Here is a 144,179-nt window from a genome sequence, read left to right as displayed (position 1 = left end):
TAGCTCTTCCTTTAAAAAAGGGTTATGCTTTCCTTTCTTAAGAGAGTACTTTTTTAGTATAACTATGTAATCAGACAAAAGGAAAAACTTACAGTCGGTTATTAAGAGCAATTGCAAGAATGCGTCTCCTGAAAGAACTGCTTGATATTTGATAAAAGACAAATCCATTATGTGAGCATATATTTAGATTACAACTAAGAAGAATAGTTAAGAATTACTGCGACTGAATTATCGTTACTGTTAAGATAAACTGAGATAAAATATAGATTGGTTTTAATTTGATTATGTATTAAATGTCTTTCTAATGATAGGATTGGATTTTTTGATACACAATAAGTTAAGGCTCACATAGCTTTCGATATTTTCAAGTGAAACATCTCTTAGCATTGGGAAGAGATGGGGCTTCCATTAGGCAAAAATCTCTTGTAAAGGGTAAAGTCGACATTTCATATTGCATCCCTATGCATATGCATGGAGGGATGTTTTCATTTATAAGGATGGTCAAAAAACATCATGAAAATATGATATGCTTCAAGGAATTTTCAGGTAAAAAACTCTTTAAAATTAGGCTATTTAAAAATAAATAAATAAAAATCTATGTTGCTTTACTTAGTGTTGGCTCTCGAATCCATTATCAAAGATGGTTGGTTATAGCTATATAAAATTAATGGATGGTGGGGAGAAACAGATAATGGTCCACACTCAATGTTTCAAGTCAAGCAAGCGACAACTTTCAGCCCATCAAACACGCTGTAACATTTTTTTTTCATGCAATAGGTCAATAGGCGCTTTTTTTTTTTCAATGGCTAATGATTGCCAAGTCAAGCAAGCGACAACTTTCAGCCCGTCAAACACGCTGTACCATTTTTTTTCACGCAATAGGTTCATAGGCTTTTTTTCTTTTTTCTTTTTTTCAATGGCTAATGATTGCCAAGTCAAGCAAGCGACAACTTTCAGCCCATCAATCACACTGTACCATTTTTTTCATGCAATAGGTCCATTGGCTTTTTTTTATTTTTTTTTCCAATGGCTAATGATTGCCAAGTCAAGCAAGCGACAACTTTCAGCCCATCAAACACGCTGAACCATTTTTTTTTTCCATGCAATAGGTCCATAGGCTTTTTTTTTTTTTCTTCCAATGGCTAATGATTGCCAAGTCAAGCATGCGACAACTTTCAGCCCATCAAACACACTGTACCATTTTTTTTCATGCAATAGGTCCATAGGCTTTTTTTTTTCAATGGCTAATGATTGCCCTCATCTCTTCTTTTATCACCGCATTCATAAATTATTGTTACTAAACAGTACATGTTATAAAGTAGATCCACAAAGTCTCAGAATTATCGTATCCCATGCGGCAAGGAATTATAAGCATGTTGTTCCCACCTAAATGCTTAAATTAATAAATTGATGGTAAAGTTGAGGTTTTGAGTGTTTGAACATGTCCCACTTGATGAGTGGATTTTTTTAAAAGGTTATTTTCATGGTGAGGACCCGATCCTCAACCAATAAATGTACCAAATCTCTCACATGTGTGCAACAAAGTTACATGTGTTGAAGGTCCTGTTTTTCAACGTGGAAATATATTGATAAGTTAACCCATTCAGATTTCATCATCAGCATTATCAACTGATCGGGATTGAGTTGCACTACAGATTCAACTAATATGGGCACATATATGAGCTATCCAACTAAGGAATCGGGGAGTTGTCGGGTTCAAATATGGGCACATATATGCGCTATCAGATCCAAATTTAGTTTGATTGGTGCACCACTGCATCTTGTCAGTTCTAGTTTCTCATAAGAGGGTTTGGATTATAATCAGGTGGTCACCTTTGAAACCTTTTTGGGCTACTAATGTTTTCGATGGCATATAATCATCAAGTGGGCTCAAAATGTTTCAATGATGAGCATTTCTATTCATGTTGTTACCGATGGTGTGGCCCATTTAGGGTTTAGATTCACCTCATTTTTTGACTCATGGCATATAACATGGTTGCCGGAGAAATTGATAGCCGGAGTGGATGCCACATAGATATCATGGTGAGTCTTATAGAGCTTTTGTTTACACAGCTCCTTCTAAAACACATTGTAACCCTTGGATAGACATAAGGAAACTTGCCTAGAATTGTTCATAAAACCATTTAAGTAGCATTCTTTTAAAAAGTAGCATGTAAAACCCTCAACCTTTGTGGGAGTTGCTTGTAAACTCTGTTCGATCCACTGAATTAAATGGCCATGGAATTGCACGTTTGAAAATGCCATGGTATTTTGACCGTTCAATCTCACATTTGAGATCAAACTCTTCCTTCAAGAAAAACATTGTATTAAGTAAAACCTAAAACCTATGCTTATAGTACACCAGGAAACTACAATCAACGGACTAGATTTACATTAATGTTGGTCACCTGTGCATATATGCAACTCAAACGTCACGTGTAAATAGCACATATGGATGCACGGCATTGATAAAACACATAAATCAATGTGCGACCCACAGATGTAGTAGATTTCACAATCCTCCAAAAATATACTGGTATTTACTGTCAGGACTTGGATGATATGGTACCTAAATAAATCCAATTCTCGAGGTGGTTTCCAAAAGCCAGATGAAATTTATTTGAGACCAAATGCAATTTCATACCATCTAATCCCATGTTCCAAACAGGGGCTAGGCTGATCCAGTCTTAGGCCAGGATAACAGAGAATTGTCTTGGAAACCCTAAAGGGACAGGCTGAGCCAGATAAGTAGTTGTGCAGTGTCTAAACCTGACCTAATTGAGTAATGGCCCTAAAATTTGAGCATGAGTCAAGCCCTCAGGACTAGGGGTGTACATCGAGTCGAACCAAGTTGAGTTGGCCTCAGCTCGACTCGGCTCGAACACTGGCTGACCTCAGCTCGAACTCGGCTCGGCTCGAGCCTGATTGGCCAGCTCAGCTCGGTTCTGTCAGCAGTTTGGGCCAGCTCGGGCCGAGTTCGCCATTGAGGCGTTTCCACAAACACTTGAACTGCAACTTCAAAATCCCACTATTTTACAAACAAAGGAAATGGTTTTACAGGTATTTTATCAAACACTTTCTAAGTAATATAAAAACCAAAAAAAAGAAAAGAAAAAAGGTATTTGTTTCATTTACATACCTTGCTTGCCACCGGCCACATTTCGTTGAGTCATTTTATCAGACAGTTGGTGAGCAACATCAAAGGCAAAGTAACCCAGTTACCAAGCTGGTTCGATCCAAGTTTAATTTGAGCTGGATTCAATCCGAGTCGAGTCGGGCCCTGCCCGAACTCATTTTAGAGCTAAAAAAACTGCTCGAACTCAGCTTTGAACCGAGCTTCTTCGAGTCGAGTCGAGCTAGCTCGGTTCGTGTACAGCCCCGCACAGGACTAATATACTCTAGACCAAGCACGTCCTGAGGTGGGTCGGACGGGTGCATTGACAGCCCTACGAGTAATCAGGCTGATTCAATCATTTGTTCTGCTTGGGTGTTCTCCTATGGTTGTTCCAGTGTATTCTATAGTGTGGCCCACCCAATAGGTGAAATGGCCTGATATTTTGTGCGTCCTACACCCTCTCCCAATGATAAAATGAGACAGTCAGAGGAGGCACGCACGCGGATTCATGTGATCTTTGAAATACAGCCATCCATGGCAGAGCCGTCCTGTTGTTCGCTTTGGAGGGATGCAAGCAGGAAAATGAGTCCACAAATCGAGAAGGGACCTAGGTGAGGAGCCAAGGTCTCCATGGTTTAGATCAGTGCCCAAGAACTATTTGACAAATTCAACGGTTTGGATCAATAGTTTAAATCACTGAACATGGATCTCATGTACCAAGCCAAAATTTGGATGGTTTAGATTAGTAGACAAAGCCACATCAACCACAAGCTGTTCATCTGGTTTCAACGACTTAGATTTGTGAACATAGCACGATTAAAGCCAAAAGAACAGTCAGATCATCTAGAAGTTTCGACATCACCTACGTGAACGGACCATTTCATTTTGGGCCGTGTATTTGATTGCAACGGTGGGGCCTGTAATCTTTGAAACAATCATGAACAGGGCTAATTTTGTCTTTTACTTCCCAGGTGGAGGAAAGACAAGAAAACGTTTATGAACAGTTGAGATTTGAGAACGTGCCTACTGTTCATCTGTACATATATCCACCAATGGTGTGATGTCCGTTCAACTGGAGATCGTCACTCGGAACTGTTACAAACATAAATCAATACTATAATCTTCTAACATTAGCCCATCAACTCGATGCCTACCAGGTGGACGGTTGGATCGTCATATCCTGCAGCAACAGTAGTTCCATGACGGAAGGGCTAATAGCGACGAACTTCAAGCGCGATTGATGCAAAAACCAATGAAATTGATATTTCACGTTCCAAAGGGGTGTTCTATCAAAATGTGTACCCTAACAGCCATTAAAGGAGTGTTCTATCAAAATATGTACCCTAACAGCCATTAACATTGCCATTAATGACTGCACGTAGTCATTGGTGGTGTATTATTAGCTGACATGGATGGAGGAGTTCATGTGGATCAGATCCAATCCATCCAACAGATGGGACACCTCATTTTAAGCATTGATACTAAACCTAACACTGATCAAATACTCAAGTAGGTTTAAATATAAGAAACACTGTAAAATCTGCCTGGTGCGGCCTGTCTGAGTTTATGACCGACCCAATTTTTATTTAGGTTAATATGCAGGAGGCGTCTGATGGACAGCGTGGATCTTATGCATTCTCCCCCACATAGTGATTGTGCAGATGGTCAGGCCAGGCTAAGCTTTGTTAAGCCTGGCCCATTGTTCAACTTACGCCTCGGCCCAGCCCACTCTGTGACGAGCCAAAATAGCAGTTGGGCGAGGGTTTTTTTGATGGAGCAAGGGCTACAAAATAATTATTACCTCTCAACAAAATAAAATGAGGTTTTACTTATTGTGTATATTACAAAATTACCCTTCCTAATGGGCATGGTCAGGCTGGGCTGACAGGCAGTTGTACACTGTCTAAACCTCAGTGATTGAGATATGGGTATGAATTTTAGGATGGGCCTAAAGTAGGTGCCGGGTGAAATCTCTCCAAACCCACTACATCATAGACATCAGCCCTGTCCAAGCCCATGACGAACAAAACAGCTTAACCGGAGCCTGAGCCTAGCTAAGATGTTTATGCTAGGGCTGAGTCTGAGTGTTTCTTAGATGGATTAAAGGCTACAAAACAAATATAAGAATGTAATAGAATAAATGAAAACTTTTACATATTGTATATGTTATAAAATTACCCTTTCAAACCTTAATGGCTTGTCCCGGATGGGTTTATAGACTGTTGTACAGCGTCCAAACCCAGCATGTTTGAGAGATGGGTCGAAATTTATGCTCGGCTAAAAAGCCCAGCCTAACAGGAACCATACCTTGGAAGGCTCATATAATGTGGTAGACAAGACTAATGGGATGTATCTAACAGCTATGAGTGATGAGCCAGTGCACATGATCTGAACCATTTGTTTGGTGGGTCCTACTATGGATTGGCAAAATCATAAATTTCTCACCCATCTGACACCGAATAAAGGTTTGGAAAAGAATATTGGCGGTGGTCAGATCAATTTGAAAAGGTCGACCGCTAGGACGGTTATGATTGTTTGACGGATGCCTTTTGGGACAATGGACAGCAACAAATTAGAAAATTGGAAGAGATATGATCAGTGGTCCGGATCATGGACTACTTTCCCTCATTTCCATTTTTTGTGTGGGAGGGAGCAGATGATTAAAGTCCTCAGTTTTATTTTTAGCGGTAGACTGGTAGTACGCAGCCAATCTCGCATTCGTGTGTAACCTGACACAAACCCAATACCTCCGTCCAAATGTGTAGATGTGACATATCTGTGGAACATCTGAGACGTTGATCAGTTGGGAGTTGGGACCTTCCCAGTGAATGACTTGCCACGAGAATCAAGTCGGTCCATTTCTTGTTGAAAATCAATGGTTTTTCAAAATAAAAAATTCAAATTTCAAAAATTTCAAAATTTCGGAATTTTCTTGCCAAAATGCTTTTTGAAAATTTTGAATTAAAAAACTGTGGTGTGTGCTTTGTCCCACATCGGAAATAGTTGAAATCTTTTTGTGGTTTATATGAGATGTTGTGAAGACTCACATGTAGCACTGGAACACACGCACGCACGCGCTCGGGCACAGGTGTGGGTAGTGAGGCTGTAGTGGCGCTAGATGACGCACTTTGCACGGTGCGACCTGGGTGCAATCGCGGTGCGATGGGTCTAGTACGATGAGTCTGGTCAGAGCTTTAAGGTGGTGTGGATCTGAAATGGCCTGTGGCTTTATAGGTGACTGAGAACGGTCGGATCTTAAATCCAAAACGTTCAGCAGTTTCAGAAAACGGCTCTATACCTTGAAAGCCAAACAATCCTAAAACGGACGGACCATGATGATCCAACGGTCAAATCCTTTGATCCGACAACCAGAAACGTCTGTGATTAATGGACAACAGCCAGAAACGTTTTTCAAACATTCTAAACCATTGATAGCAGCCTAGCAACGGTCCACTACCTAATGCCTATATAAACTGCACCATTCCAGTCCGTTTTCATCATCTCAACACACTCCTCTCTCCTATCAAATCAGATACAATCCATAAATTTCATTCTAAAATACTTGGAACATCTCCATCGTCTGAAGCTGCCAGAAGAAATCTACTGCGTTAAAATTGTTCCCAGTGGACCTATCGTGATTACTGCACGCTGGATCCAGAAGGCTTGTCTTATCCTTGAAGCAATTCACTTGTAACCCATCAGCAATTGATAATGGGGCGAATCACGCTTTAAGGACAGCGTATTTATATGTGATTCAACCTAGTGAAACATTTGATTTGCAAATTATTATTTTTATATTTTTAATGTATCCAAAATAATATTTACAACAATCTTAAAGGGTGATTCCATAGACACCAAAAGTGTTGCATCAATCAAACTGATGAATTAGGATCTGATCTGATTGGACCGATTCGATGGTTCAAATTTCACTACATGGCAGGACAAGCTGAAATTTCTACTGACCGCTCTGAAGATCTTCTATATCCTAGACCCGACTCTCCAGCCTCTGCCTGAAGCAAAGGACACTGACACTCCAGAACAGGTTGCTGCTAGGATCAAGCAACAAGAAGATGAATCGCTATGTCGTGGCCACATCCTCAATACTCTCTCTGATCGGTTGTACGATTTGTACATGGGGACCACATCAGCGAAAGAAATTTGAAGCGCGCTGGAATACAAATACAAGGCTGAAGAGGAAGGTATACAGAAATTTCTAATTGCCAGTTATTTCGATTTCACGATGGTAGATAATCTACTACTGCTTGTCCAAATCCAAGAACTGCAGTTTATTGTAAACAAAATAAAAACCATAAAAATTGATCTTCCTGAATCCTTTCAAGTCGGAGCTATAATCACAAAATTACCTCAGAGCTGGAAAGACTACAGGAAGAAACTACTGCATGAATCTGAAGAATTCACCCTGGAACAAATCCAAAAGCATCTTCGTATTGAAGAAGAATCTCGTAACCGAGACAAAAAGGATGACGCTAATGGTGCATCCTCATCCAAGGTTAACGCAGTAGAAAGGACATCCCAAAATAATACCTATGAGAAAGCTGATTCCCTTAAACCTAACAAAGATCAAGAGAAATTCAAGAAAACCCAAAAGAAGAAAAACGGTAAACCTAAGGGAGCTTGCTATGTCTGCGGCAAGACCGGGCATTTTGCCCGAGTCTATAGGGACTAAAAAAAGCCTAAGAAAGATGCTAATGCATTAGACGATGAAATTGTAGCCATGGTCACAGAAATGAACTTTGTTCAAGAGAAAATTCATGGTTGGTGGTATGATATAGGTGCCACAGTCTATGTATGCAACGATCGATCTGCCTTCAAAACTTATGAAGACAAGACCAATGGTCAAGAGGTTCAAATGGAAAATGAAGGACGATCGAAAGTTGTAGGCAAAGGAACCATGAAATTACTCTTTACCTCTAGAAAGAAGGTAATCCTAACTAATGTAGTGCATGACCTAGACATAAGAAGGAATCTTGTCTCATGGGATCTCTTAAGCAAGCCTGAGATTAGGGTTGTGTTTGAATCAGGCAAGTTGATCTTGTCTAAGAATGGAAACTTTGTGGGTAAGGGATACGCTTGTAATGGGATGATCAAACTTTCTTTAAATGAAAAGAATTCTTTTGCTTACATGATTGAGTCTGTAATACTATAGCATAGTAGACTAGCCCATATCGCTACAGTTCCATAAAACTCATGGCTAAGAACAACCTCATATCATACAATGATAGTGACAAAGATAAATGTGAAGTATGCATACAGTCTAAAATAATCAAGAAACTATTCCCTAGCGTTGAGAGATCATCTCAAATATTAGACCTAGTGCATACTGACATATGTGAACTAAATGGCGTTCTTACTTGTGGAGGTAAAAGGTACTTTATAACATTTATAGATGATTGTTCAAGATATGTATATGTATATCTGATAAAATCAAAAGATGAAGCATTTAATGCATTCAAGATCTATAAAATCTGAAGTAGAAAATCAATTAAATGAAAATATTAAAATCCTTCGGAGTGACCGAGGAGGAGAATATTTCTCTAATGAATTTTCTAACTATTGTGAAGAACACAATATAATACATCAGTGCACAACACCTTATACACCACAACAAAATGGTGTAGCAGAGAGAAAAAATACGACATTAGTAGAAATGGTCAACTCAATGCTAATACAAGCACAGTTACCATTAAACCTATGAGGAGAAGCACTATTCGTTACATGTCATGTTTTAAACCGAATTCCGTCTAAAAAAATCAAGACCTTTCCATACGAAATATGGAAAGGAAGAAAATCAAACATAAGGTATCTTAGAGTGTGGGGGTGTCTTGCATACTGCAGAACACCAGAACCTAATTAAAGAACTAAGTTAGGACCAAGAGTTATCAAATGCGTCCTTGTAGGATATGCACAACATAATAAGGCATATAAACTTCTAGACTTAAATATCAATGTAATCATAGAGTTTAGAGATGTAGAGTTCTTTGAGAATTCTATATTCACGGAGAAAAAGAATGCTGAGATTCAATCTCCTAATGAAACTATAAAAGAAACACAAATAGAAGAGAAAACTCTTGGTGAACTTCGTAGGAGTCAAAGAGCAAGAGTAGAAAATAATTTTAATCCTGATCAAATAGACTCTCAACGACTCTCTTTTTATCTAGTTGAGGATGATAGAGAGAAAGTAATTAAGAAAATACCTATGGTTTTAACTATAGAAGATAAACCTAAAACCTTTAGTGAAACTATGACTTCAAGAGACTCCGCTTTTTAGAAAGAAGCCATTAATGATGAAATGGATTCCATAATGTCTAACTAAAACATGGAAATTGGTAGATCTACCTCCAGGTTCTAAACCAATAGGTTGTAAGTAGGTATTTAAGAAAAAATACCTTTAAAGCAAGATTATTTGCTAAGGGTTTCCGACAGAAAGAAGGAATCGATTATTTTGATACTTATTTACCAGTAGCTCGAATAACATCGATTAGGATCTTATTTGCTTTAACATCCATACATCATCTTCATGTCCATCAAATAGACGTGAAGACAGCATTCCTGAATGGTGATCTCGATGAGGAGATTTACATGGAACAACCAGAAGGGTTTGTTCTATCAGGAAATGAAAGAAAAGTGTGTAGACTTGTTAAGTCTTTGTATAGATTAAAATAAGCACCAAAACAGTGGTATGATAAATTTGATTTTAAAGTTGTCTTATGATTTTGAACACAATATTGCTGATAAATGCATATGTTCAAAAGTATGTAATGATTATATTATAATCATATACTTGTATGTATATGATATGTTAATAATCAGTAATAAAATGAAAGGTGTAACTGAAACTAAAAAGTTTCTCTCTTCAGTTTTCAAAATAAAGGATCTTGGACAAGTGGATACCATATTAGTATCAAATTTAAAAAACATAGTGTGGGTTTCGCATTATGCCAGTCTCATTATATTGAGAAAATAATAAACAAGTTTAATCACTTGAAAATTAAAGAGATAAAGACCCCATTTGATCCAAGTATCAAGTTAAAAGAAAACAGTGGAAGTGCAGTTGCACAACTAAAGTATGCTAGTGTTATAGGCAGTCTTATGTATGCAATGAAATGCACAAGACCAGATATAGCATATGCTGTGAGTAAACTAAGCAGGTTTACGAATAATCCAAGTGTTGAATACTGGAAAGCAATAAGTAGAGTTCTGGGTTATCTTAAAGAAACCAAAGAACTAGGATTATTTTACTCAGAATTTCTAGCAGTATTGGAAAGATATACCAATGCAAGTTGGATATCGAGTGCAGGGGACAAGAAGTCCATCACAGGGTGGATATTCACCCTAGGAGGTGCAGCTGTATTTTGAAAATCCAAGAAACAAACTTGCATAACGCACTCAACTATGGAATCTGAGTTTATAGCTTTGGCTACTACAGGCAAGGAGGCTGAGTGATTAAGGGATCTTCTATTAGAAATCTCATTTTATGCAAAGCCTATACCCGCTGTTTCACTTCATTTTGATAGTGAAGCCACTCTAGCGAGAGCCTATAGCGGTACTTATAATAGGAAGTCCAAACACATAAGTTTGCAACATGACTATGTAAGGTAATTGATTCAAGATGAAATCATTGCGATCTCATATGTGAAGTCAAGTAATAACTTGGCTGATCCTTTTACTAAACCTCTAACGAGAGAGGTAGTAAGGACAACATTTAGAAGGATGGGGTTGAAACTTTTTACTTAAAGCTTAACCAGTGAAAGAAACTCAACCCTAAATTAGAAAATCTCTAAATATTAGGTTTAATGGGTAACAACAATTCACTGATAGGTGAAAAGTTTCAGCACTAAATAAATTAATAACCTCATCTAGGATAATAGTGCTGACCGTTACAAAAGAGGGACGAGTATTAAAACTTTTAATGAATTTTAGTCAAACAGGACAAGTGTTTTTAACGGAAACACTGGAAGGATTTCATTTATGTGAACGTAGAAGTGGTGCTGCTTCTCACGAGAGTTAGAGTTATCTCAGGATCGTTCATGAAACAGGATAAACACATGACCATTAAAAGTGCTAAGCGAGATTATGAAGGAATACCTAATGCAGGAGATATTATGTGTGTGGTATTTTCGGTTATATCATATAGGAATTACTGCTTCAATGTTGCGGCAACTAGAAATTTTGAAATAACTTTAAAATATTAACAGTAAGGAAAGATTCAAATCGTAAGATATCTTTCTTTATGCATAATAACTGTTATTATTCTGGCAGATTTTTCATTGTTTTAAAAAATCAGTGAGAGATTGTTGAAAATCAATGGTTTTTCAAAATAAAAAATAAAAAATTCAAAATTTTCAAAATTTCAGGATTTTCTCGCCAAAACGCTTTTTGAAAATTTTGAATTAAAAAAGTGCGGTGTGTGCTTTATCCCACATCGAAAATGGTTGAATTCTTTTTGTGGTTTATATAAGATGTTGTGAAGAGTATTCTTACTTGGAGCTTTACGCACTGGAACACACGCACGCACGCGCGTGCGCGCTCGCACTCGAGCTCGGGCTTGGGCACGGGCATGGGCGTGAGCGTGGGCGAGGGCGTGGACAATGAGGTAGTGCGGCTGTAGTGGCACTAGATGGTGCACTTTGTACTTCGCATGTGCGCATCGCGTCGCAGAGTGGTCGCTCCCTCATGACCTTACGCAAACCGGCGCGAGAGGGTGCGACCTCGGTGCGATGGGTCTAGTGTGATGAATCCGGTCAGAGCCTTAAGGTAGTATGGATCTGAAATGGCATGTGGCTTTATACTAAGAACGGTCGGATCTTAAATCCGAAACGTTCAGCAGTTTCAGAAAACGGCTCTATGCCTTAAAAGCCAAACGGTCTTAAAATGGACAGACCATGATGATCCAACGATCAGATCCTTTTATCCGACAACCAGAAATGTCTTTGATTAATGGACAACGGCTAGAAACGTTTTTCAAACATTCTGGACCATTGATAGCAGCCTAGCAATGATCCACTACCTGATGCTTATATAAACTGGACCATTCCAGTCCGTTTTCATCATCTTAATGCACTCCTCTTTCCTATCAAATCAGATACAATCCATAAGCTTCATTCTAAAATACTTAAAATATCTCCACTGTCTGAATCTGCCAGAAGAAATCTACTGCGTTAAAATTGTTCCCAGTGGACCTATCGTGATTGCTACGCGCTGGATCCAGAAGACTTGTCTTATCCTGGAAGCAATTCGCCTGTAACCCATCAGCAGTTGATAAGGGGGCGAATCACGCTTTAAGGACAACGTATTTATACATGATTCCACCTAATGAAACATTTGATCTGCAATTTTTTTAATATATATTTTCAGTGTTTACAAAATAATATTTACAACATTTCTTTAGTAGGACATACTCTACTAAACAAAACGACAGCTTCCAAAACGGGATGCGTATGGGATACTGTCGTACTGTCAGGTTGAGTAGATAGAATCGCTACTGAAGTGATGTTGCCAAATTCTATGGGCCCACCATGATGTATGTGTTGTAGCCACACCGTCCATACATTTAGAGAGATAATTTTAGCGCATTTTTCCAAAGAATGAGCTAGATCCAAGGCTATGGTGGACCCCACAACAGAAAATAGTGGGGAGAGTGATTCCCACCGTTGAAACCTTTCGAAGGTTCACCATGATGTTTATTTGAGATCCAACCTGTTCATGTGTTAACACAGACATGAAAGAAGGGAAAACATAAATATTAGCTTGATCCAAAACTTTTGTGGCCGTTAGAACTTTTTAATGGTGGACATCACTCTCACCACTGTTTTCTATGGTGGGATCATCTCGATCTTTGGATAATGCCCTAATATGATCTTTCCAAATGGATGGACTGTGTGGATACAAAACATACATCATGGTTGGGTTCACAGAACTTCGTGACGTCACTTCTCCTCAACCTGTAAGTAGCTAATCCGCGTCCAAACGAAACGAGGGTAAATCCATCAGCGTAAAAAGGGTCTTTTCGATGTGAGGTCGCATGCGCATCTGTGCGATGGTTATTTGCGTGCGTTTAAATACCTGACTCACATAAGTGTTAATATTATGGAAGTGTAAGTTTGGGATCCACAGCATTGTTTGTATTCCATCTAATCCACACATCAGATGAATCCCACGATAATAATCAAACGCCCCAAAAATCAAGTTTATTCGTATCATTATGTGGCCACACCATGGAAAGTAATGAAAATCTATCCAAAAATTTCTAATTCTAGACATAATGTTTAGATCGGCATTGCTTCCCAACTTCTTAGTGGGGCAACCGTCTTGGACGGGTTAGATTCGATCGGCATTATCCTACAAATAGAATGGTAAGCTATTTATGTATGTGTGTGTGTGTAAGACGTTGCTGAGGATCAGCCTAAAGAAAACGGACGCGAGTTGCCTCCGCCCCTGGCCCACCCAAGGCTGCTGTGGTCGGAAGCCAATGGAGCCCACGGAGATATTAATGAGAAATCCACCCTGTCCATCAGTTTCTCCGTCTCACTTTGGCATACGAACCAAAGAATGAGGTAGACCAAAAACTCGAATGAACCACGCTATAAAAAAAAAAGTGAGGATGGAACGCCTACCATCGAAATCTTTATGGGGTAAACAAATTTCGGATCAGACTAATATTTTTGCTTTTATTTCACTCAGTTAGAACGACCCTATCAACGGTTTGGATGGCATATAAACATCATGGTGGCCTGAGATGGTCGCAGCAGTAAGCACTTTCACCCTTACTGTTTCATGTAGTGTGGCCCACTTGACTCTTCAATCTATGTTACTTTTTGAATTGTGTCCATCCTAAGGAACATTTACCAAAAGCGTCAAATAAGCAAGGGTTTTGATAGAGGAAGCGGATTAAATCCTTCCCTAGCCTGGACGGACTAGGTCCAGACAGGAGATTTGTGGGCCCACTGTGATATATGGATCTTATCCACGTTGTCCATATCCATTTTGCTACTCACTTTAGGATATAACCCCAAAACTGAGGCAGATTCAAGGTTAAGGCTTGAATGGAAAAGACTGCATAGCATCCATCATAGGTCAGTTTGAATGGAGTATATCCTGAAAAGTTATACATTAATCATGGGATCTTAAAATGGACGGCCCTAAGTTATTTAGTCACAGCTCCAATTGGGTGAGTGTGATTTTTGGGCTATGCTCCTTTCACAAGAGGGACTCATGTATAGTGAATAAGCCGCCACTACCACATGAAATGGTACTGTCTAGTTTGAACCAAAAGAAGATAAACATTAAATTGTCCATAACTTTTGATCCATGTATTATTATGAAATGCATAACCTATTAATCTTTAGTGCAATGGACTACCTAAGGTCAACCGACCCAGTTAGTAAGTCATGTTAAAAAACGTACAATTTTAGCTCAAAAATACGATTTTGGAGAAAAATTATTATTTTTAATAATTCTGCTTTTTGTGGTATTTTTTTATTTTTAGAGTTTTTGATTTCCGTCTTTATTTTTTAATTTGATTTTTTATAATCATACTTAGAACACTTGTAACAATAGTTTATATAGAATTTATATTTTTAAAAATTAGGCTTTAAAAGAATTTTGTTAGGATTAGAATTTTTATTAAGGTTAGAATTTTGTTATTTTTGGTAATTAAGAATTTTGGTTTAATTTTTCTTTATTAATAATGAATTTAGAAAAATAAATTATTAGACAATAGACATTTTTTAATATTAATATTCGAGTTTTATTTCCTTTATTGTGAATTAAAAAAATTATTTTGTGGATTCAAAGTTCATACCATGTAGAGGAGATGGTGTTGCCTCTCCACTTTCCCATGTCATTTCTTGCATCAGTTAGTATCAGAGTGAAGCTTTTTCTTGTTTTGATGGATAATATCTTCATTCAAAGCTTTCCTGTGGAAGAATTGGCAAGCCATTTAAGAATTGTAGGCATTAATCGACCATTTGACGAGAGCTTTAAGATAGACCCCATATTTGTAATGATAAGCAACATAATATTAGCAATGGAACTTTCTATCATCATCTTCATGGTGTGACACCAATGGTAAATCGCAAGCCATCATGTGATAGTGGTGAATCATAGACCACCACTTTGATCGTGAGAAAATTGTAAATGTCTAAGGACAAAATATATCTCCAGTAGCACGACATCTTTCAAATGAGGTACATTATCAAGCAAAGGGTTTGCGATATGCTCATAGATGTCAGAAACAGTGAAATTTTGTGTTGAATATTACAATGAAGACAAAAAAAAAAAACCCCTCTAAGTATACAATTGGTTGGAATAAGGAGATAAACGAAACAAAAATAATTAAACAATGTCGTATTCCTTTCTCTATTGTTAAATATTATAAAGATGAAGTAATATGTGACAAAGTCGATGTGGACGTTTATCACATGTTACTTAGTCAACCATGACGGTACTATGTTAATGCTATGCATAAAGGCCAAGATAATATATTTATTTTTGTTAAAGATGGTAGAAAGAGATTATCCTCATTCCTATATGAATAGAGAACAAGCCCAAGACTTCTAAAGTGGAGACGCAATCTCTTACAATTGAACATAATTTCATTAAACAATTTGAAGGAACGGGAGATATAAATGCAAATTGTAAAGGAAAAGTATGTGAAGAACATGAACATCCTAAAGGATTTGAAACTAATGTTGCATGAGTTCAGGGTAATTATGCTCGATGAACTTATTAAGAAGTTATCTCTCATGTGAGATATACAAAACAACATTGTTCTTGTCCAAAGACAAGTTTGCCTAATTACTCACATTATCAGAAAGAATACCAAAACTTACAAACACAAGTGGAGGAACTGATCCATAAAGTTCAAGTCAATGAGAGCATGGGTATATATGATGTGCCAGCTCAAGAGTCTAATGCGGTGTACAAGTAAAAGCCTAATAAACATTGGTACTAAAAGTTGTTTGAGTATCATGAGACAAGTCTCTTGAGTAACTCAATAATGAATTTTTTTCAAGTGAATGGAGTCTGATGTAGGCCGTGGGACGGATATATTCATAGCATGGTTGGACCAAAAGAAGGTGAACCGTAAATTGACCATAACGTTTGATTCGGGTATCATTACGGAATGCACAACCTATCAATCTTTACCGTAATGGGCCATTTACAGTCAACTGACCCACTATGTAGGTCATATCAATCCGTCTATCATGAAAACACACAGTTCCAACAACAACAACAACAACAACAACAACAACAAAAAAGAGAGATTTTAGGAAATTTTTTCTATTTTTAGTAATTTCAATTATTATATTTTTTTATTTTTAAGTTTTAGATTTCCATCTTTTTTAGAAGTTATTTGTAATCATGCTTAAATTCTTCCAACAAAAGTTTATATAAATTTTTTAGTTTTAAAAATTAATCTTTAAAAGAGTTTTGTTAGAATTAGGACTTTTATTAGTGTTTAAATTTTACTATTTTTTGTAATTACAAATTTTAGTTTATTTTTTCTTTATTAATGGTATAATTGAGAAAAATAGACAATTAGACTATACATTATTCGATAAAATATTTGATTTTTTTTTTTTCTTTTTTCAGTGGATTTCAAAATTTTCCTCATATATTCAAAGTTTTTATCAACCGTGGAAGACTATGATCTTTCTCTCCTTAACCCTTTTTGCTCCTCTGTGTCATAATTGCCTACTGATATAATACATGGACTGAATATTTTACCGTTTATATGGCTTTATTAGTGGTATCTTTGAGCCTCACAGTGACTGGAGCAGTCATAAATATCCTCTACACGCATGACAATCCTAAATTCTCTCTTCGTGTCCTACCGATGGATTCCCAAAATCCTAATCTCTCTCATCGTTTCCTACCAATGGACTCCCAACAAGAGAAATACAGCAATCGCCCACATTCAAATGCAAAAGGTCATAATATTGACCGTTGGGATATTCTAATCTGATAAATTCATGCAACATAAAATGCGAATGGTTGGTATTTGATGATCAGGTCCATTCATCACCTGGGGCCCACCATAAAAATTGCTGGGCGGGACCATTCTTCAGGTGGTCATGCATTAGAAGAATGGGCTAGTACAAGAAACTTCCCAAATTGTGTACCACCTAATGAGTGGCTAGCCTGATTTTGGTCCAAGATATAATTACGGTGGGCCCGACCAGATGAAATTCCAGAGCATGACAACTTCACCACGTACGCACGGGTGGAGTAATCACCTCTTCATTTTCTCCTAAGTTGCGGCTATGCATAGTATCATCAAATCCTCTGTTTGTAGAAGGCCCAACGGTTGGGTGATCCGGACTGATGATCTGATTCAGCCCCACGATGCGAGGAGCATGATGCAAATATCTCTTCATTTACACAATCCTAATCCTTCAGTTGGTAGCCTGCAACAAAGAGATAAAAGAAAAAGAAATACAGCAATGGTTTACTTTAACTGAAAAAAGGCCCAAAATTGGATGGCCAAGATCTACCAAAGTTGGTGAGCCACGGTCGACCTACAGTCGGCCCATCACATGAATAGTATGGCTCTCTGAGCCATGGTCCCAACATACCCCTGCATATTGTGTTATCAGCTTGAGCAAGTGGTTCGCACCTCCATGATCAAACGGTCACCACATTGAGCTTTGCCAAGCCCACACTCGTACGTGTAAAAGGCAGGTCATGAACATTAGTCGTAGGGTGGATAACATGTGCAATAGCAAAGCCGTCCATCAGGTAGGTATGACCTTGTAGATATTCTGGCCCATTCGGCAGGGGGTCCACAAGTTAGAAACAATTCAATGGATAAGAAAACTTCAGACTATTTTTCTCATCTGCACATGAATAATGAATAGTACTAGTTTTTAGGTCCCAGAACTGAATGTTGGTGTGGCATAAAATGGTTGGATTTGGATTTCCAATCATCATCACAGTGGGCTCTATAAAAATCAAAATTGCCACTCTCTATCTTATCTGTTTTCCTTTGATAGGGCCACTTGAATAATGGTCAGCTTAGTCTTTTAGTCCTAGGCCTAACATGAGATTAGGCACCTGATAAATGGAGTGGGTTTCACATAAACATCGTAGGCCCGTAAAAAATAAGGGTAAACAGTAAACGTCCCTGCCCAACTATTAAAAAACAGAGATCTGACTAATATATTTAAAAGAAGTAATATTTCATGAAGGGCACCTTTATTTTTTAGGCACTCATTATGATGGGTATGTTAGATCCACTCCGACCATTAGATGTGTATTTACATATTAGTTCTAGGTCCAAAACATTAGGCTGAACCTTAACTGAGGCAGACCACATCAAAGGAAACAATTGGCAGAGAGAAGTCCCTTTTTATTGTTAGATGGTGAGAATTATGTGAAATCCGCTCTAACTATTAGATATCACACCAATTTATGCCTGAGGCACTAAAATCAGCAGGTGAGGATATACTAAGGGAAATAGTTTATAAGGTGAGTGTTGCTGTATATACTTATTCCAATCATGTAGTCCACTTGAATCTTAGAGAGGATTGATTTATGGACCCTAGGTCTATCCTGAGGTGATGTACCTGATGGTTTGAGGTGAAATTTTTTTCTCACACAGACACACCACATGTACAATGGGTAGTCGAACCCATACCTTAGTGTTGAAACTCTTGTGAGTCTACCACTAAGCCATGAATAAGGACCCATCCAAGGTGGATTTAACATAAACATCACTGTGTCCACAATCGAGCCGCTACCCAACCACCCCACCTTTGCTTGCCCCTCCCATCTGGCTCTAAATATAAGGGAAGGTACTCCAGTAGGGTAGCTTATGGAAAACCTTTTTGAAAAGAGTATTGGAATGCAAATTTCATATTAAGCATATAGATTGGTTTTGTAAAATTTTCTTTTTATTTATGAAAAATTTCTAAAACCTGTATACTTAATATGAAATTTATAAAAGACTATAGTTAGAAAAAAAATTAAAAAAGCCATCTAATTAATCAATATAATTATCATTCCACTATCATTAACCTGCCTTACCAGCAAATGGGTGGGTGGGCCCCACCATGATGTTTATGTAAAACTGACCTCATCCACAAGGTGCACCACCCCATGTTAGGCCAATGACCCAAAAATTAGCTCCATTCACCCAGTGTTAGGCCAAGAACCCAAAAATTGGCTCCATCAATGAATCAGGTGGACCAAATGATAGGAAACAATATATAAGATAATGCTTATCCTCTAAACTATTTCCATTAGTGTGGTTCATGTGAATCATGCATAGGTATGATATTTTTGCCACAAATATAAATTTTTGTGTAAAATCTAATGGTTGGAGTGAATTTAAATAATTATCATGGCGAGCTATTTAAAAATCAAGGGTTAACATCTCTGGGATAACTATTTCCTTTGGTGTCACCTAGGATCAATCCTATATATCTTCTATGTCCTTGGGCCTAATATTGGACTAAATATCTAATAGCTGGAGTGGATCTTACATAAACACCATGGTGGGTCTGTTAAAATCAATAGTGAAATCCCATACAATTCTCCCTCTTAAATAATCTATCTTTACCATTAAAGAGGGATGCCGGGACTTGATTTTTAGTGAGGCTCATGGTGATGTTTACAAGAGATCCACTCTGACCATTAGATGTGTAATCCCAGTTTAGGTTTAAAGCCAAAACATCATATTAGCTCGTAATTTAGGTGGGCCATGCCAATGAAAACAGTTGGTGGATAGACGTTCACCCTTGATTTTTTTAGGGACCCATATGGTGACTATACAAAATCTACTTCATCCATTAGATACCACATAAAAATTCAGGACAAGGGCATAAAAATCAGCCCATCTGCAATTCAGGTGGCCATACCAACCCTTGATTTTATGACAAATACACTCATCCCTTTTCAAATTTAGTAATGCAGGAACAAAATTGTACCATTGTCTTAGAGAAATGGTCCAGTGCCCTCACAACAATATAAGTTACAGTGCCCCTAGTTGGATTCGGATACTTGGAAAGTCAATGAGTTACGATGCCCCTAGTTGGATTTGGATAATTGGAAAGTCAGATTTGGATACTTGGAAAGTCAATGCATTGATCTAAACTGTTCAGGATACTTGGAAAGTCAATGCATTGATCTAAACTGTTCATTAACTATACTTTTTGCATGGTAGTCCATGAAATGTGTTCTGAACTAACAGACAGTTTAGATTGATTGATCGGGCTATCCAAGTGAATCCGTGCAACTAGCTGCACTATGAGTTAAGAGGTGACAATGGGCTGGGTTCGGGCCAGGTCAGACTAAGCCCTGGTGCCCAACATTTAGACATAAGGCCTAGGCCTAGTCTGAACCCAGCATGGGCCTAACACAGCAGGTGGAAGCCGGAGCGGGAAAAAAAATTGAGCCAACCCTGCCCATGACAAGTCCATTTAGGAACCGTTTGGAACCGTGTGATACGTAGCTTATCTTGGTTTCTTCTCGAAGTATGTAGCATGTTTTGTAAACACCGTACTTTAGCCAAAAACGCAGAAAGTCATGGTTGGTTTTCAGCAACCCAAGTATTTATCTCTCAAGTATGCTTCGTCCTCCATGTATTCACACTACAAGAAAAAGACGCAGAGCCGTCGGTTGGGGTTACCCTTTGCCGGCAGCCAGTTTTACCGGCTGCCAGTAAAGTGGCCGATAGAAAAGAAAAAAAAGGACGCCCTAATTCATTTGGCTCGCCCGATCGACTCTCTCTCTTTTCTCCGGAGATCGCAATCCTCATCCCTTCTCGCTCTCACCATCTCCTTCTCTCTCGCAACCTCACGACCACAACTCTCTCTCTCGGCAGCGGCAGTGGTATTCTCCCCTTCCTTTTCTCTGTCTTCTTCTTCTTCTTTTTCTAATATGTGTTCCAATTTGAAAATCTCTAATTGGGGATTTTTGAAATTCCAAATCCCTAATTGGGGCTTTTTGAAATTTCAATCCCTAATTGGTATTTCTGATTTTGTAATCCCTTATTTCTGGAGGACTTCAATCCCAGATTGGGATTTTGTATGGTTGATTATCATTTACTGTGTCTGGATGTGAGGAACTCGAAATTGAAAATCCCTGATTAGGTTGTTTTTTTGTTCTCATCATGGATAATGGATTGCTTGTGATTCTAACGAATCACTTTCAACAGATGATCCTAACCATCCATCCATGGCATACAACTTAGATAAAAGATGGTCATAAAAAAACAGACGGCTAGCTTTCAGGTGGATAGGATCATCTGACTGGTGTGATTCTTTCATGGTGTCCCATACGTTGTAAGTTTGTAACTATATGGACAATCCAGATTCATTCCTTGAAGACAGTTGCCTAAGCAGAAATTGTTGATGGCACCGTATGATGGACCAACCTTTGATGTGGATTGTTCTCTGTGTGGGTCCACCTGAGACTAGGGGCCTGTTTGGATGCCTGTTACTTTTTTAAGTTGTAAGAAGGTTACATGTAACTTATTTACAGGTAAAAGAAAGTTACAAGTAATCCTGTTTGGATGTAAGTTGTAACTTACTTACAGGTAACTTACTTTTTGTGTTTGGATAACTTGTAACTTTATTACAGGTAATAAGTTGCATATTCACTCTAAGTAGATCTTGAAATAGGGAATCGTTGAAAAATCAGACTAACACGTAAAAAAGATTGGATAAAATCATTCCATTTTATTAAGCCCATGTAAATGAATAGTTTGGTTGATTCTTAGGTTAAACAAATCAACAGGTGGGCCATAACATTGGGCTCACGTTTTCGAAATGCTTGTAATGTAGGAAAAAAAACTTGAAGTAAGATATCCAGGCAAAAATTTCCCATAGGAGTGACTCTTGTTGGCAAGGATGGGTTAAAGAGATATCACAAGCATAGGAAGCTGCTTCTACCAAATTCTGCATTAGCAGTTAAACTCTCAAAGTGGGACATTATTAAAATGGACCAATATCAAGGGACTATTTAAAACCAGATATCTTAACCCTTCAATGTACCGTCAATTTCTCACCATTTGACAACAGGCAAGAATCCGGATGCAAATGGAACTTGGGACTGTTTGAAACTGGATATGTTAACAATGCAATGGGCACTCAATTTCAAAACACCTGAGGACGTGCAGGAATCTCAATGCAAATAGCAATTGGGAGTGTTTAAAAAACCACAAGCTAAAACAGATTTGGGACCTACTTGGGCACAAGTTGCACTGACCAACAAGCCCCACTTATACAAAATGAACAATGGAATGGCATTGATATAAATTCTATACATTATGTCACCACTGTTTCATGTGGTGTGGTCCCACTATGATGTAAAACAGATTTGGGCCCCACTATGATGTATTTGTTTTATCCACACCATCTATCCATTATTCTAAATCATTTTTAAGTCATTAGCCCAAGGAGTGAAACAAACATTACAGTGGCCCAAGGAGTTTTTTAATGGTGGACTTTCAATCATTACTATTTTGTGTGGTGTGGTCCACCTGAGATTTAGATATGCCTCATTTTTGGAATCAAGCCCTAAAATGATCCAAAATAATAAATGGACGGCATGGATAAAAAAAAAAAAAAAAAAAAAAAATACAAGATGGTGGACCCCATAGACCGTTGGACATTACCTACACCTCTAGCCAAACTGCCTCCGTCAAAGCCGATAGAAAAAATAAAAGAAAGAAAGAAAGAAAGAAAGAAAGGAAAGGAAAACCAAAAAAAAAAAAAAAAGGAAAGAAAGAAAGGGGTTTTCTAACCTTGCCGAAGCTGGATCGGAGAGGGAGAAGGAGACTGGGAGAGGAAGAAGGAGACTGAGAGAGGGAAACTGAGGTTGAGAGAGGGAGATGGAGACATTGGAGAGGGAAGCTGCGATTCTTCCCAAAAATTTTCATTTCAAAATTTCCAACCGTTACCTGTATCAGGTAACGAAGATACAAGTAACTTGAAAAACGACTCAAGTGCCTGTATCATTTTCGCCTCTCTCCTGTAAGAAAGTCATAGGTTGAGAGAAAGTTACCTGTGACTTTCCTCCCCCAAACACCAACTGTAACAAAGTCACTTGTAACTTTGTTACATTTTAGAAAAGTTACACGCATCCAAACAGGCCCTAGAGTCCTTACATTTTTGGGTGGTACCGTAAAGCGAGCTCGAAATAAAAGAACAGTAAAGAAAAAAGGAATGACGAACTTGGTCACACAACACATATAGCAACATAGGCTAGGGGGTTTCAATGGTGCGGGTTTAAATCCCCACGATTTTTCTATTGTGGGGTTTACTCACTAGACTCCGAAGTGTTTCAACGATAGAGATTCTATCCTCATTGTTTTTTAGTAGTGCGGCCCACTTAATTAGCTTAGATGGCAATCACATTACAGTGGATCCCAGCTGTGGGCTCCATTTCGAAGGCTATGGTGGTGGGCATCACATAAATAGGAAAACGGATGGATCTGACAGGTGGGCCATCAGGGCATGTGCAATGGTGGGTGTCATTTGATGGAAAATGTGAATTCCTCAAAATTATAGTGGGTCCCACTGTCCCACGTGGTTAGATCCACACTCAAAAGGATCTGACAAAAGGAGTGGAAAGTGATGATCTAACACATATGGCAGGGTGGTACTTCAAAGAGAGTTTTCAGTGGTAGATGCTTGGTCACCACCGTAAGATGGTGGGCCCCATGTCTGAGATTTAAATCTGCCACAGTTTGGGCCTGAAAATGGGTGGACGATGTGAGCATTGCATACATCAGTGGGGTCCACAAACTGGTGGCCCACTAGTGATACATTAAGTTAGTGTTAGTGCTCACATCAACTGCTTCTATATACCCAGCAACAGGTTGGGTTGCAAATATTAACAACCTTCAGTGTGACCAACAAAAACAAAGAAAATAATTTGCTTTTGGAAGAAAAAATAATAATAAAACAGACTGAAATAAATAAGGTATATTTTCTAAAAAGTTACTTATTCTAATTTAATAGTCAAACTAACTTAATTAAGAAAAGTAACTTAATGATTTACATTAGTTAAAAAAGTTATTTATTTGGTAGTATCTAAATGAGCCCTTAATGTCCTTTCGATCTAAATGATGGTTTAAAAATACATGTTTGCTTCTCCACAACATGAAAATAGTACCTGCACTAGAGCCAAACAACAACAATAAAATGTAGCACTTCACTTCCGTTGGATTTTGCTTTTATCATGCTCAATATTTTAGGACCTAAACCTAAGTTCATCCAACCATCAATTCAATCAGTTGAACCCTTGTTGAATGATTTCACTCAGAAAACTTTCCTATCTTAGAATCGTTAAATAGAAGCGTTTGGCAATAATTTACTCCTAACATTTGTACTTTGGGTGTCAGGTTTACGAGCAGAGGTCATGGTTTTGACTATTGATAAGTCTAATTTTCATTTCCATGAGTAAACAAATGACCTAATTGAATTAGGTTTACAATGATCTAGCCTATTTTGGTGGACATTTCGATCCAAGCTAATCTAGCCATTCTGTTTGGTCCAATATTAATGATGAATGGTGCAAATGGGTGGGTCTGCAGGATTTGACTGTTTACGCGATCTTGAGACCTCCATGCAAAGCTGAAAATGGATAATCTACATCCAAAGGTCTACCTAACTACTATCAAGTAGAGAGAATCTGATCACCTCCTCTAATTCTGTAGTTAAGATAGTGCCTGGAATACCGTGAATGGCTTTGATTGTCCAAAAGTGGGCCATACGAACAAATTGAGGATAAACTCTCCACCCTCTTTTATCTTCTTTTTTTTTTGGGAATTTTTTGAGAGGAATTGCATGAAGGATACATTCCTTTTTTTTTTTTTTTTTTTAAAAAAAAAAAAAAAAATTTATGGAGGGGCAGAAGGGATTAGATGAGTCATGACTTACCCTATCTCAGTTGATATCTCTTGATCCCAACTGTGTTTTTGATCCACATATATATATATATATATATATATATATATATATATATATATATATATATATGGAAATGGTACTATGGGGTTGACCTCATGGGAACTTCCCATGAGGTCGAGCTATGTGGGCCCCGCCGTTATGTGTGTCGAACATCTACTACACCGCCTATATGATGGATCCCCTTTAGTTTATGGTATATCCCAAAAATCAGCCTCAAATAGAGTTTAGGTGGGCCATACCATCTAAAATCATGTGAGGACATGCCTAAAACATAAAATCATTTGGTGGGGCCTACCTTAGTTTTAGATGCGGCTGAAACTTGGTCTCTCCCCTCATCCAAGTGGGACACATACAATGGATGAGATGGATTTGTGAATCACGTCTCAGTGGGCCTAATAAAGCATTATGAATGTTTTAATAGGAAAATAACCCCTCTCAATTGTTGTATGTGGTGTGGCCCACCCAAGTCATGCATGGACTTGATTTTTAAGCTCGTGGCCCACCATGGAATGGTGCATTTGACTGATAGGGTAGATGTTTGACACAGATCACGGTGGGGCCCACACAACTCGACCTCTTAGTACCATCTCTCTCTCTCTCTCTCTCTCTCTCTCTCTCTCTCTCTATATATATATATATATATATATATATATAGGAACGCTCAGTTACGCACCGGTTCGCACGTCATTATGTGCGAACCTTTCTATCAACCGTCGGATAAGGTAGACGGATCCGACATACGGTTGGCCTGAACCGAACCGAGTCCGACTCGGTCAAGGAAACCGAGTCGTATCGGGTTGGGTGTGATTTGGATCAACTTTTTTAACGGTGAAAATCATTATCCTTGTTGCTATTTTTGGTGTGGTCCATTTGAGCTTTAGATATGATTCATTTTTTTCCAAATGATCCAAAATGATCAAGAAAAATGGATAAACGGTATGGATATAATAAATACATCATGTGGGGCCCATGTAACGATGATTTCATTTGAGCCGTTCGTACAAGTCGGAGCTCGAGGCGTTATAGCTATCAACGTGCTGTGCACGGCAACTGTAATGTGTTGTGCACGCTTTGACGATAACAAGTTTTGTAGGTTCAGGCTATAAATCATATCATGGGATATGTGTTATATCCAAACCGTCCATCCATTTGGCGAACTCGTTTTAAGGCTAGAGACAAAAAATAAGATAGATCTGACTATCAAGTGGACCACACTGGAAAAATCTCAGCTGCTATTTGTGGTGTGGTCCAGATGATCTTTGGATATGATTTATTTTTTGGATAATACTCCATAATGATCTCTAAAACTATATGAACGGTGTAGATATAATAAATACATCACTGTGGGGCTCATATAACTTTGATCTCCTTTGAACCGTTCGTACAACTCGGAGCTCAAGGAGCGTCAGTGCTCGTCTTCGCACGACACGTGCCTACAACTATAGGCATATAGCCTACGGCAGCAGGACACGGATTACGTACTACCCAGCCCGTCCCTAGCTCCGAACGGGCAGTTCCGTGGACGGGCCCACCATGATGTATCTATACATCCAAACCATCTATCTCTTTTCTCATATTATTTTAAGGCATCAAAACAAAAATTAGGCAGATCCAATGATCAAATAAACCACACGAAGGAATATTTCTTATTATGCTGATTAAACTCAGTTGGGGCCCACCGTGAATGCATTTGGTTTATCCACGCTGTTCATTCGTTTTTCCAAATCAATTTAGTGGTTGAACCCAAAATTGATGCATATCCAAAGCTTAAGTGGACCAGACCATAGGAAAAAGGTAGAATTATTGATAAGAACCACTTCGGATCAGGTTGGATCGGATCGGTCCGGATCCACCCATTCGGATCGGATCGGTCTAGAGTGACCATGACCCGATCTCGAACCGAAAAAAAGTCGGATCTGAATGGCCCTACTCGATCCGCACCGATCCAGGCCGTCAGTTCGGTTCGGAACGGGTCGGATCCACCGGATCGGGTCAGATATGCCCAGCTCTCTCTCTCTCTCTCTCTCTCTCTATATATATATATATATATATATATATATATATATATATATAAAGAAAGTAGCATTATTGGCACATTTTTACCATGGCCAATATGTATGGCTGGGGTATGCAGGCGATTTTTGTGGTTGCCACGATTTAAAGAAAGGAGTGCCCCCAATAGTAATATCCGCCGCTGACCTTCTTCATCTCCACTCGCCCTCTCTCCACAGCCCCGCCATCCGTACGATCGCATCTCCTTACCTGCCATCACCTTCCAACCATCTCAGCAACCACCCTTTCCACGTCCCAACCTTCACTTCCCAATAAATCCCACCCCTTCATCACCGCTTCCACAAAACCCCACGACCGACGGCTGAAAATCACAGCCACCCACTTCAACATCTCATTCCCACCGCTCATCATATGGACGTCGCTCTTCACAGCTGGTGCATTCGGCCTCTGGTACTACTTCCCACCCATCGATCCTGTCTTGATTCACTTCTCCTCTCCTTATTTTATTTTGAGATTTTGATTCAAAGATGTTTGTTTTGAAATGGGATGGGAAGGCCGGAGAGGACGAAAGTGCAGAGCGCGCTGAGCGGCGCCCTGGTCAGCACTCTGGTGGCCCTCGCCACGACCAACCTCAGCATCATTGCTAGTGAGGTCCCAGTATATTCTGTTGTCTTGGAGTATCTGCTGCCCGTTGTTGTTCATTTGCTGCTCTTCAGAGCAGACCTGCGTCGCATCCTGCAGTCCATCCGGATTCTGCTTTTGGTCTTCTTGCTTGGATCAGGTAACTCTTATTAGCGAACAGTAGGGCTTTTGATAGTGCTTTACTTTGGAAATCTACCAAAATTGTATATGCCAGCGTGGCCCCACCACGAAGATCACCTCGTGCAGACAGTAGGTTGGTACACTTGTCAGGTGGGCCACACATGTACATAAATTTTAGACTGTTGTCAGTTCTGATCTAAATCTCCAGTGTTTCTTTATGTGGTGACCCACTTGTTTGGTGGACTCATGTCAGGTGATCTTCATTGTTCGGTCCACTGTATGCAGTCTTGAATGTTCTAGACATGACTCGTTTGCACATGAACTAGGCTCGGGACTAAAACCATAAGTAGATTCTAAGAGGATAAGGTCTTTCATTAGATGTTTCTTTTATAATTAGAATTAAGGAGACGGAAATGATTAAAAAGGGAAAGTAAAAACAATGATAAAAGAAGGGTAAAAGATAGGATTGAAGAATGTTTCAATGTTGCTACCTTTAAGGTTGCCCCATACTATTATATCAGTTTGCAATAGTGTTAAGCAAATCCACCTCCAGGATACAACAAAGAGAGAGAGAGCAGGAGGGAGGGAGGGGCTTAGAGTCTTTGGAGCATATTCAGTCACTCTGAATAGATACACATCCCTATTTCAAATTACACACATTACACACCCCTTCAGATGCTTTTTGATGGGTTTGCTATATTTAGAAATCTGCCACCTCCCCAATTCAAATTACAATGATCTCTAGATCCACCCCATCTGATCACACCTAATCGACCCAGGGGCACAATCCAACAGTCTGATCAAGCAAGTGCAAAGTGTGCTTCAAGCGCCCTTCCACATGCACGCACCACAATTGCCTTAGGCACTCATGTGCCTGCTGACAGGGTTACGAAGCACATATGAGCAGACACACTAAGGCTTGCATTCGAGAATACTATATACTAGAAAATCAACCTTTTATGAAGCTTAAAATATTCCCATGTATTTCTGATGTGGGACTATTTTAAAAGACAAGAAAGGAGAGATGCAAAAAACACAAAGTCCTTTTCATGAAAAAAAAACCACACCTTTTCTCATCTTTTCAGAACTTCCATTTTCTTATTTTAATACAAAATTCATCATTGTTTTCATATCTACAAAATTGGCATTGAGTTTTAATCAAATAAATGGTCCATTTATTTGTTTGTTTATTTTGAAAAACACTGAAATAAATTATATTTAATTATCAATTTATTTTAATTTTAAGGTTTTTACCTTCATTACTTCCCTCCATTTGTGTTATTTGTTGCTAATGTCTTACAAATAAAAAGGCTGACCCCAATTAGTTGGACACAGTACCCTTCATTGACATTGAAAATCCAACGGTGATCAAGAGCCTCTGTGTGATGTAGAAGGTATACCAGTATTGTAAACTGAAAAAATATTACATTATGTAGTTCTTTAATGTAGCTCTACACTTCACAAATTGAAAATTACTATCCTGCAGTGAATCAGTGATCGCATCACTGCCTGGATTATTCATCTATTTTGGGTGGAATCCATCCAACTTAGAGCTTCAATTACGAGTTCTGGTATTTTATATCTTCTACAGTTTCCCCTTTGAAAACTTGGAGGAGCTTCCCATTGCTGATGTGTGTTCTGCAGTAACCACAGTTTACAGCAAAAATCAGAAGGATTTACAACCACAACCCTTTTCTAAATGCTACAAATATGATATACAGAAACACGTATGACACTAAAACAACATACTACTTAATTCCACCAGTTATAGGTATTGTTATAACACTCTGAATTTTCGCGGCCCGAGTATAAACTCGTGCCTGAGAATTCCGGGTGTTAATAATGTAAAAATTGGATGTTTCAAAATCACATTTTTTTTTTAATTTTTTTTTCATTTAGATCACATCCAGTTACATTCGTGAAGGTAATCATTCACAAGAATAAAATCAACTGTATTTATTATTCCATTAGAGTAAAAAGCATACAAATAATTCTTTAATGCCCTCTTAATGGGAGCTTATTACATTATCAAAGTTTGCAGCGGAAAATAAATAAAATGATTTGTGATGCTATTCTTCTTCTTTATTCGAAAGAATCTTCCATAGAGTGATTATCGTCCGTATCATTAACCTGTAATTCACCTGCAATATTTGCACGATTGGAGAAGGTCAACACCCTACTCATAGTGGTGGTTGTCCTTTAAAGTTTACAATGATCAACTGATTCAAAAGAATAACAGAAGGGTACCAATACATCTCATACTCCACAAATACAAGTGGTATTGGTATGCGCAAACATTCTACATGAATTGCATGCCTAGCAAAATATGTGCGGTCCATGACACTCGGCGATCATGATCACAATGTGGAAAGTAGTTTAAATTTTCCGACTCGCCTCACATTCTCACATTACGGAGATTCGTTGGCGTGTCCAACGTTAACATGAATTTATGCGAACATTTCAAGGCGACACGACAACGTGATTTAGGGATTCACGTGACACGATGTGTTCATGGAGACTATTTGTGACATCCAATCCTGATAAGTGATGTGACACGCATAAAGATTTACTTACATCGATTGTGCAACACTCATCAACCCACGAGATTAAGTGCCGACCAAGAGAGCCGCTACCTGTAACGCATTACATTCACAGTATTATATTAATCACTGAAAGTGGGATTTTCTACTTAATACTTGCGTTAATAGAGAAATAAGTCGAAACATGAGGGTTTTGGAATTCCAAGATACATGCTCAAGCCATAAAGGGATGTAGCACAAGGCTAACCTAATAAAGGAGAAAAGTAGCATTAAGCTATCTCAATAAAAGAGAAGAGCAGCAATGAGGCTAACTAATCAAGAATAAGGGGAGATGAGCAAAAGGTTAATTCAATATAGAGTGGAAGCACGCGTCACTCTCAAAATTAGCAAAGGGCAAGGCTTGTATCCATCACCCCACATAAATTCATAAAAATCACGCATAATTAAAATCATACCTTAATCATAATTTCCAAAAGGTTAAATAATTGATAATGGTAAATCAATCAATTGCATGGAAAATCACAATAATATGAAAGTATGCAAAAACAAGATAAATCATATCAACTCAAATTAGTGTAAGCTTAAGGGAATTTCTCACCTTAGCCTTAGATTTAAACCCTAGGTAGATTTCGATGTTAGACAGCTTCTACATGAATCACGACATCTCTTAATGCAAGAGGGAGACACCATATGTGTGGAGAAGGAATATGGATGATGGGCACCTAGGCTTCTCCTTCTCGTTCTCTTTCTCTTTCTCTCTCCTTCTCTCTCTCCTCCTTTGGACGTTAGGAGTATTAGTGTGTGAGTGGAGAAGGGCACGCACACCCCTTTTATAAAATGAGTGGGTGTGTTTCACATCCCACTTGGATTGGGTTTTTCCAATTTAACCTTTTTGGGCGATCTTTCTTTAAATCTAATTCGTTCAGTGTGTCGGGGTCGTTGAATAGAGTCAGGGTATATGATTTTCTTGGTAATCCGAAATTTAGATTGGCCTATCTTGAAAATTCTCCTAACCGGTGGCAAAACGAACTTGATCTCAATTAAGGGTCCACACTTAATGATTAGAGCCCATTTTTGAGAGAAATGTGTGGTCAAGATAGGCAAACGGTTGGACAAAAGTTGATGGTTGATCAATGGTGGAAAAAGCCTAAATCTGAAAAAGCCTTAAGATTAAAATATGTAAGTGGTTATTTTAAGTTATCAAATTTGAAGAAAAAAGTCAAACTTGTGTACTAGTTGCTATTTATGATGGACTGTTTTGTTTTGTTTATCATCTCCTCACTTTATGCAATGTATTAAGGGAGCTGTTGGTTTTATCCTCAATGAATTTTCCTTTTTTGAACTTTAAGCATGAACTCTTGCAAAAATTGCATGAACCTACAGCTGTCGTTTCCTCTAAAATTTTGGTGCACCCACGAATGATCTAGGGTCATCTACTGAGTGTTTTATGCGTGCAAATGGCACCTTTTATTGCAAATATTACCTTTTATATATATATATATATATATATATATTTCTCTATTACTCAGCCTGTGTACATCTTGTGCATGACCCTGCCTATGATTGATAACTGCAGTTCTTATCTTGGTTTCTCATTGCATGTTTTATTTAGTTGGGAATCATTTCACAAAGAATCATGGATTAGATCTACACAAGCTTGTATTCAAACAGGCTACTGATGCAGGTCTCAAAGTCCGGTTATGTAAAAGTGGAGAAGCTTATGAACATCAAACGGTACTTCCATGTGATGCACATCAGCTCCACGGTAAGGTCTTTTCCTTTCAGTCATAAATGGATGGAATAGAACTTAGACAAAATTCCAAAGTCTTACATATTACTTCTAAGTGTTATATCAGCCACTTGAAATTATTGATCCATGTTGGCTGATATGATATGAATTTGTCAATAACCTACTGACCTCTACCAAAATAAAAGGGTTTGGATCTGATGGAGATTTGTAGGACATCCTCCGTCTACAGTTCAGGCTCTAATCCTTTTATTTTAGATTACATCTTCTCTACGGTTCTGGAAAGTTGCATTCCCATAGCTTTTATCATGACAATGACCTTGAGTGAGCAAACAAGCTCCAATTCAAATACCTTATGATATGTCATTGAAGCTCTTGATATTGGATGTGTACTGTTTGGTAGCTATTGGCTCAAAACCTGGTAGAAAATTCAAGTCTTTTTTCTTTTCTTTTCTTCTTCTTCTTCTGTTTTTTTTTTTCGCAGGTTGCGGGGGAGTTGTTGGATCATCTAACTAGCTGGGATGTTGGAACATAATCTATTGTTGCAGTTTGATGTAGACCAGTGTATTTGGAAAAGTTGCACCTGTCCTCTATCTAGACCAGTGTATTTGGATGTAAGCTATTGCAGATTGCAATTTGTTATTGATTGTGCTTAAAAGTGAACTTCATTTCTCTGGCCTACTGATCACAGTCTATGAAGTGAAACCATTTTTTGTAGTTGGGCTCACATGATAAGATCTTGCCTTGTCTTGTTGTGGATGATTCACAAAGAACAACACTTAACAATTGCCCGATGCAAAAATGAAGAAATTTACAGAAGATCCTATCAAATTCAAAATGGATGACAGTATGTGGATTCATAATTTTCACATTATCCTTTTCATTTATGTTTTAATTGACATGAGCATAAAGTTTGAAGTTTACTGTTTTTATTTAGTTTTTCTACGAATGAAGCATACCTTCAATGTCATGATATTTCCTTTCCTAGCTTTTTGCAGCTGCTGAACTGTATGACTTTGATGATGAGAAGGTACACGTTGATTTCCCTAATTTCGATATTTGAAGATGGGCACTATGAGTTGCTGCTAATGTATTTAATTCTTTCATAAGTTCTGCTTATTGATTTATTGCCTAAAAAAATGTATCCCCACCCCCAATCATTTCCCTTCATCTCTGAAACCCTCACAGGGAGCTTCTGATTCCCATCGATCTCTCTGTCCAAATAATCGGATCAATGTAAAATGGAGAAAATTGATCTCTTCTGCTTCTTCTGGATTATGCAGATTTGTCGTCCGTTCGCAGAACCGATCCGATGATAGCAACTTCAGAACACTTGGATTTAAGATGGATGGATGGGATGGAAGTTGGATCAAGTTGGTTGGGAGAAGCATTTTTGGTTTTGCTACTGCAGCTACCACTGTGATTGCCATCAGCTGCGATTCCTTGGGCCTCGCGGAGTCTCTCATCATCGCTTTCCCTGCTTCTTGTGGAGAGCTTGATCGGCCTCGTGAATAGGATCGAGAGGGCCTATATGGTCCTCGGCGGCTACAGTGGCGACAACTCCTTGCTAACTCTTTGGGAAGCCCTTCCGTTCGTCACTGTCATCAGTGGACAGGTTTGTCTCTCAATCTGTTCCCATATACTTCAGCTTCTTCATTTTTGTTGAGTTATGTGGTTTATACTTTGATGTTATTTCATTTGATCGCAGAATTCTGCAAAATCATCGATTTTGGAGAGCATCGTCTAGCGGGATTTTCTTCATAGGGGATCTGGTTGGAGTTTTGAATTTTTTATTCTTTTACTTTTATTTTTTATTTTTTATTTTTTTTATTTTGAGTTTTTTCTATGGTGGATCTTGTGGTATTCCTAAAGGGATTGTCACATGTTGGCGATTGGTTCTGCAGCTGCACAAGACAGACAAAGGACAGACAGAGCATGTTGAGTTTCTTCACTCGCCAAAGAGGAGATTTTCAGGTTTAGGTAAATCTTGTTTTTCTATTGCTTCGTCGATTTGATGTTTGATTTATGGGTCTTTTTTGCCCCGAAATCTCCCCTACATTGTCGCTGCTTCTTGATTTTATTTTCATCTTGAATTCTCTCAATTCTAACTCGACGAGTACATGCATACAGCAACAAACATCTTCAAGTAGGTAGAGGAACTGCAAAGGCGAAGTAATTACTCTCTACTGCCATTGATCCGAAATGTTTTTTTAATGAAATAAGGTATTTCCACCAAGCTCTTTTTTTAATAATTATTTAATAAGTAGGTCGATTAGATTATTAAATGAATACATGGATATGAAAAACCAACATTGAATCATGAGGGAATGGAAAACAACAGATTTCATCAGTTACTCTGCTCTACTTTCTAGTCCATGAATTTGTTTTTGTTTTTGTTTTTTTTTAAAATTTTTTGTGAAATTCAATACAGTGTTTGATGAAGGATTTATTTATTTATATATATGATGAATTCTGCCCCTTTTTCTCAATAATCAAGAAAATTCGAGTTCCTCAAAAAATCATTTTCACTTGAAGGTATTCAACTCGGATCTGTTCGCAGGCGCAAATTGGGTTAACTTTGTTACATGAGTCTGTCCCTCATTCTGGGATCTTTTGTCGCAAACTTCTCTGGAAAGTAGAAATTAGCTATTGTTTCTAGCTTTTGATGCATTGATGATATAAAAAAGTATATTCTTTAAAAAAATAATAATAATAATAAATAAAATAAAATTATGGGATGTGATTGTAGGATGTGCATTTCCAATATATTAACTATAAGTTGCAGCTATCTTTGTTATCTACTAAAAATTTTCAGTAAAATTATTCTTATTCAATGTATAGAATGTGATATTTCTAACAAAAAACAATTGAGGCAATAACTTACAATGCATTTTGCATATTTACAAACAAGTCCGTCCGCAAACATATTAGGATAGAGAATGTTAAAAATTCACCCTACAAAAAAAGCAAGGAACTTGTAACATTATGGTTAAGTTGGATTTCTGCCACCAATAACGATCCAGCCTCCGGTGGTGATAAACATTCGTAAACTTTAATTTTCTTTTGATATTTTTTCCCAAAAAATCCAATTAGATTCTTGTTTCATGTACTTAAAAGCATTACTAACATTACTTATTAACTTGAGCATCAGAAACAAAAAAAAAAAGAATATGAATGCCTTATTAAAAAAAAGTTGTTATTGCTAAGTTTGTAATAAGAACTGTCTTTGTTTTGTAACAATTTATGATGAATCTGCACGAAAGTAGGTGTGTTGTCAGCACTACAGATTTTACCTGTTCCCTGTTTTGCATAGCCTTTGGTTTGCTCATTTAAAATGTGGTGCTATATTTTGGTTTTGTAGGTTAGTTTGAGAAAAGTGTTCATGATCAACAATTAATTTGATTTTGGGAGAAGAAAAAACCCTTTTAAGTAATTCTTAACTGATTCGCCTGCCATTGCATGGTTACTACACCCCATGCATCACGCATTGTTATAAAGATTAAGCTTTCCACTAAAGTTGAAATACTACTTTCTCACGTAAAGTAACCTGGAACATTTCTAGAAAGTCTGAAAAACAACGAGTCTCCTTTAAACTCTCCCAAAGTTTAGTAATCACCTAATTAGGGTAAAACTCCCACATTCCTACATAAGGGTATCAACACCAAACATTTACCATATTTGTATTTTTCTAAAATCAGTTTAAATATCATTTCCAAACACAGGTTTCAGGAAATACAAAACCAACCATCCTTACAAAAGTCCTAGAATATGGGTGTTTGATCCTCATGGCCTAACCGTAAAAGAACAATCTGTAAATCCAGGAAAAGGGACTCTGTTGAGTCCTTGAAAGCTTATGACAGGAGTAAAAGTATGTTCTGTCAACTAAAATTTTGAATAAGGCAATATTTTTGTTCTATATTTGTATTTGGACCAACATGGCAAATTCTTTTGACAATATGCCACGAAACAAAACTAATCCATCAACCAAACTGTAGTGTAAAATATCTATTTTTTCCTCCCTTTTATTTGTCTTCTTAATGCTTTTCCATTCCAGGAAACTTCGAAGAACATATTGGAAATTGGGTATCCAAGAGATGACACTGGATATGAAAATTCACCTCAATAAGAGTATATTGACCTCCCCCAGTACAGGCAAGCAGCACGTTTGTTCGCAGCAACCATTACTCACCAACAGCTTTGATTCTGTTCACTCATCATTACCTCCTAGCTTTGCCACACTACTGACAAGCTATTCAAAAGAAAATTTGAAAGGTATGACATGCAAACAAGAAGTGTTGTAGTCCTGACATATTGCTGTGTAGATTTTCTTTTGTACATTGTTCAAAGAGCTTGTGGCCTGACTGAAAGCTTGGTTGAGTTGACATGTTCAAAAAGCTGGCAAAACATTCCAAGTTGATGATTTACTTAAAGAGTATTAGTAGTTTCAACCCAGCAAGTTTCTGGCTTGTTGAAACTGAAGTGAAACTTTCAGTTTCTTCTGGGAATTGCTGGCATTTTGTTTGGTATCATCCTTTTGTTGATTCCGTTAACTCCTTCACTGCTTCCAACACAAGGAAAACCCAATTGAAATTGGTCAACTTTTGGCTTGTATTTAGGGCTGTACATGAACCGAGTTACACTTGTAATCTGTTTTCTCTTTCTGTACCAATTTCTTCTGACCGAGGTTTACGAATGTTGCAGAGGCACCTGAACCAATGGAAACAGAACTCGTGTCCCAAATCATTGTATTGTTTTTTCTCTTGACCATTCAATTTCTTTGATACAATGTTCCTGCTACTCCAATATATGTTTATTTATTTATTTTGTTCTTTTTGTTAGCAGAGATACTTGTTGGATTCTTGCTAGCTTGTAATTGAAAGGTCCCCTTCATGGTTACTCTTGTAATATGTTTTCTCTTTCTGTACCAATTTCTTCTGACCAAAGTTTACAAATGTTGCAGAGGCACCTGAACCAATGGAAATAGAATTCATGTACCAAATCATTATATTGTTTTTTCTCTTGACCATTCAATTTCTTTGATACAATGTTCCTGCTACTCCAATATATGTTTATTTATTTATTTTGTTCTTTTTATTAGCAGGGATACTTGTTAGATTCTTTTGATTACACAACTAGCTCAAAGTGTTTGTTAGAGTCAGAATCTACATCGAGTAATTTGATTACACATTGGATTGCAGGGCTATGGACCGCGAAGACGATCAGCCCAACAGTGCCATCCATGTTTAACAAGCTAATGCATGAAGTGGCTTGATGAGAGGTTTACCAGTTCGGTCTTCTCCATTTCATTCGACAGTGTAGCCAATCTGGGAGTGGACCACGTGAAGGATTTTTATTTATTTTTATGTATTCAAGACCATTTTCAACGTATTGTTGTAAATATTATATATTTTATTGTAAAGTAATACAATTTTGTTTAATATTCATTTTTAACTGTACCCTAACATTTTTTAGGTTCCAAATATTTAAAAATACAGGTTCCAACAAAAAAAATATTACTGGCTTTTGCCGTGGGTTGCACGGCTTTTAACGGTGCTTCTCAAACCTTTGCCCGCGCTTCTCAAACTTTTGTTGTACTTTGGAAGGCATTTATCGACACTTAGACAAACTTTTATTGACGTTTTTAATGACGGTGCTTCAGATGACTTTTGCCTGTGTTTGGACAGACTTTTGCTAGTGCTTTTTCAGCTTTCCCAGACACTTTTTAAGTGATTACCGATGGTTAGTAGATGCACTGGAAAAAGGAAAATGGGCACTGGAAAAGTCTACTCGATCACGGTGGCCAGAAAAAGTGCCGGTAAATGATGATGAGCACTGGTAAAGCCTTTGCCAGCGCACCTTTTTTCAGCGCTTGTCTGAGTACTGATAAAGCTTTGCACTGCACTATTTTTGACCTTTACTGGTGTTTTTGACCTCCTATAAAAGTCAATTTTCTTGTAGTGTATTTAAAAATCAATTTCAAACCTCAAAGAAAAAATGCAAAGAAGGATTTAAAGGTAACAGCAAGATGCATCATAAAAATTTGGGAAGAAAACCGTAATGGTCCATTCATCCGGTAGGTTACCATTGAACTGAGTGAACGGCCAGTGGTCCAACTCAATCTATGTGTATGTCCAGCCTATTAATGGGTTGTTCTAACTTTTTTCTTAAAGTAATCCTCGTGGTATAGCCACGAGTTTTACAGGTATGATGAGATGTGCTTTTGTCATTTTAAGATATTAATATGAGTAGCCCGGCCAAGGGCAAATGCATATACCCTGCACTCACACCAAAACATACAAGACTTCTTGTGTGACCTGCAACAACTCCTGTAGGCTAGACTCTTAGTAACAATATAAAATCATGCCTAAAATTTCTATGTTAACAACGTGTGGTCTGCATGTGTTTTGGATCAAGATGACGCTTGGATTATTATCTATTCATCCTAATTAGACTAGTTTGATGATCGGATTGGATAGAATATACACATCATTTAGGCCACATGTATAACCTATGGTTGGTGTCCCCTCTTGTATTATTTCTTGTGTTTAGGCCCAACTCAGTTGTGGATGGAGATGAATTTTTGTCTTATGCCCTAAAATTTCAGGCATACCTAATTTAGGGACTGGATGTCAGGCACACAAAATTGTGGGCTTAGAGCTCAACTGTTGTTTGAGCTGTGCTGTAGGCCCACCTTAAAGCCATGCATGAAAATCATGCATATCCATTCATTAGGTCGACAATACTGTAGAAAACTATAAATGATTTTTTTTAAAAAAAAACTCAATAATACAAGTGTGGCCCACTTGATGATCTTTAGGCTAGGGATGGGTGTCATATATATTGTCACTTTAGTTATATAAATTCTTAAATGTAAGGAAGCAACCTACTGTTGGTGTGAAATTTGGAGTTCCAAGCTACGAGAAAAGCATGAATACCTTTTATTTTTGCACGTTCCCTTTGAAAAGTGCCCATGATTTGCAAGTGGTCTCATTTGCTAAGCCCTCGAGTCTGTGCAATAAGCTCATGTATGGCAACACATGTTGCAACATGGGATATAAGTGTGAGATCCAATCCATCCATTAGGTTGGTCAGACCTTTTACATGTTTTCCTAAAATAAATCTGGTCCACTAAGCATGTGGCCCCTTAAAAGTAGATCAACCTGATTCTTGGGCTAGGGAATGAATATGGTGATACTTTTCTGATGGATGGTTGGATTTTGGCTTCATAGTTCCATGCTGGCATTATGGCATGTAGATGAGCTTTGCTGCACATGCATATGGGCTTAGCAAAGCTCTCGAAAGTTGATGGATGTGAGATTGTAAATGGGATAGAAAAAGTATGATACGTAACCCACCACCAACAACTATTAATTTGGGTATATTTGATACATCAATCAACACTTCCTTTTCCCTTATGCTAGCTAACTGGTGTGTAGGGTTAAGCACTTGGACACAAGCATCCAGAATGAAAATTAAGCTAATAACTTATCTCTCCGTATCAAGTAGGATACATTTTTTTTTCCATTTATTCTTCTTTACAAAAAGGTGGGAGCACACCACCTGTAATTTTATTGATATGGAAAAAAACCGTTTACAATCCTAAACAAAGACCAAAAAAAAAAAAAGCCAAAAAATCCAAACAAAAGCAAGGCTAAAAAAATAAAATAAAAATCAGCCACCTCAAACTAGCAGCATACATACCTAAACATTTCTTGGAGAAGCTAGGAGCCATGAACAACCATAACTTAAATCCACTTATGGTCATCGCTTTAGAGCAAAATATTGCTAAGGAAAAAAAAAAATCAATGAAAATATCTTATCTATAAATTTATTGTATTTTTTCCTTCCCTTTGCCCATAATGTTAAGAGTACAAAAAAGAACTCACGTTCCTACTCCATATCTAACTCCAAATTCTATCCATATGAATTTTCAGTCCAACTCTGAATTTGAGTATTTTCAAATTTGGTTGGTATTACTGATGGTGGTGCAATGCATTTTCTCGACAGTGGAGGTCCACATAATCCCGAATTTCTTTGGAATGATTCATTTGTAAATGTAAAAAACTGTTTAATTTGTGGTATGCTTCCACAAGGTGATTTTGTGAAAGGTTCAATATCGAGATGAATGTTAACTTTGTCGGTTGCCAAGAAATCTCTCCTGAGATATTGATCTAATCCATCCATATGTGGGACTTCTTTTTATATTTATTTATTACCAAACCATGGATGGGATGGTTATGATTTTCTGATAAAATTGATTCCTTAGAACCGTAAGCAATAGCTGATGGGCCTAACAGATGGATGGCTCACTGCTGAATAGGCCCAGTTTCCCATAAATTTTGTTCACCGTCCACTAAATAGTTATTGTTCAGATGGTATGAATCATCTTATTGGTGAGATTTTTACATGGTGGCCTAAGAAATGTGTTATGGACGTAATGCACAGCCCATATTGCTTGGTTAGACTGGCCAAGTGTCCCCTTGCAGGTAGAAAACTGCATGTTAAATGTGTCTTGAGAGCAAATGATGATTTCCACACTTCTTTTTGGCATCACAAAAGTCCAACTCAAAAATTACCAATGGTAACAAGTGATTACTCTTACACTCCACATACATAAATGTGGGAAGGTGAAAGAAGTTTGCGTGTGATGATCCAGAAAACACAAAATATAAAAATATGCATAAAACACCACTCTTCTTCTTCTGAACGTTTGCTTAGCCCACATTTGTCTAGACCATTGGGAAAAGACCACTGGCTAGGTAGGCTACATTGGTTAGATCATCCAGCTCATAGATTAAGTTATCTTGTTGCTAAGGTGGGCCAAAATTTGAAAACAAAGAGACAGCTTAGACATTCTTTTTTTCTTTTTTGCAGAAATGTGGGAGCACACCACATGTAATTTTATTTATTTGAAAGTGTTCCGTACAACCATTCAAGTAGGTGCAAATGCAACAAACAACTGCAGCATATATGATAAAGACCAAGCAAAAACATAAAATTACAAAAAGGAGAAAACAACTAAAACTTTTTTCTTGTAGCTACAAACTATTCAAACATACTTACCCTAGCTCCAATCATCTCACCGTCATTGCTATTTAGAAAACACCATGGAAGGAAAAATTAAGGAAAGCATTCTATTAATAAATATATAGAATTCTCTCCTTCCCTTCCTCCAAAGTGCTAGCATCCAGAAAACCATCCCAAAACCTACTCCATGTCCTACTCCAAATCCTATCGACATTAATTCCCAATCCCAATCATATTTCCTTTCAGATTGTAGTGTGGATGGAGCGGACAATGGTGCACCCTGGGCATCTTTGCATTTCTTTAATAGTGGAGGTCCACATAATCCCGGATTTTCTTGAAATGATTCATTTGTGAATGTGAAAAACTGTTTACTTTGTGGTATGCTTCCCACAAGGTGGTTCTGTGAAAGGTTTAATACCGAGAGGAATGTTAGCTTTGTCAGCTGCCAAGGAATCTCCCCTGAGATATTATTTTGTGAGAGATCCAATGACTCAAGCACCGCTAGATTCTCAAGTGATGTTGGAATTTGGCCCGTGAAACCGTTACACGACATATTGAGTAGATGTAACGACTTGAGAATCCCTATAGATTTTGGAATATCCCCCTGAAAATAGTTGTTTGAGAGATCAATTGTTGTGAAGATGGATGGGATCTTGGTGAGTTCCCTGTCTACTCCTTTGATCATTACTATCACCGTGTCTTGATGGTATACCATTTCCCTTGGTCCAAATAGGGTTTTATGAAGGAAAGATTGAGATTTGTCCTCATCTATCATTGCCTTCCAATTCTCAAACATATTTGATGGCAAATCACCCATAAAACTATTAGAAGAGAGGTCAATGATTTGCAACATTGGGAAGCTTTGATTTGTTTGTGGAAGTATAATGGGGCCATGAAATTTGTTGGCTTTTAAGACAAGAATGCGCAAAAGGGGCAAATCTTTTATCCATGATAGAAAGACACGCACACACACACACACACACAAAAAAAAAAAAAGCAACAAAAAAAATGAAAAATCCAAACAAAGGCAAGGCTAAACCAAACAAAATCAGCCACATCAAACCAACAACATACAAACCTAAACATTTCTCGGAGAAGCTAGGAGTCATGAACAACCATAACTTAAATCCACTTATTGTCATCGCTTTAGAGCAAATATTACACAGTAAAAAAATAAAAATAAATGAAAGCATCTTATTTATAAATTTATTGTATTATTTCCTTCCCTTTGCCCATAATGTTAGAGTCTAGAAAAGAACTCCCGTTCCTACTCTATATCTGACTCCAAATCCTATCCACATGAATTTCTAGTCTAATTCTGAATTCGCATCTTCAAAGGTTGGTTGGCATTACTGATGGTGGTGCAATGCATTTTCTCGATAGCAGAGGTTCACATAATCCTGATTTTTTTTGGAATGATTCATTTATAAATGTAAAAACTTATTTAATTTGTGATATGCTTCTCATAATGTGATTTTGTGAAAGGTTTAACACTGATGGAAATGTTAACTTTGTCAACTGCCAAGAAATCTCCCCTGAAATATTGATCTAATCCATCCATATGTGGGACTTCTTTTTATATTTATTTATTGCCAAACCATGGATGGGATGATTAGGTTTTCCTGATAAAATTGATTCTTTAGAACCGTAAGCAATAGATGATGGGCCTAACAGATAGATGGCTCACTGCTGAATAGGCCTACTTTCCTATAAATTATGTTGATTGTCCACTTAATAGTTATTGTTCAGATGGTATGCTTATTGGTGGGATTTTTACATGGTGGCCTAAAAAATGTGTTATGAATGTAATGCACGACCCATATTGCTTGGTTAGACTGGCCAAGTGTCCCCTTGCAAGTATAAAACTGTATATCATGGTGCCTTAAGAGTAGATGATGATTTCCACACTTCTTTTTGGCATCACAGAAGTCCAACTCAAAAATCACCACATGATAACAAGTGATTACCCTTACACTCCACATACATAGATGTGGGAAGGTGAAAGAACTTTGTGTGACTGATCGAAACACACAAAATATAAAAATATACATAAAACACCACTCTTCTTCGTCTGAATGTTAGCTTAGCCTACATTTGTCTAGACCATTGGGAAAAAAAAAAAAAAGAAAGAAAGAAAGAAGACCACTAGCTAGGCTACATTGGTTAGATCATCCAGCTCATAGATTAAGTTATCTTGTTGTTAAGGTGGGCCAAAATTTGAAAACAAAGAAACAACTGAGACATTTTTTTTTTCTTTTTTTGCAGAAATGTGGGAGCACACCAGATGTAATTTTATTTATTTGAAAATGTTCTTTACAACCATTCAGGAAGGTGCAAATGCAACAAACAACTACAACACATATCATAAAAGACCAAGCAAAATACACTAAATTACAAAAACGAGAAAACAACTAAAACTTTTTTCTTTTAGCTACAAACTATACAAACATACTTACCCTAGCTCCAATCCTTTTACCATCATTGCTATTTAGAAAACACCATGGAAGGAAAAATCAAAGAAAGCATTCCATCAACAAATATATAGAATTCTCTTCTTCCCTTCCTCCAAAGTGCTAGAGTCCAGAAAAGCATCCCTACACCTACTCCATATCCAACTCCAAATCCTAACCACATTAATTCCCAATCATATTTCCTTTCAGATTGCAATGTTGACAAAGTGGGCGATGGTGCACTCTTTGCATCTTCGCATTTGTTTGATAGTGGAGGTCCACACAATCCTAAGTTTCCTTTGAATGATTCATTATTAAATGTAAGAAACTGCCGACTTCGTGGTATTTTGCCCATGAGGAAATTCTGTGAGAGATTCAACACTGCAAGGAATGTTAGCTCTGTTAGCTGCCAAGGGATCTCTCCAGACAATTTATTATGTGAGAGATCTAATGATTCTAGATCCCTTAGATTCTGTAGTGATATTGGAATTCCACCTGTTAAATCATTGTTGGACATATTAAGCACAAGGAGTGACTTTAGATCCCCAATTGATTCTGGGATATGCCCATAAAATTTGTTCCCTGAGAGATCCACTACAGTGAAGGCAGTAAGGATCTTTACCACTTCCATCATTAGCCCTTTGCTCACTACAGACACTTTGTTTTGATAGTATATGGAACTTCTGTTTATCATTTTTCCAAGGACCAAAGATTGGGATTTGTCGTCTTCCATCATTGCCTTCCAGCTCTTGAACATATTTGATGGCAAATTACCCTCAAAGCTATTGAAAGAGAGGTCGAAAATTTGTAACAGAGGAAAAGCTTGATTTGTTAGAGGATGCCCAATAGTGCCATGAAATTTGTTAGATCTCAAGATGAAAACACGCAACTGGAACAAAGCTTCCGACCAAAAAGGGAAGGTGTCATGTATTTGATTGTTTGCAAGGTTTAATACCTCTAACATTTTGCAATTGACCAAAGACCTTGGCACTTGACCCTCTAATTGATTCCCACTGAGATCAAGCGTTTCTATGTTACATCCCTCTTTAAATGTCTGAAGTAAGGTGCCATTGAAAGCATTTCCTTGAAGATTCAACACATTGAGGCTATCACCAATCTCACCCAAACATGGTGGAATCTGACCGGTGAAGTGATTGTGAGATAAATCAAGGACTACTAGGGATGTTGCATTGCAAACTGATTGAGGGATTTCACCACCAAGGCTATTGTTTGAAACTGAAAAGAAAAAGGACGGCGGTGGGATAGGAAGTGAGCCTTCTAGCTTGTTGGAGCTAATGTCCAGAACACTGAAGTCACTCAACAAAAGATGGGGAGATGGTACTATTCCCTGCAGAACATTGTGAGATAGATTTAAAGAGTTTAAAGACCCATTGCCAACCTCCCATATCCATTTGGGTATTTCACCACTAATTTTATTGTTGGAAAGGTCCAATTGCCTCAACTGCTCTTGATTTCTCAAGAAATTTGGAAATGTGCTGATGTTGCAAGAACGTAACAACAAAGATTGAAACTGGGGGATGGAAACAAATGTGGAATTACCACTGCCATATTGGACTGACAAGTTGTTATCTGAAAGATCCAGAAAGTAAAGTTTTTTGAGGTTTTGAAATAAGCCTAGCTCCACAACACCACTGAAATTATTGGAAGAAAGGTAAAGTAGTTGAAGCTTGGTAAGTTGAAAGATGAATCTCGGTATCATCCCCTGCAATTTATTGCTATCCAAATAGAGTAACTCCAGCTGTGAAGAAGAGACATTGTGGAACTCGCCTAATAGACCACTAAGTTGGTTACCTGCGAGGTCCAGTGAATGTAATGATGGGAGTGAAAACAATGATGAAGGAATTGGACCGCTCAATTTATTGGATGAAAGATACAGATATTGCAGTTTGGTATGGTTCCAAAGTGAGGATGGTAATGATCCTGACAAGTTGCAATTTCTGAGGTCTAATTGAGTCAAGAATTTGAGATTACTGAGAGAATCTGGTAACTTTCCTGATAATCCAGTGTCTGAAAGGATCAATTGCTGCAGAGTATTGTTTTGAGTGAACTCTGGCAAATTGATAGCTAGAAGTGGATTGTCTGATATGTCAATGATTTGTAGATTTGGCATCTGGAAAACACTCTCAGGGAATTTTCCACGCAATCCACAATCTTCAAGGAGCAGGGACGTCAATGAGGATAAGTTCCCTATGAAATTGGGCACGGCAGAGGAGAGATTGGTAGAGGTGAGGTCAAGTTCAGATAAGAAATGGAGCTGTGAAAGGGAAGAATAGATGGAGGCTGAAAGGTGACAACCTTGTAAGATCAACTTGCGGAGACTCCCTGGGAAGCTAGGCACTGCAGAGGAGAGATTGTTATACCTGAGGTCGAGTTCAGATAAGAAATGGAGCTGTGAAAGTGAAGAATAGATGGAGGCTGAAAGGTCACAACCTTGTAAGATCAACTTGCGGAGACTCCCTGGGAAGCTAGGCACTGCAGAGGAGAGATTGTTATAGCTGAGGTCGAGTTCAGATAAGAAATGGAGCTGTGAAAGGGAAGAATAGATGGAACCTGAAAGAACACAATATCGTAAGCTCAACTTGCGGAGAATAGGGAGTGGGAAATCTAAGGTCTGGCCCTGCAGTAAGATGTGTACCCAGTCCAGATAGACTTCACTCAGATTGGACAGGTTTTGGACGACTGCTCCAATGCTTGGGTTTTTGAGTTTCAGGAATTTAAAGGATGAACCATTGTCGTATAGATTGGAAGAAAGATCGAGAGAAACCAAATTGGTCAAGCGGGAGATTTCCAGTGGGATTTGGCCGTAAAAGGATAAGTGAGAGAGGTTGAGATGCGTCAAACTGGTGAGCTGGTCAAACCCAGATGGGAATGGAGAGGGATCAAAGTGATTGTAAGCGAGGTTGAGCCTCTGGAGGCTCCGAAGACGAAAGAGGCTTTCAAAATCAATCCGGCCAGAGATATGGAGCTCACTGAGGTCGAGGCTGATCGCGTGACCAGTGGGTCCATCACACATGATGCCTTCCCAAGAGCAGCAATCGGTATTGTTTGAATTCCAAGAGGGGAGAGTAGAGAGGGTGTAATAATCAGTGAAGTCAAAGCCATTCTTTAAGTCGAGCAAAGCAGAGAAGTGGTGATGGTTGCATTGTTGGGTAGTGAGAAAGAGGAGAGATGATAAAAAGAAGAGAATAAGAAATGCTGGGTTGTTTTTAGAAGAAAAGAAGAGAGCCATTGGTCAATAATAGATGGGTGTTGGATGTGTAGGAATAGGAAGCGTCAGCTTTATTTATAGACAAAAAGTGCAGAGGTTACTACTGTTAAGGCTCATACGTGTGAAATACGAGAGCCGCTCGTGGTGCTATGTGGGGTTCACCATGAAGTATGTGGCTTATCCACACCGTCCATTCATTATTTCAGATGAATTTAGTTAATTAAAAAACAATTGAGGAAGATCAAAATCTCAAGTGGACCACACCACATGGAAAAGGGAATTTAACACCGTCCGTTAAAAACTTCATGGGGCTACTATTTCCTTTGGTGTGGGCCACTTGAGCTTTGAAAATGAATTATTTTTGGATTCACTCACTAAAATGATCTCGTCAAATAGATGAACGGTGTGGATATAATAAATACAACATTGTGAGGCCCATGCAACTTTGATCTCATTTGACGAGCTCGGCAAGCGTCAGCGGTACGGGAATTTCCAGCCAAAGTCTTTCCCATGAAGTTCCTGCATTGTGATGCTAATGGGGCCCACCGTGATGTCTATGAGAAATCCACACCGTGCATCCGTTTTGAGAGATTATTATAGTATTTAAGACCAAAAATGAGGTGGATCCAAAAATCAAGTGGGCCGCACGGGAGGAAACAGTAGGAATACAGTGACCACGGTTTGAAACATTATAAACGGTTTGGATGGCAAACTTTTGGGTGTTTTCACTTCGTCACAGTGGTAATGACCTTATAAACGGTTTGGATGGCATATAAACATCAAGCTAGATTTGGATTGCATTGTTGGTACTGGTTAGTGGTTGATGTTCTCTAAGCCTACCGTAATGTATAGTTTTTTTATACACTTAGGTGAACAATACCATTGGTTCCTTTGGTGATTGACTGCTACATAGGGCCCATCATGATGTACTTATTTAATCCACACTGTCCATCCATTTTACTAAGATAATTTTAGGGCATGAGCCGAGAAATGAAGGAGATTCAATTCTCATGTGGACCATTTTAGAGGAAACAGTGGTGATTAAAGGGCCACCATTAAAAACTTCTTATGGGTTATAAAAGTTTTGGATCAAGCTGGTTTCGGTTTTTATCCTTCATCCAGGACTGTGTTCTTATCAATAGTGGATGACAAATGAACATCATGATGAGCATTATGGTGGCCATTCAATTAGCATCCTTTCTTATGGCATGGTTCACCTGAGATTTGGATCCTCTTAATTTTTGGGTTCATGACCTAGAAGAAGCTGGAAAATGGATGGATGGCCTGGATATACAATACATACATCAAGGTGGGCCCACGGTCATGGCCGCACCCAATCTGGAAACCTCATCCTAACTATATATGCAATCCGCATCCAAAGAAATCTGTTGTTTTTTAATTTTTTTATAATAATATTAATTACTAATTTTACTTTTAGATGTCTATTTAATTCTTTTTAAGCAATTTTATTAATTGGTGGATATTTTAATTATTTTAGAAAAAATTATAAGAAAAGTGGGAGAAAACTAACAGAAGGTACCTTGACAATAACTTAGGGCTGTACATGAGCCAAGCTAGCTCAAAAAGCTCGCTCGGCTCGGCTTGACTCAACTCAAACGATGACTCAAAGTGAGCCAAGCTTCATATGACCTAGCTCGTTTTAAAAATGAGCCGAGTTCGATCATAATGGATCTCGACTCGACTCGACTCGACTCGACTCAACTCGAAGCTTGAGCTCGAGCTCGACTCGAATATATTATATATATATATATATATATATATATATATATATATATATATATATATATAATATATTATATTTAAAAATAAAAAAATTAAAACTTAAACCCTACTCTATTCGTCTGTCCCTTTCTTTCTATTTTCCCTTCCTTACCTAACTCGCGCGTGCCTGAGCTCCGCTCTTTCCCTCTCTTGTGCTCGAGCTCCACAGTCCCCTCATCCATCTCTCTCTCTCTCTCTCTCTCTCTCTCTCTCTCTCTCTCTCTCTCTCTCTCTCTCTCTCTCTCGTCTTAGCCGTCACGCCTGCACTCAGCCACTCACTCGAGCTCTCTCTCTCTCAGCACCAACAATAAGGTACCTCTATAGCTTTATTTAATATTGTATATATATTATTAATTAAATATTTGATTTATGAGTTGGGTCGAGTGTGGGTTGGGTTAGTTAGGTCGGGTGGCTAGGTTGAGTCAGGTGTCGATTGGGTCAGGTTGCTGGGTTGAGTCGAGTGCTGGGTTGGGTTAGGTTGGGAGCAGACTCGACTCGACTTGATGTAAGCTTGCCTCGATTTAATCCACTAGCTCACATCGAACTCAACTCAAAAGGTTTAACAAATAATCCAAGCTCCATTGGTAAGCTCAAGGCCAAGATCGAACTCGAAGAGAGCACGGACGAGTCAAGCCAGGCTTGGATTACCTCGACTCGACTCGCCTTGATGTACAGCCTTACAATAACTTCATTAAGGAAGTACCTTAACAAAAATTTAATTTATAAAGGTATCAGGATGTTAATGCCACCTTAATACGTTACCATTTTGTAAAATTCCTTTGATAGAATTTAAATAAGGCGCATGACAGAAACAGCGAGGATTGAACATCAACGGTTGAAATGATCTTGGGGTATAGAAGTTTTAGATCAAGCTAATACTTTTGTATTTTCAGTTCCTCCTAGTAAAAGTGACTTTATGAATAGTAAATAATATATAAACATGATAGAATCAGGGAGATTTCAACTGTAGACATTTTCCTACTCACTTTTTCTTACTGTATGGCCCACTTGAGTTTTGGATCTACTTCATATTTTGGTTAATCTCATAACAGAGTCTGTTAAAATGGATGGACAGGGTGGATTTCTAACAAACATCACAGCCGGCCCCACCTAGCTAGCTTCTGAGTAGGGAACTTTGGGCCGCTATTTCCTATTGTGCTGCCACTTAAAGTTTTGGATCTGCCTCATTTTTGGGCTCATGCCCTAACAAAACCTAGAAAAATGGATGGAGGGAGTGGATTTCTCACAAACATCACAGTTTGGCCCCACTTAGCTTCTAAGTACAGGAACTCCCAGCCACAGTCTGTCCAAGCAATCCACGTACTGGATTTAGATATTCAGACGGTCCTGATCCTTTTAGGCAACATAGATAGATAAGGTGGATTTCTCACAAATTTCACATTGGCCCACTCAACTTCTGAGCATAGAAATTTCCTGTGATAAGTTGTCCTAGGTAATTTGCATCCCACATTTAGATATTTAGATGGACCAGATCCTTTTAGGCAAGGCATCCACACACTGATAATCAACTGACTACATGAACTGGTATCATTGGCCGTTATCATTCAAGGAAGGCAACGTCAAGCATTTACCATCTCTATCTTATAAATGCCATCAGTCCATTTTTCTTCAAATGGAACACTTCCACACGCAAACACATATACATGCATGAATTTGACATTGCCCATTAGACATGGGGCCCAATGTGCTTTATTTTCCAAATGCTCTTGGAATTCCTAACCCAACAATCTCGCCAGGTCAAGCAAGCCATGACTGTAAGCAGGTCAAGCACAGACACCATTTATTCATGCAAAAGTGTCCGTGCACTTCTTTTTTCTTTTTTTTGTTTTTAGTTATTGACTATCCTCATTTCTACATTTCTTACTAAGTTGGTAAATTATAGTTATCGCGCGTGCACACACACACATATACACACATGCATAACTGTACGTACAAAACTGGATGGAAAACTCCCATAAGCCTCACCAATGTATATGTGAGAATCATTTTTCCATTGTTATTTGTGGTGTGATCCACTTGAGCTTTGGATATGACTTATTTTTAGGGTCATTCATTAAAATAATCTTGCTAAATAGGTGAACGATGTAGATATAATAAATACATCATTGTGCGGCACATGTAACTTTGATCTCATTTGAACCATTAATACAACTCCGAGCTCGCGAGCGTGGACGCAGATTTCCAGCAAAAAAAAAACCCTAGTAGGGGCTACCATGATGTTTGTGCGGAATCTACATCAGTCTTGTGAGATCATTCAGGGAATTTAAACTAAAAATGAGAAGTATCCTGTACTCAAGTGGTCTGCATTAAAGGAAAAGGTGTGAAGGGAGATTTTTAAACGTTGAAACGTCTCCTAGCATCATTCCTACCGAGATGAACTGAAAACACAAATATTAGGCTGATTTAAAACTTATGTGGCCGCACGAATATTTTATTTCAACTGTGAATGTTTAATCCTTACGTTTTCGGCCCACTTTAGTATTGGATCTTACTCTTTTTTGTTGTCTCATTTCCTAAAATGATCTTTAAAAAACAGATGAACGGAGTGGGTTTCGCACAAACAATATGGGAGTCCTCACCTAGGTTTCCAGGGACTTATTCTAAGGAATTAAGGAAATCACGCGCGTGGGGGAGCATTAATAGGGGCGCGGATTTCCTGCCAAAGCCTTTGGCAGTAAGCTCCTGTGCTGGGATGCTAAGTGGGGCCCAGCGTGATGTTTATAAGAAATCTACACCATGCATCCGTTTTGAGAGATCATTTTAGGAAATGAGGCTAAAAATGAGTTGGATCCAAAATTGAAGTGGGCTGCGGTGGGAGGAAACAGTAAGAATTCAATGACTACCTTTTGAAACATTCGTATGGTCAAAAAGCTTCATATCATGCACAGCTTTTGGTGTTTTCACTTCATCCCAGTGAGAATGAACTTATAAACAGTTTGGATGGCATATAAACATCAAGGTAGATGCCATTAGAAGTTTCAACGATGGTAAACTCTTTCCACAGTTTCCCTTCTGGTATGGCCCAATTTAATTTAGGATCCACCTAAATTTTTGTAGCATGAACTAAAATGAGCTCTTAAAACAGATGGATGGTGTGGATTTCTCACATACATCATGATGGCCCCACCTAGCATTCCCGCACCAGTCAAGTTGGTCGCGTGTGGTACAGCAGCCTTTCCGCTTCTGCGTGGCAGAATTTTACGAGATCATACTTCTTTATTATTATGTTATTTACATCCTGCTACCTTTTTAAAATGATATCACTTTTTTTTCTAAAATAACTAAAATGCCCACTAATTAATAAGGTTGCGTAAATAAGTGTTATCATGGGAAAAGGTACTATACGCTCGACCTTACCATAGGCTTCCGTAAGGTCGAGCGTTGTCACAGCGCTGGCCGTCGGATGCTGAAGTTTGAAATCAATGGCGAGAGTCAAGGCGGAATTTTCCCGTGAGAGACCGGTCGTTCCGGTTACATTGAATCCCTAGCCCAGCAACATTCTCTCTGAAGCCCTCCATACCAGCCCTTTCTCTCCCTCAATCCCTGCCACGAGCGACCTCCACGTGCAGCCCTCTCTCTCCACCACCAGCAACGTTCGCCTCCACCTCTATCTCTCTCTCTCCCTCTCCCTCAATCGGTACCACCAGCCGCGTCCGCCTCCACCTCTCTCTCCCTCCTCTCCCTCAATCGGTACCACCATCCGCGACCGCCTCCACCTCTCTCTCCCTCATTCCCTACCACCACGCTGTGCAGCCTCAGATTACAGGTAAGACCCCTACCACCACGCTGTGCAGCCTCGGATTGAGCCTTACAAGTAAGGCCTCTGTTTTTTGGTATTTTCTCTATTTATTTATTTATTTATTTTTTCAGATTGAGATGCTCTGGATCATGTGTTTGATATATTTCTCGTCCATTCAAACATTGAAAATTCCAAAATTTGATTTTATAAGATCTTATTCTCGTCTGGATGAAATCTGATTTCTAAGAATCAAAATGGATGGCTGCGGTTAGACCTACAATCATGTTCCTTGAGTAGTGTAAATTCGATGAAGATGGTCTCTCCTCTATCCATCTCCAATAAAGGGGAGGCCACTGAGTCTTCTTCTAATCACACTCTTAACGACTGTGATTGGAGTAAAGAGAGTTGCTCAATTAGGCAGACCACACAAATAGAAGGAGAGGAGATGAATTTCTCATATTTTTTTCTTTTCTGCTGTCTTTTCCTCTCTTGGCTTTAGATGTCCAAGTAGGGTTGGACGTGTGACCCTTATGACCCACTCCTGTTGGGGACAGGATCATAAATAGGAGGCTCCTAGGGTATCTCTTGGAGAACCACTTTCAGTTCTCATTCCTACAAATGTATTTGCAGCATATGCCATACATTAGCAAATGTCTGTTAACCTATCTCTTACATGCACCCAACATTTCCACTATGAGTAGTGTCTACTCTTGGCTCAAAATCCCATGCGAGAACAATAGGTGGACAGCTAAATGCTTACCATTGAATTTCCATAAAGATAAGAATACTTAAATGGTGAAATAAAAATATCTAACAATTAAAAAAAAATGATGGAGAAACCTTGTGAAAACAATTTGAGGTGCCAGGAAACTTTAAAAGGCTCGATGGAGGTTTTAATTTGTAAGATGTATCTAGATAGTCCTGGGAAAACTAATGGATCTCATGTTAGTGTATATGAGGCTTTCATGGAATCCTAATGTAGGTGGTACACATTCCCATCCATGTGTCAGCTGCTAAGTGACTTAAGAATTAGTTAAAACCAGTGCGTGATCAAGTTAATTCCATCCAAGGATAATGGACCTCATGGTTACGAGACTTGATCCAATCCTCCAATGGGAATATTCAATTTAGCCTATCACTAGTACTCATGAACAAAGTGAACATCTACAGTCCTTTGTGATGAAGGGCTTAGGCAATAAGATGCTTGATAGTGCATGTGTTGTGCAATCCGATCCATCCATCAGGTGGGCCCAACCATGTAAATGCTCTTGTTTGTCTCAAATTCAACTCATAACCTAGATCCAAAGAAACTATGGGCACCTGAACCCGATCGGATCCGGGTGCATGTCTTCGAGAACCAGACTCGAACTTGGGACTTGAAGCTGGTTACCCAATCCAAATTACTGACAGTTTTGTATTTTTAATTGGTGAAGCCAGTAACCTTGTTGACTTTGACAGTGGCAGAAGATTGCTAGTGGCCTTGTATTATTGTATCTAGTGCTAACACTTGTTCCCTAACCTGAGCTTCTAGCAAATATCCTAATCATGTTAAGCATACTTCTTGAAATCGGATCTACTTGTTGATGTCAGAAATGTAACAGAAGCAAGTTACATAGGAACCATGAGAAAGAAAAAGTTATCTCTATGATGCAAAACCATAACAGAATTCACAATTGCAATAGACTAAATTTTCTATCTCTATTGATAACACCACTAGAATCTACTTCTGGCAGCTTCTCTTACGTCAAAGCCTTGGTTTCAGGTAATTTAGTGTCTTTTTCTAAAACTCTATTATTCATCTCTTAGTGAACAATTGCAATAGACTGAATATTTCATACTTATGTGATAAGGGACAAGAAAATCAAACATGATGCGAGGTGTCTTTAATAGAGGTTACCCAAACCTACTGTCTTGGCTCTATGATCAGATTGAGAAGCATATTTATCCAATTTGACATGTTGGTTTGGCTGTTACTCTCAAATTTAAGCAAATTGTTCTGAGCATTTAGGTATTGTTGGAATGGCATTACTTTCCAGTAGCTCATAGGGATGGAGTTACATTTTCCGCACTCGCCTTTTTTATTTCAAAATTCTCACAGCCCATAATGTTGAGCTTGCCAGATCCCACTGGTGGCAACTTGAAAAAAGAAAGAAAGAAAGAAAGAAAGAAAGAAAAGGATCGGTCTGATTTTTATATCATGTTTCAGTTTTGGTGGTGAGTGGGTGATGTTGCTAAGCTTGGCATCTTGGTAGTATCTCTACTATAATCTATATACTATCAAAACGTACTGTGATAGCATTTTCTGTAGTTCTAGATGAAGGCTAGTTCATTTATTTTCTTGTGCTTGAGACCCAAATCAATATCAGTTTTTGCATGTAAAAGAAAAAAAGGTTTGTTTTATCTGTTTTTTTTTTTTTTTTTTTTTTTTTTAAAATTTACTTTTGTATTTTTAATTGGTGAAGCGAGTAACCTTGTTGACTTGGACAGTGGCAGAAGATTGCTTGTGGCCTTGTATTATTGTATCTAGTGCTAACACTTGTTCCCTAACCTGAGATTCTAGCAAATATCCTAATCATGCTAAGCATACTTCTTGAAATTGGATCTACTTGTTGATGTCAGAAATGTAATAGAAGCAAGTTACATAGGAACCATGACAAAGAAAAAGTTATCTCTATGATGCAAAACCATAACAGAATTCACAATTGCAATAGACTGAATTTTCTATCTCTATTGGTAACACCAGCAGAATCTACTTCTGGCAGCTTCTCTTATGTCAAAGCCTTGGTTTTAGGTACTTTGTCTTTTTCTAAAACTATATCATTCATCTCTTAGTGAAATTGATTATTGTTAGTATATGAGAGACATTATTATAATTTCTATTAGGGCATGTACTACAATGGTAAGAAATACCATTATTGTAATTTCTTTTCTTTTCCTTTTAAAAAAAAATTTAGGCTATAGCTACAGCTGTTAACCGTCACTTTTAATCTGGAAACCGTAGCTGTTACTAACTTCTGCCTATTCGTACGATTAAATACAAATATAATCCGTAGCTATATGTCTTTTGAGTTATGGAGAATATAGCTACGGATTTAAGCCGTATCTTTTGTTCGTAGCCATATCTTTAAGACCTATCGGTAGATACCGATTGCTACAAATGTACTGTGGCCTTTATCCGTAGCTTTTTCCACTTTCTCTGTTACTGTAAGTTTATACAATCTGTTGCATAAATTGTATTTTTGATTTCATACTTTTAGGGCACCTTTGGGCGTCCGTGGTGGGCCCCACGTACATGATATGTTGGGGGCCACCACTTTAAATTTCTAAACTATACATATTTCTAGAAAAATGATATTTTACTTTGTCCAAAATGAGATCCATGTGATCGGGAATCAAATCCCAAAACGGGACAAGTTGAACATAGTGAGCCACTACAAATAGGACATTTTGTAAATAAGCAGTTTTCCAGAAGGTGTTTCTTAAGTCAAGGTTGCAAGTGGTGGTTGGATATGCTTATTCATTGGGTGGTTTGTAGAGGTGCCTGTCAAGTTCGCTCTCTCTCTCTCTCTTTTGCTTTTGTTTTTCCTTTCATTAAATTTTTTTTTAAAGCTTCCATGTTAAAAGATGTACCATTACTTGGTTGTTTCATCTGCAAAGAAAGATGCCTGGAATGAACATTGCCATCTTAATTTGCTATGCTTACTGCTGCAATACAAAGCTGCTGTGCAAGAAATTCTTTGTTATGTTAGCATGACCATGAGTTGTAACATGCACGCTTTGCTTTGGGGTACAGGCTGTGTTAATCTTTTCGCTTACTAGCGTAGAGCCATCTCAGGCCTGTTGTAGAATTATTCTGCAAGAATCCTTTTGCTCACCCATATTGAATGTAACTTCACTGCAATGTAACCACAAATGTGTTGTTTTTACAAGAGATGTTTGTTTCTTGCAGGGGCCAAGGAGCAGCAATAGCTCTTCATCAAATCCGGAATCCAAAACTAAAGACAAGTGTGCTGTAATGTAAAGAAAGCATTTGTATATGATGTATTTCCCTCCCAGTTTTGGCCAATTTGTTGTAATACATGATAAGAACATCACCTAAGAAATCATCATTTGTGTGAATTTCCAATCAGCTTTTTTTTTTTTTTGGTTATGTAAATAAAATAAAAATTATCTAAAGCAATAGCTTTGTTAAAGGACTTTCATTTCGAGATAAGCCAAACGTCACCATATGTTCATCATACAACCTCATCATCCAACTGGGTTGGGAAGGGTCTTCTCATCTGAATGGTTTAGTGGGGGCCCATAGTATCAATGGTCTGGATCGCTGAAGCACAGTTCTATTGACACAAACTGCAAACTGGAGGATACCATCCATGTGCATGGTCTGCAGATATCAAAACACCAATATCAGAGGCTATCAAGAAATGTGTGTATTAGAAGTAGCAATTGCCTCATGTTGTCAGGCAAAATAGACATGTCCCAAACCTGTTGACAAAGGCGGTCGAACGATGACCTGTCAGCCTTGAATAGCAGTGCCTTTGTTATTGTAAACTTGCATTGAATGATCTCAGATCTGCACAAAAACAAAAAGTACTTGAAATTGGTAAAAAATAAAAGAGAACAAAAATGTAACCGATGAGCAAGTCAGCACATTGACCGAGATGATAGGCACGTAATTATGCTGCAATTCATTTCTAGCCTCAATTAGGCAATTTGCAAACTGGCCAACCTGCACAATGAGAAGCTCTCCACTCCTTGAAATCTAAGTGTATACAGACTAGTATTTTGTGCACCTCTCCACGTGCTTGGAGACGTCTCTGCGCATCTTAGGCCAATAGAAACTTTCTTCTACTAAGCTTAATTTGATTAAAGAGATGGATGACCAAATCAATTTCAATAATTTGCTACTTGATCAAAACTTATAAATGCTACCATCAAACTGAAACTCAGAAACATTTCAAATTAGATTGATTGGAAATCTTCCCTCTCAAAGAAAACCACAGCAGCAACCACCCTTCCCATCTCCTTATGAAGCTTTCTCACCCCTTCAAAAATCTCCCACAAGCCTTGCAGGGATGCCTGCCTAGTGTTTTAAATAGCGGTAGCGTGTTGCGTAGCGTTCAACCCTCCGTAGCATGTAGCGAAATAGCATAGCGTGTAGCGTAAGCTACACAATACTTCTATTTTTTAATTTTTTTAATATATATATATATATATATATATATATATATATATATATATATGATAAATATTAAATAGTAAGAAGTTGATGGATAGGGTCTTATTATTTTTAAGTTAATACATGTCTCGTGTACAATTTTTTAAGGGCCCGAATTAGGCAGGACTCGGATTGTGAAGTGTAGCACACAAGTGTCAAAGTTTTTTGGGCCCCACCGTGATAAATGTGTTATATCCACACCGTCCATCCATTTTGCCAAATAATTTTAGGCCATGAGCCCAAAAATGAGGCAAATCCAAAGCTCGGGTGGACCGCACCATAAGAAACAATAATAATTAAATGTCCACCACTAAAAATTTATTGGGGGCTACAAAAGTTTTAGATCAAGCTGACATGTGTGTTTTCCCTTCATCCATGTCAGTGTGACCCAATTAACAGGTTAGATGGAAAATAAACATTACAGCGGATCGTGTAACAAAATAGTGCAAGTGCACTGTTCAATGTGCACTGCAGAACACAAAATAATAATAATAATAATAAGTGCGTGGCTGTGAAACAGCCATGCAGTCTATTCCTGAAATGAAAAAGAAGAGAGAGGGAGAAACCGAAAGAAAAGAGGGAAAGAAGAGAGAGAAAGAGAGAGAGAAAGAGAGAAGAAGAAGAAGAAGAAGAATCCACAGCTGCGGCTGCAACCGCAGCAGTTCGAGAAGAAGAAGAAGAGGAAGAAGAAGAAGAAGGAGAAGAAGGAAGAGGAGAAGAAGAAAAAAGAAAAAAAGAAAAAGGAAGGAGCGTACCTATTTTTGTCTCAAGATGAGATTGAATCAGTGAAAACTGCAAATGTTGGTTTGCCTCTGGAAGCAGTTTTTCAAACTCAAGATTGAAAAGTGGGGAGAGGAGCAATGTCAGCAGCGTCGGTTTGCGCCTGACAGCAGATTTTCGACCTCAACATTGAAGGGTGGGGAGAGGAGCAGCGTCGGCAGCGTCGGATTGGCCCTGTGAGAGGATTTTTGGTCTCCAAATGGAAGGGTGGGCACAGCAACTGCGTCGGCTGCTTCGGTTTGGGGGTGGAAGCCCTTTCGAATTAGGTTTTTTCTTTTTTAACTTAAGTTTGGCTTGTGGTGTGAGTTCACCACTGTTTCCTGCACTGAAAAGAAAATATATCAAACAGGTAGCGCACGCTACCTGCGCTACACGCTACGTATCCGTAGCGTACGCCACGACCCCTGTAGCGCACGCTACAGGGGAAAAACGCTATTTGTAATGCTACGTAGCGAAATCGCTATGCTACGCTACGTAGCGTACGCTACCGCTACGCTACGGGCGCTACTGAAAACACTGTGCCTGCCTCACCAAACCTTTTCAATGCTACCAGCTGCATCTTACAAACCCATGAGAGGTTTCCCATACATCACTACCACCACCACCATCATCCACGCCATTCATATCAAATGAAAGATGGAGCTTACATGCTTGGAGGGGAGACTAGCTGTAGCTCTTCTGATAGGAGCTGCAGCCAGATCAGCTACAGCAAGGAGAATGGTCTACAATATGGTGGAGGTGAACAGATGGGGGTGAATGACAGCTATTTCTACGGTGGGTTGGATGAAACCCAGAAGATATATATTCACTGGCTTCAATGGGCCGTGGGGAGAAGTTCCATTAGAGTATGGTTATGATGAGATTAAGGAGGTGATTAGCACTATTCCATGCAGTAATGGGATACTTAATGATGCAAGTGCAGTGATGTTGGAGGGTACAAACAAGAGCTTTTACATGGTTGGGCCCACCTGATGGATGGATTGGATTGCACACACATGCACTATCAAGCATCTTATTGCATAAGCCCTTCATCACAAAGGACTGTAGATGTTCACTTTGTTCATGAATACTAGTGATAGGCTAAATTGAATATTCCCATTGGAGGATTGGATCAAGTCTCGTAACCATGAGGTCCATTATCCTTGGATGGAATTAACTTGATCACGCACTGGTTTTAACTAATTCTTAAGTCACTTAGCAGCTGACACATGGATGGGAATGTGTACCACCTACATTAGGATTCCATGAAAGCCTCATATACACTAACATGAGATCCATTAGTTTTCCCAGGACTTTCTAGATACATCTTATAAATTAAAACCTCCATCAAGCCTTTTAAAGTTTCCTGGCACCTCAAATTGTTTTCACAAGGTTTCTCCATCATTTTTTTTAAATTGTTAGATATTTTTATTTCACCATTTAAGTATTTTTATCTTTATGGAAATTCAATGGTAAGCTTTTAGCCATCCACCTATTGTTCTCACATGGGATTTTGAGCCAAGAGTAGACACTACTCATAGTGGAAATGTTAGGTGCATGTACATTTGCTAATGTATGGCATATGCTGCAAATACATTTGTAGGAATGAGAACTGAAAGTGGTTCTCCAAGAGATACCCTAGGAGCCTCCTATTTATGATCCTGTCCCCAACAGGGGTGGGTCATAAGGGTCACACGTCCAACCCTACTTGGACATCTAAAGCCAAGAGAGGAAAAGACAGCAGAAAAGAAAAAAATATGAGAAATTCATCTCCTCTCCTTCTATTTGTGTGGTCTGCCTAATTGAGCAACTCTCTTTACTCCAATCACAGCTGTTAAGAGTGTGATTAGAAGAAGACTCAGTGGCCTCCCCTTTATTGGAGATGAATAGAGGAGAGACCATCTTCATCGAATTTACACTACTCAAGGAACATGATTGTAGGTCTAACCGTAGCCATCCATTTTGATTCTTAGAAATCAGATTTCATCCAGATGAGAATAAGATCTTATAAAATCAAATTTTGGAATTTTCAATGTTTGAATGGACGAGAAATATATCAAACAGATGATCTAGAGCATCTCAATCTGAAAAAAAAAAACAGGGAAAATACCAAAAAACAGAGGCCTTACCTGTAAGGCTCAATTCGAGGCTGCACAGCGTGGTGGTATGGGTCTTACCTGTAATCTGAGGCTGCACAGCGTGGTGGTAGGGAATGAGGGAGAGAGAGGTGGACGCGGTCGCGGATGGTGGTAACGATTGAGGGAGAGGAGGGAGAGAGAGGTGGAGGCGGACGCGGCTGGTGGTACCGATTGAGGGAGAGGGAGAGAGAGAGAGAGAGGTGGAGGCGAACGTTGCTGGTGGTGGAGAGAGAGGGCTGCACGTGGAGGTCGCTCGTGGCAGGGATTGAGGGAGAGAGAGGGCTGGTATGGAGGGCTTCAGAGAGAAGGTTGCTGGGTGAGGGATTCAATGTAACTGGAACAACCGGTCTCTCACGGGAAAATCCCGCCTTGACTCTCGCCGTTGATTTCAAACTTCAGCATCCGACGGCTAGCGTTGTGACACCGCTCGACCTTATGGAAGCCTATGGTAAGGTCTAGCGTATAGTACCTTTTCCCTATTGTTATATATATATATATATAATATATTATATATATATATATATATATATATATATATATATATATATATATATATATATATATATATAAACCGGCCGCGGTTTGCATTGCTGGTACTGGTTACTGGTCGATGTTCTATGAGCCCTAGCGTAATGTATATTTTTTATACACTTTGGGTGGAAACAACGGTGATTGAGTGCCTACTATTAAAAACCTTCTAGAGCCCGCTTGGCATTTGGATATTCCTTATTCTTATACTCATGCCATAAGATGATATGGAAAAATGAGTGGATGGCGTGGATAAATCATATATGGAGCCCATAAAACACCATAAGTGGGTGTCTTTGTAGCAGAAATGTCAACGGGCCAGATCAGGGATTAGTCTCTGCCCGGATTTTGAACTCTTTCCGGCCGACTGCTATTCAAAATTCTGTTTTTTCAGGCCAGAACCCGGCACACTGACACCCATACTTTGTGATAGGTTAAAACCTATCTGGATTAGGTGTGCCCTGGTCTCACCCAACGCGGTGTGGTCCTCACTGTGGAGCCCACGTTGATGGATGTATTGTATATCCAGGCCGTCCATCCATATTTCTGCTTCTTTTGAGAGCATTAACACAAATAATAATAATAATAATAAATAAGCACATCCAAATCTCACATGGACTACAGTGTTGATTGAATTCCCACCATTAAAAATTTCCAATGGCCCACTGTAATACCCACCCTGAGTTTATTTGCCATCAAACCTATTGATAAGGACACAATGACTGGATGAAGAGAAAAACAAATATCAGCTTCATCCAAAACTTTTTTAGCCCACCAAATGTTTTTAGCAGTGGATGTTCAACAACTATTGTTCCTCGGGTGTGGTCCACCTAGATTTGGATTTGCTTCATTTTTTGGCTCATGCCCTAAAATGATCAGGAAAAACTGTTGGAAGATGTTGATATACAATACATGTAAGATTTCTATAAAGTGGGCATTATTGATTAACGGTCTGAATTGTCCTAAAGTTGAAAAATGTGATCGGGTAATCTAGTGGGCCCCACTGATACTTCCATAAAATATACGTAAGGGGTGGAATGCTATAGCTGTGATATACACACTGCTATTTCAGCGTAACTAGGATCTGCTTGCGTGTGGAGCCTTTCATGGAGAAGTTTTAATGGTTTCAAACTCTTTTGCTCTCTGCTAGTATTTAGCAGGCTGGGTCCCCAATCCAGCACCATGACAGGAAGATAATTCCATCATATCTTCAGTAAGGAGGTTTATCCGGTATTCGATTTCCACATTAAGAAATCTAACAATACATTCACCACGGCTAATAGAGTACCAATAGGATCCTTGCTCTTGCTCGGGTGGCAGAATCCTAGGAGTTTCAACACCTGGTCAAGGATTCGAGTATCCATAGGTGGTGAAATGTGTGTGCTTGTGTAAAAAATAAAACAAATAAATAAGGGTACCAATACATTACAAAACTCACGATAATCATTATGGTGGGCATACATCAAGATGGGCCCCATGGTCAGGGCCACACCGAATCCGGAGATCCTCATCCTAACTATGCAATCGGCGTCCAGAGAAAATTGTTGATTTTTTTTCTTTTTTGTGATTTTTTATAAAAACATTAATTAATAATTTTATTTTTGGATATCTATTTAATTTTTTAAGCAACTTTATTAATTGGTGGATATTTTATTCATTTTAGAAAAAATATAAGGAAAGTGGGAGAAAACTAACAGAAGTACCTTGACAATAACTTCATTAATGAAGTGCCTTAACAAAAATTTAATTTATAAAGTTATGAGGATGTAAATGCCATGTTAATAAGGTACTATTTTGTAAAATTTATTTGATAGATTTAAATGGGCTGCATGACAGAAACATTGAGGATTGAACATCAACTGTTGAACATTTGTGGGGCTATAGAAGTTTTAGATCAGGCTAATACTTTTGTGTTTTCAGTTCTTCCTAATAAGAGTGACTTTGTGAACAGAATCAGTATGTATGGATGACATATAAACACGAGACCTAGGGAGGTCTCAACTATAGGCATTTCTCTGCCCACATTTTCCTACTGTGTGGGCAGGTTATCCTTGGCAATCCGCATCCCACATTCTGGTATTCAGATGGACCTGATCCTTTTAGGCAAGGCATACATATACACTATCCTGATTGTCTGGTGATTGGCTTCGATCAGGTGGTCACTACTCTATCTCGGCCCCAGTCTCACAAATCAGGGCCAGACATGTATCAAGATGTGAATGATTGATAAAGTGAATTATAGTCACCACATTCCGTATACATATATGGGCCCGGCTCTTTGAATCAAGGCATCTTCATCATGAGGATTGCCTAGTGAGTGTGTCCGATCTTACACGTGTAACTTTTTCTGTGTGTTTATTGAGTGCGGAAAGAAGGTGCACTGAACAAATGTATGCATGCATGCATGCAAGCACAAATATGATCTTTTGTCATACATATTATTCATGCACCGTGTCCTACCTTATAAGTTAACTGACGGGATCTTTTTTAGTTTCTTCAGCCAAGGCATCTATGCAGTGACCCTACAGTCTGTAAATTCCATGTTATTATCACGTGTGGAGTCATGTACCGTGCACAAGTGGGGCCTACTTCACCTTTTACCCATGATGTAATGTGGAAGTTGGGCTTAGGCCTTTTAGATGGATGGGATAAACTTTTCCCTATTTCCAAACACTGATAATCAACTAACTACATGAACGGATATCATTGGCCTTGTTCATTTAAGGGAGGTGGCATTAAGTATCCCACTTTCCATCTCTAGTGCATTTTTCTTGACATGGAACACTTCCACAAGCAACACGGCATGTATACATGCTTGACTTTGACAGTTGCCATTAGATGTGGGGCCAACATGCTTTAATTTTCAACTGCTCTCGGAATTCCTAACACAACAATCTCACCGGGTCAAGCCAGCCATGACCATCAGCAGGTCAAGTATCGTGGCACCTTCTATTTATACAAAGGAGTCCGTGCACTTTTTTTTTTTTAAACCATTGACTGCCCTCATTTCTCCATTTCTTACCGACTTTATAAATTATAGTTAGCAAACAGTACAAGCTACAAAATAAGATGACAAAGTGTCGCACAACTACAGAATCCTTGGGCAGGAATGCTGTCAGTATCCCATCGTCTGCTACTCCCCTGCCACCAGCCAATGGCTGGTGGTCGGTGCTATGTGGGCCCACCATGATGTATGTGTTTCATTCATGCCGTCCATCTATATTTCTAGATCATTTTATGGTATGAGACTAAAAATGAGGTATATCCCAATCTCAAGTGGACCACATTACAGGAAAATAGTGTTGAATAAACGTGGAACATTAACAACTTTTTGCAGGCCATAAAAGTTTTGGATCAAGCCGATCTTTGTTTTTTTAATTCATCTGGGTCTATATGACCTAATCAACAGATTGGATGTCAAATAAACAGTACATTGGGCCTTAGGAGAATTTTAATGGTGGATATCCAATCACTATTGTTTTCATATGGTGTGGTCCACCTAAGATTTATATTCCTCTCTTTTTTGGTATCAAGCCCTAAAATGATCTTTAAAAATGGATGAAACATATACACCATGGTGGGCTTAGAGAAGTGTCCCATGTTAAAAGTTGGGATGTATATACACAGGAATAAAATCTTTCTCCCTTAAAAAAACAATAATCACTGAACGCATTCTTCGTTCCCCGTTAAGCTAGACTGTGCATTCTTCATTCCCTATTAAGCTAGACTCCCTGAAAAATTTCAACACAAAAGACTCCTATCACTGAAAATTTTCAACGTAAAATCGTGGAGCGCTTTCCTTCTTATGCGTTAACAAACACCACTAAACATGGAACATTTTCCAAATTCCGGGTTAAGTACAAAAATTCAACATTAACAAATAGGCCCTCAGCTAGTTAGTAGCTAACTCGCGTCCCATGAAAACGAAAGAATGATGGAATTGATAGCTAGTCTCCACACATGTGCACCGATTTTCTGGGAAAGCCTTTTGCAAAAAGTTCACAACGATGCCGGGTGGGCCCACAGATATGTTTGTTAGAAATTCACCATGTTCATCCGTTTTGAGTGTTTATTTTAGGAAATTCGACAAAAAATGAGGTGGATCTAAAACTCAAGTGGGTCACACAAGAGGGAAAATTGGGGGAAAATTTTCCTACCGTTGAAACTTTTCTGAGCTCTACCTTAATGTTTTATATGCAATCCAAACCGTTTATAAGGTCATTACCACTGGGATGAAGTGAAAATACCAAAAAAAATTGCCTTAAATAAAAATTGTATCGCCCAAGAATGTTTCAATGATTGACAATGAATCCCCACTGTTTCCTCTCGTGTAACCCACTTAAGTTTCGGATACACATTATTTTTTGTCGCATTTTCTAAAATGAGCTATCAAAGCAGATGAACGGGGTGGATTTCTCACAAACATCTTAATGGGCCCCACCCAGCATCCTTGCACAGGAACATGCTTTGGCAGGAAATCTGCGTCAATTAGCTAATGGGCGTAATTCTTTAAGGAAGGCATCTACATGGTCAGGATTGCCTGATCAACGCTCAATCTCACTAGATTGCTAACATGCATGTTCCAAGTGGATGCTATCATAGTGGTGTCTCTATTCTACCATGACTAAAGACTTTAAACCATGATATTTACTTCAAATCCTTTTATAAAGAAGTTGTGGTACACAATGTACACAATGACAACCATCGTTGAAGCCTTCCTAGGGCCACCATGATGTTTTTTCACCATCCAACCTGTTCATAATTGGGAAAGAGCGCAACTAAGGGTCACCGCCTATCAATACAGAGATGCTCGACATTACAACTCTAGGGTAAAGATACATAGGTTCCGAGCGGGAGAGCTAGTCCTCTGCAAGATTTTTCAAAATACCAAGGAACTTGGATCAAAGCTCTAGGGCCGAACTGGGAAGGACCCTACAAGGTGGCAAGTATGGTTCGACCAAAGACCTATCAGCTAGAAGATATGAAGGGGCTGCTCTTACCTCATTTGTGGAACGCCGAACATCTAAAGATCTACTACCCCGATGGGATTTCTACAAGTGTTACGACTATGTCCGACCAGCCCGACTTGACAAGGAGCTACATGAGTTCAATTATGAGAAACCTCCCTCAGTCAAAAGGAAAAAGGTCCTCCTTCTCATTTCTACTATTTTATCTGTTGTTATTGCGACCTACGAGATCGACTATGAGAAACCTCCCTCAATCAAAGGGAAAAATGTTCTCATTTTCATTCCTACTATTTTATCTACTATTATCGTGACCTACGAGTTCGACTATGAGAAACTTCCCTCAGTCAGAGGAAAAAAGGGTTCTTCTCTTCGTTTTCACTACTGTGGTTATCATTATCGCGACCTACAAACCGACTATGAGCGACCTCCCTCTGCTGAAGGGAAAAAAAGTCCTCCCTCAATATATTGACCCTATATACTTGACACTAAGTGCCAAAAAGGGGCCACACATGAACAGACCAGCTATACAAGAATTGAATCAAACAATATATATATATATATATATATATATATATATATATATATATATATTCACTGATAACAAGGGAGAGTGTACACAAAAAGAAATGGCAAATACAAGGATAGTGGGGTCTATTCCCCCAAAGGCTTCTCAGCCTCGGAAGGGGCAATGACAGGGTCATCTGGAGTGTCATCATCCTAGCGGTACAAATCCAAATCCAGATAACTTTGTTGAATATCTTCTTGGCACCGCTGGAAGCCCAGGTTGAAGATATCCTCCAGCTCGACTGCATGCACCTCGGAAGCTTTAAATGCCTCCACAGCCGCCACCTCACTTGTGGGAACCAAGGATTCGACCTCTGCCACTCTAGCTTTCGCACCAGTCACTCGCCTCTCCGTCTCAGAAAGGCAGGACTCGACCTTCATCGTTTAGGCTGCCAGCTCAACCTTCTCCCACTGTTCCGCAATCAGATGGGTAGTGCAAGCGGCCTTGTCCTCCTCGACGACCCTCAAGGCCATCCGCAGGGCCTCAACCTCTACACAAGTCACCGCAGCCGCTTCCAGCTTCGGAGCCTAGGCTTGGAACTTGGCCCTGACCACCTCGAAACTCCGACATGCCTCTTCGAGGTGACCCCTTATCTCGAGGAAAGCATGGTGGGAGGTTAAAACCCTCGTGGCACCCTGCAAAGAAAAAACAATAAAAAGTCAGTCAACCAGAAAGAAAAACGCATACAGGGAAAGACAAAAAGCTAGCACACATCTTTATGTTGGTTAGCGTCGACGCCACCCCACCCAGCAGGGGTTCAGGTTTCAGGGCAAGCATGGATCCGACCTCCTCCTCGCTCACAATGCGGCTGTTCCAATGTGCTAGCATCACCATATGCCGGGGAATAGGTGCAAGAGCGCCGAACCCACAACTCACATGGGTGCCCAACGGCCCGAGCTGCTTCCAGCTCCAATCTTCAACCCTCTTCCTCTGTTTAAGTCGGGGGCGACTCAAGGTCGACAACCTCCCACTGGACCAAATTAAAAGGAGAGATGCCCCAAGTTGAACCATCTAGGCTAGCCTCTCCCCTCCTCCAACCTCAGCTTCGGTAGCCTCCTCCATAACCCTGGCTGCATGGCTTGGGGAAGGATCTCGAGGGCAAACATTGGATCGCCAATGTCGAACTCCTCAACCTCAACCAGGCGAACTGAGGATGAGGGGGCATCCTTCCTAGCATTCCTCCTCATCCGCTCTAGCTCGGTTGTGGAAGGGAGCTTTAGCCTTTTCGCCCGAGGACAATCTATCATCTTTGTAAAAGAAGTAAAAAGAGGGGCAATCAACCCTACAAAATAGAAGGAAATAAAGCAACAAATCTTAAAAGTGACATACCTGACGAACCGAGTGATCAGCTTCTTCTAATTCTTCTGATCTCGGCTACACTCCCGACCGAGCCTGACTTAATGGAGCTGTAGCTGGGTAAGATTTGGCTGGCGCTGGGACAAAGAACGACCAGATTCAACAAGAAAAATAAAAGAAACAAGGCCAACAAATGAAGCTGTGGCTCAAGAACTCCGACCTGGTAATGCAAACTTGATAGGGACCTTAGAGCGTAATCTACCCAGCTCCATTGTCGAAGCCTCCCACTCTCCTGAAGTGAAGAACCATTTGTCCTTCCAGCCCTTATTAGAAGAGGGGTTATCAGTGATGAGGGTCTAGCCTTTGTTTGGGTGGGAAAAAAATAATACCAGCTTTGAGAACCTAGGTTGCTCTTGGCTCTGTACAAGTACAGGAGCTTGTCTGCGGTCAGCTCGGCATGTTCCAATTGAAGCCAGAGGATATAACTACCAAAAATGGCCCACCACATATTAGGGTTAAGCTGCCAAGAGACAAGCTTGAGGTGGTGCAATACTTCTCACCTGATAGGGTGGAAAGGTAGCCGCAAGCTGCAATAGAAGAAACCAGAATAGATGGCCACCTCCCTCTCGGGAAGATGGTCCAAGAGTTCCCCAATCTCGGGGAGCCACAACACCATTGAGTTGGGGATGTGAAACTCTGACCTGAGGGAAACCAAATTCGCCTCCCGGAGTCTCAATCCGAAGGGGCCCACTTGAAGATGGACCTTCAGAAGACATGGAGCGCACCCCCTCTTGGGGAGGTACAACCTCCTCTTCCTGAGCTGTCATTGCCGAAGATGGCCTGTTCGATGATACATTTAACCAGGAGTCCACACTGTCATGGATAAACTCTCTGTGGAAGGCCCTTGACACATATATCCCCCAGGAATCTTCCGACGACATTACGGAAAGGAAAAAATCAAAATGGGAAAAAAAGAACAATGAGAGGAAAGAAGAATAATACGAAAGCGCATCAAAGGAAAGCCTAAGTGATGGGGCAAAAAGAAAATAAAAGGAAATGGAAAGGTTGACACAGCTCGAACGCCACATGAATTAGTGGGTGAAGAGAATGAGGTCAAACCTTTATTTATAAGGATTTGGGAGGAGGCATTAATGCCCGCATTTATTGTCGAGATGTGAAACGATCCCTTGACACATGATCTCCTCCACATGGCAGCCCATAGTTCACTCTCAACCCTCATTAACTCAACAATGACAGGTGTTAACCTATAAGTCGCTCGAAGGCGAAACAATGCTCATCACTCCGTGCACGTCCCCTCATACAGAGCTCTGTCATAATATCCTCCTCGATCACATCAACATATGCTATCTCTTTCTAATTCTCGCATTAAACAGCTGACAACAAATCCAAGAAGTACCCTTGGAACGAACTGACCTTTCACATATGTTAAGAATCTCCCGCTCATATGTCAAGACAAATCGGCTTACTTCCCAAGCTCATGAACATGGAACTTAGAAGTATGGGGCAACTGTTGTGGGGAGAATCGAGCTAACTTGATATATGAGACACGTGGCAAAAAGATAATCTAAACAAATTCTTTGAAAAACCTAAGAGTTAGAGAAGATAAGCCGAGCAAAGGGACTCGATGACCGAGTTGAAACAATTGACCTGGCTTGAAGATAAGGCTCATTAACAAACCCACAGATCTTGACTACAAGCATCAATCTCGGCCTTACACGACTGAGCTCGACCTCGAGGTCAGACCTTGGATGCCGACCTCGACCTCGACCACAAATTCCGACCTTGACCACGGATACCGACTTCGACATCGGAATATAAACATCCGGATAAAATTTCATGCCATATATGAACAGGACTGCCCAGATAGATCCTAACCAAAAATCACGCTAATTGAGGCATAATTAGAGAAATATTTGAGAACAATTTTCAACTCCAAGACGGGCCCTCCAGCGTATCCAGCAGATCCACTCAAATATGCAAATGGTTTAGAAAGCCTATAAATACACCCCTTGGATGAAATTAAGGTACATACAAATATATCTCAAATTTATTACACCTATCTTGAGTCCCCCTACCTGACTTAGGCATTAAAGGGTCTCCGGCCACAATCGGCGCCCCCAGTATCCCTTTTATTTTGCATAAATTTGCATGTATCCTACAGCTCACAAGAAGTGAGGCACGATCAACTAGATTTGAGTAACAACAAAGAGCAACACTTAAAAGTCAAATACGCATGACACCATAAGTGCATTACTTTGACAATTTCCATTTGATGTGGGGCCAATACTTTTTAATTTCCAAATGCTCTCTGAATTCCAAGCATAACAATCTCAACATTGCACATAAAATTGAACTATTTTCAAGAAAATAGAAAGTTTGGGTATTCTATGTATTGTTGCTTTACTTGTAAGTAATATATGATATTGGCTTTCGACGGCCCAAAGTTATGGACGATAAGAAGAAATAAAAAATGGTCCACATTCAATATTCATACATTTCAAGGTTAAAACGACAAATCTAAGTAGCTCAAGCACGCTAGGATGATCAGCAGGTCAAGCAGGTGGTGCCTTTTTTTCATGCAAAATGGTTCCATGCATCTTTTTTTCTCCTCAGCTATTCACATCCCTTGTTTCTCTTTTTCTTGTCATCGAATATTGTCAGTTAGGTGAGCCCGTCGTCTAGAAAAACTGGCAAAATTTTGGACTGAGATTCCGTAGTGACCCCTTTAGTACCCAAGATGGTTCTGGACGGTGCTAGAAATGCTTTGTGGCCACCACCATAATGCATGTGCTTTATTCAGGCCGTCCATTCATTTTCCCAGCTGATTACAGGACATGAAGTGGCATCAAGTGGCTCACTTTCCATTTATATCTTACAATTACAAACACCATTAATCCAATTTTCTTAAAGAGCAACACTTGGAGTCAAACATGGCCGATGCACTTTAATTTCCAAATGCTCTCTGAATTCCAAGCATAACAATCTCAACATGAATTGAGCTATTGAAATTTTCAAGAAAATCTAAAGTTTAATTATTGTTACTATACTTGTAACCAGTCTATGATATTGGCTTTCGATCACCACAGTTATGGACGGTAAGGAGAAATTAAGAATGTTCCACATTCAATATTCACACGTTCCATGGTTAGAACAGGAGAAATTAAGAATGGTCCACGTTCAATATTCATACGTTCCATGGTTAGAGACACTCATCTCAGCAGGTCAAGCACGTGATGCCCTTTTTTCAAGCAAAGGGATTCCATGCACCCTTTTTACTCCCTAGCTATTGACTTCACTTGTTTTTCTTTTTTCTTTTTCCTTTTTTCAGTAATGAATTGTCAAGGTCCATTGTCTAGAAGAATCGGCAAAAAAAAAAGGAAAAAGAACTTGGGTTCGATAGTAACCCCTTCAATACCCAAGATTGTCTTGCTCAGTACCAGAAATGCTCTGTGAGTGCCAGCATGATTCATGCATTTTACCAATCCCATCCAACCATTTTCCAGGTCATTTTAGGGCATGATGTGGCATCAAGTGGCCCACTTCCCATTTATATCTTACAATTACAAATATAGTCAATCCAATTTTCTTAAAGAGTAACACTCGGAGTTAAACAAGCATTACGCCTTAAATGCGTGACTTTCACAATGGCCATTAGATGTGGAGTGATACGCTTTAATTTTCAAATGTCTCTCTGAATTCCAAGCACAATAATCTCAACATTACAAGTATAATTGAGCTATTATCAAGAAAATAAAAAGTCTAGGTATTCAGGGTATTGTTGCTTTACTTATACAAGTAGTCTATGATTATTGGCTTTTCGATTGCAAAGTTATGTACAGTCAGGAGAAATTTAAAATGGTCCACATTCAATACTCATACATTCCAAGGTTAGAACCACTAATCTCAACAGCTCAAGCATGCTACGGTGATCAGTGGGTCTAACACATAATGCCTTTTTTTTTTTCATGCAAGAGGATCCCATGCACCTTTTGTTCTCCTTATCCATTGACTTCACCTGTTTCTCTTTTTCTCAACAACGAATTGTCAGTGAGGTGGGCTCATTTGAAGAACCGGCAAAAAGACTCAGATTCAGTAGTTACCCCTTTAGTACCCAAGATGGTCATGGTTGGTGCTGGAAATATTGCTTTGTAGGCACCACCATAATGCATGTATTTTATCCACAACATCTGTCCATTTTTCCAGCTGATTATAGGCCATGAAGTGGCATCAAGTGACCCACTTCTCATTCATATCTTACAATTACAAATACCGTCAATCCAATTTTCTTAAATAGCAGCACTTGAAGTCAAACAGGTGTCACACCGTATATGCATGACTTTGACAGTGGCCATTAGATGTGTCTGGATATGCTTTAATTTCCAATGCTCTCTGAATTCAATATTTATATATAGCTTTCAGGATTAGAACCATTCATCTCAGCAACTCAAGCACGCAAAGGTGATAAGCAGGTCAAGCACCTTTTTTTCTCCTTAGTTATTGACTTCACTTAGTTTCAGTTTTCTCGGCAAAGAATTGTCAGTCAGGTGGGCCCATCACGTAAAAGAAATGGCAAAATGTTTAGACTCAGTTGGTGCTGAAAATGCTTTGTGGGCTCCACCATAATGTATGTGTTTTATCCATGCCGTCCATTCATTTTTTCCGTCTCATTTTAGTGCATGAGCCCAAAAGTCAGGAAGAGCCAAATCTCAGGTGGACCACACCATATAGGAAACTGTGGTGATTGAATGCCCACCATTAAATACTTCCTAAGGTCCACTGCAATGTTGTTTGCTATCCAACCTGTTGATTAAGTTAGACAGATATGTATAAAGGGAAAACATAATTGTCATCTTAATCCAAAACTTTATTGCCCCGGTAAGTTCTTAACGGCAGGTGTTGAATTACCATCTTTCCTTTGGTGTGGCCTACCTAAGATTTGAATCTATCTCATTTTTTGACAATTAGCTGGAAAAATGGATGGACGGTGTGAATAAAACACACATGGTGGTGGGCCATGGAGCACCGACTAATATCCATAATGGCAGGGTCGCTACAAAATCTAGTAGTTCACCGAAAGCTTTTAACGCACAGTTGCATTTGAGCTCGTTGAAAACCGCATCAAATATCTGGACTGACCATTAGGCTCTGCACTCTATTCCTACCATGCCTTGAAAAAATCATTCTAGTCAGATAATTCAAACCAGCTAATCAGTGGTATGCAAAAATAGGCAGATAAGATCATTTATAGAAGATGAGTTGGTTTTAGATGTTTATGACCATGCATATAATTTTTGTGCTGAAGTGGAAGAAAAGTAGCATGGACTTAATGGAAGGCCTAGATGGGTGATGTGAATGTTAATAAGTTCAAATGTAACCATGTGCCTTTGGTGTGGCCTGCCTGAGATTTGAATCTATCTCATTTTTTGACAATTAGCTGGAAAAATGGATGGACGGTGTGAATAAAACACACATGGTGGTGGGCCATGGAGCACCGACTAATATCCATAATGGCAGGGTCGCTACAAAATCTAGTAGTTCACCGAAAGCTTTTAACGCACAGTTGCATTTGAGCTCGTTGAAAACCGCATCAAATATCTGGACTGACCATTAGGCTCTGCACTCTATTCCTACCATGCCTTGAAAAAATCATTCTAGTCAGATAATTCAAACCAGCTAATCAGTGGTATGCAAAAATAGGCAGATAAGATCATTTATAGAAGATGAGTTGGTTTTAGATGTTTATGACCATGCATATAATTTTTGTGCTGAAGTGGAAGAAAAGTAGCATGGACTTAATGGAAGGCCTAGATGGGTGATGTGAATGTTAATAAGTTCAAATGTAACCATGTGCCTCATGGGAAGGTTCCCATGTATTTAGCCAGTTAAATCTGGGTTAATTAGATCACATGTATGATTTACAAGGGCATCCTTGAGTTGAGTATAGGGTACTAGTAAAAGGGGATTGATTTTGGTACCTACAGTAACATTTGTGTAGCACAGAAATAAAAAATCAACCGAAGCCCAAAAGATGGAACGTGCTAAGAATCATGCTAATCCAAAACTCGCATGGGCCACTCCATATGCAACCATGTGAAAGTTTGTTCAAACCTTTAAAATCTAAGTGGTGCGGCCCACTTATGTTTTGAATGGCAATATTTATGGAGATTCCTTTTATCTCAGTTAGGAACATTTCACTGATGGGTTGGATGTCATTTACACACATTAGAATGGATCACTGTTAAGTACCTAGCCAATACACCAAAAGCCCTTGGACAGATGTTATGCATAAGCTAGGCTATTAAATCAAGGACCCTTTCTCCAACACAAAATCAGGTGGAATGTAGCTGTCAGCAAGATTTCTCCATAACAAAATCAGGTTAGAGCACACTAATTGCAACTTTGTTGCTATAAAAAACACTCACATGCAAACTTTGGGGCAGGCACCAAACAAAAAAGACTAGGCCCCAGCTATTAGCTATTATATAGGGCTCAAAATAAGAAATATGCACATGCTCCCAAACAACTAAATCCAACTGAACAAACTCAACCACCCTTGTACAATTTTGCTAGTTCTGAACCATAGTGGTATCCTTTAAAAAAAAAGAAAAAAAGATAAAAGAAAGAGAAAAAAAGAACCATAGTGGTATGATATATGTTAGATTGTGGGCCTCTACTAGTCTACAGAGGATATGTAGTTTTCTTGAAGCACTATAGAGATTCCTATTAATGCTTCCTCAACTTACATATATTGCTGGTTTTATTGTGATTTGGACTATCTTTGGTATTCATGTTTAAATAGTTTTGAGAATGTCAATTCTAATGCCATGCTTTGTTGTTCTTAGTCTCACTAGTTGAAATTTGAGTAGCATACTCTTGCTTCAAATGCTTATCCTCTGCTCATATTTTGTTATCGACACTTAAAGTTATTGAGCTTGATGGTATCCTTTAAAAAAAAAGAAAAAAAAAAAAAGAAAAAGAACCATAGTGGTATGATATATGTTAGATTGTGGGCCTCTACTAGTCTAAAGAGGATATGTAGTTTTCTTGAAGCACTATAGAGATTCCTAATAATGCTTCCTCAACTTACATATATTGCTGGTTTTATTGTGATTTGGACTATCTTTGGTATTCATGTTTAAATAGTTTTGAGAATGTCAATTCTAATGCCATGCTTTGTTGTTCTTAGTCTCACTAGTTGAAATTTGAGTAGCATACTCTTGCTTCAAATGCTTATCCTCTGCTCATATTTTGTTATCGACACTTAAAGTTATTGAGCTTGATCAGATAATAAATCTTGATCTTGAATATGATGAACATGTTATGTAACGTGTGCATGATCAAAATGGAAACCATGTAATACAGAAATGCACTAAATCTTTTCTTTCTTTGTTTGTTTTCTTTTTCTTTTCTTTTCTTTTTTCCTTATTTTATTTTTTCCTTTTGTTTTAAAGGGTATGAGGTTGATATTTGAAGGGGGAAAAAGAAAATGAAAAAGAAAGAATGGTGACCAAAAAATTGGATAATGAAATGATTAAACAAAAATTGTTACCATAGCACTAAATTTGGCTCCCACATTGAAAGCATGCATGGAATATGGTCGTGGTTGAATAAATGCAGCAGGAATCATGAAAGCAACAGCTGGTTCCTACATGCATATCAACATCCAGGCAATCCAACTCCAAATACAAAAGCAACAAAATTCTTTTACTAAACAACCCTAGAAAATGAAGTTAGTTTATTCTCCATATTGGTTGAGTGAAAATGCAACTGCTCTTATTGGTGATGTCACTCAATTAGTTAACTATGCTCCCCTTGAAAATGAAGTTCAACTATTCTCCATACTGGTTACTACCATGGCCATTAAGTTGAAATTACAATTTCTATGTGCTATTTAGATATCTTGTTTGCTGATCTTTCTTGCAATGATCCCATTTTTTATGCATGTGTTCCTTTAGCTTTTGCTTGTTTCATGACTCTGTAGCTTCCAATCAGTTTATGCCTTTCTGTTCCTATATTAGTCTTGAAGTGTTGCTTGCTCCTGTTCCCAGCCGACACACCCTGCCAATACCGTTATTCAAAACCTTGCTTGAGATTCACACTGTTAGCCTGAAAATCACATTCTTTTTATTTTTCCCCCTAAAAAGCTTCAAGTTTACAATATCATTCTAGTTTAAATAATATAATGCATGACATAGGATTCCCTATTAAATCACCTCCGTCATCTCAATTTGATCAGTGTCATTTTAGACATATGCTTCATACAAAATGAGAACCACAATCCCGATGGTTCCAACAACTGTACGTGACTGGGGAGGGTTGACAATGTCTAATATGAGAGATTCTCTCTCTCTCTCTCTCTCTCTCTCTCTCTCTCTCTCTCTCTCTCTCTCTCTCTCTCTCTCTCTATATATATATATATATATATATATATGGAGGAACAGGGGTGTCAGTGGGCCAGGTTATGCTGGGCTAACTCTGTCCAAACATCCCTGCCCAAGCCTGTGATTAGCCAAAACAGTTTTAAGCCGAGCCCGGCGGAGATGTTTATGCTGGCCCTGAGTCCCGAGTGTTTCTTAGATGGATTAAGGGCTACAAAATAAAATATAAGAATTTTTACATATGGTATATATTATAAAATTGCCCTTGCAAATTTTACTGAGCTTGTCAGGACTGAGCATATGAACCGTTGTACAGGGTCCAAACCCAGCATGTTTGAAAGATGGGTCTAAATATATGCTTAGATCAAAAGCCCAACAGCCAAGCCCAGCCCCATTAACAGCGCCAGAAAAGGCTTCCAAACCCAAGCATGTTTGAGAGATGGGTCTAAATATATGCTTAGCTCAAAAACCCAACAGCCAAGCCCAGCCCCATTAACAACGCCAGACAAGGCTAGTAATTCAAGTGATAGTATATGCCTCCAACAACTCGAGTGATGAGGCAGAGCACATGATCTGGACCATTTGTTTGGTGGGTCGTACTATGGATTGACAAAATCATGAATTTCTCACCCTAGTCGTCTTATCTATAGCCTTAGAATAAAGGTTTGGAAAAGAATACTGGCGGTGGTCAGATCAATAGGAACAGGTCCACCGCTAGGATGGTTATGATTGTTTGATGGATGTGCTTTGGGACAGTGGACAGCAACAAATAAGAAAATTGGAAGAGATCTGATCAATGGTCTGGATCATGGACCACTTTTCCTCCTTTACATTAGGAGTGCAATGGACCTGATGATTAAAGTCCTCAGGTTTTATTTAGTATTATTATACCGCTAATCTCACTTTCCCCAATACATGCCTCCAAATGTGTAGATGTGACATGTGTGGAACATATGAACTAGCCATTCATCAGTTGGGACCCGGCATGTGGATGCCTTACCACCATAATCAAAAGGGTCTACTTATAAGTTAGGAGAGCGCATTGCATGTGCCCCAGGCACAGAGATATAGTGTGCCCGGTGCTGGGTGGGCCAACAGCCCATCCAAACCGTATTCATATGGTTATTAACACTCAGATAAACTGCGGAAACAAATATCATCATGATACAATGCTTGTGTCACCCCAGGCGTTCAATCTTTTATGTTTCATGTGGTATGGTCCACATGAGTTTTGGATATGCCTGATTTTTAGAATCATATCCTACTGTGTAGATGTGATGCCTTTTATTTTTAGAAAAGGGTTCCATGCACTTTTTTTATTTCAGCTATTAACCGCCCTCATTTCTCCAATTTTAACCAGTTCATGAATCATGGTCAATAAACCTTAAGTATTATAAGGTACATTGGCAAAGTTTCCCGATACTTATCTCACACGGCAATGAATTTAAGACGGGTGGGTCCAGTCGTCTGGAAGAACCAGCCAAATTTGAGGCATTATTATTATCAATATCATCATCATCATCATTGGCATCTCACGGCTCCAGCCAATATGATAATTCTTTGAGCTAGTCGTGTACTTAAAAAGGATTAATTGAGAGACTTGACTGACGATCGCCACATTCTACAAACAAGTTTGCCCATTTGAATATCAGATGGGCCAGATTCTATTAGGCAAGGCATATAACATTATCGTGATTGACTGATGAGTGGCTTTGATCAACCTAATAAAGATGAGGGCCACTTATCAGGCCGTCACGACTTTTTCTATGCCTTGTTTCACAAACCAAGCCAAGATGCATCAAGATGTGAATGATTCATAGAAGTGAGTTAACCACATTCCGTGTGTGTGTGTGTGTGTGTGGGTCTGTTCTTTGAGTCAAGGCAGCTTCACCATCAGGATGATCTAGTGATGGCTCCTGTCTCACATGTGTGACTGTTTTCCACAGTTGTGTTGAGTGCTGAATGAAAGTGCAATGGTTAGAAAAAGTGGATGCATGCGTGGGGTCCTTGCTCTTGCCCCCAGTGGTAGATTCACATAAGTTTCAACACTAGCTCAAGGGTTGGAGTGCCCATGGGTGGGGAAATCCCACTGCGGGGTGAGTGTGTGGGGATGTGGACATGTGTGCATGTGTAAATAAATATGCACACGTGTGGGGATGTGTGTGTGTAAAAATAAGTGCATGCTTGTGTGCACGCAGATCATCTTTTGCCCTTCATTTTTTTTTTTTTTTTTTTTTTTATTTTTGTTATTTATGGATTATCATGATGGACTCACATAAATAAGTTTATGGAATTCGTTTTGGTTTTTGTTTTTGTTTTGGCCAAGGAATGTATGCAACGGGCCCATCGGCAGTTCTAAATTCCACATTATGATGCACATCAGAGTGGGGCCTACTTCCCCTTGTATCCATGATGTGATGTGTAAACTTTGTGTTAGATGTTTTACATGGATGGGATGAATTAACTTGCCCTATTTCCTAATGCTGATGATCAACTAATTACATGAACAAGTCTCATTGGCAGTGACTACTGAAGAGAGGTGGCATCAAGTGGCCTACTTCCCATCTCTATCTTACAAATACTATTAATCCAATTATTATTATTATTTATTTATTTTTTTTTTAAAGCAGCCCTTCTTAGTCCATGATTTTGACAAGGCCATTAGATGTGGGCCCAACACCCTCTAATTTACAACTAGTCTTTAAATTCCAAGCCTGGTGATCTCAACCCTCGCAATAATTAAAAGGTATTTTACAATAAAATAGAAATTCTGTCGACTTGACCATACACATGAGACACCCATGATGAGTAATTGCAAAATGTTAGAGGTATTAAACCTTGCAAACAATCAAATACATGACACCTTCCCTTTTTGGTCGGAAGCTTTGTTCCAGTTGCGTGTTTTCATCTTGAGATCTAACAAATTTCATGGCACTATTGGGCATCCTCTAACAAATCAAGCTTTTCCTCTGTTACAAATTTTCGACCTCTCTTTCAATAGCTTTGAGGGTAATTTGCCATCAAATATGTTCAAGAGCTGGAAGGCAATGATGGAAGACGATAAATCCCAATCTTTGGTCCTTGGAAAAATGATATACGGCAAAAGTTCCATATACTATCAAAACAAAGTGTCTGTAGTGAGCAAAGGGCTAATGATGGAAGTAGTAAAGATCCTTACTGCCTTCACTGTAGTGGATCTCTCAGGGAACAAATTTTATGGGCATATCCCAGAATCAATTGGGGATCTAAAGTCACTCCTTGTGCTTAATATGTCCAACAATGATTTAACAGGCGGAATTCCAACATCACTACAGAATCTAAGGGATCTAGAATCATTAGATCTCTCACATAATAAATTGTTTGGTGAGATCCCTTGGCAGCTAACAGATCTAACATTCCTTGCAGTGTTGAATCTCTCACAGAATTTCCTCATAGGCAAAATACCACAAAGTCGGCAGTTTCTTACATTTAATAATGAATCATTCAAAGGAAACTTAGGATTGTGTGGACCTCCACTATCAAACAAATGCGAAGATGCAAAGAGTGCACCATCGCCCACTTTGTCAACATTGCAATCTGAAAGGAAATATGATTGGGAATTAATGTGGTTAGGATTTGGAGTTGGATATGGAGTAGGTGTAGGGATGCTTTTCTGGACTCTAGCACTTTGGAGGAAGGGAAGAAGAGAATTCTATATATTTGTTGATGGAATGCTTTCTTTGATTTTTCCTTCCATGGTGTTTTCTAAATAGCAATGATGGTAATAGGATATGTGTTGATTTTTCCTTCCATGGTGCTTTCTTTGATTTTTCCTTCGTTTCTTTGAGCTAGGGTATGTTTGTATAGTTTGTGGCTAAAAGAAAAAAGTTTTAGTTGTTTTCTCCTTTTTGTAATTTTGTGTATTTTGCTTGGTCTTTTATGATATGTGTTGTAGTTGTTTGTTGCATTTGCACCTTCCTGAATGGTTGTAAAGAACATTTTCAAATAAATAAAATTACATGTGGTGTGCTCCCACATTTCTGCAAAAAAAGAAAAAACAAATGTCTCAGTTGTCTCTTTGCTTTCAAATTTTGGCCCACCTTAACAACAAGATAATCTATGAGCTGGATGATCTAACCAATGTAGCCTAGCCAGTGGTCTGTTTTTTTTCTCCCCCCAATGGTCTAGACAAATGTAGGCTAAGAAAACATTCAGACGAAGAAGAGTGGTGTTTTATGTATATTTTTATATTTTGTGTTTTTCGATCAATCACACAAAGTTCTTTCACCTTCCCACATCTATGTATGTAGAGTGTAAGACTAATCACTTACTATCATGTGGTGATTTTTGAGTTGGACTTTTGTGATGCCAAAAAGAAGTGTGGAAATCATCATCTGCTCTAAAGGCACCATAATATACAGTTTTATACTTGCAAGGGGACACTTGGCTAGTCTAACCAAGCAATATGGGTCGTGCATTACATTCATAACACATTTTTTAGGCCACCATGTAAAAATCCCACCAATAAGCATACCATCTGAACAATAACTATTAAGTGGACAATCGACATAATTTATGGGAAAGTAGGCCTATTCAGCAGTGAGCCATCTATCTGTTAGGCCCATCATCTATTGCTTACGGTTCTAAAGAATCAATTTTATCAGAAAAACCTAATCATCCCATCCATGGTTTGGCAATAAATAAATATAAAAAGAAGTCCCACATATGGATGGATTAGATCAATATTTAAGGGGAGATTTTTTGGCAATTGACAAAGCTAACATTCCCATCAGTATTGAACCTTTCACAAAATCACATTATGAGAAGCATATCACAAATTAAACAGGTTTTTACATTTATAAATGAATCATTCCAAAAAAATTTAGGATTATGTGAACCTCCACTATCGAGAAAATGCATTGCACCACCATCAGTAATGCCAACCAACCTTTGAAGATGTGAATTCAGAATTAGATTGGAAATTCATGTGGATAAGATTTGGAGTCAGATATAGAGTAGGAACGGGAGTTCTTTTCTAGACTCTAACATTATGGGCAAAGGGAAGGAAAGAATACAATAAAATTTTAAATAAGATGCTTTCATTGATTTTTTTTTTTTTCCTATGCAATATTTGCTCTAAAGCGATGGCCATAAGTGGATTTAAGTTATGGTTGTTCATGACTCTTAGCTTCTCCAAGAAATGTTTAGGTATGTATGTTGTTGGTTTGAGGAGGCTGATTTTGTTTGGTTTAGCCTTGCCTTTGTTTGGATTTTTCATTTTCTTTTTGTTTTTTTGTTTTTTTTTTTTTTTTTTTTTTGTCTTTCCTTAGGATAGCAGCTTTGCATCATGGATAGTAGCTTTGCCCCTTTTGCACATTCTTGTCTTTAAATCCAACAAATTTCATTGCCCCATTATACTTCCACAAACAAATCAAAGCTTCTCAATGTTGCAGATCGCTGACCTCTCTTCTAATAGTTTTATGAGTGGTTTGCCATCAAATATGTTTGAGAATTGGAAGGCAATGATGGATGAGGACAAATCTCAATCTTTCCTTCATAAAACCCTATTTGGACCAGAGAGAACTGTATACCATCAAGACACGGTGACAGTAATGATCAAAGGACTACACAGGGAACTAATCAAGATCTAATCCATCTTCACAATAGTTGATCTCTCAAACAACTATTTTCAGGGGGATATTCCAAAATCTATAGGGATTCTCAAGTCGTTACATCTACTTAATATGTCGCACAATGGTTTCACGGGCCAAATTCCAACATCACTTGAGAATGTAGTGGTGCTGGAGTCATTGGATCTCTCACAAAATAATATCTCAGGAGAGATACCTTGGCAGTTAACAAAGCTAATATTCCTCTCAGTATTGAAACTTTCACAGAACCACCTTGTGGGAAGCATACCACAAAGTAAACAGTTTTTCACATTCACAAATGAATCATTTCAAGAAAATCCGGGATTATGTGGACCTCCACTATTAAAGAAATGCAAAGATGCCCAGGGTGCACCATTGTCCGCTCCATCCACACTACAATCTGAAAGGAAATATGATTGGGATTGGGAATTAATGTCGATAGGATTTGGAGTAGGACATGGAGTAGGTTTTGGGATGGTTTTCTGGATGCTAGCACTTTGGAGGAAGGGAAGGAGAGAATTCTATATATTTATTAATAGAATGCTTTCCTTAATTTTTCCTTCCATGGTGTTTTCTAAATAGCAATGACGGTGAGATGATTGGAGCTAGGGTAAGTATGTTTGAATAGTTTGTAGCTACAAGAAAAAAGTTTTAGTTGTTTTCTCCTTTTTGTAATTTTATGTTTTTGCTTGGTCTTTATCATATATGCTGCAGTTGTTTGTTGCATTTGCACCTACTTGAATGGTTGTACGGAACACTTTCAAATAAATAAAATTACATGTGGTGTGCTCCCACATTTCTGCAAAAAAGAAAAAAAGAATGTCTAAGCTATCTCTTTGTTTTCAAATTTTGGCCCACCTCAGCAACAAGATAACTTAATCTATGGCCTGGATGATCTAACTAATGTATCCTACCTAGCCTGTGGTCTTTTCCCAATGGTCTAGACAACTGTGGGCTAAGCAAACATTTAGACGAAGAAGAGTGGTGTTTTATGTATATTTTTATATTTTGTATTTTTCGATCATCACGCATAGAGTTCTTTCACCTTCCCACATGCATGTACATAGGGTGTACGAGTACTCACTTGTTACTATGTGGTGATTTTAGAGTTGGACTTTTGTAATTGCAAAAAGAAGTGTGGAAATCATCAGCTGCTCTCAAGGCACCATAACAAGCAGTTTTCTACTTGCAAGGGGACACTTGGCCAGTCTAACCAAGCAATATGGGTTGTGCATTACGTCCAGGACATATTACTTAGGCCACCATGTAAAATTCCCACCAGTAAGATGATTCATACCATCTGAACAATAATTATTTAGTGGACAGTCAACATAATTTATGGGAAAGTACGCCTATTCAGCAGTCAGCCATCCATCTGTTAGGCCCATCATCAATTGCTTACAGTTCTAAAGAATCAATTTTATCAGAAAATCATAACCATCCCATTCATGGTTTGGCAATAAATAAATATAAAAAGAAGCCCACATATGGATGGATTAGATCAATATCTCAGGAGAGATTTCTTAGCAACCGACAAAGCTAACATTCATCTCGATATTGAACCTTTCACAAAATCACCTTGTGAAAGCATACCATAAATTAAACAGTTTTTTACATTTACAAATGAATCATTTCAAAGAAATTCGAGATTATGTGGACCTCCACCATTGAGAAAATGCATTGCACCACCATTAGTAATACCAACCAAACTTTGAAAATACTCAAATTTAGAGTTGGACTGAAAATTCATGTGGATAGGATTTGGAGTCAGATATGGAGTAGGAATGTGAGTTCTTTTCTGGACTCTTAACATTATGGGCAAAGGGAAGGAAAAAATACAATAAATTTATAGATAAGATGCTTCCTTCGATTTATTTTTTTTCCTCAACAATATTTGCCCTAAAGCGATGACCATAAGTGGATTTAAGTTATGGTTGTTCATGGCTCCTAGCTTCTCCAAGAAATGTTTAGGTATGTATGCTGCTGATTTGAGGTGGCTAATTTTGTTTGGTTTAGCCTTGCCTTTGTTTGGATTTTTTGTTTTTTTTTAATTTTTTTGGTCTTTGTTTAGGATTGTAAATGGTCGTTTTCCATATCAATAAAATTACAGGTGGTGTGCTCCCACCTTTTTGTAAAAAAGAATAAATGGAAAAAAAAATGTATCCTACCTGATACGGAGAGATAAGTTATTTAGCTTAATTTTCATTCTGGATGCTTGGGTCCAAGAGCTTAACCCTACACCCCAGTTAGCTAGCATAAGGGAAAAGGAAGTCTTGATTGATGTATCAAATATACCCACATTAATTGGTGGAGGTGGTGGGTTACGTATCATACTTTTTCTTTCCCATTTACAATCTCACATCCATCAACTTTCGAGAGCTTTGCTAAGCCCATATGCATGTGCAGCAAAGCTCATCTACATGCCATAATGCCAGCATGGAACTATGAAGCCAAAATCCAACCATCCATCAGAAAAATATCACCATATTCATTCCCTAGCCCAAGAATCAGGTTGATCTACTTTTAAGGGGCCACATGCTTAGTGGACTAGATTTATTTTAGGAAAACATGTAAAAGGTCAGACCAACCTAATGGATGGACACTTATATCCCATGTTGCAACATGTGTTGCCATACATGAGCTTATTGCACAGACTCGAGGGCTTAGCAAATGAGACCACTTGCAAATCATGGGCACTTTTCAAAGGGAACGTGCAAAAATAAAAGGTATTCATGCTTTTCTCGTAGCTTGGAACTCCAAATTTCACACCAACAGTAGGTTGCTTCCTTACATTTAAGAATTTATATAACTAAAGTGACAATATATATGACACCCATCCCTAGCCTAAAGATCATCAAGTGGGCCACACTTGTATTATTGAGTTTTTTTTTAAAAAAAATCATTTATAGTTTTCTACAGTATTGTCGACCTAATGAATGGATATGCATGATTTTCATGCATGGCTTTAAGGTGGGCCTACAGCACAGCTCAAACAACAGTTGAGCTCTAAGCCCACAATTTTGTGTGCCTGACATCCAGTCCCTAAATTAGGTATGCCTGAAATTTTAGGGCATAAGACAAAAATTCATCTCCATCCACAACTGAGTTGGGCCTAAACACAAGAAATAATACAAGAGGGGACACCAACCATAGGTTATACATGTGGCCTAAATGATGTGTATATTCTATCCAATCCGATCATCAAACTAGTCTAATTAGGATGAATAGATAATATTCCAAGAGTCATCTTGATCCAAAACACATGCAGACCACACATTGTTAACATAAAAATTTTAGGCATGATTTTATATTGTTACTAAGAGTCTAGCATACAGGAGTTGTTGCATGTCACACAAGATGTCTTGTATGTTTTGGTGTGAGTGCAGGATATATGCATTTGCCCTTGGCCGGGCTACTTATATTAATATCTTAAAATGACAAAAGCACCTCTCATCAGGCATACCTGTAAAACTAGTGGCTATACCACGAGGATTACTTGAAGAAAAAAGTTAGAACAACCCATCACTATGCTGGATATACACATAGATTGAGTTGGGCCACTGGCCGTTCACTCAGTTCAACGGCAACCTACCGGATGAATGGACCATTATGGTTTTCTTCCCTAATTTTTATGATGCATCTTGCTGTTACCTTTAAATCCTTCTTTGCATTTTTTCCTTTGAGGTTTGAAATTGATTTTAAATACACTACAAGAAAAATGACTTTTATAGGAGGTCAAAAACACCAGTAAAGGTCTAAAATGGTGCCGTGGAAAGCTTTATCAGTACTCAGATAAGCACTGAAAAAAAGGTGCGCTGGCAAAGGCTTTACCGGTGCTCATCATCATTTACTGGCAATTTTTCTGGCCACCGTGATCGAGTAGACTTTTCCAGTGCCCATTTTCCTTTTTCCAGTGCATCTACTAACCATCGGTAATCACTTAAAAAGTGTCTGGGAAAGCTGAAAAAGCACTAGCAAAAGTCTGTCCAAACACAGGCAAAAGTCATCTGAAGCACCGTCATTAAAAACGTCAATAAAAGTTTGTCTAAGTGTCGATAAATGCCTTCCAAAGTACAACAAAAGTTTGAGAAGCGCGGGCAAAGGTTTGAGAAGCACCGTTAAAAGCCGTGCAACCCACGGCAAAAGCCAGTAATATTTTTTTTGTTGGAACCTGTATTTTTAAATATTTGGAACCTAAAAAATGTTAGGGTACAGTTAAAAATGAATATTAAACAAAATTGTATTACTTTACAATAAAATATATAATATTTACAACAATACGTTGAAAATGGTCTTGAATACATAAAAATAAATAAAAATCCTTCACGTGGTCCACTCCCAGAAACTAGTGGCTATACCACGAGGATTACTTGAAGAAAAAAGTTAGAACAACCCATCACTAGGCAGGACAAACACATAGATTGAGTTGGACCACTGGCCGTTCACTCAGTTCAACAGTAACCTACCAGATGAATGGACCATTATAGTTTTCTTCCCTAATTTTTTTGATGCATCTTGCTGTTACCTTTAAATCCTTCTTTGCATTTTTTCTTTGGGGTTTGCAATTGATTTTTAAATACATTACAATAAAAATGACTTTTGTGGAAAGCTTTATCAGTACTCCAGACGAGTGCTGAAAAAGGTGTGCCGGCAAAGGCTTTACCAGTGCTCATCATCATTTACTGGCAATTTTTCTGGCCATCGTGATCGAGTAGACTTTTCCAGCACCCATTTTCCTTTTTCCGGCGCATCTGCTAGCCATTGGTAATCACTAAAAAAGTGCCCGGGAAAGCTGAAAAAGCGCCAGCAAAAGTCTGTCAAAATACGGGAAAAAGTCTTCTGAAGCACCGTTGCTGGCCACCAGTAACCACTGAAAAAGTGCCTAGGAACATTAAAAACGTCAATAAAAGTTTGGCCAGGTGTCGATAAATGTCTTCCAAAGCACGACAAAGGTTTGAGAAGAGCCAGCAAAGGTTTGAGAAGCATAGTTAAAAGCCGCGCAACCCACGGCAAAAGCCGGTATTATTATTATAATTATTATTTTTTTCGGTTGGAACCTGTATTTTTTAAATTTGGAACCTAAAAAATGTTAGGGTACAATTAAAAATGAATATTAAACAAAAATTGTATTACTTTACAATAAAATATATAATATTTACAACAATACGTTGAAAATGGTCTTGAATAAATAAAAATAAATAAAAATCCTTCATGTGGTCCATTCCTAGATTGGCCACACTATCGAATGAAATGGAGAAGACCGAACTCGTAAACCTCTCATCAAGCCACTTCATGCATTAGCTGGTTGAACATAGATGGCACTGTTGGGATGATCATCTTTGCGGTCCGTATCCCTGCAATCCAACGTGTAATCAAATTATTCGATATAGGTTCTGACTCTGACAAATACTTTGAGCTAGTTGTGTAATCAAAAGAATCCAACAAGTATCTCTGCTAACAAAAAGAACAAAATAAATAAATAAACATGTATTGGAGTAGTAGGAACATTGTATCAAAGAAATTGAATGGTAAAGAGAAAAAAAATATACAATGATTTAGAACATGAATTCTGTTTCCATTGGTTCGGGTGCCTCTGCAACATTCGTAAACCTCGGTCAGAAGAAATTGGTACAGAAAGAGAAAACAGATTACAAGTGTAACCATGAAGGGAACCTTTCAATTACAAGCTAGCAGAAACCAATAATACAAGCCAAAAGTTCACCAATTTCAATTGGGTTTTCCTTGTGTTGGAAGCAGTAAAGGAGTTAACGGAATCAACAAAAAGATGATACCAAACAAAATGCTAGCAATTCCCAGAAGAAATTGAAAGTTTCACTTCGTTTTCAACAAGCCAGAAACTTGCTGGGTTGAAACTACTAATACTCCAAGTAAATCATCAACTTGGAATGTTTTGCCACCTTTTTGAACAGGTCAACTCAACCAGGCTTTCAGTCAGGCCACAAGCTTTTTGAACAATGTACAAAAGAAAATCTACACAACAATATGCCAGGACTACAACACTTCTTGTTTGCATATCATAACCTTTCAAATTTTCTGTTGAACAGCTTGTCAGTAGTGTGGCAAAGCTAGGAGGTAATGATGAGTGAACAGAATCAAAGCTGTTGGTGAGTAATGGTTGCTGCAAACACACAGGTTGCTCACCTGTACTAGGGGAGGTCAATATACTCTGATTGAGGTGAATTTTCATATCCAGTGTCATCTCTTGGATATCCAATTTCCAATATGTTCTTCAAAGTTTCCTGGAATGGAAAAGCATTAAAAAGACAAATACAAGGTAGGAAAAAATAGATATTTTACCACTACAGTTTGGTTGATGGATCAGTTTTGTTTCGTGGCATATTGTCAAAAGAATTTGCCATGTTGGTCCAAATACAAATATAGAACATAAATATCACCTTATTCAAAATTTTAGTTGACAGAACATACTTTTACTCCTGTCATATGCTTACAAGGTCTTACAGGGTCCCCTTTCCTGGATTTACAGATTGTTCTTTTCCGGTTAGGCCATAAGGATCAAACACCCATATTCTAGGACATTTGTAAGGATGGTTGGTTTTGTATATCCTGAAACTGTGTTTGGAAATGATATTTAAACTGATTTTAGAAAAATACAAATATGGTAAATGTTTGGTGTAGATAACCTTATGTAGGAATGTGGGAGTTTTATCCTAATTAGGTGAATACTAAACTTTGGGAGAGTTTAAAGGAGATTTGTTGTTTTTCAGTCTTTCTAGAAATGTTCCAGGTTACTTATGTGAGAAAGTAGTATTTCAACTTTAGTGGAAAGCTTAATCTTTATAATAATGCGTGATGCGTGGGGTGTAGTAACCATGCAATGGCAGGCGAACCAGTTAAGAATTACTCAAAAGGGTGTTTTCTTCTCCCAAAATCAAATTAATGTTGATTGTGAACACTTTTCTCAAACTCACCTACGAAACCAAAATATAGCACCACATTTTAAATGAGCAAACCAAAGGCTATGCAGAACAGGGAACAGGTAAAATCTGCAGAGCTGACAACACACCTACTGTCGTGCAGCTTCATCATCAATTGTTACAAAACAAAGTTTTTATTACAAACTTAGCAATAACAACTTTTTTTTAATAAGGCATTCATATTCTTTTTTTTTTTGTTTCTGATGCTCAAGTTAATAAGTAATGTTAGTAATGCTTTAAGTACATGACAAGAATCTAATTGGAATTTTTGGGAAAAAAGATCAAAAGAAAATTAAAGTTTACGATTGTTTATCACCACCAGAGGCTGGATCGTTATTGGTGGCAGAAATCCAACTTAACCATAATGTTACAAGTTCCTTGCTTTTTTTGTAGGGTGAATTTTTAACATTCTCTATCCTAATATGTTTGCGGACGGACTTGTTTGTAAATATGCAAAATGCATTGTAAGTTATTGCCTCAATTGTTTTTTGTTAGAAATATCACATTCTATACATTGAATAAGAATAATTTTACTGAAAATTTGTAGATAACAAAGATAGCTGCAACTTATAGTTAATATATTGGAAATGCACATCCTACAATCACATCCCATAATTTTATTTTATTTATTATTATTATTATTTTTTTAAAGAATATACTTTTTTATATCATCAATGCATCAAAAGCTAGAAACAATAGCTAATTTCTACTTTCCAGAGAAGTTTGCGACAAAAGATCCCAGAATGAGGGACAGACTCATGTAACAAAGTTAACCCAATTTGCGCCTGCGAACAGATCCGAGTTGAATACCTTCAAGTGAAAATGATTTTTTGAGGAACTCGAATTTTCTTGATTATTGAGAAAAAGGGGCAGAATTCATCATATATATAAATAAATAAATCCTTCATCAAACACTGTATTGAATTTCACAAAAAAATAAAAAAACAAAAACAAAAACAAATTCATGGACTAGAAAGTAGAGCAGAGTAACTGATGAAATCTGTTGTTTTCCATTCCCTCATGATTCAATGTTGGTTTTTCATATCCATGTATTCATTTAATAATCTAATCGACCTACTTATTAAATAATTATTAAAAAAAGAGCTTGGTGGAAATACCTTATTTCATTAAAAAAACATTTCGGATCAATGGCAGTAGAGAGTAATTACTTCGCCTTTGCAGTTCCTCTACCTACTTGAAGATGTTTGTTGCTGTATGCATGTACTCGTCGAGTTAGAATTGAGAGAATTCAAGATGAAAATAAAATCAAGAAGCAGCGACAATGTAGGGGAGATTTCGGGGCAAAAAAGACCCATAAATCAAACATCGAATCTACGAAGCAATAGAAAAACAAGATTTACCTAAACCTGAAAATCTCCTCTTTGGCGAGTGAAGAAACCCAACATACTCCATCTGTCCTTTGTCTGTCTTGTGCAGCTGCAGAACCAATGGCTGACATGTGACAATCCCTTCAAGAACACCACAAGATCCACCATAGAAAAAACTCAAAAAAATAAATAATAAAAAATTCAGAACTCCAACCAGATCCCCTAAGAAGAAAATCCCACCTGACGATGCTCTCCAAAATCGATGATTTTGCAGAATTCTGCAATCAAATGAAATAAAATCAAAGTATAAACCACATAACTCAACAAAAATGAAGAAGCTGAAGTATATGGAAACAGATTGAGAGACAAACCTGTCCACTGACGACAGCGATGAACGGAAGGGCTTCCCAAAGAGTTAGCAAGGAGTTGTTGCCACCGTAGTCGCCGAGGACCATATAGGCCCTCTCAATCCTATTCACAAGGCCGATCAAGCTCTCCACGAGAAGCAGGGAAAGCGGTGATGAGAGACTCCACGAGGCCCAAGGAATCGCAGCTGATGGCAATCACAGTGGTAGCTGCTGCAGCAAAACCAAAAATGCTTCTCCCAACCAACTTGATCCAACTTTCATCCCATCCATCCATCTTAAATCCAACTGTTCTGAAGTTGCTATCATCAGATCGGTTCTGTGAATGGACAACAAATCTGCATAATCTAGAAGAAGCAGGAGAGATCAATTTTTTCCATTTTACATTGATCTGATTATTTGGACAAAGAGATCGACGGGAATCAGAAGCTCCCTGTGAGGGTTTCAGAGATGAAGGGAAATGATTGGGGGGGATACCTTTTTTTAGGCAATAAATCAATAAACAGAACTTGTGAAAGAATTAAATACGTTAGCAACAACTCATAGTGCCCATCTTCAAATATCAAAATTAGGGAAATCAACATCTACCTTCTCATCATCAAAGTCATACAGTTCAGCAGCTGCAAAAAGCCAGGAAAGGAAATATCATGACATTGAAGGTATGCTTCATTCATAGAAAAACCAAAGAAAAAACAGTAAACTTCAAACTTTATGCTCATTTCAATTAAAACATAAACGCAAAGGATAGTGTGAAAATTATGAATCCACATACTGTCATCCATTTTGAATTTGATAGCATCTTCTGTAAATTTCTTCATCTTTGCATCAGGCAATTGTGAAGTGTTGTTCTTTGCGAATCGTCCACAACAATACAAGGCAAGATCATATCATGTGAGCCCAATCAAATTCAAAAAGTTGTTTCCCTTCGTAGCACTGTGATCAGTAGGCCAGAGAAATGAAGTTCATCTTTTAAGCACAATCAATAACAAATTGCAATCTGCAATAGCTTACATCCAAATACACTGGTCTAGATAGACGGCTGGTGCAACTTTTCCAAATACAGTGGTCTATATTAAACTGCAATAATAGATTATGTTCCAACATCCCAGCTAGTTAGATGATCCAACAAGTCCCCCATAACCTGCACACACACAAAAAAAAATTAAAAAAAATAAATAATGAAGAAAGAATAATTTTCTACCAGGTTTTGAGCCAATAGCTACCAAACAGTACACATCCAGTGTCAAAAGCTTCAATGACACCAGTGGTAGACTCTCAGGAGTTTCAACACCTGGTTGAGGGTTCAAGTACCCATAGGTGGTGAAATCCCACCATGGCGTGAGTGTGTGGTGGTGTGTGTGCGTGTGTTATAAAAATAAAAAATAAATAATAAATAAAATAAATAAATAAGCTTCAATGACATATAATAAGGTATTTGAATTGGAGCTTGTTTGCTCACTCAAGGTTCATTGTCATGATAAAAGCTATGGGAATGCAACTTTCCAGAATCATAGAGAAGATGTAATCTAAAATAAAAGGATTGGAGCTTGAACTGTAGATGGAGGACGCCCTACAAATCTCCATCAGATTGGAAGATCCAAACCCCTTTATTTTGGTAGAGGTCAACAGATTATTGACAAATTCATATCATATTACCCAATATGTATCAAGAATTTCAAGTGGCTAGTACAAAACGCAGAAGTACTATGTAAGACTTTGGAACTTTGTCAAAGTTCTATTTGCCATCCATTTATGACTGAACGCAAAAGACCTCACAGTCGAGCTAATGTTCATCACATAGGAGTATCGTTCGACATTCATAAGCTTCTCCACTTTTACAGAACCGGACTTTGAGACCTGTATCAATAGCCTGTTTGAATACAACCTTGTGTAGATCTAATCCATGATTCTTTGCGAAATGATTCCCAACTAAATAAAACACTCAATGAGAAACCGAGATAAGAACTGCAATTATTAATTACAGGCAAAGTCATACACAAGATGTACACAGCCTGAGTAATAGAGAAAAAAAAAAAGGTAATATTTGCAATAAAATGTACCATCTACACACATAAAACACTCAGTAGGTGACCCTAGATCAAGGTATTCTGTATTGGCAAGGGTGGCTGTAACAGTCACCACCATTACCGATACAGGTATCGGCCGTTAATCGGCCCTAACGACCGATACAGGGGCGTAACGACCGTTATGACTCCTGTAATGGTTGAAAATGTTCTTTTGACCGAAAAATTATGAAAATATATGTAGAAAATCCAGAACAATGTAAATATTCTATATATGTATTCATTTTTTGTTTTGAACATGTCTATTGTAGAAAATCCAGAGTTCATGCTTAAAATTCAAAAAAGGAAAATTCATAGAGGATAAAACCAACAGCTCCCTTAATCCATTACATAAAGTGAGGAGATGATAAACAAAACAAAACAATCCATAGAAAATAGCAACTAGTACACAAGTTTGACTTTTTCCTTCAAATTTGATAACTTAAAACAACCACTTACACATTTTAATCTTAAAACAAACCATGCATCATCTAAGCACATTAAAAAATCGTATAAGGTGCCTCATTAACAGATACAGTTTCTGAATGGAGTGAGCAATCTTGTCGAAAAGAAGAAGAAGAAGAAGAAGAAGAAAAGGAAAAAAAAAAAAGTAACAATGGTTCAACAAAACTATGTCAGGAGTTCATAGCCCCATTTGAATTAGAATTCCAAGTCTCTATGTAGCGGATACCTTATGCAAATATCCAAGCATCTAAGTTGGGTACTCCAGTTTTTCCGAATGATCCAACTATTGTAGGTTGTCTATATCTACATCTATCTGTGTTCTATAGTTTAAATAGCAAGATCATGAGACTCGTGAAAAAGGTTTTGATGCGAGATTTCTTGGTTTAGCCATAAATAACAAATCAATGTCACATTTCCTAGAATATTTTAAACTAACCATAAGGTATCCACAACTCAAGGAGGTTTAGTATGACTCTATAATTTTGAGTTGAATAAGTTTTGTGCAAATGATTGACTCCCTTCCACCTTCCCTGTAGTACATATTATCTAACAAAGCTGCATATGTTTTATAATTCTACTGCAATATCAGTCGGCATTTGAACGGTGCAGACTTGCAAGACTATTTATTTTCTTTTGGACAGTTAGAGTCGTTTAGAAAATGAGACTTTGTGTTCCATAAACAATTTTATTTCAGTTGCCAAATTGCTAATTACATGACATATCCACTTGCATCATCTTTATGTACTCATTTGTGATGACTATCACTATATGATCATTTTCCTTGGTCTAGTTTCAATATTTTTTACCATTTGTTATGCAGGAAAGGCCTCACATGTTTCAATTTGTTCCAAGCAGAAAACAGGTAAGAAACAGAGCTTCTCTTGTTATATGGTACCATTTATATGGAATGATTTGCTTCTTTTTCAGGTCAAAGCAGCAAAGAAGCTTCTTAGGATGATCCCACAGAACATGGAAGAAGGCTTGAGGGAGTTCCCGTATTTACTGTTCAAATTTTGAAAATTGCAATAGCCACAACTGGTGGAATTAAGTGGTATGCTGTTTCAGTGTTATGTGTGTTTCTGTATATCATATTTGTAGCATTTAGAAAAGGACTGTGGTTATAAATCCTTCTGAATTTTGCTGAAAACTGTGGTTACTTCAGAGCATACACATCAGCAACGGGAAACTCCTCCAAGTTTTCAAAGGGGAAACTGTAGAAGATATCAAATGTCAGAACTTGTAATTGAAAAACAGCTCTAAGTTGGAAGGATTCCACCCAAAACAGATGAATAATCCAGGAAGTGATGCAGGATGGTAATTTTCAATTTGTGAAGTGTAGAGCTACATTAAAGAACTACATAATGTAATTTTTAAGTTTAAAATACTGGTATACCTTCTACATCACACAAGCTCTTGATCACTGTTGCATTTTCAATGTTAGTGAAGGTATTGTGCCCAACTAATTGGGGTCAACCTTTTTATTTCTAAGACATTAGTAACAAATAACACAAATAGAGGAAATTAATGAAGGTAAAAACCTTAAAAATTAAAATAGCTTGATGATTAAATACAGTTTATTTCAGTGCTTTTCAAAATAAATAAATAAATAAACAAATAAATGGACCACTTATTTGATTAAAACTCAATGCCAATTTTGTAGATATGAAAACAATGATGAATTTTGTATTAAAATAAGAAAATGGAAATTCTGAAAAGATGAGAAAAGGTGTGGTTTTGTTTTCATGAAAAGGACTTTGTGTTTCTTGCATCTCTCTCTTTTTTTGTCTTTTAAAATAGTCCCACATCAGAAATACATGGGAATATTTTAAGCTTCATAAAAGGTTGATTTTCTAGTATTCTCATATGCAAGCCTTACTGTGTTTGCTCATAGGTGCTTAGCAACCCCATCAGCAGGCACATGAGTGCCTGAGGCCATTGTGGTGCGTGCATGAGGAAGGGCTCTTGAAGTACACTTTGCACTTGCTTGATCGGACGGTTGGATTGTGCCCCCAGGTCGATTAGGTGTGATTAGATGGGTTGGATCTAGAGATCATTGTAATTTGAATTGGGGAGATGGCAGATTTCTAAATATAGCAAACCCATCAAAAAGCATCTGAAGGGGTCTGTATCTATTCAGAGTGGCTGAATATGCTCCAAAGACTCTAAGCCTCTCCTCTCTCTCTCTTCCTGTCTCTCAAATCTCTACTGCTTTCTTGGACCAAGATTCGGTTTTCTGCTATTTTGTAATCCTATTCTGAATGACGCAACTAAGTAATTTCTCTTATTATTGGGCATATTTGAGGTTGTTGTGTCTGGTAGGCACCCACTTTGATTTTGCAAACATAAGGACACAATTCTCAGATTGAGAGGTTGGGCTTGTTGTATCCGGGAGGCAGGTTTGCTTTTAACCCACTTGCAAACTGATATAATAGTATGGGGCAACCTTAAAGGTAGCAACATTGAAACATTCTTCAATCCTATCTTTTACCTTTCTTTTTTACTTTCTCTTTTAATCATTATGTCTCTTTAATTCTAATTATAAAAGAAACATCTAATAAAAGACCTTATCCTCTTAAAATCTACTTATGGATTTAGTCCTGAACCTAGTTCATGTGCAAACAAGTCATGCCTAGAACATTCAAGACTGTGCATACATAGGACCAAAACAATGAAGATCACCTGACACGAAAATCAGATCAGTCCACCAAACGAGTGGGCCACCACATACAGAAACACTGGAGATTTAGATCAGAACTAACAACAGTCTAAAATTGATGTACATGGTGTACCAACCTAATGTCTGCATGAGGCGATCTTCATGGTGGGGCAATGATGGCATATACAATTCTGGTAGATTTCCAAAGTAAAGCAATATCAATAGCCCTACTGTTCGCTAATAAGAGTCACCTAATCCAAACAAGAAAGCCAAAAGCAGCACCGGTGGACTGCAGGATGTGAGGCAGATCTGCTCTGAAGAGCAGCAAATGAACGGCGACGGGCAGCAGATACTCCAAGACAACATAATACACCGGGACCTCACTAGCAATGATGCTGAGGTTGGTTGTGGCGAGCGCCACCAGAGTGCTGACCAGGGCGCCGCTCAGCGCGCTCTGCACTCTCGTCTTCTCCGGCATTCCGATCCCATTTCAAAACAGACATCTTTGAATCAAAATCTCAAAATAAAAAGAGGAAAGGAGAAATGAATCAAGGCAGGATCGATGAGTGGGAAGTAGTACCAGAGGCCGAATGCACCAGCTGTGAAGAGCGAGGTCCATATTCCCCAATGATCGTGATTCGTGAGGAGAGATGAGCGGTAGGAATGAGAAGTTGAAGTGGGCGGCTGTGATTTTCAGCCGTCGGTGGTGGGGTTTTGTGGGAGTGGTGATGAAGGGATGGGATTTGTTGGGGAGTGAAGGTTGGGAAGTGGAAAGGGAGGTTGTTGCTGAGATGGTTGGAAGGTGATGACGGGTAAGGAGATGCGATCGTACGGATGGTCTGGCTGTGAAGAGAGGGCGAGTGGAGCTGAAGAAGGTGAGCGGCCATGGTATCGCCATCACAGAGAGAGAGAGAGAGAGAGAGAGAGAGAGAGAGAAGCATACGGGTGCTTTCCTCCCAAATGCCCAATGACTCTGTCTCTCAATCTCAATAGAAGTTGATCGATCTCTTCGAGCTCTTGCACTGTCAAGAAGGTGGTGGAGTCGTGCGGGGGCGGAGAGAGAATGAGAAATGAATTATTCATTGAGGGGGGGGGGGAGGGGGGGGGGTTCTGTACGGTCCAGCTCATGAGAACTCCCCGTGAGGTCGAGTTCCGTGGAGCCCCACCGTGATGTATCATTTACCCCATCAGTCAGATGCATCATTCCTGTGGCTCACACCACATACAAGAGTCGAGAGGTGGTTACTTTCCGTTATAACATTCATAATTATTTTTTGGGCACAATGAAATGTTGTTCACAAATCCAATCCATCCATTATGTGTGTCCAACTTGGATGAGGGTTCAGACCAAGTTTCAAACGTATCCAAATTTCAGGTGAGCCCCACCAAGTGCTTTTATATATTTTAGGCATGTCTTCACATGATTTTAGATGGTATGGCCCACGGAGTTCCGCATATAGCTGATTTTTGGGATATCAATAATTTAAAGGGGATCCATCAAATTCATGGTATTGATGTTCAACATACATCATGGTGAGGCCCACACAGCTCAACCGCATGAGTAACTCATGCCTAATCTAATTCCTTCGGCTCTTATGGGAATTTTTTTAAAAAAAAGAAAAAAAAAAAGGGGAATGCATCCTTCGTGCAATTCCTCTCAAAAAAAAGAAAAGGAGGAGGCGAGTTTATCCTCAATTTGTAAATATGGCCCACTTTTGAACAATCAAAGCCTTTCACGGTAATCCGGGCACTATCTTAACGATAGAATTAGAGGGGAGTGATCATATCCTATTTGTGCAATAGTAGTTAGGTGGACCTTTGAATGTAGATTAGTCATTTTCAGCTTTGCATGAAGGTCTGTAAACCCTCAAATCCTACAGGCCCACCCGTTTGGACCATTCATCATTAATATTGGACCAGACAGAACGGCTAAATCAGCTTGGATCGAAATGTCCACCAAAATAGGCTAGATCACTGGAAACCTAATTCGATCAGAAGGTCATCTGTTTACTCATGGAAATGAAAATTAGACTTATCAATGGTCAAAACCATGACACCCAAAGTAAAAGCATTGGGAGTAAATTATCGCCAAACGCCTCTATCTAATTATTCTAAGATAGGAAAGTTTTCTGACAAGGGTTCAACTGATTGAATTGATGTTTGGATGAACTTCCGTTTAGGTCCTAAAATATTGAGCATGATAAAAACAAAATCCGACGGCCATGAAGTGCTACATTTTATTGTTGTTCTTGGGCTCTAGTTCATATATTATTTTCATGATGTGGAGAAGCAAACATGTATTTTTAAACCATCATCTTAAGGGCTCATTTGGATACTACCAAATAAATAACTTTTTTTTACTTATGTAAGTCATTTAGTTACTTTTCTTAATCAAGTTAGTTTGACTATTAAATTAGAATAAGTAACTTTTTAGAAAATATACCTTATTTATTTCAGCCTGTTTTATTTTTTTTTCTTCCAAAAGCAAATTATTTTCTTTGTTTTTGTTGGTCACACCAAAGGTTGTTGATATTTGCAACCCAACCTGTTGCTGGGTATATAGACGCAGATGATGTGAGCACTAACACCAACTTAATGTATCAGTAGTGGGCCACCAGTTTGTGGACCCTGCTGATGTATGTGATGCTCACATCATCCACCCATTTTCAGGCCCAAACTGTGGCAGATTTAAATCTCAGACATGGGTCCACCATCTTACGGTGGTGACCAAGCACCTACCGCTGAAACCTCTCTCTGAAGTACCACCCTGTCATGTGTTAGATCATCACTCTTCGTCCCTTTGGTAAGGTCTTTTTTGAGCGTGGGTCTAACCATGTGGGACAGTGGGACCCACTATAATTTTGAGAAATCCATTTTATCCATCAAATTAACCCTACCGTTAACAGCAGGAAGCAATGACACCCATCATTGCACATGCCCAGATGGCCCATCTCTCTATATTGTATATCCATGACATCCATCAGTTTTGCTATTTATGTGATGCCCACCACCCTAGCCTCCCTAGGGTCCAGTGATATGGAGCCAACAGCTGGGATCCACAGTAAGGTGCTTGCCACCAAGCTAATTAAGTGGGTCCCACTAGGAAAAAAAAACAATAAGGATAGAATCTCTATGGTTGAAACACTCCGGGGTCTGATGAGTAAACCCCACAACAGAAAAAACGTGGGGATTTAAACCCACCCATTAAAACCCCCTAGCCACTATGTGTCACTTGACCAAATTGGTCTTCCTTTTTTAATTTCCTGTTTGTTTCTTTCCAGCTCATGGAACCACCGAAAATAGTAAGGACTCCAGTCTCAGGTGGACCCCCACAATGAACAATCCACATCAAAGGTTAGCACAACATAATGGATAGTGAATGTATAAGAGGACTATACATACTCGAGGGATAAATACTTATGTTGCTGAAGATCAAACATGACTTATATTACTACTTTTTGACTAATAAGTACATTCTTTACCAAATACGATACATACTTATCTCATTAAGAAGAAGAAATCACGTAAGTAACTTATGGTAAGTAACTTACATTCCAAACCGTCTAAAAATAGGCTTGTCATGGGCTGGGTTGGCTTTTTTTTTTTTTCCACTCAGGCTTCCACATGCTGTGTTAGGCCACGCTCGGCCTTATGTCTAAATGTTGGGCGCCCGGCCTTAGTCTCACCTAGCCCAAACCAGCCCATTGTCACCTCTTAACTCATAGTGCAGCTAGTTGCATGGATTCACTTGGATAGCCAGATCAATCAATCTAAACTGTCTGTTAGTTACTAACACATTTCATGAGCTACCGTACAAAAGGTACAGTTAATGAGCAGTTTAGATCAATGCGTTGACTTTCCAAGTATCCGAATCCAACTAGGGGCACTGTAACTCATAGTGTTGTCCGAGCACGGGACCATTTCTCTAAAACAATGCAACCGCTGCTTTACTAAATTTGAAAAAGGACGAGTGTACTCGTCGTAAAATCAAGGGTTGGTATGGCCCACCTGAATTACAAATGGGCTGATTGTTATGCCATGGTCCTGAATTTTTATGTGTTATCCAATGGATGAAGTAGATTTTGTATAGTCACCCTAGCAGTCCCTAAAAAAATCAAGGGTGAATGTCCATCTGCCAACTGGTTTCTTTGGCATGGCCCACCTGAATTACAACCCAATTTTATATTTTAGCTTTACACCTAAACTGGGATTACACATCTAATGGTCAGAGTAGATCTCCCGTAAACATTACCATGAGCCCCACTAAAAATCACGTCCCTGCATCACTCTCCAGTAGTACAGATAGATTCTTTAAGAGGAAGAATTGTATGGTATATTGCTATTGGTTTTAACAAGCCCATCGCAATGTTTATGTAAGATCTACTCCAACCATTAGATATTTAGTCCAATATTAGGCCCAAAGGCATACAGATAGGATTGATCCTGGGTGACACCAAAGGAAATAATTATCCTAGAGATGTTGACCCTTGATTTTTATACAGCTCACCATGATAATTATTTAAATCCACTCCAGCCATTAGATTCTACACAAAAATTTAGGTATATGGAAAAAATATCATACCTATGCATGATTCACATGGACCACAATAATGGAAATAGTGTAGAGGATAAGCATTGTCTTATTTATTGCTTCCTATCATTTGGTCCACCTGATTCACTGATGGAGCTAATTTTTGGTTCTTGCCCTAACATGGGGTGAATGGAACTAATTTTTGGGTAGTTGGGCTAACATGGGGTGACACATCTTGTGGATGAGGTGAATTTTACATAAACATCACGGTGGGGCCCACCCACCCATTTGCTGGCAAGGTAGCATTAATGATAGTGGAATGATAATTATATTGATTAATGAGATAGTTTTTCGAAAACCTTTTCTAACAAAAGGATAAAATTTAAGTTTTATATTAACTAGGTAGTCTTTTATAAATTTCATATTAATTATACAGGTTTTTAGAACATTTTCTTAAATAATAAGGGAATTTTACAAATAGAACCTACATGATTAATATGAAATTTGCATTCCAATACTCTTTTCAAAAAGATTTTCCATAAGCTACTCCATTGGTGTACCTTCCCTTTGGATTTGGATCCCGGTGGGAAGGGCAAGCAAAGGGGTGGGTAGTGGCTCAATTGAGGACACAATGATGTTTATGTTAAATCCACCTTGGATGGGTCCTTATTCATGGCTTAGTGGTACACTCACAAGAGTTTCAACACTAAGGTCATGGGTTCGAGCACCCATTCTAGTGTGTGTCCTTGTGAGCGAAAAAAATTCCACCTCAAACCATCAAGTACCTCACTTCAGGTTAGACCTAGGGTCCATAAATCAATCCTCTCCAAGATTCAGGTGGACTACATGATTAGAATAAGTATACACAGCAACACTCACCTTCTAAACTATTTCCCTTAATGTATTCTCACCTGCTGAGTTTAGTGCCTCTGGGCATAAATTGGTGTGATATCTAATAGTTAGAGTGGATTTCACATAATTCTCACCATCTAAAAATCAAGGGGAACTTCTCTATGTCAATTGTTTGTTCCTTTGATGTGATCTGCCTGAGTGAAGGTTCAGCCTAATATTTTGGATCTAGGCCTAATATATAAATACACATCTAATGGTCGGAGTGGATCTAACATACCACCTTGATGTCTATGCAAAACTCGCTCCATTCATTAGATGCCTAATCTCATATTAGGGCTAAGACTAAAAGATTAAGCTGATCATATTCAAGTGGCCCTATTAAAGGAAAACAGCTAGGATAGAGAGAGTCGCAATTTTGATTCTTATAGAGCCCACTGTGATAATTATAAGAAATTCAATCCAACCATTAGATGCCACACCAACGTTTAGGTCTGGGACCTAAAAACCAGTCCAATTCATTATTCATGTACCCTACTACAAATATTCATGACCTGCCTTGTACACGCATGTGGGCTTGGCAAAGCTCAATGTGGACCGTTTGATCATGGAAATGCGGACACTTGCTCAAGCTGATAACACAATATGCAGGGGACACTTGTTCAAGCTGATAACACCATACTATTCATGTGATGGGCCGACCGTTGGTGGACCGTAGCCCACCAACTTTGGTAGATCTTAGCCATCCAATGTTGGGCCTTTTTCCAGTTGAAGTAAACCGATTCTTTATCTTCTTGTTGCAGGATTCCAATTGACGGATTAGGATTCTGCAAATGAGGAGATATTTGCATCAATTTCCTTGCACCGTGGGGCTGAATCAGATGATTCTACAGACACAGGATGGGAGGATACTCTGCATACCCGTAGCTCAGGAGAAAATGAAGAGGTGATTACTCCACCCATGCGTCCGTGGCGAAGTTGTCATGCTCTGGACTTTCATCTGATCGGGCCCACCGTAATTATGTCTTGGACCAAAATCAGGTTAGCCACTCATCAGGTGGTACACACTTTGGGAAGTTTCTTACCGGCCCATTCTATTGATGCAGTACCACCAGAAGAATGGTCCCGCCCAACATTTTTATGGTGGGCCCCACGTGATGAACGGACCTCACCACCAAATACCAACCAATCTCAATTTAGTTCATGGCATTGGTCTGTATACGCGCTTCGATTACCTATGCAACGAACAGGAATAATATCGTACGTGGTCCCCTATCTTCATAGGAAGTCCATCCGTTTTCAATTCTACAGATGAGGCTCATAGTTTTCTAATCCAGACCATTGATCTGTTTAAGATAACCATCTAACTAGCATGTTGAATTTATCAGATTAAAAATCTAAATGATCAATGCTATGACCTTTTTGCATTTGAACGGAGACGATTGTTGTATTTCTCTTGTTGGGAATCCACTGGTAGGCCACGAAGAAAGAGATTGGGATTTTGGGAATCCATCGGTGGGCCACTAAGAGAGAGATTAGGATTGTCATGCATGTAGAGGATATTTATAAGGACTGCTACAGCCACTGTGAGGCTCAAAGATTCCACTAATAAGGCCATATAAACCATAAAAGATACAGTCCATGTATAATTATATCAGCAGGTAATCATGACATACAGAAGAGCACAAAGGGACAGTGAGCCAAAGATCATCCAATTCCTCATTTGATAAAAACTTTGAATCTAATTTTTGGAATCCGTTAGAAAAAAAAAATTCAAATATTTTATTGAATAATGTATATTGTCTAATTGCCTATTTTTCTCAATTATACCATTAGTAAAGAAAAAATAAACTAAAATTTATAATTGTAAAAAATAGTAAAATTTTAATATTAATAAAAGTCCTAATTCTAACAAAATTCTTTTAAAACTTAATTTCTAAAACTAAAACTTTTAGATAAACTTTTGCTGGAAGAATCTAAACATGATTACAAGTAAATTGTAAAAAAAAAAAAAAAAAGAAGATGAAAATCTAAAACTTTAAAAATAATAAAATACTATAATAATCGAAATTATTAAAAATAGTAAAATTTTCCTAATTTTTTTTATTTTTATTTTGGGAACCGTTTGTTTTCATGAGAGACGGATTGATATGATCTACATAGTGGGTCAGTTGACCTGGGATGGCCCATTACAATAAAGATTGATAGATTGTGCGTTCTGTAACGATACTTGGATCAAAAGTTATGATCAATTTACCGATTTCCTTCTTTTGGTCCAACCATACTAAGAACACGTCCTATATCATACTCTCTTCACTGGGGGAAAAAAAAAAACTCATTATATAGTTACTCATAGACAACATTTAGTGTCGGTGTTTATTAGGCCCTTACTTGTACTTTGTATTAGGATCTTGAGCCAACACATCATAGGTACGCATGCTCTCATTGACTTGAATTTTATGGATCAGATCTTTCGCTTGTACTTGTAAATTCTCGTATTTTTTCTGATAATATAGACAATTAGGCATATTTGTCCTTAAGACAATATCAATGTGGTTTTGCATATCTCGCATGGGAGGTAACTCCTTGGTAAGTTCATCTACCATAATTTCCTTGAACTCATGCAACATTAGTTTCGAATCCTTTAAGATATTCATAGGCTCCAAATCCTTTTCTTTTTCAACTAATGTATCTATCTTTCGCATCCCTTTAGATTGTTTAATGAAATCTTGTTCATTTATAAGAGATTGTCTCCCCACTTTAAAAGTCTTAGGTTTGTTCTCCATTCCTATGTGAATGAGAATAATCTCTTTCTATCATCTTTAACAAAAATAAATATATTATCTTGGTCTTTATGTATAGCATTAACATGGTACTGCCATAGTTAACCAAGTAACATGTGATAAACGTTCATATCAACTATGTCACACATTACTTTATCTTTATAATATTTAACAATGGAAAAAAGAATAAGATATTATTCAATTATATTTGTTTTGCTTATCTCTTTATTCCATCTAATCGTATACATGGAGGGGTATTTCTTTTTATCTTCAATTGTAGCTTTTCCATCATAGTATTCAATATAAAATTTTTGCTACTCTTGACAACTATGAGCATATCATAGACCATTTGCTTCACAATGTACCTCGTTTGAAAGATATTGTGCTGCTATCGATATATTTCATCTTTTGACATGTATGATTTTCTCACAATCAAAGTAGTGGACTGTGATTCACCACTATCTCATGGTGGCTTGCGATTCACCACTGGTGTCACACCATGAACATAATAATAGAAAGCTCAATTGCAAACATCATGTCGCTTATCATTACGAACATGAGTCTATGTTAAAGTTCTCGTCAAATGGTCAATTGACGCCTACAATCCTTGAATGGCTCGCCAATTCTCCCACTAGAAAGCTTCGAACAATGATGTTATCCATCGAAATAAGGAAAAGCCTCACTCTAATACTAACTGACACAAAAAATGGCATGGGAAAGTGAAGAGGAAGAACATAATTCCTCTGTGTTATATGAACCTTGAATCCACGAGATAATTTCTTGAGATAAAACTCAAATATTTTATTAAATAATGTCTATTGTCTAATCATTTATTTTTCTCAATTTATTATCGACAAAGAAAAAATAAACCAAAATTCATAATTACATAAAATTACACAATTCTAATCTTAATAAGAATCCTTCTAACAAAACTCCTTTAAAGCTTAATTTCTAAAAATAAAAATTCTAGATAAACTTTTGTTACAAGTGTTCTAAGCATGATTATAAAAAATCTCTAAAAATAAAAAATAGATATAGATATCTAAAACTTTAAAAATAAAAAATACCACAAAAAGAAGAATTATTAAAATAAAAAATAATTCTAGAATCTCATTTTTGAGCTAAAATTGCACGTTTTATCTTGTAAGACGGACTGGCACAGCTCACTAACTGGAGTTGACCTCAAATGGTCCATTACACTTAAGATTGATAGGTTATGTGTTCCATAATAATACCCGCATCAAAAGCTACGGCCAACATACTGTTGATCTTCTTTTGATTCAAATTGGATGGTATCATTTTATGTGCATGATAGCGGCGGATTATTCACTATATACGTGTCCCTCTTGGTGAAGGAGCATAGGCCAAAAATCGCACTCACCCAATTGGAGCCTTGACCAAGTAACTTTGGGCCGTCCATTTTAGGATCTTATGATTAATGTTTAATTTTTTCAGGATATACTCCATTCAAGTGTACCTGTGATGAAAAACTTCACAGTCTTCAAGCCTACTTAACCTCGGATCTGCCTCAGTTTTGAGTTTATATAATGATATAGCAAAATAGATATGGACAATGTGGATAAGATCTATATCACGGTGGGCCCCACAGATCTCCTGTCCGGACCTAGTGTCTCTAGGCTCCATATATCATGGTGGACCCCACATATCTCCTACCCGGACCTAGTCTGTCCAGGCTGGGGCCAAGATGCAATACGCTTCCTCCTCGTTCAAAACCCTTACTTATTTGACGTTTTTGGTAACGATTTGAGATATTTCTTAGGACGGCCACTTGCCTATGTCCCATGCTCACAGAAAGTTCCAGTGGTTCGAAGCAACGTAGAGGTTACCATGATGTCATTGAGAAACCCACCTGTCTATCTGTTTAATTGTCCAGCTCATGAAAGGACGCGGTTCAAAAAGTAAGACAGATTCAAAAGTCAAGTAGGCCACACTACAGGAAACGGTAGGGATGGAAATGCCTACTGCTGAGACCGTTCCAGAGGGTCCACCATGATGTTTATATGCCATCCAAATCGTTCACACAGGGTCATTCTAACTTAGATAATTGAAAACAAAAACATTAGCCTGATCTTAAATTTGTGTACCCTATAAAGATTCGATGGTAGGCATTCCATCCCCACTTTTTGCTATAGTGTGATTCACTTGAGTTTTGGATCTACCTCATTAATTCTTTTGTAATAATAAATAAATAAATAATAATCCTGCCATTCTGTTTGTAAGATAATGCCGATCGAATCCAACCCGTCCAAAACGGTAGCCCCACCAAGAAGTTGGGAAGCAATGCCAATTTAATCATTATGTCTAGAGTTACAAAGTTTTTGGATGGATTTTCATTACTTTCCGTGGTGTGGCCACATAATAATACATATAAACCTGATTTTTGGAGCATTTCATCGCTATTATGGGACTCATATGATGTGTGGATTAGATGGAATACAAACAATGATGTGGACCCCAAACTTACACTTGCATAATATTAAAACTCATGTGAGTAGGGGTGTATACCAACTGAGCTAGCTCGGTTAGCTCGCTCGGCTCGACTCGAAAAAGCTAGATTCGGCTCGGTTCGAAGTTGAGTTCGAGCCGAGTTGATCTGATTTTTTTAGCTCGAAAATGAGTTCGAGCCAAGTTCAATCAAGCCCTAACTCTGCTCGACTTGGATCAAATCCAGCTCAAATCGAACTCGGATCAAACCAAGTCGATGACTCGGTTACTTTAACATTGATGTTGCTCACCAAGTGTTTGATAAAATGACTCAACGAAGTGTTCGAGTGGAGTACCTAGGTTGGGCTGCATCTGATGGAATGATGTGTTCAAGTCAAGTACCTGGGTCGGGATGCACATCATCTGAGAATGGTTTCTACAATGGTGCCCACTTTTGATGATGGTGGGTGTGGATCAACCAAGCTATTCAGATTCTTTAAATTCTGAAATCTCTATATATACCTGTTGTAATCTCATATATACCTAAAATCTCATTTTCTGCAATGAAATGATAGTAGAGAAGTTGAGTATTGTTATTTTTTGTTGTGTTCAAGAGCTCTGCTATAACAATTTTGTTTTTTTGCATTGTTTAGAAGGTATAGTCCAAGTATTTTGAAGATGCAGTGTAGGTGTTTGAGGAAATGCCTTAATGGTGAACTTGGCTCAATTTTGGCTCGAACTCGGCCTGAGCTGCTGACCGAACCGAGTCGAGCTGGCTAGTCAGGCTCAAGGACCGAGCCGAGCCGAGCCGAGCTGAGGTCAGCCAGTAGCCAAGCTGAGGTCTGCTCAACTCGGTTCGACTCGATGTACGCCTTTACATGTGAGTCAGTTATTTAAACACACGCTAATAACCATCCCACATATGCGACCTCATTTTGAAAAGACCTTTATGAGCTGACGGATTTACTCTGGTTTTGAATCAGGACCATTGAATATATAATTTTCATTTATAACCGTACAATAAATTTCCACCAATCTGACAGTTAATTATATGCTTCAATTTTGGTTCATGATACATAAACTAATACCCATATGAATGATTTAATTTTGGTTAATTGTATGCCATGAATGTTGTAACTTCTAAATGCATGTGTATCATCCATAACAGTATGCCAGAGTATCAAAGTTTTACACGGAAAGAAAAAGACAAGCTGTTTGATAATTCAGCGGAATATGATCCTTGACTCTCAGCTTCGAAACTGTACACTTAGCATAAAATAAATAGAATGAAATTCCCTGAATTATTAAAATTAGTTGTTTCTCAGTTACATTCCAATCAGATTGTTTAAGCAATAGCCATCTCTGATTCATGTTTATTAAAATAGGAGCATTGTATCTCTTTTATTTTATCGCCTAAACTTTAATTTGTACGGTTTAATTTGAATTATTTATTTGTTATGCTTGAAATTTTTAAGTGCCTGTGTATCATTGCTCATACTCCACCGGAGTCTTAAGATTTTCTCTTATATACAGAAGTGTAGGGGACTCCTATGTTACTTTTGCACTATAATGGTGGTTATCCATCCTTCTCAATGTGGCCATGGCACTGATATAGTGATTTTCAGGCCATTAAAATTGTGGATCCCATTGTTAATGGAGAATATCTCTAAAATTACCCTGATCAAGTCTTAGCCATCTAATTAATGACTATCAAATGGATGGTTAGATGTAAAATAGTGAGTAGTCCAAATTTGAGAAAATAAGATGGTAAAATTACCTTCTCTCTCTCTGTAAGTTCTTCATAATGCTGCATCACAGTTGTGGTAGTGACTTGGATGGTCTAGATTCGCATATAAATATGTTATATGTACTTGAAATGTCACAACCGATTGAAAATGTAGAATTAATATAAGAGTCCAGTCAATCCCACGGCGTGTGTGTGTGGGGTGTGTGCGCATGTGTGTAAAAAAGAAAAAAGAAAAAAAAGAAAAAAGAGTCCGTCAATCAAATGAGTAATTTTAACTAAAAGTCTTAAGTCTGTTCTCCATTCCTATAAGAATAAGAATAATCTCTTTCTATCATCTTTAACAAAAATAAATATATTATCTTAGTCTTTATGTATAGCATTAACATGGTACTGCCATAATTAACCAAGTAACATGTGATAAACGTTCATATCAACTATGTCGCGCATTACTTTATCTTTATAATATTTAACAATGGAGAAAGGAATAAGATATTGTTCAGTTATATTTGTTTCGCTTATGTCCTTATTCCATCTAATCGTATACATGGAGGGGTATTTCTTTTTTGTCTTCAATTGTAGCTTTTCCACCATAGTATTCAACATAAAATTTTCGTTGCTCTTGACATCTATAAGCATATCACAGACAATTTGCTTCACAATGTACCTCGTTTGAAAGATATTGTGCTACTATAGATATATTTCATCTTTTGACATGTACGATTTTCTCACAATCAGAGTAGTGGACTGTGATTCACCACTATCTCATGGTGGCTTGCGATTCACCACTAGTGTCACACCATAAACATGATGATAGAAAGCTCAATTGCAAACATCATGTCGCTTATCATTACGAACACGAGTCTATCTTAAAGTTCTCGTCAAATGGTCAATTGACGCCTACAATCCTTAAATGGCTTGCCAATTCTCTCACTAGAAAGCTTCGAACAATGATGTTATCCATCGAAACAAGGAAAAGCCTTACTTTGATACTAATTGACACAAAAAATGGCATGGAAAAGTGAAGATGAAGAACACAATCTCCTCTATGTGATATGAACCTTGAATCCACGAGATAATTTCTTAAGATAAAACTCAAATATTTTATTAAATAATGTCTATTGTCTAATCATTTATTTTTCTCAATTTATTATCGACAAAGAAAAAATAAACCAAATTCATAATTACATAAAATTACACAATTCTAATCTTAATAGGAATCCTTCTAACAAAACTCCTCTAAACCATAACTTCTAAAAATAAAAATTCTAGATAAACTTTTGTTACAAGTGTTCTAAGCATGATTATAAAAAATCTCTAAAAATAGCAAATAGATATGGAAATCTAAAACTTTAAAAATAAAAAATACCACAAAAAGTAGAATTATTAAAATAAAAAATAATTCTAGAATCTCATTTTTGAGCTAAAATTGCACGTTTTATCTTGTAAGACGGACTGGCAGGGTAACTGGGCTTGACCTCAAATGGTCCATTACACTAAAGATTGATAAGTTATATGTTCCATAATAATACCTAGATCAAAAGTTACGGCCAATTTACTATTGATCTTCTTTTGGTTCAAATTGGATGGTATCATTTTATGTGATAGCAGCGGATTATTCACTATGCACGTGTCCCTCTTGGGGAAGGAGCATAGGCCAAAAATCGCACTCACCCAATTGGAGCCTTCACCAAGTAACTTAGGGTCGTCCATTTTAGGATCTTATGATTAATGAATAATTTTTTCAGGATATACTCCATTCAAGTGTACCTGCGATGAATATGTTGGAAATTATACAGATTAATATAATTTCTGTATAATATGGAAACCAACAAGAGAATACTTTGCAGTCTTCAAGCCTACTTAACCTTGGATCTGCCTCAATTTTGAGTTTATATCCTAAAATGATATAGCAAAATAGATATGGACAATGTGGATAAGATCTATATCACGGTGGGCGCCACAGATCTCCTGCCCGGACCTAGTCTATCCAGGCTCCATATATCATGGTGGACCCCACATATCTCCTACCCGGACCTAGTCTATCCAAGCTGGGGCCAAGATGCAATCCGCTTCCTCCTCGTTCAAAACCCTTGCTTATTTGACGTTTTTGGTAACGATTTGAGATATTTCATAGGACGGCCGCTTGCATATGTCCCATGCTCACAGAAAGTTCCAGTGGTTTGAAGCAACGTAGAAGTTACCATGATGTCATTGAGAAATCCACCTGGTCTATCGGTTTAATTGCCCAGCTCATGAAGGACATGGTTCAAAAAGTAAGACAGATTTAAAAGTCAAGTAGGCCACACTACACTACAGGAAACGGTAGGGATGGAAATGCCTACTGTTGAGACCGTTCTAGGGTCCACCATGATGTAGAGTGGGTCACGGACAGTTTCATAGCCAAAATGGTTCAGAAAAGGCCCGATCGATGACAGAAGTAATTCGGACCGTCGGACCTTAGATTGGGCATATCTCACAATCCAGAATGAGTTATCTTACGTAAAATATATGATTTTGGGGTAGAGCGAGCTACTTTAGCCAACCAACCCCGCTATGCCAGGTTGCGCAACCCGGAATTGTGAAAAGCTCCTGGATCGATGATCGTTTCCATATTTTAATTTTGTTTTTACTATAAATAGTAAGTTTTAATTTAATTATAACTCTTCATCCATCGGGCTTTAGGAGTTGTGCCCAACGTTAAAGAGCTTAGAATAATTAGGAGAACGGTTTGGTGAAGCCAAATAGGACACTTACTATTTTTGGCCGAAAACCTTGTGCACTAGTAGACATCATGACCGTCTATAAATAGTAAGTTTACTATTTATAGTAAGTCGCGAATTCTAGGAGTTTTAGTTGTAGTTTGATTCTGATTTCTTTCTCATTGCTTGGTACCCCTATTTAAAGGGTTGTGAACTCGTTTTTATTCATTCATTAATCGAATTCGAATTTGTTAGAATTTCTTTCTATTTCCTGCTTTCTTTCCTCGTGGATTCGAGAAGTCTCTGTGAGGAGTCCAGAGAAGTTCCGTGGATTTGGAATAGTTATCCTCTTGAGGAAGACGGTGCTCGACCTCACATCCTCCCCTGCATCAGTTTGGTATCAAAGCGAGATTTCTCCTCGGATTGATGGCTTCTAACGACGGGTCGGGCAACAATCCCATGGGCGGTACTCAAGGGAATTTACCTTTAACAGCGGCAGCTTTCGAAGTAGCGCAACGAGAGAATTAACAAGCCATGCAAGGGCTGCAGGCTTCCATCGACTGCATAGCGGATCTCTTGATGGAAAACCTAAGGCAATTCCATGTTCCTGATGGTAATCCTCCACCCCCAATTGCTAAAACTCGTAATCGCCCTGATCGCAGGATAGTACCAGAAGTGCATCCAAGGGTCATTCCTAAGGAAGAGGGCTCCAGTGAGGAGAAATCGACGACATGATCTTCCAACACCCCAGACATAGCGACGATCAAGTAGATCGAACGAATCGAGAATTCAAGATGCGGGTTGATATTCCTAGCTTCAATGACCAACTACACATTGAGGATTTCCTCGATTGGCTTTATGAAGTTGAGCTATTTTTTGACTATATGGACATCCGTGAAGCAAAGAAAGTCAAGCTTGTAGCCTACAAGTTGAAAGGATGAGCTTCAACTTGGTGGGAACAACTGCAACTCGCGCGAACCAGGCAAATAAAAGCACCAATCCGCACCTGGCAGCGGATGAAGCAGCTACTACGTGCCCGATTCATCTCTAACGATTACGATCAGGTATTATTCCAACAATACCAAAATTGTCGACAGGGTAGTCGGTCGGTGAGAAAATACGCAGAAGAATTTTACCACCTAGCGGCGCGTAACGATTTGGTCGAGACTGAATTGCAACAAGTCACCCGATTCAAAAGTGGATTGCGTATGGCTATCTAGGATCGGGTCCAGATGCAGTCCGTCTGGACGATGAATAACGCGATTAAGTTGGCTACACGGGCAGAAGCGTCACTTGAACATCCTAATACACGGACTTATCCTACTGCAAGGATTCCTGTGGCAGGTCCGCCCCATGGAACTACACAGCCCAAGGGAAAGGAGCCCGTAGGAGCACGTGCTCAACTTCCTACATCTGAGAACCGAGATTAGGGAAGCGGGCAAGCTAGACCCTAAAGGGGCGTATCGACTGCTGTTGGTCCAAGTAGAATCCCGAACCCCTATGCTCGACCAAGGCCCGATAACTATTATCGTTGTGGCCAACCGGGCCACCTATCAAATACTTGTCCCCAGCGAAAGGTGGCAAACCTCGTCATCAATGATGGTAGTGTTGATAACACTTATGAAGATCTAGATATTGAAGAGCATGAGCATACCACCGAGGATGAGGCAAATGATTCAGGTTGGGTTCAACAAGATCACGGTGAGTCGCTCTTCGTGAGGCGACTATTATATGCGCTAAGAAAAGAAGTGCATCCACAGCGGCATAACATCTTCCGCACTAGGTGTACGGTGAATCGAAAAGTTTATGACGTGATCATTGACAGTGGGAGTAGCGAGAACATCGTCTCCAAGGTCATGGTGACAAAATTACAATTGAAAACGGAGCGTCATCCCTATCCATATACAATCGGTTGGATTAAAAAGGTCAGCGAAACAAAGGTAACTGAACGGTGCACCATATCCTTTTCAATTGGCAAACATTATAAGGATGAGTAGTATGCGATGTGGTTGACATGGAAGCATGTCACATACTACTCGGTCGACCCTGGCAATCTCACCATGACGCCACTCATAAAGGGCGAGATAACATATATATCTTCGTTAATGACGGCCGGAAGACCATATTGGCCCCTATGGATCCAGAGGGACCACCTGGAACTTGTAAAGTGGAGGGTCATTTTCTCTTAACCATACAGGACTTCGTGGAAGAATCCAAAGAAACAGGACAGACTTATACATTAATTGTAAAAGGGAAAGAACTCGATCCTACCATAATCCCTGAAAGACTAAGGCCCTTGCTACATGAATTCAAAGAAATCTGGCCCAATGATCTTCCTAATGGGTTATCCCCCATGTGGGATATCCAACATCATATCGAATGTCCTTGGGTCCAGTTTACCTAATTGGCCTCATTATCGAATGAGTACGATATTCTACAGGGACAAGTAGAGGATTGATCCTTAAGAGTCTTATTCGAGAAAGCATGAGTTCATGTGCTATACCAGCTCTATTAACTCAAAAGAAATATGGGAGTTGGCGCATGTGTGTCAACAGCCGAGCCATCAACAAAATCACCATAAAATATAGGTTTCTTATACCACGTTGGACGATATGTTGGACATGCTAGAGGGTGCAAAAATATTCTCTAAATTAGACCTAAGGAGCGGCTACCATCAGATTCGAACACGGCCGGGTGATGAGTGGAAAACGGTCTTTAAGACCAATGAAGGATTATACGAATGGATGGTCATGCCCTTCGGTCTTTCGAATGCACCTAGCACATTTATGAGATTGATGAACCAAGTTCCGAAACCTTTCATTGGGCGGTTCGTTGTGGTTAATTTCGATGATATTTTGATATACAGTCAAGACGAAACCACCCATATGGAACACCTCAAGAAGGTCCTTCAAGTGCTCATTAAAAATAAACTGTATCTCAGTTTGAAAAAGTGCAACTTCATGACTGATAGCCTATTGTTCTTGGGTTTTGTCTTAACATCCATAGGCATTCAGGTGGATGAGGAAAACGTGAAGGCAATCAGAGAATGGTCGGTTCCCACAAATATTCAAGAAGTGTGAAATTTTCATGGACTGGCGATATTCTATCGTCGGTTCGTAAAATATTTTAGTACCATTGTGTTACCAATCACAAATTACATGAAGAAAGGACAGTTTCAGTGGACTGATGAAGCCGACAGGAGCTTTGCCGAAATTAAGCGCAGGTTATCCACAACCCCAGTTCTTGTACTTTCCAACTTCGACAAACTATTTGAAGTCGATTGTGATGCCTCATATGTCAGAATTGGGAGAGTTTTGTCTCAAGAAGGTAGGCCAGTAGCCTTCTACTGTGAGAAACTTAGTGATGCACGCAAGAAGTGGTTTACATACGAGATTGAGTTATACGCGGTGATCTAGGCACTACGACACTGGCGACATTATTTGATTTAGAAGGAATTCATACTTTACACGGACCATCAAGCTCTCAAATTCATTAATAGTCAAGCTAACATTAACCGTGTGCATGCTAGATGGATCTCGTTTTTGCAGGAATTCACGTTCGTACTAAAACACAAGTCAGGGCAACAGAACAAAGTAGCTGATGCATTGAGTCGTCATGCAACTTTGTTAGTCACTATGAGCAATGAGGTTGTCGGGTTCGAGCGCCTCAAAGAATATGCTGATAACGACGATTTCAAGGACGCATTAGTTAGGTGCCAAGAAGGTCACCCCGGCAACTTACATATGCAAGACGGGTTCCTTTTCAAGAAAAATCGAAAGTGCATCCCGAACAGTTCGCTAAGGGAACAAATAATCCAAGAGCTACATGGAGGTGGCCTCAATGGACACCTTCGGCGAGACAAGATGCGAGCTCTTGTGAAAGAACGGTATTACTGGCCGCAATTGATACGTGATGTGGGAAAGGTAGTCCAACGTTGTTATATTTGTCAGACCTCGAAGGGGCAATCTCATAATATGGGCCTCTACACCCCGTTACCCGTACCTGACGGCCCTTGGGAGGATTTATCTATGGACTTCGTGCTTGGTCTCCCACGAACACAACGCGGCATGGATTCGGTGTTCGTGATAGTAGATCGTTTCTCCAAGATGATGCACTTTATTTCATATAAGAAGACTCTCGATCCAACAAACATGGCGAATTTATTCTTTAGATAAATTGTACGGCTACACGGGGTTCCCAAGACTATTACTTCTGACCCTGACACGAAGTTCATAAGCCACTTTTGGCGGACTTTGTGGACTCGATTCGATACACAACTTCAGTTCAGCAGCGCCTACCACCCACAGACTGACGGTCAAACTGAGGTGGTGAATCGCACGTTAGGAAACCTCCTTCGATGTATTTCAAGAGAAAAACCGAAGCAGTGAGATTTGGCTTTCTCTCAAGCGGAGTTTGCATTCAACAACATGGTGAACCGCTCGACAGGAAAATCCGCGTTCGAGATTATTTACGGACGAGTACCTCGCCACACATTAGACTTAGTCCATCTGCCCAAGCTCCCAGGCATGAGCATTGCAGCAGAACATATGGCTGACAAGATCATGGGCATTCATGCGGAGGTACAAACCAAGCTACATGTCTCGAACGAAAAGTACAAGGAGCAAGCGGATAAGCATCGGTGACAAAAAGTGTTCGAGGTGGGCGACCAAGTAATAGTCCATCTGTGCAAAGAATGATTTCTGACTGGAACGTACAACAAGTTGAAGAATAAAAAGATTGGACCGGTGCCAATCATCCGAAAGATCAATGATAACGCTTATGTTGTTGATCTTCCAGATGACATGGTGATCTCACGGACTTTCAATGTCGCGGACCTAACCGAGTATCATGAACCAGCGCAAGATGAGAACTCGAGGACGAGTTCTTTTGAAGTGGAGGGGACTGATATAGAGCGGGTCGCGGACAGTTTCATGGCCAAGATGGATCAGAAAAGGCCTAGTCGATGACATAAGTGATCCGGACCGTCAGACCTTAGATCGGGCGTATCTCGCAATCTGGAATGAGTTACCTGACATAAAATATATGATTTTGGGGTAGAACGAGCTACTTTAGCCAACCAACCCCACTATGTGGGGTTGCGCAGCCTGGAATTGCGAAAAACCCCTAGATCGATGGCCGTTTCCCTATTTTAATTTCATTTTTACTATAAATAATAAGTTTTAGTTTGATTATAACTCTTCATCCGTTGGGCTTTAGGAGTTGCGCCCAACGTGAAAAGAGCTTAGAATAATTAGGAGAACGGTTTGGTGAAAGCCAAATAGGACACTTACTATTTTGGCCAAAAACCTTGTGTAGTAGTAGACATCACGACCGTCTATAAATAGTAACTTTACTATTTATAGTAAGTCACAAATTCTAGGAGTTTTAGTTGTATTTTGATTCTGATTTCTTTCCCATTGCTTGGTACCCTTATTTAAAAGGTTGTGAACTCGTTTTTATTCATTCATTAATCAAATTCGAATTTGTTAGAATTTTTTTATATTTCCTACTTTCTTTCCTCATGGATTCGAGAAGTCTGTGAGGAGTCCAAAGAAGTTCCGTGGATTCAAAATAGTTATCCTCTTGAGGAAGACGGTGCTCAACCTCACGTCCTCCCCTGCGTCACACCATGATGTTTATATGCCATCCAAAACATTCACAAGATCATTCTAAGTTAGATAATTGTAAACAAAAACATTAGCCTGATCCTAAATTTGTGTACCCCTATAAAGATTTTGATGGTAGGCATTCCATCCCCACTTTTTGCTATAGTGTGATTCACTTGAGTTTTGGATCCATCTCATTAATTCTTTTGATCGTATCCTAATGTGAGCTGGAGAAACTGATGGACGGGGTAGATTTCTCACTAACATCTCAGTGAGCTCCGTTAGCTTCCGACCATGGCAACTTCGGGTGTGCCAGAGGCGGTGGCAACTTGCGTCCGTTTTCTTTAGACTGACAATGGGCAACGTAAAAACAAATAATAAATAAATAAAAATCCTGCCATTCTGTTTGTAAGATAATGCCGAACGAATCCAACCCGTCCAAAATGGTAGCCCCACCAAGAAGTTGGGAAGCAATGCCGATTTAATCATTATGTCTAGAGTTACAAAGTTTTTGGATGGATTTTCATGACTTTCTAAGTGCCTGTGTATCATTGCTCATACTCCGCGGGAGTCTTATGATTTTCTCTTATATATACAAAGGTGTAGAGGACTCCTATGTTGGTTTTGCACTATAATGGTGGTGATCTATCCTTTTCAATGTGGCCATGGCACTGATATAGTGATTTTTGGGCCATTAAAATTGTGGATCCCATTGTTAATGGAGAATATCTCTAAAATTACCCTGATCAAGCAATCTTAGCCATCTAATTAATGAATATCAAATGGATGGTTAGATGTAAAATAGTGAGTGGTTCAAATTTGAGAAAATAAGATGGTAAAATTACCTTCTCTCTGTAAGTTCTTGGTAATGCTGCATCACAGTTATGGTAGTGACTTGGATGGTCTAGATTCGCATATAAATATGTTATGTGTACTTGAAATGTCACAACCGATTGAAAATGTAGAATTAATATAAGAGTCCAGTCAATCAAATGAGTAATTTTAACTAAAATACATAAAAAAAATGGAATTATCGTTAGCTGACTTTATCTAATCAGTGCACATGGCCGTCGAATCAATGGGCCACTTCTTGGATAAGAGGCGACATGAAGGATTACAACGGTCGCAGATTGCGTACTGACACTGTAGTAGCGAGTTGACATTGGACGGTGTTATGTGGGCCCCACCATCATGTATGTGCGTTATCCATGCTGTCCATCCATTTTTCCATATTATTGCAGGGTATGAGCTCAAAAATGAGGCAGATCCAAATCTCAGGTGGACCACATCACAGGAAATAGTGGTGATTAAACGCCTACCATTAAAAAAATTCGGGGCCCACAAAAGTTTTGGATCAAGCTGATATTTGTGTTTTCCGTTCATCCAGGTCTTTTCGACGTAATCAACAGGTTAGATGGAAAAAAAAAATATATATTACAGTGGTCCTTAGGAAGCTTTTAATTGTGGTTATTCGATTAACACTGTTTTCTTGTGGTGTGGCCCATATGATATTTGGATTTACCTCATTTTTGGGCTCGTGCACTAAATTAAAGATTCAAAATGGATGGACGGCGTGGATAAAACAAACAGTGTCAATAGCAATCTGTCTGATAGCAGCGATGAACCTAACGGCCAATGCATAGAGATTGAGACCATTCGTCGGGTGGGCCTGAGAATTTACTTACCCAAAAGGGCCCACAAGCATAAGATAAGGAGAATATACACGTGTGTATACCACTTTTTAGTGTATACTTTTAATCTTACGAAGAACTACTAAGCTGGTATATCGTTGGGGCTTGCACCGCTGTACGCATGACACGTACCTCCAATCCAAAGCGTCCAATGGGTGGGTCTCACTGTAGATGGACTAAGCTAATGGTGGATGACATCTGATGGTTGATAAATGAGGCAACTAGTAACAGTTCCAATTTCAACATCAGATGTCCATTTTAAGGCTGGCCACATCATAATATCATTGGGGCAAATATAGGACCGGTACACAGATTCAAGTGGCACGTGATGTACGGCCTAAGTGAAAGCTCGTACATCAAGTGAGCGCCACTGCGTAGATCCAGAATACCCGGACCAGAAAATCACCGTCCGTTGACAATGAGAACCACATGTGTGTTGGATTTCTAGCCATTGATCATTTCTCTGGCACAACGCCATTAATTTTTATTTTGAAAACACCATAAGCGACCAAGCAAGTCATGTGGGGGTGTGACCATTTGCTAATGTGGATCAAGGACTTCACGTGGATGAGATCCACCCCATCCATTAGGTATGCCACCCTGTGTTTTGACTGGGACCCAAAAATCAGGCCAATTCAAAACTCAGGTGGGCTACACCATGGGAACATTTGAGATGGTAAGTCCCACCGTTATATTAGCCAAATTGTATGTGGTGTCAACTGTCGTGTGTACATGACATCCAATCCACTAATCTGACATGAAACACCAGATGAGTTGGTTTTCTCAAATTTATTACATTCTAAGGCTTATGTGGGCCACACAACATGAATTTTAAGGTTTTGGTCATGATGTTACACCGTTGGTTATGGTGTAGCACCTACGTCCTGGATTAGACTGGTATTTGTACACGGAGAAAATACGGTGGCTCACCTGATGGACGGTGTGGATCTTATTTACATTTCCCCAAGCGGATGTGGGTTAATCGTAGGTACACCTTATGTGTGACTAGGCATGGACCGCATGTTAGTCCGGACGCGATTTGGCTAGTTACGCTGCCACTAGCCTGGTGGCTGGTGGTCAGTGATCTGTGAGCCCCACCATAATGTATATGTTTTATCCACGCCGTCCCTCTATTTTTACATATTATTTTAGGATTTGATCCCAAAATAAGGCAGATATACAATACGTGCATCAATGTGGATCCGGAAATGTTTTATCCTACCACAAAGTACGGTGGGCAGTCAATCTTTCCTATGTTATGGTCCACCTGTATAAAAAAAAATATATATGCATTACGGCAGGGTTTACAGAACATGGACCACTAATCAGTACCAACGATGCAATCCAAATTTACTTTGATGTTTATATGTCATCCAAACCATTTATAAGGTCATTCCCACTGTGATTAAATGATGAACTGAAAACACTAAAAACTTTCGCCTGATATGAAACGTTTTGGCAATACGACTGTTCCAAACGGAAGTCACTGAATCCCTACTTTTTCCTCCCGATGCCACCCACTTGAGTTTTGGATCCACCTCATTTTTGGTCTCATGTCCTAAAATGACCTTTCAAAACCGATGCATGGTGTGGATTTCTCATAAACATTATGATGGACCCCACTTAGCATCCCAGCCTAGAAACTTCCTGATAAAGGCTTTGACAGGAAATCCGTCGGACGCTTGCGGAGCTCCAGACTTGTATTAACGGTTCAAATGAGATCAAAGTTACATGTGCTTCACAATGATGCATTTATTATATCCACACCGTTCACCTAATTGGCAAAACCATTTTACTAAATGAACCCAAAAATAAGTCATATCCAAAGCTCAAGTGGATCACACCGCAAATAGTCACCATTAAAACATTCATAGGGCCCACCCTAATGGTTATTTTTAATCCGGAAACAAATATCATATTGATCCAAAACTTATGCGATGCAGTGTGGTCCACTTAATCCTTGGATCTCTCTTATTTGGCTTCTCAGGCATTTCGAAGAGCATGCCAACTAGACGAACGGTTTGGATATAACACATACATCATAGACCCACGTAACTTGGTGACGTAAACATATCAGCCAGGTCGGCGGTGTGTGGTACAGTGTGTACGATAAATAGGAAACGGATTGACTACTCCGCAGCCAGCGGCCAATGGCTGATGTGGTCGGTGCTCTGTGGGCCTCACCATAATGTATTTGTTTCATCCATGCCGTCCATTTATATTTCTAGATATTTTATGGTATGAGATCAAAAATAGGTGTATATATATATATATATATATATATATATATATATATATATATATATATATATATATATATATATAGAAAAGGTACTATACGCTCTACTATATGTTACCTTCCATGCGGTCGAGAGCTGGCAAGCTGGCCGTCGGATGCTGAAATAAAAAATCAACGGCTCCCGTCAAAACGGAATTTTCAATGTTGAAACCGGTCGTTCCGGTTACATTACATCCCTACCCCTGCAACCTTCTCTCCATCGGACTCAATTCCAGCCCTCTCTCTCCCTCAATCCCTGCCACGAGTGACGTCCGCGTGCGGCCCTCTCTCTCCACCACCAACAACCGCCTGCAGCCCTCTCTCTCTACCACCAACAACCGCGTGCAGCCCTCTCTCTCCACCACCAGCAACGTTCGCCTCCACCTCTCTCTCCCCCCTTCTCTCCCTCAATCGGTACCCCCAGCCGCGACCGCCTCCATCTGACGGTAAGGTCGAGCATATAGTCGCCACTCACGTATGCAGATTGGCCGATGGGGTACTACCCGTGTCCCGAGCTCGGCACACACAGGAGCTCTGTGGGGCCCACAGTCATGTATGAGTTCTGTCCATTTTCATGGGAGCATCGTACGGAATAATTGTCACAGTGAGGCTCAGATGTCCTACACATGTGCGAAGGTGGTACGTGTGTGATGTGTAAAGGTGTATGTGAGGCTAGCAAAGCTCCTTGGATCATGGCTCATCAAAATCACCAAGATAAATGCATCCAATCCCAAATTAAAAATATACAACCTCAGCTGACTCTGCCTTTTTACTGCTACAATTTATTTTGGTTCTGTTGTCTTATATTTCTACTCGTTTCACATTCATCTGTTCATCACTGTTTTCCCTCTACTGGATCTCTTTCTCAAGTTGGGATTCTTTTGTATGATCTTAGTGGAAAACATAATCCAAGTTGATTTGATTGCTGTAATTAATTCGAATGGAGTGTTTGTATGCGCTATTGAACTGAATTGAAATTTTTAGTCTAATAGGTTGTTTTCGATGCGCTATCAAATTGAATTGAATATTTGAATTATTCTAGCAAAGTGGATTTAACAAATGTGGTTTCCTTTCAAATGCATTACTTTCAACTCAAACTGAAAAAAAACATAAATGCAATTTGACGGCTACTTCCTCTTTCTGAATACTGCAGAGCATATTAATTTCTGTCATTTCGTCTTTATTAAACTGAATGTTCGCAATTCAATTACTTCATACATCCAACCGGAGCCATAAAGTGGAAATGGGCAAATTCTGTTTTACCTATCTTAGCATTCAGTTACTATTGCATCTTTTTGTTCAAGTGGATGCAACACATCCATGTGTTATTTTTATAGAAAGCCTTCCGAGATGTTACTATCTTGATATCTTATTATTTTTTCCTGATTAACATTAGGTCTGGTTTGGTGGACACCTGAAAACGGGTTCATCTCATTTTATGTATTAGAGGTCATAATTTCTAATACATAATTATGATTAACTAAAATGAGATGAACTCATTTTCAGGCATTCAGGCTCTAAATATTTCTGTCAAAAAGTAATTTGCCACTACAGATTTTACTAGCCATCATAACCTTCTTTGATATCTCTACCAAGCACATCCTTGTGCTACTTATTTTGATTGGTTTTCTATGCAGGCATGGAATGAGCAGCATAGATCTAGGATTTCAAAAGGTAGACTACAAGGCATGGTTCGATTGTTTATAGCGGAAACAAATCACTCTTGTTGATAATGATGGTGTCAAGTTAAAGTTTCTCTTGTGGGGAGAGCAGGTTCTCCTTGCGAATCTTTTCAGGTAGGCTCTTAATTGAATTTGGATTTTCATGTTATCTTGCTTGTGCTGCCATGATCCCATCCTTTAAACTTCTTTTCAGTGTAGGAAGTATGCTTGCACTGGATAGACCTTTCATTGCAAATGTTATAGACAGTGATATGCAAACAAATGCTGAAATCTGTCTTGAATATGGTAGTGCCACGCAGTTATATTTGGTCCCCTTTATTCAACATGAAGAGCAGGTTATTACGAAGATGCTCATTGACAGCCATGCATTGTCTACATTAAATGTTCCATGACATGTATGTTTCTTAGGTACTTGTAGCATCCACACCAAATTGGTGTCAAGGATCAAGGCTGTTGAATGGATTGAGTCAAAGTCAGGGTCCTAAAGTTTCTCAAGTGGCATTGCCCTGCTGAAGGTTCTATTGACTTCAGTAATTATCCTTTCAGAGTAAGTATACCATCATCCTCATTTTGGAAACTTTACTTTTTTCAATGATGTTTGCATTTTGCCTTTTCTTTTTACTAGGTTGCAAACCTTTTATTTCTATTATGCTAAAAAAAAAAAAAAAAAGAACTAGGGCTTTGGAGATTGTTTGCTTATGCTTGTCAAGTGCAAGCAATTTACTTAAACACACACATTGGCCTTAGTGAAGCAAGGTTCTCGAAGTCCATTAATGAGTTCAGATGTAAAAGAATTGAAAAAAAGTGAACCTATCCCTGTCAACTAACTGTCAAAAGAGCAAGATGCTGGCTTCCAAGAATCACTGCCAGACTACTTCATGGAGTCACATGTGGCTGCAAAACCACCGTTATCAACACATTGCAGAATTCAGGGTTGAACAGCCAGCTTTTGTCATTCCAAAACTGAAATACTGATTGATAAATAGTTCATAATTGTGCTGTTGTAGTTCTAGATGTTATTATTGGCCTCCTTTTCTGATGTGGAGGGGTGGGGCGGCATCCTGGATCACTGCACTCAGGTGTGTGGGTGTGGTGGGTGAGTGGGTTTGGGAAACAGCCCAGATCACCAGCTAAGGCCCCTAAATGACTGCTCAATGATTGAGGTATAGGTGCAGAGCCAGCCAGGAGGTTTGCCTAAAAGCAACTACCCTTGAAAGAGTGTGTGCATGCATGTGTGTTTTTGTCTTCAGCTAAGTAAAACCTTATTGCTTACTTTCTTACATCATCAATGTGTGTGTGTGTGTGTGTGTGTGTTTGCGTGTGTTCTTTTCCTCTACATTTTTATTTTTTTTTTCCTTTGTAAATTTAAGATATTTAACTGTTTTTCTTTCGCTAAGTAGAATCTTATTGCTTATTTTCTTACATTTTCAAAGTCTTGCAGTCATTTATTGTTGATCTTCGTGACAAGATGACTGGAATCAGCCTTTATGGTGCTGTAACAAACATCTTAAGAGAAGGCAATACTGAAGAAGCTATATTTTCTCTGACAATTGAAGATACAACAGGAGCAATTGTGGCAAAGCTACACTTTGTTAGATCTTGGTAATGACAAACGATCACTTCTTAAGTATTGCTTAAGAAGACAATGTAGTATTTGTGAAGACAATGTAGTATTTGTGACTGCAAGACCTAATGGGTGCTACCATTGTTTCCACTAGTCTGTTGACCTAATGGGTGCTACCATGGATGGATCATGTTCTAAAATATCACACAGATTAGAAATTCTAGCCTTCCAATCCTTTTTTTTTTCCTGCTGAATGTGGAGTGGCTACATTTTTTCTCATAACCATCAATTTGCAATCATGAAGAATTTTGGGCGTCCTTATCTTTGGTGGGGCCCATGAGATCAATGGTCTATATACCAAACCATGACCTCCACTCGTACTGTATAGCATATCAGGACTTTGTTCACACCCGATTGGGATTAGACCACTGGCCCAACACCACTGTACAAATCTATGGCTTTCCAAATTACTGTCAGTTTTGAAATCGAATTTTCATATGTGGAAATTTCTTAATGTCAGTGGCATCTCTCTCTCTCTCGCATGCTTCTACTAGTCTTATGTTTTGAATGACAACATGTATGTAGGGGGTTCTTACTTCCATCTTTTATCGAGAGCAGCAAAAACAACAACCTTCTTTATTTTCAGTTGTCAATGGTCAGTCTACTGTTCAGCAGGTCACACCAAGGCGGAGCTCCAAACAATCAGGTAACTCATTCCAGGTGGTCCTCTATAATTTCTGTTTTGTTATGTTACATGGTATCTCATGCCAGGTGGTCCTCTCTAAACCTGTGCTTGGCCATGGGCCATTCATTAACCAGGCCTGAAATTCAGGTCAGTGTCCAACCCACATGCATAAAAACCAGGCCAAAACCTGGTCCATGGTCAGTCAGGCCTGGAAGCGTGACAGGCTAGTCCAGCCCAAATGTTACATATGCAGGTTAGTGTCTTTTTTTAAAACTATATCATTCATCTCCTAGTGAAATTGGTTATTGTTAGTATGAGAGACATTATTATAATTTCTATCAGGGCATGTACTACAATGGTAAGAAATACCATTATCCTAATTTCTTGTCTTTTTTAAAAAAAATATAGGCACTATTAACCGTAGCTGCTACTAACTTCAGCCTATTGCTACGATTAACTACAAATATAATCCGTAGCTTATTTTTCTTTTGAGCTACGGAAACTATAGCTACGGCCTTTATCCGTAGCTTTTGATATTTTACTTTGGCCAAAATGAGATCCATGTGATCGGGAATCAAATCCCAAAACGGGACAAGTTGAACATAGTGGGCCACTACAACAGAACATGCACGCTTTGCTTTGCTTTGCTTTGCTATGCAAGAAATTCTTTGTTATGTTAGCATGACCATGAGTTGTAACATGCACGCTTTGCTTTGCTATGCAAGAAATTCTTTGTTCTGTTAGCAATCATCATTTGTGTGAATTTCCAATCAGCTTTTTTTTTTTTGGTTATGTAAATAAATAAAAATTATGTAAAGCAATAGCCTTGTTAAAGGACTTTCATTTCAAGATAAGCCAAACATCGATCATTTCATTTAATCATATTCCCATATGTTCAACATACAACCTCTAGTTTCCCACCTATTGTAAGTCACACAACGTTGAATTAGAAGCCAATCATCGAGCATTTCACAAGGACTGTAATATGCCCATATAATCATCATGCAATCACTAGCTTTCCACCTTCTATCAAGCCACAATGCATCGAATTAGAAGCAAAGAGTGCAACAAGCAGTGGGTTCCTTGTGAAGCTCTTGGGATGCATTTGAATCGTCCTCTGATGAGCAGCTGCTAGAGCTCTGTGCATTCAACGCAACACTGGGATCTTCTTCGTCGGTGGTCCTAACCGTCTTCATATTCTTCTTTGCTTGCGAGTTTTTTCCATTTCTTTGGACCTGCATTTGAATTATAAAGATATTATGGAACAAACCCATTAGGTGGGTCAAACCACATTGCCTTGGTCCAAAAATCAGGCCACTACTACAGTCATCAGAGGGACAACAGACATGCACTGAATGCAGACCTTGATCTCTCTCTCTCTTTTTTTTTGAGTTTCCAATTTTGATTCATGTGTGGCTCACTGGATTTTTCAAGTAAGGGCACCCACATGGTGTGCCCCAACAGAAAATCTCACACACCAGAGGACCCATTTGTCATATCCAAAAGAAAAACACAGTAAAAATTTAAATACTCACTCGAGAATTCTTCTTCGGATTCTCAGATGGGCTAGTGTTGTTGTTGCTGTTATCAATCATGGCCTTATCTGATTCAGGCGACTGAAATTTTCTCTTGTGTGACACTGTTTGATTTGGAAGAACAGCCACTTCTGACGGGTCCCCACCGGAATCTGCTAAATCCTCGCCACTCATCTCTTCATTCAAGCAGATAATATCTTCAAATAGATTATTGGGAGCATCACGGAGCGACAAGATCTTATTTTGATCATTCATCTTGCAAAGATCAATTGACATTGAGCTCAAGGGACCCACATTAGCATCACCAACAGCATAGACGTCGCAATCTGAAGTGGGGGCTGAGAAACTAGTACTGTTACATTGGGGCCAACAGTACAAACTAGAGTTAGCAGCATCACTAAAATGATAATAACAATCATCATTATGTCCCGCCATGTTAGTACTGCTAAATCCTCGCCACTCATCTCAGGCCTGTTGTAGAATTATTCTGCAAGAATCCTTTCGCTCACCCATATTGAACGTAACTTCACTGCAATGTAACCACAAATGAGTTGTTTTTATAAGAGATGTTTGTTTCTTGCAGGGGCCAAGGAGCAGCAATAGCTCTTCATCAAATCCGGAATCCAAAACTAAAGACAAGTGTGCTGTAATGTAAAGAAAGCATTTGTATATGATGTATTTCCCTCCCAGTTTTGGCCAATTTGTTGTAATACATGGAACATCACCTAAGCAATCATCATTTGTGTGAATTTCCAATCAGCTTTTTTTTTTTTGGTTATGTAAATAAAATAAAAATTATCTAAAGCAATAGCCTTGTTAAAGGACTTTCATTTCGAGATAAGCCAAACATCACCATATGTTCATCATACGACCTCATCATCCAACTGGGTTGGGAAGGGTCTTCTCATCTGAATGGTTTTCGAGATATGCCCTTCAAAAGTGGGGGCCCCTAGTATCAATGGTCTGGATCGCTGAAGCACAGTTCTGTTGACACAAACTGTAAACTGGAGGATACCATCCATGTACATGGTCTGCAGATATCAAAACACCAATATCAGAGGCTATCAAGAAATGTGTGTATTAGAAGTAGCAATTGCCTCATGTTGTCAGGAAAAATAGACATGTCCCAAACCTGTTGACAAAGGCGGTCGAACGATGACCTGTCAGCCTTGAATAGCAGTGCCTTTGTTACTGTAAACTTGCATTGAATGATCTCAGATCTGCACAAAAACAAAAAGTACTTGAAATTGGTAAAAAATAAAAGATAACAAAAATGCAACCCATGAGCAAGTCAGCACATTGAACGAGATGATAGGCACGTACTTATGCTGCAATTCATTTCTAGCCTCAATCAGGTAATTTGCAAACTGGCCAACCTGCACAATGAGAAGCTCTCCACTCCTTGAAATCTAAGTGTATACAGACTAGTATTTTGTGCACCTCTCCACATGCTGTGAGCTTGAATCTTAATTTGGCAAGAACATTCCACAGGACCATCACTAGGTTCATATGGCAAAACAAATTTCCTTTGTTCCCCCACTCTTTTAATTAGTTAATTAGTTAATACTAACACTAACTGAGAAATCATAGTATATACTAATAGAGAAAGTGATATTAGTGTTAGTTAATACAATAGACATGTGATATGTTGGCAATAAAGACAGTTGCATGTGAAAGTTCACAATCACATGCATCCCATGAATGGAACCTTCACCAAGAAGCAATGTGTGACATGCATCAACTGAACCCAAGCGCAGTTAAAGGAGCAGAAGTTATGTCCAGTGAGCAGCCCATTGTAGAAATTTTTCCAAGAATCATAAGAATTCTTGCTTTGGATATGATTGGCAAAACGGAATAGTAATGCCAACCCCAAATAGTTGGGAGTTGGGACAAGGCTATAATGATGGGTTGAACACAATAATGAAAATTTGCACATGAGGTGCGCATATTTATTAGCTTTGTTCACCTGCAGTAATGTTCTTCTTCACACCCTCGAGGACATGGAATGACCGAAGGCAATGTAAACTGCTTAGAGTGAGGCAAAGCCAAGCTACCATTTACTAGCGCCTCCAAGACCTCTTTTGGTACAAGATTGTTGTTCTTCATATTACTTGAAGAACATGACTGTACACTGTCATAGTTCGCCATGAGAGTATTATCTTCTTCATCCGATAATTCAACTGGACAAGCCTCTTCTAAAGAATGTGAAGATGTCTCATGATCATGTTCTGTATTTGCTGGTAATTCCAGAGATTGCAAATAGAGTTTCCTACCAATCTGAAGTTCTATTGAACCAATATAACAAAAACAGTAGCTACATACAAGGCAGTCAACCTGCAAAACATAAGAAATTAGTGAGCGATATGTATATATGAGAGGCCAATGTAAGAAGAGTGAGACTAAACCACTGCAGCTCTTCTGATGGGAGCTTCAGCCAGATCAGCTACAGCAAGGAGAATGGTCTACAATATGGTGGAGGTGAACAGATGGGGGTGAATGACAGCTATTTCTACGGTGGGTTGGATGAAACCTAGAAGATATTCAATGGCTTCAATGGGCTGTGGGGAGAAGTTCCATTAGAGTATGGTTATGAATGATAGCTTTTTCTACAATGCAAGTGCAATGATGTTGGAGGGAACAAAGCCCAATGAGATCCATGTGATCGGTAATCAATTGGAAACAATCTTGAAATTTCATCAATGGGTCATGCTGTGAGCTTAAATCTTAATTTGGCAAGAACATTCCACAGGACCATCACCAGGTTCATATGGCAAAACAAATTTCCTTTGTTTCCCCACTCTTTTAATTCTACTTTTCTAACTGAACCCAATGACAGAATAAAAAAATGCAAGAAAACAAGGAACCAGTGGAATAAATTTCCTATTGATACTGGATACACTACAAGCAAATTTTTGGTCATAATTTTAAGTATGAATACTTTTTTTCAGTAACTAGAAAAACAAGGCCATCAAAAAGAAATCTGAAAAAAAAAACAAAAAAACAAAAATTAAAGAAAACTTGGTGATAATCAACATCCTTAGAACCTGCTAAGCAGGTTGTTGTCATGGGTTTGAGCACCCATTATGGTGAAATTTCACTGTGTGGTGTGAGTGCGTGTGTAAAAAAATAAAAAATAAAAGTACAATTGACCATTTGTAATTCAAATCACTTGCATATCCAAAGTTCCAAACATAGCCTTAGAGAATCAGTGCACTGAATTGAATCAACACTGAACTAAACTCAGCAAATTTCATAGTATGAGCAAAAGGTTAAACAGAGATGTCGACAGCCAAACAGTAAATACAATTACTGATCAATTCCTTAACATAAATATCACACATATAACTTGTTTGATTACTTGTAATAAGCATAACAGTTAGACTGCAGATCTGTCTTACATACATTGGCTTTCTAACTGAATACATGGATAAAGCTACAAACAGCTAGTGAAGTGATCATTCTAGCTGATGAACTCACAAGCGATGAGGAACATCTATGCTCAATTTGAAGAATCCTTTTTGAAGAAAAAAATTGCCCATCCTTGACAAACAAGAGACGTATTGACTCATTTTCAATTTGGAGCCTGCCCTTATGCCTAAGGGTCGACTGCTTAACTGGGCCTGTGTATTATCTGGTATGTCAATCTTGTAAGCGTGATGAAAAGATTCAGCCAATAGTCTACACTCAGTAGAGAAAATCAGACAGGTAATGATTCTCCTATCCGTAGCTACCTGTACATTTCGCCAGTCACTATGCTGGGGGCCACCACTCTCCCATACATCACTACCACCACCACCATCATCCACACCATTCATATCAAATGAAAGATGGAGCTTACATGCTTGGAGGGGAGAATAACTGTAGCTCTTCTAATGGGAGCTGCAGCCAGATCAGCTACAGCAAGGAGAATGGTCTACAATATGGTGGAGGTGAACAGACGGGGGTGAATGACAGCTATTTCTATGGTGGGTTGGATGAAACACAGAAGATATTCAATGGCTTCAATGGGCCATGGGGATAAGTTCCATTAGAGTATGGTTATGAATGATAGCTTTTTCTACGATGCAAGTGCAATGATGTTGGAGGGAACAAAGCCCAAGGGAGGGATATGTACAACTGACTGTAAAATCATAAATTGGATTGTTCCAATCTATGAAAGACAAGGGAAAGCACAAAATCTTGCAATCATACCAAGTCAATTAATATTTCTCACTTATTTACTTCTATGTATGTTATTAGAAAAAAGAAAATGTTATTCAAAATGTCAACGACCTTAAAACACCGATCAACAATAGTTGAATGTTTCACTGTCCTTGAAACATGCACGCAAATATTTTGTAATAAGAATATGAAAATCGAAAAAAAAAATGCACATTATTGCCATGAAAATGAAATCAATCCACATCGTCGACATTAAGAGTAGTGGATGCTTCAATCTTCTGTGATCTATAATAGGTATCTTCTTAGTAAACAATTTCAAGTTATTCCTGCATACAAAAGGACCAGAAAAATTTTCAATTATACTTCCATTGAAACTTAACTATATGCATGAAAAGGAAAAGAACAAAAAATTGTAGGCATCAAAAGGAAAAGAACATATATTTAAGTTATTGTTTTAATAAAAGGGTTAGAATTCGTACATGTAGCTGATGGCGCAAGCTTGTAGACATTTAAGACATCATGCCTTTGGTACCGATCAATCTAATCATGTGAGATTATATAAGTACATGAAAATCGAAAGTATATATTAAACATTCATTAATAAATGCCTTGATAGTTACTTTTTAAATACCTTGATTTAACATCCTACCACGACCCTGTACTATATTTTTTCCTCTTGGCCTACCAACTGCTTTTCCCTTTCCTCTTTCAATGTTAGTGCCATAACTGTGGAGATAATGAATTTTGTTTAAAATAATGCAATGTATGTAAGAAATCAAATAAAAAAACAGGGAAAAAATATATACCTGGCTTCTTCAGATGCATTATCAAGTTGGTTATATATAGGACAATTTCGTTTATCATGCCCAATAACCCACTTATTACACCCACGGTATAACTTACTATTCTGCTCCGTGCCAGATTTAAATCTTTTACTCGTTCGACCTTTAATACTAACAACTATCGGATCAAGTACTATGTAAGAAATTCTTAAAATGTGCATTAATAAATAAATTACTTTCACTACCTTCAACATTCTTGCCAATACAGGTTTCTTCGACTCAATATTTTTAACGAACATTTACAACAAAATTTCGTAAAACTGACAACATAGGTTCCATTATTTCTAGAGTTATCGTTCCTTCATTTATTAAATAGTTCATCATACGAGATATTTCACCGCGCCCCAAGACGGTTGACTCATCAACGTTTGAAGATAGAGGAGTTGAGTACTTTTATTTTTTTTCTTTCGCCTTATGTGTCTACCTTGTAAGTATATAATGAGATGATATTTTTTTGATGGATTTTTACTTGAACACAACTAATAAATGCATGCAAACAATCCCATGAAATTTAAAACTCTAACAAGTATAAGAACCGAATTGTTCATCATAGTTCTAAATAATTGTATACATTTTATCATTTCTTCTATAGTCGAAATATTATATTTTCTTAATAGTCATTCCCTTACTACCAACTTATTAACAAGTGAAGCACTTTCCTTCACCTATACTTAAAAGTCATAAAATACTTCTCTTATATAAAATTTTACCATTTTTGTTTCAATATCGATCGAGGTTATTGCTACAGGTGTACTATATAAATTGTCACAATCTAATTTCAACTCATTATGCTGACGTTTTTGTAAAGCGCGATCATATTCTTCTACAAATTCTAATAATATTAACCTATGACTTACAAAATAATTAAAGAAGGCATTCATGTCTTCACTCCGTTGTGTCATTGCTATCTTTACATAAAATGTGTTCTTGACATAAGTTGTAATCCACATTTTACGTATTGTATACAAATCTTGTAGTAATTTATTTTCTTCAATGTTATAATCTGAAATCATTTTCGAACAGAATGCATTAAATTCAGCTTATTCATCGCACATATATATACAATTTCTTCAATTAGTATTGAATGATGGGTTCTCATTAATAACTTTACCTAACTTATCTGGAAGCATCTAAACAATGTGCCACATGCACAACCTATGCTCAATATTCGAAAATATACTTGCAATTACAGCAACAATTGCTGGTCCTTATCTATGACTATGGCCTTTGGAAGATTCTCACCTATAGCTTGTAACCATGCTTGAAATAACCATTTGAAATCTTCAATAGTTTCACCAAATAGAAACCCCCGGTACTGAATAAGATAGATTGTTTATGGTAGTTGATTCCGACAAATGGACCAAAAGGCATATCAAATTCATTGGTCTTGTATAGTGTGTCAAAATATACAACGTCACCAAAAGGCTTCATAGTCTATTTTTAAAATATTATCTGACTAAAAATAAGATGTCAATTTACATTCATTGTCAATCTGGATTGCATAAGTAAAATTATCATTATTCCTGTGTTTATTATAAAAGTAAAGAAGCAACTCTTGAGCACTTTTGTTATATTTGTCACTCCTTTAAATTTTAAGAGCATTCATTAAATCTTCATCAATAAAACCCATTTTCTCAGGTCCTCCAGCTTCATTTGTAAAAAAATTTAACACTTTAGCTGTGCCAATACCTGCTTTTCTCATGTTATCCATGACAACCTTATGAGAATCTGTAAAATGTCGATGTGATCGTAAACAATGAACCTTGCTTGGACTCATTAAATTGTGACTATGTGCTTCCACAAATGTCTTAACTTCCCATCTATCTGATCCATTCTTGTGAACTACAATCTTTGCCTTGCAATCACATCTTGTCATGGCTCTTGGTCTCTTTTTATGATCTGTTGCTTCTATATGCTTACGATGTCGATACCCTTCCTTAGAACATATAAAACTTCGCATAATTGTTTCACCTGTTTTCATACTATTCCGCGTTGAACCTTTTCGTATACTAAATCCACACCATCTAGCATATTCATTGTAAAAATCATACGCAACATTTTCAGAAATGAACACCATACCAACTATTGGTTTCACTTCCTTGGGTGCTTCTGGAATGAAATCATATGGATGTGAGATTGTTTCTTCATTTTGATTTGTCTGGTGTCCATTATGATTCTCTACACCTGCATTAGGTTGTGACTCCATTTCCCCAACTACAAGTTCAAAGTAAACATAAATTCGGTTAATCAAAAGCTACGAAATAAATATGAGGGTACAAAAATTACTATTTATAAATAAAGAAGAAAAAATATAAAAGAAAAAAAAAACAATAACAACCCTTAGCTTAATCTAGTGAATCATAATGGCATATTTTACAAAAGTATCAAATTACTCTCTTCTATATAATTTTAGGAATTGAAATCAATGAGCATGCAAAAAAAAAAATTATTTAATTGTAGAAACATAATGATGAAGTAACCCTTGAATCAGCCCAATTAATCACTAATCAGGAGAAAGCAATAACTATTCTGTTTCAATTAAAAACAAAACAATAACAACAATAATAACAGAACTTAACATCATACAATTGTTTATCGGATTGTGATATTTAGTGAAGGATTACATGAATTGCATACAGTAGAAAGTATTTTAAGAAGTATGCTTAGCATGATTAGGATATTTGCTAGAATCTCAGGTTAGGGAAAAAGTACGTGTTAGCACTAGATACAATAATACAAGGCCACTAGCAATCTTCTGCAACTGTCCAAGTCAACAAGGTTACTGGCTTCACCAATTAAAAATACAAAAGTAAATTTTACAAAAAAATAATTTAAAAAAAACAGATAAAACAGACCATTTTTTCTTTTACATGCAAAAACTGATATTGATTTGGGTTTGGAATCAGGGAAGCTTCAGTTTCAAAATGTTGGCATGTATAATCAGGGCTGTAGATATGTTGGGCCTAGGCCAAGAAACTACAAAATTTTGAACACGTCCAGCCCGACAATTCAATATCTAGGCCTAAGTCCTGCCCACTGACAGCCGGAACTATGATAATTCCTTGTGATATTCTTGATATTATGAAACCTGCTATTAAAACTTAATAAAAACCTACATACAAATTATTCTTTTTGATGTTAATGGAACTTGGAACCCCGGCCCATGGCTGTGGAGAGTTCCGTTTGTCACAAAAGCTTGACCGCATTATTGCGGAATCACCAAAACATATGTATTGTCATTGTTCAAACACTAGAAATCTATCAAACACATGATCCAGAGCATCTCAATCTGAAAAAAAAGAAAAAAAAGAAAAAAGAAGCAACAACAACAAAGAAAATCCCAAAAAACAGAGGCCTTACCTGTAAGGCTCAATCCGAGGCTGCACAGCATAGTTGTAGGGGTCTTACCTGTAATCGGAGGCTGCACAACGTGGTGGTAGGGAATGAGGAAGAGGGAGGTGGAGGCGGTCGCAGCCGGGGGTACCGATTGAGGGAGAGAAGGGGGGAGAGAGAGGTGGAGGCAAACGTTGCTGGTGGTGGAGAGAGAGGGCTGCACGCGGTTGTTGGTGGTAGAGAGAGGGTTGCACGTGGTTGCTGGTGGTGGAGAGAGAGGGCCGCACGCGGACGTCGCTCGTGGCAGGGATTGAGGGAGAGAGAGGGCTGGAATTGAGTCCGATGGAGAGAAGGTTGCAGGGGTCTGCACGCGGTTGCTGGTAGTAGAGAGAGAGGGCTGCAGGCGGTTGCTGGTGGTGGAGAGAGAGGGCCGCACGCGGACGTCACTCGTGGCAGGGATTGAGGGAGAGAGAGGGCTGGAATTGAGTCCGATGGAGAGAAGGTTGCAGGGGTAGGGGTAGGGATGTAATGTAACCGGAACGACCGGTTTCAACATTGAAAATTCCGTTTTGACGGGAGCCGTTGATTTTTTATTTCAGCATCCGACGGCCAGCGTTATGCCAACGCTCGACCTTACGAAAGCCCATGGTACGGTCGACCGTATAGTACCTCTTCCCATATATATATATATATATATATATATATATATATATATATATATATATATATATATATATATATATATATATATATATATAGGTACTATGCGCTCGACCTCACGATAAGCTCCCGTGAGGTCGAGTTGTGTGGGGCCCACCATGATGCGTGTCGACCATCAACACCGTGCATTTGATGGGTCCCCTCTAAATTATGGGATACCCCAAAAATCATCCGTATATGGAACTCAGGTGGGCCATACCATCTAAAATCATGTGAAGACACCGTTAAAACATATAAAAGCACTTGGTGGGACCCACCTGAGTTTTGAATTCTGCTGAAACTTGGTCTGAACCCTCATCCAAGTGGGACACACATAATGGATGGGCTGGATTTGCAAACCACATCTCGGTGGGCCCAAAAAATGATTATGAATGTTTTAATGGTGCACGGTCCCTCCCCACTTCTATATGTGATGTGACCCAACAAGTAACGGATTCACTTGATTTTTGAGATCTAGGCCCAAGATGGAATGGTGCATCTGACAGATGGGGTAGATGTTTGAAACCCATCACGGTGGGGCCCACACAGCTCAACCTCATGGGACGGAATCATGAGGTCAAGCGCCCCCAACCCCCACACACACACACACACACACACACACACACACACATATATATATATATATATATATATATATATATATATATATATATATATATATAATTTCAATCTCAAATGGACCACATTACAGAAACCGTGTTGAATGAAGAATGAACGTAGACCATTAAATGCTTTTTGGGGCCATAAAAGTTTTGGATCAATTTGATATTTGTTTTTTCCCTTCATTTGGATTTGTATGACCTAATCAACGGATTGGATGTCAAATAAACAGTACAGTGGCCCTTAAGAGGATTTTAATAGTGGATATCCAATCATTATTGCTTTCCTGTGGTATGGTCCACCTGATATTTATATATCCCTCTCATTTTTTGGATCAAGCCCTAAAATGATCCGTAAAAGTGAATAAACGGAATGGATAGAAGACATACATCATGGTGGGGCGGCAGAGCCCCGACCACCAGCCACCGGATCGGTGGCAGGGGGAGTAGCCAATCCGTTTCCTTGTAAATGCCCACAACTCTTTATCTTTGTCTGATGATTACTCTTACGAGCGGCTCTCGTATTTCACACGTACGAGTCCTAACACTAGTAAAACCTCTTCACTTTCTGTCTATAAATAAACCTCACGCTCTCTATTCCTACACATCCCAAACACCCACACCCATCCATTATTAAGTAATGGCTCTCTTCTTTTCCTCGAAAAACCCATCATTTCTCATTCTCTTCTTTTTATCATCTCTTCTCTTTCCCACTACCCAACAATGCAACCATCATCACTTCTCAGCTTTCCTACACCTCAAGCATGGTTTTAACTTCACTGCTTTCAGCCTCTCTACTCTCCCCTCCTGGAATTCAAACAAAACCGATTGCTGCTTTTGGGAAGGTATCACGTGTGATGAAGCCACTGGTCACGTGATCAGCCTCGACCTCAGTAGCTTCCGTATCTCTGGTCGGATTGATTTTGAAAGCCTCTTTCATCTTCGGAGCCTGCAGAAGCTCAACCTCGCTTACAATGATTTTGATGGCTCTCGAATCCCATCTGGGTTTGACCAACTCACCAGTTTGACCCATCTCAACCTCTCTGGGTTATCCTTTTGTGGCCAAATCCCGCTGGAAATCTCCCGCTTGACAACTTTGGTTTCTCTCGATCTTTCTCACAATCAATATTTGAATGCTTCATCCTTTAAATACCTGAAACTCGAAAACCCAAGCATTGGAGCAGTCGTCCAAAACCTGTCCAATCTGAGTGAACTCTATCTAGACTGGGTAGACATCTTACTGCAGGGCCAGACCTTAGATTTGCCACTCCCTAGTATCCGCAAGTTGAGCTTACGAGATTGTGGTCTTTCAGGCTCCCTCTATTCTTTCCTCTCACAACACCATTTCTTATCTGAAATCGACCTCAGCTATAACAATTTCTCCTCTGCAGTCCCCAATTTCATAGGGAACTTATCCTCCTTGACATCCCTGCTCCTCGCAGATTGTGGATTGCATGGAAGATTCCCTGAGAGTGTTTTCCAGCTGCCAAATCTACAAATCATCGACATATCACGCAATCCACTTGTAGCTATCAATTTGCCGGAGTTCCCTCAAAACAATACTCTACAGCAATTGATCCTTTCACACACTGGATTATCAGGAAAGTTTCCAGATTCTCTCAATAATCTCAAATTCTTGACTCAATTAGACTTCAGCAGGATCATTACCGTCCTCACTTTTGAACCTTACCAAACTGCGATATCTGTATCTTTCATCCAATAAATTGAGCGGCCCAATTCCTTTTTCATATGGAAACGAGCTTCTGAATCTCATAGTGATCAGCTTAGGGTATAATCTGCTAAATGGGACAATTCCATCACCATTGTTTTCACTCCCATGGTTACAATTGTTGGATCTTGGAGGTAACCAACTTAGTGGTCAACTTGGCGAGTTTCACAATGCCTCTTCTTCACAGCTGGAGAATATCCATTTGGGTAACAATAAATTGAAGGGGATGATACCCAGATTTATCTTTCAACTTACCAAGCTTGAAGACCTAGACGTTTCTTCCAATAATTTCAGTGTTGTGGAGCTAGGCTTATTTCAAAACCTCAAAAATCTTTACTCTCTGGATCTTTCAGATAACAACTTGTCAGTCCAAGATGGCAGTGGTAATTCCACATTTAGTTCCATCCCCCAGATTGAATCTTTGTTGTTACGTTCTTGCAACATCAGCACATTTCCAAATTTCTTGAGAAATCAAGAGCAGTTGAGGCAATTAGACTTTTCCAACAATAAAATTAGTGGTGAAATACCCAAATGGATATGGGAGATTGGCAATGGGTCTTTAAACTATTTAAATCTTTCTCACAATGTTCTGCGGGAAATAGAACCATCTCCCCATCTTTCGTTGAGTGACTTGAGCATTCTGGACATTAGCTCCAACATGCTTGAAGGCTCACTTCCAATCCCATCACCCTCCATCATTTTCTTTTCAATTTCGAACAACAGCTTCCATGGAGAAATCCCTCGTTCAGTTTGCAATGCAACATCCCTAACAGTCCTTGATTTGTCTTACAATCACTTCATTGGTCAGATTCCAACATGTTTGGGTGAGATTGGTGATGCCATTGCTGTGTTGAATCTTCAAGGAAATGCTTTCAACGGCACCTTAGTTCAGACATTTAAAGAGGGATGTAACATACAAATGCTTGATCTCAGTGGGAATCAATTAGAGGGCCAAGTGCCAAGGTCTTTGGCTAATTGCAAAATGTTGGAGGTATTAAACCTTGCAAACAATCAAATACATGACACATTCCCTTTATGGTTGGAAGCTTTGTCACAGTTGCGTGTTCTCGTCTTGAGATCCAACCAATTTCATGGCACCATTGGGCATCCTCTAACAAATCACCCTTTCCCTCTGTTACAAATTTTCGACCTCTCTTTCAATAGTTTTGAGGGTAATTTGCCATCAAATATGTTTAAGAGTTGGAAGGCAATGATGGATGAGGACAAATCCCAAACTTTGGTCCTTAGCAAAATGATAAACGGAAGTTCCATATACTATCGAAACAAAGTGTCTACTAGTCATCAAAGGGCTGCAGATCAAACTAGTAAAGATCCTTACGGCCTTTACTGTAGTGGATCTCTCGGCGAACAAATTTCATGGGGATATCCCAAAATCAATTGGGGATCTAAAGTCCCTCATTGTGCTCAATATGTCCAACAATGATTTAATTGGCGGAATTCCAACATCACTTCAGAATTTAAGGGATCTAGAGTCATTAGATCTCTCACATAATAAATTGTCTGGAGAGATCCCTTGGCAGCTAACAGATCTAACATTCCTTGCAGTGTTGAATCTCTCACAGAATTTCCTCATGGGAAAAATACCACAAAGCCGGCAGTTTCTTACATTTAACAGCGAATCATTCAAAGAGAAATTAGGATTGTGTGGACCTCCACTATTAAAAAAATGCGAAGATGCAGAGAGTACACCACTGTCCGCTCTGTCAACATTGCAGTCCAAAAGGAAATATGATTGGGAATTAATGTGTACAGGATTTGGAGTTGGATACGGAGCAAGTTTAGGGATTCTTTTATGGATCCTAGCACTTTGGAGGAAGGGAAGGAAAGAGTTCTATATATTTGTTGATGGAATGCTTTCCTTAATTTTTCCTTCCATGGTGTTTCCTAAATAGCAACTACGGTGAGATGATTGGAGCTAGGGTAAATATGTTTGTATAGTTCATGTCTACAATAAAATAAAATAAAAGCTTTAGTTGTTTTCTCGTTTTTGTAATTTTGTATATTTTTTCTTGGTTTATATGATACGTGTGGCAGTTGTTTCTTGTATTTGCACCTACCTAAATGCTGTACATAACCATTTTCAAATCAATAAAATTACAGGTGGTGTGCTCCCACCTTTCTGCAAACAAACACAAATATATATATATATATATATATATATATATATATATATATATATATATATATATATATATATATATATATATATATATATATATATATATATGTCTCATCTCTCTTTGTTTTCAAATTTTGGCCCAACTCAGCAACAAGATAACTTAATCTATGAGCTGGATGATCTAACCAATGAAGCCTACCTAGCCAGTGGTCTTTTTTTTTTTTTTTTTCACAAAGGTAAAGACAAATGTGGGCTAATAAAAAATTCAGAAAGAGTGGTGTTTTATGCATATTTTTATATTTTGCATTTATCGATCATCACACACACAGTTCTTTCACCTTCCCACATCTATGTACGTGGGGTGTAAGAGTAATCACTTGTTACTATGTGGTGACTTTTGAGTTGGACGTTTTTGATGCCAAAAAGAAGTGTGGAAATCATCATCTACTCTCAAGGCACCATAACATGCAGTTTTCTACTCGCAAAGGACACCTGGCCAGTCTAACCAAGCAATATGGGCTGTGCAGTAGGTCCAGAACACATTTATTAGGCCACCGTGTAAAAATCCCACCAATAAGACGATTCACACCATCTGAACAATAATTATTTAGTGGACAGTCAACATAATTTATGGGAAAGTGGGCCTATTCAGCAGTGAGCTATCCATCTATTAGGCCCATCATCTATTGCTTAGGGTTCTAAAGAATCAATTTTATCAGAAAATCCTAACCATCCCATCCATGGTTTGGCAGTAAATAAATATAAAAAGAAACCTACATATGGATGGATTAGACAGAGACATAACAGGCCCCTTGCCCCTCGGGACCTCTACCATGATGGAGCTAATCCAAAGGGATCCAAAGAAAGCAGGGATCAACAGAAAGTAAAGACTACTGCCTCTGGATATATATAACCAGCATTACCTGTCTGCAACCGGTACTACCAGTAATGAATCCCACCTTATAGATGACTGGCCTGACATATGCTTCTGGAACCCACACTTAAATCATAAAGCTGCATAAAAGCTTAAAACTGAATCTTGCACAAGTCACCTAACAACCCAACGCATAGATTTTTAATTGTCACTTAATGTAGCAAACAACTTTAGAGGCAGTAAGGGTAGAGCAATGCAGGAAACACAGCATATCATAAGCACAACAAATTGCTAGACTGCAGATTAGAATCTATCACCCACACCCAGTAGCATGAATGAGGCACACCTACATAAACAGGGCATAGAGACTGCCCAAGCAGAGGAAAAGCAAGAGGCTGATGCTGGATGACAGTAGACCTATACTACCTGCAACTGGATTGTTTGCTTTGATTGTGTGACAAAAGGATGAATTCATAGCTTCTAATTCAAATATAACCTTGCTAATTACATACCAATGGGTCCAAGGCATTGCCCTATTCAATTCTTTAGCATATTACACCACCACTTGCAAGTCAAGTTCTAGCATTTAGTCCTAAAAACCAAATTGCTTACACTTAATCCACTCTCTCCTTCCAAGGGTCCTTTGCCGTACACGTGCAAAAGTATCATATGTGTGAGATATTTTTACCCATTTATTAAGTCAAGCTTGGCGTGCTCACCTCCTGGCACATAAGTCGGGCCGGCCCACTCATTAGGTGAGCCACATGTCCTAGCTAAAATGGAAGCGGATTGGCTGGTGTACCACACACCACTGATCTTTTTTTATTTTTTATTTTTATAACACATGCACCCGCCACATACCCATGCACGCCGTAGTGGGATTTCACCACCTATGGGTTTCGCCATGACCTCGTGTTGAAACTCCTCGGAGTCTACCACTCGGGCAAGGACCAGAAGTCACACACCACCGACCTGATTGGTGTGTTGAAGTCACTAAGTTCTGTGAGTCCCATCATGAGGTATTGTTATATCCCACCACATTCTGATGATGATGTGGGACCCATAATGGACGCACCATCGCCCAGAAGCCTCCCAAGTTACATAGATATCATGCTACCAATTGTAGGGTTTGGACCATCCAAAACTAAGAAATTTCTAGTGCACTGCTCATTTATAGTGGAAGCTTAATATCAAAAGTTGGGGATCACCAAATAATGAACCCAAATGGGAGCATAGACATTTTTATTTATTTTTTTGTACTCAGGATGCTGCATAATTCATCATTTATATTAAGGATAGGTCCTAACAAATTTTAGGCCTAAGTTGTATGGTGACACTCAAAGGTGGAGACAATCCTTTCACACCAAGCTCAATTTAGAAAGCCCCCAGTTGTCAGACATTTCAAATAAAGGTGTCCATGACAGAATAAAAATACAATTGAGCTTATTTCCAACCAATCCTCCCGGAGTATAAGCAAAATGCAACTGATAATGAATGAACTACACATGGAAATTCAATATTTACTAATCTAGCCAATGCACCTTATCCTGGCCATCCAATTAATTAACCGCTTCTTGGATGCACCATGACTGAAACCCAAACTGATTAAATGATGTTAACAACTGGATCAATGGACTTACTGCAGACAAAGACAGTAAAAAAAATCCAAGGGGAAGCAACATTTACCAATTGAATAGTCCGAAGTCACACATAAGCTGATTCTGTTCAACGGTCCACTTGAAGGCACAAATCATATGGTTAGGATTGTTGGATGAATGTAATTTTTTAGTTACAACCTATCGAAGATGGGTGGTTAAGCTATTCTACATGAAACACGGTTACATAGGCATGCCACATACATTAACCGAGGAAATTACATGTACATGGCCCATATCACATTTGTGTTACTGTAGTTTATTAGCAATATATATATATATATATAGATATATTGTAGGTACCACAACTTTCATCTTCCTTCAGCATCTCAGATCGATGGCCCATGGTTGGGACAATGGCAACAAAGCCAAATCCAACATTTGAGTTTTTAAAGAGAAGGCCAATCTCCAAGCTTTATGTTATTTTTGCTCCTCATAGCTTCCACATGCTCCACATTGGAGGCAAGATAACAAAATTCAAGGGGAAAGGACTAGTTAGATGCCAAGCAATCTAGTTCAAAGATGAGAAGGCAAAGAGAGATTACAAGGGGTTCATCATCCGATTCTCTTACCGCCCCTCTATAGGAAGAATCCATTTTCTCTTCTCTGTTTGATTCTTTTGGGTCTTTCGAGGCCTCCAGTTCCTCCTCCTCTGCGGCTTCTGAAGGAGATGCTTGTTCTTCAGCAGAATCATTTAATTCGAAAAAAGCAGGGCATGAGAAACCAAAAGAATAGAGAAGATCTCTACCATGTTTAAAAGAGTCAGTGATCCAGATCAACTCATTTGGCCCTAAGTCGAGTCATGATTCACTTGACTCAAGGTTGATGACTCGGGGTGTAAAACTGGGTTGGGTCTCACCGAATTTGATTTGACTCATCCAATTTGCAACCATGACCTGACTAGTATGAATCTTAAGACCATAATCTAAATCATTCAATCCTTGAACAAAATGATATGTTAGTGCCACTCATAAATTTTTTAAGAGGCAGCTAAGTCAATGTTTTAAGAAAATTTATCAGCTGCACTCTTATTACAGGGGGGAGTACTATGTTCATTTCTATATGAGGATTTAAAGGGCATGTAACAAAATATCATAGCCACAACATAGAGCAGATGGCACTCAGTGAGTTTGCAAGAGTAAAGACAGCAGTGTATGTATTGAATTTGGCTCCCACTACAGATAACAATAAGCCAATGGATGAAACTATCATCTTGTGGGTATTTTTCATTTCCCTAGGAGAACTAGAAAACACCATTGATTTCGAAAGTGGCAGTAGCTTTACCTGAATTAACTTCATCAACTTCGGGACTGGTGTTGGGGTGAGAATCTGATAAGTCAGGGGTAGCTCTTCTTTTAGCATAATTGCTAGCATCAACACCAATGTTGCTTTTTTATATTCCACTATGGTTACTTTTACCTTTTTATTTGTAGTCTTTTTCCTCCTGAATCTATAAGGTGAAAGCATGTCACAAATTTCAGAATTCGCTAAGCAAAAAAAAAACTTGATTTTAAAGAAAGGGTAAAAAACCCCACAATATACGATTTTTGTACTTCTTAGAAGGATTCTTATTTCACCTTGAGGCACCGGGTGTACCTTGTAACTGGTGTGAACAGATAAAATGGCTCACCTGGCCATTAGGTGTGCTACACATACGCTGGATAATGATCTTCCGTGTCAATTATTTAATCCGTTGGCCTACCAGATGAGCACCCTGAACTAGTCATCAGGCCATGACACATGCATGAAGGCCGTGGGTCCCAGCAGATGAGCAATCCAGATCAAGCACATGCCAGTCAATTGGCATCTATGAGAAGGGTAAGATTCATAATCCTACCTCAGGCAGAGTAAGGGAAGTCTACTCTGACCAAATGATTAAGATGCATATAATGGTAAGTATTCACAATACCAAATGTAAGTAGCTTGTATTTAATAGCTAATGTTTTATGAATAAAACCAATTAAAGCTAGTGATATGAAACTTATACATAATATGTATTTCTTAAAGATATTTAAAGCATCCAAATCTGCAAAGACTACATCAATAATATGGCAGACAAAAGCACCCTTGAAATTATTTACAAGCCATTATGTACAATTATAATAATAATTGATGCAGCACCCTCGCATATAATTTACGACCTATTTATGTATATGCAAGTTATATTTGATTTACACAGATCATGAGGGACACAAGGCAGCATGCCCAAACTGCATATATACTTGTAAGAACTTATAGTATCAAATGTAAGTAGCTTGTATATAACTGTTAATGTTTCTATGACAAAGCCAATTAAAGCTAATGAACATGATCTTACACCATGTAGTCTTTTAAG

The 144,179-nt window shown here is 38.6% G+C and overlaps 6 protein-coding genes and 3 long non-coding RNA genes across 62 annotated transcripts in view; 4 read left to right on the top strand and 5 right to left on the bottom strand.

Annotated features, from left to right (window-relative positions):
• The first annotated feature begins 27,714 nt into the window (after positions 1-27,714).
• Positions 27,715-33,534, top strand: LOC131255723 (uncharacterized). Of its 2 annotated transcripts, none has more exons than XR_009176321.1 (4): positions 27,715-27,847; positions 32,600-32,729; positions 33,114-33,145; positions 33,399-33,534. It is a non-coding gene; the product is annotated as an uncharacterized LOC131255723 (long non-coding RNA). The 2 variants fall into 2 exon arrangements; XR_009176320.1 differs by lacking the exon at positions 27,715-27,847 and adding an exon at positions 31,959-32,133.
• Positions 33,535-33,601: 67 nt separating this feature from the next.
• LOC131255722 (uncharacterized) lies at positions 33,602-37,559 on the top strand. Of its 9 annotated transcripts, XM_058256522.1 has the most exons (5): positions 33,622-33,730; positions 33,824-33,848; positions 33,989-34,089; positions 36,170-36,267; positions 37,314-37,559. In XM_058256522.1, exons 1-4 carry the CDS (start codon positions 33,647-33,649, stop codon positions 36,239-36,241), a joined length of 282 nt encoding a protein of 93 aa, XP_058112505.1. In that variant the 5' UTR covers positions 33,622-33,646; the 3' UTR covers positions 36,242-36,267; positions 37,314-37,559. The 9 variants fall into 9 exon arrangements, 2 of the variants coding, with proteins under 2 accessions (XP_058112506.1, XP_058112505.1); XR_009176315.1 differs by lacking the exons at positions 33,824-33,848; positions 36,170-36,267 and adding an exon at positions 34,246-34,338 and having other exon boundaries at positions 33,602-33,730; positions 34,020-34,095; XR_009176314.1 differs by lacking the exons at positions 33,824-33,848; positions 36,170-36,267 and adding an exon at positions 34,246-34,338 and having other exon boundaries at positions 33,988-34,095.
• Positions 37,560-40,910: 3,351 nt separating this feature from the next.
• On the bottom strand, positions 40,911-46,850 carry LOC131255718 (receptor like protein 22-like). The gene is made up of 2 exons (XM_058256515.1): positions 43,561-46,850; positions 40,911-41,139 (listed from the first exon to the last, which is right to left on the bottom strand). Exon 1 carries the CDS (start codon positions 46,840-46,842, stop codon positions 43,627-43,629), a length of 3,216 nt encoding a protein of 1,071 aa, XP_058112498.1. The 5' UTR covers positions 46,843-46,850; the 3' UTR covers positions 40,911-41,139; positions 43,561-43,626.
• Positions 46,851-52,189: 5,339 nt separating this feature from the next.
• On the top strand, positions 52,190-124,061 carry LOC131255717 (uncharacterized). The gene is made up of 5 exons (XR_009176304.1): positions 52,190-52,438; positions 121,963-122,121; positions 122,201-122,342; positions 122,416-122,554; positions 123,449-124,061. It is a non-coding gene; the product is annotated as an uncharacterized LOC131255717 (long non-coding RNA).
• Positions 86,911-96,750, bottom strand: LOC131255715 (uncharacterized). Of its 44 annotated transcripts, none has more exons than XR_009176277.1 (9): positions 95,948-96,745; positions 91,285-91,653; positions 91,101-91,132; positions 90,519-90,859; positions 90,362-90,425; positions 89,938-90,256; positions 88,026-88,123; positions 87,413-87,456; positions 86,911-87,217 (listed from the first exon to the last, which is right to left on the bottom strand). XR_009176277.1 is itself a non-coding variant. In XM_058256511.1 (8 exons), the coding sequence occupies exons 4-8, from the start codon at positions 90,600-90,602 to the stop codon at positions 87,144-87,146; spliced, it is 348 nt and encodes a 115-aa protein (XP_058112494.1). In that variant the 5' UTR covers positions 90,603-90,859; positions 91,101-91,132; positions 91,285-91,653; positions 95,948-96,749; the 3' UTR covers positions 86,911-87,143. The 44 variants fall into 44 exon arrangements, 2 of the variants coding, with proteins under 2 accessions (XP_058112494.1, XP_058112495.1); XR_009176278.1 differs by lacking the exon at positions 86,911-87,217 and adding an exon at positions 87,235-87,314; XR_009176271.1 differs by lacking the exon at positions 86,911-87,217 and adding an exon at positions 87,237-87,314 and having other exon boundaries at positions 87,906-88,123.
• Positions 124,062-125,107: 1,046 nt separating the features above from the next.
• On the bottom strand, positions 125,108-130,824 carry LOC131256484 (uncharacterized). The gene is made up of 4 exons (XR_009176836.1): positions 130,584-130,824; positions 130,432-130,492; positions 130,165-130,278; positions 125,108-125,338 (listed from the first exon to the last, which is right to left on the bottom strand). It is a non-coding gene; the product is annotated as an uncharacterized LOC131256484 (long non-coding RNA).
• Positions 130,825-132,364: 1,540 nt separating this feature from the next.
• On the bottom strand, positions 132,365-134,404 carry LOC131256483 (protein FAR1-RELATED SEQUENCE 5-like). The gene is made up of 2 exons (XM_058257365.1): positions 134,155-134,404; positions 132,365-133,008 (listed from the first exon to the last, which is right to left on the bottom strand). The coding sequence occupies exons 1-2, from the start codon at positions 134,183-134,185 to the stop codon at positions 132,380-132,382; spliced, it is 660 nt and encodes a 219-aa protein (XP_058113348.1). The 5' UTR covers positions 134,186-134,404; the 3' UTR covers positions 132,365-132,379.
• A 1,682-nt stretch (positions 134,405-136,086) lies between these two features.
• Positions 136,087-138,619, top strand: LOC131255163 (receptor-like protein 7). The gene is made up of 2 exons (XM_058255862.1): positions 136,087-137,151; positions 137,363-138,619. Exons 1-2 carry the CDS (start codon positions 136,087-136,089, stop codon positions 138,617-138,619), a joined length of 2,322 nt encoding a protein of 773 aa, XP_058111845.1.
• A 3,476-nt stretch (positions 138,620-142,095) lies between these two features.
• The window catches only part of LOC131256482 (uncharacterized), an 8,146-nt gene continuing 6,062 nt past the window's right edge, over positions 142,096-144,179 (bottom strand). For both annotated transcript variants that reach the window (XM_058257364.1, XM_058257363.1), the window contains one exon: positions 142,096-142,523. In XM_058257364.1, the coding sequence (XP_058113347.1) occupies positions 142,413-142,523 (111 nt within the window). In that variant the 3' untranslated portion in view covers positions 142,096-142,412. The remainder of the gene's footprint in view (positions 142,524-144,179) is intronic.

Source organism: Magnolia sinica, chromosome 9, assembly GCF_029962835.1.
Source record: "Magnolia sinica isolate HGM2019 chromosome 9, MsV1, whole genome shotgun sequence".
Classification (NCBI taxonomy): Eukaryota; Viridiplantae; Streptophyta; class Magnoliopsida; order Magnoliales; family Magnoliaceae; genus Magnolia; species Magnolia sinica.
This window is presented reverse-complemented; position numbering and strand designations above follow the sequence as displayed.

Excerpts from the sequence above, each read along its gene's own strand:
- LOC131255722 (XM_058256522.1), top strand. The coding sequence starts at position 33,647 with ATGGTCCTCGGCGGCTACAGTGGCGACAACTCCTTGCTAACTCTTTGG. Across the intron at positions 33,731-33,823 it reads TCACTGTCATCAGTGGACAG|AATTCTGCAAAATCATCGAT; the intron begins GTTTGTCTCTCA and ends ATTTGATCGCAG. Across the intron at positions 34,090-36,169 it reads GCCAAAGAGGAGATTTTCAG|GAAACTTCGAAGAACATATT; the intron begins GTTTAGGTAAAT and ends TTTCCATTCCAG.
- LOC131255718 (XM_058256515.1), bottom strand. The coding sequence starts at position 46,842 with ATGGCTCTCTTCTTTTCTTCTAAAAACAACCCAGCATTTCTTATTCTC.
- LOC131255715 (XM_058256511.1), bottom strand. The coding sequence starts at position 90,602 with ATGGTCCTCGGCGACTACGGTGGCAACAACTCCTTGCTAACTCTTTGG. Across the intron at positions 90,426-90,518 it reads TCGCTGTCGTCAGTGGACAG|AATTCTGCAAAATCATCGAT; the intron begins GTTTGTCTCTCA and ends ATTTGATTGCAG. Across the intron at positions 90,289-90,387 it reads ATTTTGGAGAGCATCGTCAG|GGATTGTCACATGTCAGCCA; the intron begins GTGGGATTTTCT and ends GTGTTCTTGAAG.
- LOC131256483 (XM_058257365.1), bottom strand. The coding sequence starts at position 134,185 with ATGCTGTGCAGCCTCGGATTGAGCCTTACAG. Across the intron at positions 133,009-134,154 it reads CCTCGGATTGAGCCTTACAG|TTGGGGAAATGGAGTCACAA; the intron begins GTAAGGCCTCTG and ends TTGAACTTGTAG.
- LOC131255163 (XM_058255862.1), top strand. The coding sequence starts at position 136,087 with ATGGCTCTCTTCTTTTCCTCGAAAAACCCATCATTTCTCATTCTCTTC. Across the intron at positions 137,152-137,362 it reads CTTACCAAACTGCGATATCT|CTGGAGAATATCCATTTGGG; the intron begins GTATCTTTCATC and ends TCTTCTTCACAG.